The sequence below is a fragment of the Vipera berus genome (assembly GCF_964194415.1).
Source record: "Vipera berus genome assembly, chromosome: 3".
Lineage (NCBI taxonomy): Eukaryota > Metazoa > Chordata > Lepidosauria > Squamata > Viperidae > Vipera > Vipera berus.
Window position 1 is genome coordinate 129,215,556 of NC_138204.1, and position 121,896 is coordinate 129,337,451.

General features: G+C 40.3%; 3 protein-coding genes across 7 annotated transcripts in view; 2 read left to right on the plus strand and 1 right to left on the minus strand.

Annotated features, from left to right (window-relative positions):
• The window catches only part of LOC308666683 (carboxymethylenebutenolidase homolog), a gene marked incomplete at its 3' end in the record, with an annotated part of 14,392 nt that extends 11,385 nt beyond the window's left edge, over positions 1-3,007 (minus strand). Inside the window, exons 1-2 of the mRNA XM_081325577.1 lie at positions 2,752-3,007; positions 267-374 (exon numbers count right to left, since the gene is read on the minus strand). Coding sequence (XP_081181703.1) covers positions 267-374; positions 2,752-2,966 — 323 coding nt within the window. The 5' untranslated portion in view covers positions 2,967-3,007. The remainder of the gene's footprint in view (positions 1-266; positions 375-2,751) is intronic.
• Positions 3,008-36,362: 33,355 nt separating this feature from the next.
• MARCHF6 (membrane associated ring-CH-type finger 6) lies at positions 36,363-110,362 on the plus strand. Of its 3 annotated transcripts, none has more exons than XM_081325923.1 (27): positions 36,363-36,667; positions 49,090-49,186; positions 59,063-59,136; positions 64,758-64,901; positions 65,972-66,044; positions 67,932-68,100; positions 72,687-72,879; positions 74,692-74,753; positions 75,749-75,781; positions 76,666-76,717; positions 77,525-77,583; positions 78,490-78,561; positions 78,895-78,963; positions 79,098-79,172; positions 80,049-80,183; positions 81,793-81,912; positions 82,842-82,942; positions 85,250-85,387; positions 95,513-95,714; positions 97,266-97,335; positions 99,185-99,366; positions 100,248-100,316; positions 100,808-100,942; positions 101,892-101,981; positions 104,960-105,092; positions 107,681-107,816; positions 108,231-110,362. In XM_081325923.1, exons 1-27 carry the CDS (start codon positions 36,649-36,651, stop codon positions 108,319-108,321), a joined length of 2,793 nt encoding a protein of 930 aa, XP_081182049.1. In that variant the 5' UTR covers positions 36,363-36,648; the 3' UTR covers positions 108,322-110,362. The 3 variants fall into 3 exon arrangements, with proteins under 3 accessions (XP_081182049.1, XP_081182048.1, XP_081182050.1); XM_081325922.1 differs by having other exon boundaries at positions 36,365-36,667; positions 78,490-78,570; XM_081325924.1 differs by lacking the exon at positions 100,248-100,316 and having other exon boundaries at positions 36,368-36,667; positions 78,490-78,570.
• Positions 110,363-110,490: 128 nt separating this feature from the next.
• On the plus strand, positions 110,491-121,327 carry ROPN1L (rhophilin associated tail protein 1 like). Of its 3 annotated transcripts, none has more exons than XM_081325925.1 (6): positions 110,491-110,755; positions 115,646-115,805; positions 116,326-116,449; positions 116,870-117,031; positions 119,512-119,687; positions 120,994-121,327. In XM_081325925.1, exons 2-6 carry the CDS (start codon positions 115,675-115,677, stop codon positions 121,052-121,054), a joined length of 654 nt encoding a protein of 217 aa, XP_081182051.1. In that variant the 5' UTR covers positions 110,491-110,755; positions 115,646-115,674; the 3' UTR covers positions 121,055-121,327. The 3 variants fall into 3 exon arrangements, with proteins under 3 accessions (XP_081182051.1, XP_081182053.1, XP_081182052.1); XM_081325927.1 differs by lacking the exon at positions 110,491-110,755 and adding an exon at positions 112,140-112,420 and having other exon boundaries at positions 115,648-115,805; XM_081325926.1 differs by lacking the exon at positions 110,491-110,755 and adding an exon at positions 114,408-114,432 and having other exon boundaries at positions 115,648-115,805.
• Positions 121,328-121,896: the final 569 nt, after the last annotated feature.

Sequence of the window (121,896 nt, forward strand, 5' to 3'; positions counted from 1 at the left end):
GTATGTACGTATGCTTTGCTGAATCCAATGTAAATGACAAAAATAAATAAATCCTAAAGCTGCAAAACATTGATCCTTCTTTCACTTGTTGTGAAGCTAATGCATATATTTTCTTAAAGGGTATCAAGGCTGCAATCTTCTCTCCCCTGCTCTATGCTTGCCTTTCCATTACAAATATTTTTCTGGCTTTGCTTAATTAACATGTTTTCCTAATCAGACACATACTGTATCAGTTGCATTTACTTTTAAATAAATACTAATCTTACTTGTCCACTTTCGTGGGATCTCGATCCTTCAACCAGTCTCCAAAATTCTGCCAATGATCATTAGGTGTCCAAGGTACCTTTCCCAGAAAAAAATCTGGGCAGATGGTTCTGTAGAATATTGCATTAATAAGTTATTTGAAGGTTTCTGTGACAGTTGAATTACCAAGCTATCTCTTTATTTTTCCTTTTTTTATTTTTCTACAATACTCTAAGTTATCTAAAACATTAAGAGTGTTATTCATGTCCAATCAACACTATACAAATATCATTGCATTAAAACAATATGTATGGTATTTACAACAACATAGAAACAACACACACACACAAACATGTACAAAACACGCTAGGTCTTAAGAAAGGAACAAGCATGAAGAAGATTAGGTAGATATTTATTAAATTTGTATACTCCTGACTCTCAGAAACTCTATAAATTGTTAAAAAAATGTAAAAACAAAATATTAAATTTAACCACTAAAAATGAAGTTAAATAATACATTTCTAATTTTTAACATATCCAGCAATTTTCTTACTTAGAAGGAATTTCCACTAAATGCAATTAATCTAATGCTTAGATCAGCATTTCTTAAACCTTTTTCTCTCAGGAACCTTTCCCACTTTCAAAAACTACAGAGGACCCCCAAAAGAGATTTTGTTTGCATGGGTTATATTGTATTAAAAATTAAAATGAACATATTCACAACCATTACCACTTCTCATGATTGTTTGATGGGATTTTAATATTGTATTCATTTTAATATTGTATTCTTTTCAAAGGAAGGCTGCCAAATAATTTTGCTTTTGTGAACCCATGAAAGGGTCTTGGGGGACATCCAGAGTCTACACTTTAAAAAAAACTGGTTTATGTAATCTCTTTATGATTGCAGCTTTAGTGGATATATTAATAATAACATGCATTAAGCCTTTGCATTATATTTGGACATAAAAGAGGTCTATTTCCTGGCAAGCAGCACCATCTGGCTGGGAGATTTTGTTAAACTTCTTGGTCCCATCTATGCAGGTGCAATATATAGGCATGATTCTGCCAACATTAATTTTATTTTAGTGGGGGAGCTGTAAATATAATAAACATTTTGTTGGAAAAGGAAGCTGAATGGTTTTTAAAACAATTATTTGGGGTTGTTCTTAGAGCTCTGGTACACAGTTTGGCCTCTTGAGAATGGGAATGAGAGGATGACAACAGCCTTGGTTTGGGGTGACAGCTATGAGGAGTCTACACACATGGATCCAGGATGGCTCCTGGTTTCAGAGGAGTTCTGGACAATGTCTCAGTGTAATAGACTACCACAATAAGAAAATTGTGTGAATGCCCCAAACAGAGATAAGAGTTTCCTTGAAGGATTGCCTCATGGCAATAATGCTGGCAATATGTAGCTATTGTTCCACCCTTACTGCATCTGCAAAATACTAAGCTGTGTCTATTTTTAGAATATCCCCATCAATTGTGGGGAAGGAGAGTCCTAGGGAACACTTACAGGTCTGCTGCGTGGACTGCGTGGGCTGTTCTAGACATCTTTTATATACTGTAAGTCCTTTGGATTTTCTCAGAGATGGAATCTGGTTGTATTGGTTCTATGGAGTTACCCAAGGAATTATCTGGGGAAGAGTTTGTACCTGTTGACTCTGATGAAGTGAGCAGACTCCTTGGAACCGTGAGTTTGGCCATTTGTGTTTTAGATCCATATCTCTCCTAATTGATTAAAGTCTTTTAGGAGATGAACTGTCATTAGATTCATGCAGAGATGAATATTTCTTTGCAAGAGGGATAGGTTTGCCTGCCTTGAAAGAACCAGATCTCTTCCCCTCCTGAAGAAGCCAGAACTCTAGATGGTATGGTGCCAGACTATCTGCAGAACTGCTTGTCTTCAGTCTTCTCTGTCCATCCACCAAGGCTAGCAAGGAAAATACACCCTGGGCCCCTTCCCTTAAACACTATTATCTTGTTGGATCCAGGACTCATGCCTTCTCTGTGGCAGTGCCTGCCTTACAGAACAACTGATAGCCTCAACTCTATTTGCCTTTCCTTGTGCAATAAAGAGCTGGCCGTTAAACATGCTCTGCTGGCTGAGGTCATTTTACTGTCAGTTGAAATTGCTATTTACGACATGCCACCCTGAGACATTGCTGTAAGACTGCATAGTTTAAATAAATGATTACATGTAGGCTTAAAAAAAAATTAAAAAAAAATTGCTACATTCCTGCAGGGCAGTGTTGATTACATAAGCTAAATAAGAATACACATATCTCTATTTTCTATCATGCAATTTATTCATACTTTTCAATTAGGTCTACTATATCTGAGCTGAAAAATATGACTGACACTAGGCAAAACAAGTGCCTGTGTCCCTTTCCTGCAGTCTAAAGGCTGGTCAGACTGTTGCAGCACAGTTATGGTAGTCCTCACCATTTATCGCCACCCTCACTATACATTTTTTACATTCTTGGAATAATAGGAACCCATGCTTACGTGTATCCATTGGAAGCAATTATATCAGCAACATATCTAGTGTCTGGGAATTGCCACCCAAATATGTCATGAACCAAAATCACAGCTTTGTTTGTATCAGAAGCAGGTTGACAAACATATGCTTTGATGTTCTGAATTTGCACTTCCTGTCCACGCCCTTTATAATTCTTTCTTCTTCCGATGTCATATTGGAAAGGCAACTCTCCACTGGTCATTTAAAAAAGCTGAAAGAGAAATGCAATAATTAGTCTTAATCCCCACAAAAGCCATAACAACACCAAAGATGGGAACAGAAAGAAAAAAATAAAATGAAGCCTCACTGACACTTATGTGACTTTTCAGATTTTGTCTTTTTAAAGGAAGGGAACAACTTCTCTCACCAGGAGTAGGAATCAGCTACTCCCAAAAGTCAGTGAAAACCCTACAGGATGTTGCGTCTGACAACTCTACTTATAAGGAGAAGAGTTGGAATCAGCAAAAAAAAAAGTTAATTAAAATGTAAGTAAAGCAAAAAAGATAAATCAGCTGAAAAATGAGAGCTGGTCCACAGAACTGCTGAGAGTCAGAGATGGCTAAATGAATAGCATCAACATTATCCCCTCCTGCAATTAAGAAAAGAAGCCAATGCAACATGAAAGGATAATTTCCTAGCCACGGCCTTGTATCCAACTCTGTTTCCATTACATTATTAAAAATGGGATTTTTCCACTTCCTTATTGCTAAACGTAGCCCAAGTTTGATGGGTAAGGCTTTCATATTTCGTTTCAAGCTTTGCTATTAATTAAAAAATAAGAGCCAGAAATTTTGGATGAAATTTTCTTCTGCATAAAGATTCTGTGCAGAGATCTTTTGTTCTAAATGACACTGAGAATCTTCCTTTCTTGACTGTTCTATCTAGTTGTATTCAGATTATGATTGATTCCTGATAATCAATGGCAAAAAATATTTATTTTAAAAAGAATTGATAGTGGCATTGGTTGAACTCATTTTCACAATGTAAAGCATTATAGAAACAGTTCAACATGTTTTCTAGACATAAATCTATGCCCTGTATACCAACACAACACAAACCCTCTATTGGAGCATCTTAAAAGTTCAGAAAAGTTTTTCTTTGTTTCCTAAAAGCTTACCGTACTTGTATTTTTTATGTTCCATAATGCTGCTCAGCAAGACTATTTAAAAGAAGAAGGCTCAAAATAGAAAAAAGGATGTTCAAAGTACGAAGTTTGAAAATAAAAATCCTTGGAACACTAATACATTCTGTGACCAAAACAGATGCTAAGCTATACAGAAAAACTGTTAATTTTGATCCAATAATAAAATCGAATTTTGAAAAAAAAATCCTGTGGAAATGGGGTAGCTAAGAGCTTTTAAATATATGTTGGTGGTACTTCAGATTAAGAGGATAAGCAATTGTGGCGATAGTCATAATAATTATCACTGAAAAATCTATTCAGCCTCAAAGAAGATGCCAAATAATCTTCCAGGCAAGTTATAATTAATCTTCAGCATGTCAATAGGTCCCCTCTGTTAGCATTTCTGTGTGAATAGCCAGAGGGAAGGGTGTATCAAAGCATCATCATTCAGAAAACACCTGAGACTGGAAGATGAACATGTTCTTCAAATCCAATGCATTACTTGTCCTCTGATGCATAAAAGATTATTCAACTGGCTCCAGAAACAAGCCTAATTAAAGAGAGATTATTGAAAGACATGCACGTAACCCACCTAAAATTATATTGCAGAAAACATACCGGTAGTTTGAAAAGAGTACAAACTGCTAATACAAAGATGGAGTGATGCTGAAGACAAATTACTGGAGGCACAACTTTGTTTAATGTTTGTGTAAATATTAACTAATTACACATACTTCTGCAATGAAGCCTTTCAATTTCATATTTATTGTAAACTGCTTCCCATAGTTTAAACAAATAATTATTTTAAATTAGTAAAAGAAAGGGCAGAACTTGATTGAATAAATCACATAGATGAGCTATTGAGTTCTTATCCAGCCTCTGTTGACTTTAATGTACTTTCATGTCAACTGCATATTCTTGTACCTCTACCTGCCTGATGGTGAGAAATTCTTACTTCTCAAAATTGCTTTCAGAAAATATTTACTCAGCAGGCACACTACTAAAGAAATGGATATCCAAATGTTTGTAAAAGCATAACAAATTTAAGTTCTTTTCTGACACTCTGAGAAAAAGCTATTCAGTTAAATGAATCATTTTGTAAAAAAATCTTATTAAAATAAGCTGTGGCCTCCGTGCCAACTAGCATACTCAGCCACTCAATCCACATCCCCATTAGTGTTATAATGGTTCACTGTCATGGTAGGTGATTATGGGGAGGCTGACAAAAGAAGGGAAAGGAGACTGGACATAAAAAAATCAAAGAATCACAAGACCAGATGCGAATCCCTTAGCAGCTTATGTCATAAACTTAACCCAGATATCAAGAAACTTAGGAGGAAACATTTCAGTTTATTTGGGGACCCTGTCTTAATGGACTCACTGCAAATGAGAATAGGATGGAAGATTTCTTTTACAATTTCCAGGACTAATGTCAAAATAGGCAAGATAAAAATAATAATAATCAAGAGCTACATAGGTTTCAGTAAGGTGCCAATAATGCCAGTCTGTGGTAGATAAATTTTTTTGGAGTATTCTAGCATATTCAGATCAGCACATCCTGGAGAAGAATGGACTTATTCTGGTGACACACCACTCAATTTTGCAATTGTCTACTTAAAACTAATTAGCTCAAAACACCCTTAATGGAAATGGCAAGCTCTTACCTTCTCAGAGTAAAATTATTAAGGCAGCCATGCACGATTTCCTCTTCTAGCATTTATTCATTCTTAGTTTATATTCTGTCCAATTTGTTTTTTCTAGATTGCAATAGGTGCCTAGTAATGTATTTATTCCTAGCAAAGTAAGGAGAGCAATTTATGCCCTCCTATTTAGCCCAAGGATTTACTTACTAATTATTCATTTCCACTTTAAATTTGCCCAATATGTAGGTAGAAGCATATTTTCTTCCTGCTTCTCCATCAAACCATCCATCCTTACTATTCTGTACAGGTCCTGTTAGTGGTATTAAAGTCAGCAACGCTTATTATTCCCTTCTATGTTTCATTAGTACAAAGCAGGAATGGTGAGTTTCTGTTGTAGCTGTTGCTATTATTTTACTGTTGCTTCTTTTTTATTATAAATCCTTGTTTATTTATTTAGAACATTTATGGGAATGTTTACTCTTATGTATTGGGCTTTTGGTACTTCACCATGTGTGTTGCTGGAGAGTTAATGGCTCTCCAGCAACCCAGACAGGATGTCTCCGTTCCTGCAATTGGCCAACCTTGGGTGGCAAGCATGGGTTCAATCTGATTGGTTGCTACCAGAGGGTTTGGCTATATATTGTGGCAAGGTGCACCCCAGGTCCCCAGTACAGTTCCAGCTTAATAAAAGAATGAGTTTCTCTGTACTCAGCTGTGTGTCTTCATTCCTGCTCATCAGAGCCCACGACATAATATTTACATTGTTGTTGGTATTGCTATATTCCTGGCAAAAAGCATTAATTTGCAAGCGATGATTGAAAGGGATTACACAGGTTTAATTTAAACCAGTGCAGATAATTTATCCAGGAAAAAAGATGAGTGACAAGTTGGGATTGCCACATTCAGGCCTCAAGTCCTTCTACAAGCTTACTTGATCTCACATGTAATCTTGGGTTCATAAGAATTGGGTAGATCCAAACAAATGAACTAATGATTCCATCCATATTCTGTTACCAATGACAGATATTTTTTCTCCAATCCCATTATTTTCCAAAAAAATGAAGTTTGGCAGATATATACAAATCAGCTCTTTCCCAAATAACAGACTTGGGTGCTGGTGACCAGGACAAAATGTTGAAAAGAGGACTTTTGCCTTTTAGGACCATACACAGGGAAAGCTTTTCCCTATTATATTCTTAGGAATGTAATCTGATTTTTTTGACACATACCCCGCAATGGACTTAAAGAACTTTTCCCTATCTTATGTTTTATTTTTGCAATGCAAATCTGGACCTGACTCCTTAGAGCTAAGTTTCATTGATTCATTAGGATCTGTTCCTAAATTATAGTACATCTTCAAGCTGTTGAAATATCACTTGTGAATGTTCTTTCCCTAGATTAAACATATATGTCTTCCTTAACTTTTTAAGTTTTAACATTATTTTTATGCATTGATTTTTTTTATTATGACACATAAAGCTAATACTTTGAGACATTGGCTGAGCAGTGCTAATGATTTTTTTTAATCCTGGCACCATTCTAAAGGTTTTATCACTTGCTTTTCCAGAATTCTGAAGTAACAGTATTCTTCTACCTAGCCAGTTATTTTTGTTCATAAATGTTTGACCTTATAGGCATTCATTATTCATAGATCTGATAATGAGGCTATTTATGAGTTTTTCCATATGTCCCTGTCCCTGAGTCAACATAACTGTGTGCTGGCATAAATTGTGCTGTCCCCGTTGCCAATCTCTCTTCTCTTTAATAAGACCAGCAGATAGTATTGTCAGTACTGATATAACGTGGCCCAAATTAAGGAAAGGAATGGATGGACTTCCCTGCCTTTGTTTTCCCGTATATTAAGCATTACTTAAAGGTAAAGGTTCCCCCGCACATGCGTGCTAGTCATTTCCGACTTTAGGGGCTGGTGCTCATCTCCGTTTCAAAGCCGAAGAGCCAGCGCTTGTCCGAGGATGTCTCCGTGGTCATGTGGCCGGCATGACTAGATGCCAAAGGCGCACAGAATGCTGTTACCTTCCCACTGTAGTGGTCCCTATTTTTCTACTTGCATTTTTACGTGCTTTCGAACTGCTAGGTTGGCAGAAGCTGGGACGAGTAACAGGCGCTCACTCTGTTATGCGGCACTTGGGATTTGACCCGCCAAACTGCCAACCATCTGGTCGACAAGCTCAGTGTCCTAACCCACTGAGCCACCACATCCCTTTTTTTAAGCATTAATTATTGGTAGGTAAAATAATTCTGATCACTCTTTAGTATGTAGTGGGGTAAGGTTGCATGACTCTGTGTTCTGGGAAAAGCACATGGATTGCACTGTTAGTAAACTGAGAAGTTATAGGCACTAAGGGAAGGCAGAGGGGAAAGCTACAGGAAGCTCTCCATGTGCTCCTGCTTGGTCCATCTCCTCCTCTACTCTTTTTTTTTAAAAAAAAATATGTTTTATTGATTTTTAACATAATCGCCTTAATATTTGGTAAACAGCATGATGTCTGGGTTAGTATTTAGAAAACAATCAAAAACAATTAATTTCTATAATTCTATAGTCCATATAATGGCTTTGCTTGATTTTCTCTTCTTCCAATAATATTCTCTTTTGCCAACCTTAAATTAATACAGTTCTTATTATTTGAATAAATGACAATTAAATATAAACATTTTTCTCATGTTTCTGCAAATAGTAACCACATCAATATAAAGCTTCTTTTCTATTTGATCATCTTGATTGTCTTGTCATAGATCCTGTTTACGGAATTCTTATTTAAACTTCTTTTCCCCACAATATTCAAAGAATTCTTACTGGTTAAGATTTTCTTGAAATTTGTTACACTTAAGTATTTAAATCTTTTTTCTCCTACAATCCATCCCAACACTTTTACATTTCTCATATCTTAAAAAAGGGGGGGGCAGAGAAAACTTTTCTTTTATATAAACCATCCCAACATTTTTATGTTTCTCATGTCAAAAGATAAAACACAAAAGAAAAAAGAAAGAAAAAAATACTATGTTACTTGAGGGGTTCATCCCTCTTAAACTAATCATTTATATCCAAAATTTTCTATTTTTTTAACCATATTCAAATAGATGTTTAATTTTTAAATATTCCCTCTGCTAAATCCCATCATCTAATTTCTTAATTCTCACTTCAGACCTTTTTTTTTGCCAAACATCTCTCCTGATCAATATGCTTCTCTGAATCAAAGAATCTTTCTATAATCTTAAAAATGTTGTTGCAGGTACAAAAGGCAAAATACGTAAGGTGTTTTTATAGGAAGGTTTCAACCTTTCATATTCATTGAGAATCTTTTCCTTCCTTCCTTCCTTCCTTCCTTCCTTCCTTCCTTCCTTCCTTCCTTCCTTCCTTTCTTTCTTCCTTCCTTCCTTCCTTTATCATTTTTTTTTGTCTCTCCTCGTAGTTCTCCTGGCAGAATCCATTTTGTCAAAACTTTTTTCTTGTCCTCAAACTTATTTTGTAATATTAGGTTTCCTTTTCCATGTCCAGTATTTCCTGTAAGTTTTTTTTCCATCTGGGTTAAATCATACTTTCTTCTATTGTTAAGTTTCATCTTGAAACCTCTCTCCTCTGTCTCATATTCAGTTGTCTGTTTTTTCTGTTCACTTTCTGTTTTCATTTTCTGAGAATTTTTGTGTTGTAAAGTTAAATTGGAGATGAGTTCATCTTATTTTTAATTTCCTCATGGTTTGAGATCATTGTTGTTTGGATTAGTTGAAACATAGCATAGATCTCCTTCTGGAAAGTATTTGTTTTTTCCTGGCATATTCTTTCTGCAGATCTCTGGTTTTCAATGATGGTTAAAAATCAGGATTTTCCTTTCTCTGCAGACAGATTTAGAGTCACAGTTGAGTTGGTATTTGTAACCCAGAAAGGTCAATCCTTTTTCTTTTTGAGTTTATAATTCTCACTTTGTAGATAGCCCAAAATGTTTTCTTTCTTTTTTGTCACAGCTGTTCTCTGTTATTAAGACATTGAAGGTCATCAAAAACAAGTCATATTTTCCTGGGCTTTGCCAGTCCCTGTAATAAAGCAACTGCTGCTGTATATTTTCATCCATCACTAGATGTCAGCACCAATCAGTAATAGACAATTGTTTATTTCTATTTTCATGATTTAAAAGGAAAATCTTAACAGATTCCACCGATTTCAAACATCCAAATTAAGTCTTATATTAATTTCATTTCAGTATATTTTTGTTCCCCGTGAAAAGTTTAATTTGCCACTTCCATCTGTTGGAGAGTGGGGCAGAGATCCCCCCCCCCTTCTCGCTTTTGGAGGCTTTTTGCTTCTTGGAGTTTTTCTTTCTTTTTTTCCAGGAAATCAATTTTCAAGTAGAAGAGAGAATATCACTGTTCTTACCCAGTTCTAAACACGTTGTTTACAGTCAGCTTAAAATAGTGCTTTTGGGCTTTGGCTGCTTGTAGCTTGGGCTAGAGTCTGAAGTTAAGCTAGCCTTTCTCCTGCTGGTTTCTGGAGGGCTTTTCCCAAACTGATCGGATCAACCGCCATCTCTCTGCAATTGGCAGGACTTCCTTCTTTCTTTGTTGCCTTTACAGGGCAACTTCAGGCCCATTTAGGGTCCCCTTGATATATACTAAAACCCCCGGAGCCTCCAAACATCCGAAGGAAGGCCCGACCCGGCAGCCGTTGACAGTTGACAGCTGTCAAAAGGCTGCTGGAAGAAACGACGCAGGCGCACAGGCCCGCCGGCAGCCATTAAAGTTGACAGCTGTCAAAAGGACTACCAATGACCAACACGCATGCGCCAGATTTGACAGCCGCCGGAGCTGTCAGCACGGCAGTCCCCGATCAGGTCCTCCAGCTGAGCCCACCGCTCAGCTGAGGGGAATTCCCTAGCAGCTGCCGGGCTGTCAGACGGCCGCACGTTGATTGGTTGCCGCCCTAGCGGCGGGAAAAACACTGGTTGTTGATTGGTTATAACGTTTAACAGTTTTCCTATAAAAGCCGGGTTTGTGTTGACAGTCAGCTGCCCGGAGCTGAACCAAATAAACTTGTGAACCTTGCCTACGGTCTCCCTCTCGTCTTTCGCGAAGACAATTCACCTGGCGACGAGGGTGGGATCCCGGTACTACAGAGCTGCCTACTGAGCTAAGTCACAACGCGAAGGAGTTCCGATCCCTCTCGCTGATAAGTCACTGCTGAAGTCGCTTTTGAGGGCCAAGGAACCCTTCTGCAGCTTGAACAGTACTGTGGACCCAGACCATGGCAAACTTAGGTCACATCAGAGAGTTCAACGTCCGACATCCCGAGGGATGGGAGTCGCACTGGGGGCAAGTTGAGGGCTACCTCGTCATCAATAAGATAACGGAGGACCGCCACAAAGCTGCAGCCCTTCTGTGCCTCAGTGGGCCCGCTGTCTACGACATCGCTGTAGGGCTCTGCAGCCCGGACCCCGTCGCTACCATTCCATACGCTGAGCTGACCGACCGCCTCAGCAAGCACTTTATGCCCCGACGGTCCGAGCTGTATTGGCGCCTCCACTTCGCTCGCCGCCGCCAGCAACCGGGCGAAGCATCCACAGCTTTCATCGCGGGGGTACGTCACGCCGCCCGCAGATGCCAATTCCCCGACCTGGAAGACCGTATCAGAGACCAGGTTATCGCCGGTCTCTCTAACGAACGGCTCCAGCGGAAATTGGTAGCCAAGCCCACGATGGACCTCGCTGAACTCACATTAGAAATCATGGCCTACGAAGACAGCCACCGCGAGGGCTCCCCAGTGTTCAGAGGCAGCCCCACCGGGTCAGTCCACCACGCCTGGGAGCCGGACAGTGAGCACCCAGAGGCCAGCACCGGCATCGACGACATCATGTCTCGTTTCAACAAAATGAGCGCCGACCATGGAAGAACCCGTAGGCCATCCAAACCAGCCGGTCCAGGCCAAAGACCCATCTCCACCGGGCCCAAACCAAAATGTGCCAGCTGCGGCGGAGCTCACGCCAGAGCCACTTGCCGTTTTAGAAATGCAAAATGTCACGGATGCGGGAAGACCGGGCACATTCGCTCCGCGTGCCGCAGCCAGAACCAGGAAACCTTCCACGAGCTTGAGGAAATTCCGGCAGGTAGGACTAAAATCCCCCTCCCTGCCAAGGAAACCTCCCAGCCCTCAGTGTTATCCATCCTCGCCAAACAAAAAATTTCGACCATCCACCATTTACAACCCAAAATCAAAATCTGGGTTAAGATCCAAGGGGTGCCCTGCGAGATGGAGGTCGACTCCGGGTCCTCCGTCTCGATAATGTCCTGGGACACTCTCAAAAAAATCGGCTCTAAAAGCAGACACCGTATTTCCCTTCAGCCCTCCAAAATACTACTCGCAGATTTCCAGGGGGCCGCTATTCAATTAAAGGGACAGGCACAACTGAGAGTGGAATTCAAAAGATTCCTAGGACACTTGACAGTCCAGATCACAGAGGCACCCAGAACCAGCCTCATCGGTTTAAACTGGTTCGAGGCCCTGGGCATCCGCCTGGAGGGCACCAACCGCATACAATCTCAAACTCTGGAAAATGTTTGCCAAGCGTTCGCAGATGTCTTCGACGGGACACTTGGCAAATATACTGGCCCCCCCATCGACCTCAAACTTAAACCAGAGGTGGGTCCCATCCGCATTAAGGCAAGAAGAGTCCCCTTCGCACTAAAACAAAAAATCGAGGCCGAATTAGATCGTTTAGTCGCCCTTGGGGTCCTAGAACCAACAGATGGGGGAACCTGGGAAACACCCATTGTGACACCAGTCAAGCCAAATGGGGACGTGAGAATATGCGCAGATTATAAAGCGACCCTGAACCGCGCATTAAATCCCCATGCATACCCAGTCCCCGCAGTTAGGGACGTGCTGTCAGAGATAGGTTCTGGCTCAATATTCGCCAAACTCGACCTGGCGCATGCGTTCCTTCAGCTACCTGTCACCCAAGAAACAGCCGAGGCCCAAACCATTGTCACACACCGCGGCGCCTTTAAGGTAAACCGCCTACAATTTGGAATCTCAGTGGCTCCTGGTATCTTCCAGGAAGTCATGGAGAAAACTCTAAAGGGAATCCCAGGGGTCTGCCCCTATTTCGATGACGTGCTCATCGCAGGGGAATCCGAAAACAACTTGGCAGCCAGGCTGCAAGAGGTACTATCCAGATTTCGAAAAGCAGGTTTAAAACTCAAATGGGAAAAATGTTCTATAGGCGTCCCATCCGCAGACTTTTTAGGCTACAAAATTGACTCGCAAGGAATCCACCCCACCAACTCTAAAATCCTTGCTATCAAAGCCGCCCCAACACCTAAAAATAAAACAGAGCTCCAGGCATTCCTTGGGCTTTTGAATTTTTATCACGCCTTCCTACCTAGGAAGGCAACCATCGCAGAGCCACTCCACAGGCTACTCGATAAAGGGGCAGCCTGGCAGTGGACGGCAGCCCATGACAACAGTTTCAAATCACTTAAACAAATGCTGTCCAGCAACGCCACCATTTCCCACTACAAAGAAGACAAACCTCTCTGCATAGCCTGCGACGCATCCCCATATGGGATCGGAGCAGTTTTGAGCCACTTAGACAGTGACGGCACTCAGGCCCCGGTGGCCTATTATTCTAGGACCCTTTCCAAAACGGAAAGGAATTACGCCCAGATTGATAAGGAAGCTCTGGCAATATTGGCAGGAATAAAAAAATTTCACAACTACCTTTATGGCCGCCCCTTCGTGATCTACACAGACCACAAGCCCCTGTTAGGATTGTTCACCTGGGACCGCCAAACCCCCCAAATTTTGTCTCCCAGGATGCTGCGCTGGACAACGTTCCTCGCAGCATATTCCTATCAGCTAATATACAAACCGGCCTCAGCAGGCCTCAGCAGGCTACCCCTACCCCACGTAGGCAGGCCTCAGCAGGCTACCCCTACCCCACGTAGAACCAGACCCAGCCCCAGCTGGCAACATCTTGGCCATCCAGGAGCTCCTGGAATGCCCACTGACAGCGAACGACATCGCTGCCGCAACATCCCAGGACAAAACGCTTAGCAGGGTTTTAGCGTGGGTACACACAGGTTGGCAATCCTCCTGCCCAGGCACAGAATTCCAGCCATACTTCTCCAGACAAAATGAACTAACCTCACACCTAGGATGCATACTCTGGGGGTGTAGGGTAATCGTACCACCCAAGCACAGACCCAAGGTCCTGCACACATTGCACGAAGGGCACCCTGGCATCGTAAAAACTAAAGCCTTGGCCCGCAGTTACGTATGGTGGCCAGGCATCGACCAAGACATAGAGAAACACATTGCTGGCTGCTACTTGTGCCAGCAGTCCCGACCTCTCCAACCCAGGGCCCCAATCCACAAATGGGAACTCACAAAAAACCCCTGGTCCCGCATCCACATTGATTTCGCCAGACCTTTCCAAGGGCAGGTTTTCCTTATAGTCGTGGACAGTTATTCCAAGTGGCTGGAGGTTCTCCCGGTTCACAGCACAACAACCACCGCAACCGTTCAAGCCCTCAGGGGAATCTTCGCAACACACGGTCTCCCTGACGTTATAATATCAGACAATGGCCCTCAATTTACTTCTCATGACTTTCAGATCTTCACGAGGAGCAATTGTATTAGGCACTCGACGTCGGCTCCCTTCCACCCATCGTCCAACGGCCTTGCGGAGGTTATGGTAAGGGCCACCAAAGACGCCCTCAAAAGAATCATCACGGGGAACTGGCACCGTCGCCTGGCACAATTCCTCTTGGCCCACCACGCTACGCCCTGCCCCTCCACCGGAAAAAGCCCTGCCGAACTTCGTTGGGGCCGCCGCCTGGTGACCAGATTAGACAGGCTCCATCCAGACAGACCAGCAGCCGAATTAGCCTCCAACGTCCACCCAAAAACATTCTCCCTGGGACAAAATGTCTGGGCCAGGGACTACGGGGAAAGGGACAAATGGGTCCAGGGAGTAATCCTGGATCAAACAGGACCCTTATCCTATACAGTGGACACTGGGGTGGGACTAGTTCAGTGCAGACACGCAGACCAGCTCCGACCCAGGTCACCACCCAACACCCCCCAGCAACTGACCCCCGAGGAGACCACGCCATTCAGCAACATCACGCCCAGCGAACCGTCACCCCCCCAGGACTTACAAACTCCAACCGACATCCCCCTGGAACCTACTCTGCCGGCGACACAACCAGAAGAAGACGGTCCCTGCCTCCGCCGCTCCAGCAGAATCAGAAGACCTCCCGCCTACCTCGCGGACTTTGAGTGGACCGGAAACACGCCGATGGACAAACACCCCGTTAATAATGTTTGTTTAAAAAGTTCAACTGTTGTTATAAATAAAATCCCCATTTCAGGGGGGGGGGGGAAGAGGTGATATATACTAAAACCCCCGGAGCCTCCAAACATCCGAAGGAAGGCCCGACCCAGCAGCCGTTGACAGTTGACAGCTGTCAAAAGGCTGCCAGAAGAAACGACGCAGGCGCACAGGCCCGCCGGCAGCCATTAAAGTTGACAGCTGTCAAAAGGACTACCGATGACCAACACGCATGTGCCAGATTTGACAGCCGCCGGAGCTGTCAGCACGGCAGTCCCCGATCAGGTCCTCCAGCTGAGCCCACCGCTCAGCTGAGGGGAATTCCCTAGCAGCCGCCGGGCTGTCAGACGGCCGCACGTTGATTGGTTGCCGCCCTAGCGGCGGGAAAAACACTGGTTGTTGATTGGTTATAATGTTTAACAGTTTTCCTATAAAAGCCGGGTTTGTGTTGACAGTCAGCTGCCCGGAGCTGAACCAAATAAACTTGTGAACCTTGCCTACGGTCTCCCTCTCGTCTTTCGTGAAGACAATTCACCCCTAGCAGGCAGAAATCAGCCATAGGGTGCAGAGCCCTGTGATCCCTCAGCTGCTGAGCTACTGCGCAAAACCAGAAGCCCATTCTCCTCCTCTACTCTTATGACTTGTCATCCAGACTGTCTAGTGCTCTTCTGAAAAAGCATTAGATCCATGTTTAACAATAACTGTCAGACCAAAGGTGAAGACGGGGAAGGGCAAGTGAAAAGGCATTTCTAAGGGTGAGCAAGCTCCATCTTCAGTTACTACTATAAACAAATATCAGAGCAAGCAGTGATCATCGGACCCAGTTTTCATAATTACCGTAGTTTCCGGCGTATAAGACTACTTTTTAACCCATGAAAATCTTCTCAAAAGTCAGGGGTCGTCTTATACGCCGGGTGCTGAAAATTTAGGGACAGGGCTGGCTGGAAAACCTGGAGCGGATCTCCCATTTAGTCTGCGCAGGGAAAGCGGGACCAATTGGAGAAGAAGCTGCAGTCTTTGATTTTTTACAGGCTGGGGTCTGGGCGTCTTTTCTTCTAAAGTTGAAGAGCAGCTGTAGTATATCCCAACTTGAAAGGCAGGTGGGGAAGGCAGCAGCCAGAGCACTGGCTTAGCTCTAAGGACACATTTGACTCAGGAACTGGGCGGGCTGGCTGGAAAACCTGGAGCGGATCTCCCATTTGGTCTTTATTTTTTTTAAAATCCCATTTATATCCTGCCCTTCTCCTAAGACTCAGGGTGGCTTACAAATTAAAGCACAAATCAATGTGCTTAGCAATAGACTTCATTCTGTGTATATGCCTGTTTATTAGGGCTTTCACCCCCCCCCCCAAGCAGCATTATTACAAAGTCAGCTTATTGCCCCCAACAATCTGGGTCCTCATTTTACCTACCTTGGAAGGATGGAAAGCTGAGTCAACCTTGAGCCTGGTGGGATGCGAACCTGCACTAATTGCAGGCAGCTTGTGTTACTTAAGGCTCTGCGCAGGGAAAGCTTTAGAGTGAATTAGGAAAAGTGAAAAAGTGAATTAGGAAAATAGGGAATGGTTGCTGGAATCAGGGGCTGCCACAAAGAAGAGGGAGTCAAGCTATTCTCCAAAGCACCTGAAAGCAGGACAAGAAGTAATGGATGGAAACTAATCAAGGAGAGAAGCAACCTAGAACTAAGGAGAAACTTCCTGACAGTTAGAACAATTAACCAGTGGAACAACCTGCCTCCAGAAGTGGTGAATGCTCCAACACTGGAAGTTTTTAAGAAGAGACTGGACAGCCATTTGTCTGAAATGGTATAGGGTTTCCTGCCTTAGCAGGGGGTTGGACTAGATGACCTCCAAGGTCCCCTCCAACTACTTCTTCTTCTTCTTCTTCTTCTTCTTCTTCTTCTTCTTCTTCTTCTTCTTCTTCTTCTTATTATTATTATTATTATTATTATTATTATTATTATTATTATTATTATTATTATTATTATTATTATTATAGTTTAATCCACTTGCACTGTTTTGTTTACATGTTTGATGACAAACAGCCTTATGTTTATAAGTGACAGTTTTCCTACTAAGCACCTGCATGTCATAAGCATTTGAATTAAAATTACCATATTAAAATCAAATCTGATGTTTTTTAATTTTTATTTGGTGTGCGTTGGAAGAGGGGTAGTCTTATACGGTGAGTATAGCCCAAACCCTATAATTTAACAGGAAATGTAGGGGGTCGTCTTATACGCCCAGTCGTCTTATACGCCGGAAAATACGGTAACAGAAGCTAGAAGTAGCTAGAGGACAGCTATAAAGAACATGCAGTTCTGATTGGTCCATATGTAATAACAAAAGTATCACCGTGACACCCAGGACTGCCAAAGCAGAAATGGAGTAGGCAAAATAGTATTGCCATCTCTCCAAGAGTCATGTAACTGTGGTGTGCACAAGTAGCGTGGGAAGTGCAGTATCATCATACTGACTATACAGGTTTTGACCAATCAAAGCATAGCTGTAGCTCTTAAGAGTCTTTAAAGAGTGACATGACACTCCTTTTTAGCAGAAGCAATAGGAAACCGGTAATCTAACCGACGATGAGATAACAGAAATAGCATTACACAATTGGCAAAAACTTGCTCTTTTTTCTGTTTTAAATCAAACCTCTATGCAACACAGGACTAGAATATTAGGGTGTTGTTGGTTTTTTGCAATACAAATGCTCTTTGAAAAGAGAGCTAAACACACATAAGACATGGCAAACACAATGTCTGGCACCAGTAAAGTATTATGTCAAAATATATAGGACTGTAGAAGCCAGTATCCAGTGTCCTCCACAATTTAAGTAAAATGTCTATGGGAAGCAGTGAATGGAAGGGGAGACTGTGCACAAAGTAACCTAAAATTGTCTATTGGACAATCTCCTGAATTCATTAGTTTTCCTAACTGCACTGTATGGCTTCTTGCTAAACTTCTTGCTAAACATTACTGTCTATTTTATTCACTAATTCATGGTGGTTTAGTCAATGAATTTTGCCCTTGGTGTTGATCCTTATGCTTCTATTTATGCACCATTTAGCAGTTCTATAATGTTTCATTAAACCACAATTTCTTTTTATATCCAAATCAGACAATTTTGCAATAACCTATTTCTAAACACAGGCATGAAATTTGGCACCACAAATTCTAGCTGCATGTCTCAGTTAATAGGGAGAGAATAATTTACAGCATCCCAGTAAAGCTATAATGAGAAATTATGATTCAACAAATCATAGAAGTATTACATTATAGACTGGGGAAAAACCCATTACATTTACACATTATTATTTTTCTAAAAATTGGTTTATTTAATAAGCCACAATCAACTAAGTTCACACAACATTCTAAGTTAAAATCAACTAATACTATGATGCTTTTATGTGAGTGTGAACCCAATTGCAGAATGGAGGAATAACAAAATAGAAAATGTGCAGAGCCCAATTCTCAGTGCTGCTTTAATGAACTTTAATGAACTGTGAGTAATGTTAGATTAATTCCTCTCTTTTAGCTACTTACATCAAATATGTTCTTATACACATAAAACTGGGATGGGAATAATACCCTTCACATCATAGAGAAAGTAGAAGATAAAAAGATACAAATAATAGCAATAGAATAGTCTTTGCAATCAATCAGATCATGACATTCAGAGCAATCAGATTTCCCATGCTCAAATATATCAAACTGCAATTGCTTTTCCACCCCCAAATATTTCACGTCACAATTGCTGTTATGTACTATTTTAAGCATCTGAGCATTTCTTTTGATATTTGCAGTTGTTTTTTTTATTCCAACAAATATGCTCTGGCTGAAAAAGGAGAAAGCCCAGATAGTAGACTAATGTATGTATATCCTCTAAGAACAGGACACTGCAATTACAATAGTTAAAACTTCATTAGCATATTAAAAACTGGATTTTTTAGTGCTCTATGAGCTTGGTTGTTTGCTTGCAGATGTTACCAACCAGGTAACATTATCATTGCTAGTGAGTGCAGTTTCATCTGGGAAACTGTGAACATCCTAGACCAAGCTAAATCCAAAAGATGGTAGGAAATCCCCAGAAGCTTGGCATTCAGACAAATCACTCATCAATGGACACATAGAGATAAATCATATTTACATATTATTCAAAAGAGAGAATTAAAAAAAAACCCTAAGAAGACCAAACACATCTTCTCCAGCAACCAACACCCAGATACGCAGGGATTAACCAGAGACAATAAAAAAAATACTCTAATCAGGAAATTACCAAGGAGAAAAACCACACCTCCACCAACACTGGCAAAGTTTGGTATAAAAACAGGGACCAAATCCCACATTCACTAGAAACAGTGGTGGGATTCAAATATGTGAACAACCAGTTCTCTGTGTGGATGCCATTTCTGGAAGTCCATTCTGGGCCTGGGCAACAAAAAAATTAGCTATCGGTTCTGCCGAAGTGGTGCAAACTGGCTGAATCCCACCACTGAGTAGAACCGATGATGTTACCTAGTCAAGTAATGAAATGTCTGCAAGCAAACAAGCATGTACAGAGAGTGCCGAGGATTAAGCTTCTATTAGATATTAAAAAACAGTCTGCACATTAAGCAAGCCATTGCTGCATTACCAATTTTAATAATGCTTCTCTTTTTGCTTGTGAAATAAATGGATTTACTACCAGGCCAACTATGAATTAAGATCAGCCACGAGAAGAAATGTTTTTAAAAATGTTCTCCAGTCATTTTTTTCCTACTTCAGGAAAAGGTGAGCAGGTGTTTTTATCCCACCTGTACATACCTGAGTTGGGAAGCTTGTAATGGGAAACCAGGACAAACTCCTTTTGAAAGAGCCTAGGTGTTTGTGTCCTCCGCTGAAGGGAAAAATAGCAACTGCAGCTTGCTGTCTGGGTATCTGTTTACCAGCTACACCACTCTGTTTCAGATGTGCTAAGGGATATGTAGATGTGGGAAGAAGGAGGCTCCTTGAGAATTAAATGTTTGATTAAAGAAACAGGAAAGAAGCCGAGGCATGATTCATAGAGGCAAGCTTCTCTTCTTTCTCAAGGGTTACTTTTGATGGGGAGGGATAACGTTGAGAGCAGAAGTTACCAAGAGGAAGACTCCAATAACTTTCTTTCCTTCCCTCTTTCCTGTTCAGCATCTGTGTGAACAGAGAAGAGAATCCTGTGAATTGATCTGTTTCTATCCTTCTTTGCTGACCTATAGTAATTGGGCAAAAGCACAGAGTGTGGAACTCTGGGTCAATTCAGACCTGAGCTCTGTTGAAGAAACACACCATCCTTTGCCCTTCAATTTAGTCTACTGAATATTGGACAATGGGAATTGTTATGTACTGGGCTTGTGGTGATATACCACGTGCGTTGCTGGAGCAGCTAACGGCTCTCCAGCAACCCAGACTAGCTGTCTCCTGTCCTGCAATTGGCTAGCCCCAGGCGGCAAGAGTGGGTTCAAACCTATTGGCTGCCGCCTAGGGGCTAGACTATATATTGTGGCTGATTGCAGCCCAAGTTCCAGTACAGTTCTAGCAAGAATAAAGTATGAGTTATCCTGTACTCGGCCTCGTGTCATCATTCCTGCACCCAAGAGCCCACTACTTAACAGGAATACTGATAACTTTTGGTGCCCCATGTATTGGTTGGGTTCACATAACTAGCCAATGTAGTCTGCTTAATTTAGGCTTAGAATGTTGTGCAAGCTCCACCATGAGGGTTTATGTCTCACTATGACTGAGCATGTTGCAAAAAGTGTTTTTCTCCAGGACCACCACAGTTGTGCTCAATAAATCATGATTAAACAAACTGAAATTAACAACTCGTGCAGATATAGTTTAACAACGATGGCAGTCCTTGGAAGCTCAATATTGCCAATCAGCTTTCAATTTTGTCAGTCTCTCAACCAGCCTTATAACTTAACTGCTTGACACTGGAAGTCAGGACCAGTCTGTTTTTCCATAATTCTGGATATCCCCCCAAGAAATGAGAAAGGAAAATTGAGGAAAAAAGTCTACCGTGAAAGATCAGGGTAGGTTAGCATAAAATCAATGATCAGCTTTTATTCAATTAAATGGACAATTTAGCAAATCATGTTTATATTGTTTCAAGGGAATATTTCAAGATGTTGAAGAGATTGGAATTAGAGTTGCTTTTTGTCTTAAACATTATAATTAACAAATTATTCATGTGATGTGTGTGTGTGTGTGTGTGTGTGTGTGTGTGTGTGTGTACTTTAAATAATCCATTTATATGCCTCATTCCATTTTTATGATGTGGGACATCCCATTGAGGCATCATTCAGTGTGTCCTCCTCATCAGCCACTTTATAAATTAGAAAGAGAAACGTACTAAAGGAATTTGGCAAGCAACTGAACTGCTCTTGCCTCAGTTCTACAAAGAGATGGTTCAAGTTAAAGAAGTGATCTTCTAGTCACTGTAGGTCCAATTACAAGAGTCAAGTGCACAATCAACCACTCTTCTATTGTGTTACAAAACTAAGCAGGTGAATTAATTTATTTTACTAATGTTAGAGTCTCTTAGGGCTCCAGGACACATATGCTCTCAGGAGAGCTCTTTATCTCTCCAGCAGATTCTGGGAGAGTAGATTCTTAAGCCCTGGGTTGCTATGAGATTACTTGCTGTATGGACCCCACTCTAGGGTTGTCCAGTTGAGTAAGCTCCATCCTTTAACTGAAATAGGCATAGGCAGATCTCAGATTTGGAAACAAACTTCAGGCCGGCATATGACTCATTAGTGAAGGAAATCCTAGCCTTCTTGGATTGAAGAAATGCCTGTATAACATGTTCTTGCAATTATCATTTCAGGAATGTGTAGGAATGTTTGTCTCTTGTGCCCAAGGTGCTTCCAGGTGAGAAACGATCACTGTAGTTTATTATTTGTGTTTTTATCAACATATGATATAAATGGAAGTTAGTCTAAATTTAATTTAGCTAGTACAGACCCATCAAAGAAAACTCTACATTTCTCTCCAAGTGAATTTTAAAATATAGTATGCTAGACATTCATACATCATTTTTCTAAGGTACCAACTATACTATCAATAGACTCTATGTACACTGTGGATGAGTATTAATAAATTCATAAGATCAGACTCTCCAGATTTTTTGCCATCCATTGATAAACATGATCAAATTCACATGCATTCATATCTATTTTCCATGTTTTTTTGTCATAGAACGCACCGGAACAGCATTCCGTCACCTTTTTTCAATGGATTTTCCAAGTTTTAAAAGTAACTTTTGAAAATTTGATGTTTGGTCCACGTGAACATGAATCGCCCTGTCGAGCGAAGCAGGTCGGCAGCAAAATCATTAAAACGGTGCATGTGGGCTGCTTGTGTGTCAAGTCTGAGGCATGCATACTTCATCTGCGCTGGTTGTGATGGCACTGCTCAGCTTGTGGGTGCTTACTGAGGGTGGTGACCGTTATGTTTCGTTACACACAACTGATAAACAAAATGTGAGTTCTGGCACCTTTTTTCTTACAAAAAAAGCACTACATGTAACAATTGTAAAAATCAGCAACTGCTAATCTGTTCTGTAAAATTTCATCATAACACATTTATGAAATTTTTCTCTCTCTTTTAAGACAGAAATGTATGTCTTAAGGAACAACCTTGTAATCAACATTTAGAACCTCAGACCTCAACCACCAATTAATTTAGTAGAAGCCAGGTCTTCAGGTAGATGGAGGTTAGGAATAATTGCAGGATATTCTAAAGCCTTGTTTGAAGAATGGAAATTCTGGATGATTTTGGCATGACGATAGTAAACACATAGTGTAGCAATCTGTTGGGTGATTTAAATCCCTAGGACCTTTATATTCATCTCCAAGGATATAACTTAGTTTGAAGAATTTGATCCAAAACAACAAAAGAATACAGAGAATGATGTAAAGCAAATGTGTTAAGCAAAAATGTATATGTAGAACTGTATTTTATTGTAGTGCTAATCTGACTGAATTTGATGCCTTCGTAACTCTAAAAAGTTATGTAAGGTCCCAGTCCCTTACTTAAACTTGAGATATCATATCTATCTAATCAGATAACCCAAGCAGAGACTTCTTGATCAAGCAGCACTTTATTTGATCAAATTGAGCAGCTGGGTGGCAAACAATCTGGAACGCTGGCAGAGTTACATCCAGAAGTGCCACACCTTAGAAAGTTAGTAGCATTGCTTTATAAACTTTGTTAGCCAATGAAAATTGGACAACAGAGCCATTATATCATAAGAAAGACATCAATCATTTCTGTACACTCCCTTATTCCCTTCTTCAGTATAACCCATCCATGTACAGTACATGATTCTCATGCTTGCATGAGATTTCCCTGGTGCAAAAGCCAATTACAAAAAGCAAGAAAGCAACAGTTAGACTAAACAATTTCCATTTTACCAGAATCTTTCAATTATACAGTATAGTTATATATGTTGACAGTAATAAGAATCCTATATGCACAAATGGAAGAATGGATGGTAAAGGTGATGAAATTAGTGGAGATAAAATTGATTGTTTTAAATAACTTCTGGACTTGCAGACTTCCGGTTTTGTGTGGTAGTGATTGGTCGTGGGTTTACGGATTCTCTGCACCCCGGCAGCTAATGTCACCCTGCGACTTACACCTAAATGGGTGTAAGTCGCCCCGGAGAGGCGACAAAGAAAGAAGGGTGTTCCAGCGATTCTGGAATGGCAGTGGCCATTCTGTTCGACTTGGGGAAAGCCTTCTAACCCGACAGAAGAAAAGCTGGCTGTATTACATCGACCAGCACAAGCTACTAGCAACTGAAGTCCAAAAGCACTAACCAGCACAACTGTGAACAGCATGCTCGAAACTGGGTGAGGAATTCAATCTTCTCTTTTTTATTTTACATTTAATTTTCTGGCAAAGATCCCCAAGAAGCAAAATACCTCCAAAAGGGGAGGAGGGGATTTCCACTCCACCCTTATACTAACAGAAGCGGCAAGTTAATCTTTTTATGGAGGATCAAAATATATGGAAGTGAAATAAATATAAAACCTGAAACTTAAAACTTAAATCTGGATAAATCTAAAATTGTTTGAATGGTTAAGACTCTCATTCTAAAAATAATTATTCTTTTTGGAAATTGAAAAACAAATAGTTGCTGACACCTAGTGGCAGATGAAGAATATGACAGCTATGACTTTAATATAAGTCGACAAAATCTGGGAAAAGCTACCGTATTTTCCGGTGTATAAGACGACTTTTTAACCCATGAAAATCTTCTCAAAAGTCAGGGGTCGTCTTATACGCCGGGTGCTAAAACTTTAGGGACAGGGCTGGCTGGAAAACCTGGAGCGGATCTCCCATTTAGTTTGCGCAGGGAAAGCAGGACCAATTGGAGAAGAAGCTGCAGTCTGTGATTTTTTACAGGCTGGAGTCTGGGCGTCTTTCCTTCTAAAGTTGAAGAGCAGCTGTAGTCTATCCCAACTTGAAAGGCAGGTGGGGAATGCCACAGCCAGAGCAGCTGCTTAGCTCTAAGGACACATTTGACTCAGGAACTGGGCGGGCTGGCTGGAAAACCTGGAGCAGATCTCCCATTTGGTCTTTTTTTTTAATCCCATTTATATCCCGCCCTTCTCTGAAGACTCAGGGCGGCTTACAATTTAAAGCACAAACCAATGTGCTTAGCAATAGCTTTCATTCTATGTATATGCCTGCTTATTAGGGCTTTCACCCCCCTCCCCACAAGCAGCATTATTACAAAGTCAGCTTATTGCTGCCAACAATCTGGGTCCTCATTTTACCTACCTCGGAAGGATGGAAGGCTGAGTCAACCTTGAGTCTGGTGGGATGTGAACCTGCACTAATTGCAGGCAGCTGGTCTTACTTAAGGCTCTGCGCAGGGAAAGCTTTAGAGTGAATTAGGAAAAGTGAAAAAGTGAATTAGGAAAATAGGGAACGGTTGCTGGAATTGGGTATGTGTAGTTTAACGAAGAGAAGGGTGAGGGGTGACATGATAGCAGTGATCCAATATCTCAGGGGCTGCCACAAAGCAGAGGGAGCCAAGCTATTCTCCAAAGCACCTGAAAGCAGGACAAGAAGCAATGGATGGAAACTAGTCAAGGAGAGAACCAACCTAGAACTAAGGAGAAACTTCCTGACAGTTAGAACAATTAACCAGTGGAACAACCTGCCTCCAGAAAATAGATGATGGGACTTAACCAGAGAGAATACTTTAAAAAGAAATATTTGTTTGAATATGGTTAAGGAAATAGAAACAATGAATTCCCTAAATATAATATAGTATGCTTTTTTCCCTTTTTTGTTCTCTTTCTTGATATGAGTAATATAAAAAAGTTGAAATGACTTAGATAAAGGAAACGTTTTAGATATTTAAATGTGATTGAATTTAAGAAAATTATAATGGATAAAAATGTTTTGAATAAGAGCTAAAGGACTAAATGACTAGATGTATTAAATGGAATGTTTAAAGATTAAACATATTTTTAATTATGGTTAAAAAGAATAAGAAATGTAGGAAATAAATACATATTAGCTTAGGAGTGATATATACTTTAAGTAGTATGTTATTTTTTATGTTTCTTTACTCTTGCTTTTCTTTCCTTTTTTCTACTGTTTTATCTATTCCTTAAGAAATGTCAAAGTGTGAGATGGTTCATATGGAAAAATAGAAATTCTTAAATGTAATTAATTTTTGAGAAAATCTTAACCAGTAAGAATATCTAGAATTTGGTGGGAGAAGCAAATTAAAGTAAGGATTGTAACAGGATCTAAGATAAGGCAACCAGAATGATTGGATAGAAAAGAAATATTATATTGATGTGATTATTATTTTTAGGACTATTGGGAAAAATAATGTATATATATTTAATTGTTATCTATCAAAACAATAAGAATTGTATTAACTCAATGTTTGCAAAAGAGGATATTTTGGGAAAAGAGGAAATCAACTAAAACTATTATGTGGATTATGGATTATAGAATTCAATTGTTAGTGATTGTTTTACAAATGTAACCCAGACAACACACTGTTCACCAATTATTAAGTGATTTATGTTTTTAAAAAACCAATAAAATATTTTACAATAATAGTAACTTCTGGATTTTTTGTTCAATATTGAAAAAATGCAACTCTAATTATTATAATAAAATAGTTATTATAGATATGGCTTGAAATATTCTGAAATGTAGAGCAGAAGTTTGAGGTTGTAATTCTTTTTGTATTTTACTGCACTGAAAAATGTTGGAAGTCACTTTTTTTAACTTTCTTTGCAGTCCTCTCTTTCTTTGTCTTAGTTCTCTAACTTGTGTTTCTTTTTGTATTTTTATCTTATAATGAAACTTAATAAAATCTATAAAAAAGGTTAGATTGTATAGGATCTGCTGGAAATGTTTGCTTTAGGAAGTTGAGCTCTTTGTATACAATTTTAAAAAATAGTATGTAGCCCGATAATTCATTGATGATTTTGTGTGCTAAATATTTAAGAAACCTAGTCAAAATTTAATTTTAAAATGGATTATTGTTAGTTTCAAACTGAATATCAGAAAAATAAATGAATTCACAGATAACTACAGACTTAGTTCAGTCAGAATTGATTCTGAAGACAAATGCAACTGGGAAATACCTAAAAATCCTATATAGCCAGCAAATTGAGACCTTCCCCAGGTATGCTATTATACACACAGTCTTAATAATTGATAAAAAAATGCAGAATAGTGGAAAAATGTTTATGAAATTTGTTGTGTAGCCATTTCTTTGCAGGCAATAAGCGAGATGGAAGGTTGCAAACAGGAACATTGCTTTATTGAGGCAAACAGTAACAGAACTGAAACAGAGGCTGCTGCGCAGCTACTTAGGTGGCAGCCAATAGGTTTAAAGGAACCCATTCCCGCCCAAAATTATCCAATGATCTTCTTGGAGACAACAAGTCTGGCTTAGTCAGTGACTGTTACGCAGACACACCATTAAGCAACCTTAAGCAGCATTCAAACAGTTCAAGTAAAAATCCCAATACATTACAAAATTGTTAGCAAAACAATTCAGTTTTATTTTAATAGCAAGAGAGTTGGGACAAGGTTTTATACTATGAAGTTAATCTGATTTTACCAGTTAATGAGACTTACATGATTTACAAGCCTCAGGTGATAATTTAGTGATTGAAACAATTCATATACAGCACGGCGCTTTAAATAAAAATTCTGCAAATGCAATTATTGAATGTATGCAATGAATACATAGAAATGTTACAACATATCGGTAAAGCAATCATTTTTTTCATCTCTCTCACTTTTATCTACAGTATATTTAACATGTAATAGTCACTAGATGGCAGTTGTGAGTTCTACTATAGTACTTATCAGTACTACTTTGGCAAGAGTGCTCACTACAAATCAAAAGCAGAAACCCCAGATCTAGAGGCTAGACACTCACAATAGCACAGTCTGCTGGACAGACAAGAGAAAACACATGAAATTGACATTCCTTTTGTCATCTAACAGAGAAGCTCCATTCACCAGACTGTCCCTCTGTTAAAGGGGGGGGAAGGCCGTTTTAAAACCTGGAACAGAACTCAAACAAAATTCTGAACCCAGACTGAAAAAAGTACCAAATAAATATTCTTCCAAGCCTTTGAATAAATTTGCTTCTGATTAAAATTACCTAAAAGAAAAAAAGCAGTGGATCTGCAATGTATTGGGCTTTGTCTTGCTAAAGAATATCACGTGGGGTTAATTGCTGGAAGGTTGCTCAAGCAGGGAAGCTGGCTAATGGCTCCCAGCTCCTCAGACAACCCATTTCCAGTGCGCCATTGGCTGCCTGTAGGGCGGCAATAGGTTGTTTTAAACCTATTGGCCACCACCTAGAAGCCAGGGTATAAATTACTGCACTCACAGCCCTGTTTCTGCAACCCAATAAACAATGATCTTAGCTGAACTCACTCACCTCGTCTCGTCAATCAAGCAATGAACCCAGTATCTAACAGATCTTTTCCTGAAGCGGTGGAAAAGCAGTTCGGAAAAAGAAAGTGGATCTTTGCTTGAAGAGGATTCTATTTCTGTACAAACAGGTTAATATTTATAATCATGAAATTTACATTATTACTTTTTTATTCTTGCATGATATTAAGACCTTCTCAATAGGGGTGTGATGACTCATCAGTTAAAAATGCTGCGCTTGTCAACTGGAAAGGAGGAAGTCCGGGCTCAAGACCTGAGATGAGCTCCTGTTACTTTACACAGCTCCAGTATGCAAATGGAAGTAGATAAATAGATATCACTTTGGTGGGAAGCTGACAGCGTTCCGTGAGCCTTGCCGTATAGTCATGCCGGCCACATGACCTTGGAATTGTCTTCACACAATGCTGGCTCCCTTAGCTAAGAAACAGAGATGAATTAACCCCCCCCCCCATAGAGTCAGACATGACTGGACAAGGGAAACCTTTATCTTTACCTTTAAATCCTTTTCCTTTCTTACTCACTCATTCTCCAAGCTAGAAAAAAAAATGGCTTTTATATCAGGTGCAAGAAAACAGATTTTCCTTAAAAATTCCTTGTGATATAATTGTGCTCTGTAATATATTGTAATTTGAAATTTCTCCAGTATTTATTCTGAAGTTCTTAGAAAGGGCCATGCTACCTCCTTCTGCTTAGAGCATTGTATTTTTTGCGTGTACGTGATTTTCTTATAGGATGCCGTCCTGTGTTTTGAACAGGTCTATGTTTTAAACTTGAGTGAATGTTGGATTTTTATTATTTAACATGAAAAGAGATATTTTTAAAAATAACATTTTCCCTTCTTTTCAAATTAAAGCTAGATTTTGCTTATGTCTTGTGAGATTGTTCTGTTTCCCAAGAGGACGGTAAAGGCTGAATCCTAGAGCCATTATGCTAATATATGGTGGAGGAGATACGGTTTCAATATAAAAGTCTGTTATACATTTTAGTATTATCATAGAAAAGGCTATGTATTATCATTGTGATAATGGTTATCCTACATAGCCAACATGGCCAGAGTGGCATGATTGGAAGCAATTCACTAGAAGAGCTACTGATGTCATTGTTTATCCAGGCGAGCCCTATGAGAAGTGCTGGATTTAGTCACAGAGGTTAGCCAGTATGTGCTGGCATTGTGTTACACACAGGATGCAAAATTTGCTAAATAAAAACAACAACAGAGAAGGCTAGTAGATTTAAAAAATCTAAGCAACAATTGTTATGTTCTTATCTATATTCTCTTCCTGGGATTTATATTTAGATTTGACAATGCTTCAAGTCAGACATTTGCCTTTTGCTTATGTAAAATTCTCAGACCTATATTCACTATTTGGTACTGATATATAAATTATTATATGCAATTTTACAGCACTAAAGCTAAAAGTGTTAATATCTTGTAAGTCTGTTTTAATTTCAGTGAATCAAAGGATAAGAAGTTTTGTGTAATGTAATTCTCAACTTGTATTAATAGTAATCAAATGTCTATATTGTTACATTTCTTTTGAGGAAAAGGAGCATTTTGAAACTCTGAAAAATTGATATAGTCAACTGTTACAATTTTTTTTATAAATATTTTATTAATTTTCTAATTTTACAATCACAAGTACTTAATAAACAAAGTGTTGTCCTGGGTCCATTAGTAATTCAGTGGTACATATTAACTTCTTCAATTTAGGCCCAATGTTACACCATCCAATGCTTCCTCTCTTCTTCTAGTAGTACACATTTTCCCACATTAGGTAAATACAATTCTTATTGTTGTTAATAAACATAAAATAGAATATCAACATCTTTGTTGCATTTTCCTAACAATATCAATAATGTCAATTTAAAATATCTTTTCTAACCAAAATATATCTTAATTGCATTTGCAGTTAATATCCATTTGTTCAATTAATATCCTGTTTTTCCTGCTTTTTTAAAAAAAAATAATTTCCCATTAGTGTTCAAAATGTATCTATTGCTTATATTTTCTCATAATAAGTTATATTTGGGTAACCAAAAGCTTCCCTTATTCAAACCCTCTTAGCATTTTCATATTTCCCTTCTCATACCAAAATATAATATTCTAGTTATAAATCCTATCTTTCTAGTTATAATAATACTTTTATTTCTAACAATTATCTATTCTCAGCCATGTTCAAACATCTGATTAATAGTATAATATCCCATCTAATGGATCAAAACCTCTATTTTCTTCAGTCTTACTCTAGTTTTCTTCCTTTGCCAACTAACTTTCCAAGTCAGTGCATTTGAATCATCAAGTAATTCTTCCTCTATTTTTGTGTATATTGTTTGGAATAAGAAAGACAATTTGATTAAAGTATTTTTGGAAGGACGCTCAGCCCATTAATATTCATTAAACAGCCTCCCTCCTTCTCCAATTTCCCACAATTCTCCTACAGCTCTATCTTCCATTCAATCAGCTCTTCTTTCTTATCCTCAGGTGTGTTCTGAGATCTTGACAGGTGAGATATCTTTTCCATTTCCGATATTATCGCTACATCTAATTCTTCATTTGTCTGAGTCTGTTAGTTCCTTTCTTTAGGTCCTCCATCTTTGGATCTGCTTCCTCTGATTTTCCTTCTATTTTCTGGATTGCTACTTCCTTCTTTGTAGTCATTTTCTGAGTTTGTTTTAGATTAAAGAATTGTTCTTTTATCTCCTTTGTGTGATTTTTAGTCTCATCATGAGCTAAGGCAATTGTTTCTTGTATTTTTAATTCCATTTATATCCCGCCCTTCTCCGAAGAATCAGGGCGGCTTACAAGCTTAGCAGTAGCCTTCATTCTATGTATATGCCTGCTTATTAGGGCTTTCACACACACCCCAAGCGACATTATTACAAAGTCAGCTTAATTGCCCCCAACAATCTGGGTCCTCATTTTACCTACCTCGGAAGGATGGAAGGCTGAGTCAGCCTTGAGCCTGGTGGGATGCGAACCTGCACTAATTGCAGGCAGCTGGTGTTACTTAAGGAGGCATTAGCCCACTGCTCCACCAAGGCAGAAAGAAAGAATTTCTTTCTGAAATTTATCAACATTTTTTTGTTGGTATGTCAAGCTGGGGACTTTGGGGACAGATGTTAGGGATGGTTTTTTACCATTTGAAGCTAAGTATGGAACATCCATTTTGTTTTTGTATGTAGTCTTTATAGTCCAATGTATCTAGGGATTTAAAAAGTTTCAGTCAATTGTCATTTTTAATTTAATTTAATTAATTTAATTTATTAATATTTGTATACCGCCCTTCTCCCGAAGGACTCAGGGCGGTGTACAGGGCAAGAATAAAACACAAAGCTACAAAAATTAAAAAGTAATTAAATACATGCCCAACAATAAATACATTAATAAAACCCCAATAAAGTGATAGTAAAAACCCCACCAATCCCCCCTCAGGCCAGGCCGGCTTGTTCGAACAGGTATGTTTTCAGATCGCGGCGAAAGGAGCGAAGATCGGGCGCCATCCGGAGCTCAACCGGTAACTGGTTCCATAGCTCCGGGGCGCCCACAGAGAAAGACCTCCCCCTGGGGGCCACCAATCTACATTCTCTGACCGGTGGCACCCTGAGGAGGCCCTCTCTGTGGGAACGCACAGGGCGGAGGGAAGTTGACGCCGGCATTTAAACTCCTAATTATCCAGCCGGCCTATCAGTCCATCCTTAAGTCTCCCCTCAGCAAATATAAGTAAAGTTTGAATTTTTCAAATTTTTCTGTCCAATGAAAAACACATTCTTTCTGTCCAGAGAGAGAACAGCAATTAAAAATTGTTCATCAATCAAAGATGATAGTCCAAAGTATTCCATCATCTCAATCAATAATGCATGTTTCTTCTATAGCAGACATGTCAAACACAAGGCCCGGGGGGCGGATGTGGCCCGCGAAGTGGTTTCATGCGGCCCGCGAAGCCATCCTGGAAACTGAGGGAACGGCCCCCACTGCCTTGGCCCTGGCCCAAAGGCCCTCCTTCTGCCAGAGACCTTCAGATCTGTCCCACTCCTGCCCAGGCCCCCATAAGCACCCTTGATGCGAACGATGTAGAGCTGGCCACGCCCACCCAGTAGGTCATACACACTCTAGCCACACCCACCCAGTAGGCCACGCCCACCCAGGCCATACCCACCCGGCCCCCTGAGGGCAACCGCAATGATGATGCGGCCCTCAATGAAATTGAGTTTGACACCCCTGTTCTATAGGGAAATAGCTCCATGACACAGCTCTAAAAGTCAGTTAGTATTTATATTCATAGTCCAGGCAGGCCAGTTTCAAAATAGTTTATTGTCTCTGCCACACAGATAAGCAGCCCAAGAAGTGTTTTTTTTTTCTTTTCCCACTGCAGTCTTCAAAAGTGAAAGTTTCTGAAAACAACAAGTCTTATCTGAGTCTGAGCTTCCAGGCAAGTTTCCTTTAGGCATAATAAATTGTAGTGCTGTAGTTCACCACTAGATGTCATTGATGCTGTCTCCAGCTTTTTACATCCAAACTTATATTACAAGCTTTTTAAATCTTTTTTTTTTTAAAAAAATCTCAAAAACACTTTTAGTCCCAAATTTCAAAGTTATATATGTGTATTGCTTCCAAATTAATCTTGTAATTTTCTCTCTTTTCCCCCAAGCAATTAATTTGCCCTTTTCTTTTCCTGAGGGAATGGGGGAGGATTCTTTGCTTTGGGCAGTTTTTTTCCCAAGGAAAAAATCTTAAAGTCATAAAGAGAGGCTAGAGTCTCACCTAGTTCCATCCATGTAGCTCAAAAGTTGCTGGTTAATGCTTATTTTCTTCGGTTGTCAGCAGCTTCTGACTGGCCATACAAATGTAGCCAGTCTTTCCCCTGCCAGTTTGGAGGGCTGCCGCCCTCCTGCGATCAACAAGGGTCCCCTCCTCCGTTGTTTCTTCGGGGTGACTTTCGACCCTTTTTAGGATCCCCAGCGGCCCCGTCTTCCTGTGCCTGTTACGCCCCGATGCCAAACCGCAACTGTTAAAATTTTAATTACAGGGTCAGAATAATTAATTTTCCTTCAAGTCAATGTAGTAATGAAGTCTGGAAGCTAAGGAAAAGGAAAATAGAAAAGGATTGTGAGGTGAAGAAAAGATTTAAGCATCTTATTCTACTGTGCTAGAAAGAGTTAAAAGTCAATGCTTTTCTCTCTTTTCCCTCTTTTATCCTACATGTTTTGTCTTCCATTTCTTCTCCCCTACTTTCCCACCATTTTAATTTTTCTTTGTATTTTATATTTTGATAAACTAATAAAAAATCAGAACCAGAAAAAAAAGAAAAGATTTGAGGACCATGGATTAAAAAGCAAAAAGGAATAACTGATTGGCAAGTTTAGATATTTCGATTTTGCCAAGTGTAGCTAATACCATCATTACAATATAATAATTTGGCAAGCCTAATAGGATTAAGAGGCCTTGGTGAAAGATACCCCAAATGTAATATGTTTATTTGAATTAGGTATGCTGTCTTGCCCCAAACTAAACACATCAAGAATCATACATCAAGAACAAGATAAACATATGGTAGTCCACAAAATATTTTTAAAAATCACACATAAAGCAAAAAAATCAAATAATCATAGCTAAAACGTAGTTCATAATTATAAATATGAAAGGATAGTGAATTCTAGTAGTCTAGCTTTCTGAAACATGTAGGAAGATGTTTCAGATCATTTAAAGATGTAATTGGCAAATCTGCCTTTCCAAAGTTTAATATTTTACAAGGTTGAAATATTTGTACACTGTATGCAAACACTGTAAGGGTTCTTTACTGGGTCTTTTAAATTTATTTATTGTATTTCTACAAAAAATTATTTTGATGAAAAAAAGCAAAGAAATCAATAATGAAATTTTGCATCTTCCACTTGTCCAATTCCTTTGTGTGATATTACAATATGTGTATACCCAGTGTGACATGCTCACTACATTACTGCATATAAATGTCTTCCCTCTGCAAATCTGCAAATCGTTAAAACCAAATGCACAGTGTACGGAAAAATAATAACAGTTCAATAAGGTTGTGGACAACAATATTTTGCCTTCCTGATATAAAAGATAAAGGTTTCCCCTGTCCAGTCATGTCTGACTCGGGGTGTGTGTGTTCATCTTCATTTCTTAGCCAAAGGAGCCAGCATTGTACAAAAGACATTTCCATGGTTGTAATGTATTGGGCTTTGTTTTACTGAGTGTACCACGTGGGTTTGAATGCTGGAAGGTTACCTAATCAGGGAGCTGGCTAACGGCTCCCAGCTCCTCAGACAACCCATCTCCAGCGGCGCCATTGGCTACCTCTAGTGTGGCAATAGGTTGCTTTAAACCTATTGGCCGCCACCTAGAGGCCAGGGTATAAATAGCTGCATTTGCAGCTCTGTTCCCCAGTTCGGTTCCTGCAAGCAAATAAAGAATGTTCCTGACTGAACTCACTCATCTCATCTCTTCTGTCAATCAATGAACCCAGTACACAACAGTGGTCATGTGGCCAACATGACTATATGCCAAGGAGCATGAAATGCTGTTACCTTTCCACCAAATGCTGTTACCTATTTATTTACTTGCATTTGCATGCTTTCTAGGTGGGCAGGACTCTGGCAAGTAACAGGAGCTCACTCTGGGTCTCAAACCCAGACTGTCAGCTTTCCAGCTGACAAGCTCACTGTCTTTAACTGCTGAGCTTGTCGATCAGAAGATCGGCAATTTGGCGGGTCAAATCCCGAGTGCCGCGTAGCAGAGTGAGCGCCTGTTACTTGTCCCAGCTTCTGCCAATCTAGCAGTTCGAAAGCACGTAAAAATGCAAGTAGAAAAATAGGGACCACTACGGTGGGAAGGTAACAGCGTTCTGTGTGACTTTGGCATCTAGTCATGCCGGCCACATGACCACGGAGACGTCCTCGGACAAACGCTGGCTCTTCGGCTTTGAAACGGACTAGCACGCATGTGCTAGTCGTTGGAAACGACTAGCACGCATGTGTGGGGGAACCTTTACCTTTTTACCTATAGTGCTAATCTCACAAAATTTGGATTCTGAATTGGAAGAAAAGCAGGAGACATGACTACCTCTCTTCTGAGTATAATAAAATGCTCTACATATTAAAGGTCCATGAAAATTTTGAATGAGAGTTATTGTACAGGACTGCTATGTCGGCAATTCCTGTCAAAATAATATTCTATATGTGTGGCCATTCATTTTTAAGGAATCATTTTGACCACAAATATAAATCATTATATATTGGACATACCAAATATACATAAGAGGTAACAGGCACTTTTAGTAAATACAGCGATAACCGACTTGATCATGCAGAGTGGGAGGAGGGCATCCTTATGAGAAATGCTTTAATTAGACAAATGAACTTTTATAAAATTCTTGTAAGCTCTTAAATGTCAAGCACTCTTCATGAGACAAGATGGGGAAAAGGGAGTGGGATGGAAACAAAGTGGCTGAGTCACGTCTCTATTTAGAGACATTAGAGGGTGTAGTGGAGATCCCCCTGACTTGCAAATTGAGTATATTAGGTAGAGAATAGTGTTTTGCCTGGTGCTGTATAGTTTTTAGAATTTGCCATGCTCCTTAATTTATTTTATGCTTTATCTTTTAAAGATTTTTCCAAGAATGTCTCTGAACTGCAAATAGCTCCAAGAGCTACATTAGACAGTATAAACCACAGGTCTGCAACCTGCGGCTCTGGAGCCACATGCAGCTCTTTCAGCCGTCTCCCGTGGCTCCCAGTCCTCTGCCATGTGCAGTCCAAAAAAAAAAGTGGGACTAAAAATGTTCAACCAATCAATTCAAATATGCAGGGTAGGTGCATATCTCGCCTTGGCTCCACTCATCAGTCAAACCCTGTTCTGCGCATGCGCGCATGTATGCGCATGCGCACACATTTTTTGCGGCTCCCAGTTTTTCCTTTTGTGAGGGAACTGGTTCCGAGTGGCTCTTTCACTGTTTCAGGTTGCTGACCCCTGGTATAAACTATAAATGAAGGGCAGGTTCCATGGTTTGTTTGTATGTTCACTTATCTGAAAAACAAAGATAAGTCAGTATGATAAGTCATGCTAGGAAGGGAAAATCTAGCTGGCTAACAGGTGCCTCCTAACTGTTTAGATCCTCAGTGACAGGCAATTTGTTCAAGTTGCCCCCCAACCTCAGCAGCCAGTTTACAAGAATCCACTCTTTCTTAAAATTGCAAATGTGCACATCCCAAAAAATGTTTGAAGCCTCAGAAGTACTGCTAAATCTCTTTAACATTTTCCTAGGAAAGAAAAACGAGCAAATGAGGAGTTACACCCCCTTTTTATGGAAAATGCAGTTCCTGGATTCCTCCAGTAGGAGTTATAAAAGGTGTCCAAAGTCTGTGGATGTGACTGCGGATGTTGCAGCGTCACGAAAAAAACACTCGTCGCAAGGGGGTTCGTGGACTGCTTTAAATAAGCGCTGCCTGTGCAGGAAAGCGTTAGGACGGCGGATCACCGCGCGCTTGTGTTGCTGATAGGCGTTACCGCCGCATCGTCTTAGGAGGCTCGTCCTCACGCTCTGAATTTTCTCTGTGACGTTTCACAGCGAGGCGATGGCAGTTGAGGTAGCGACGGCTCAAAGCCTCTAGGGGGAGCCCGCGGCAAGGCCGCAAGGGGCCCAGGCTACCGGAGCCAGCTGGGCCTGCTCCGTACCGCTTCTTTCGGCCTCTTCTCTATCGTGCGCTCTCCCGTCTCCAAGCCGTCCCACTTTCGCATCACACCTCACCCGCCTGCGCGACCGGACTGCGTCACCCGGACAAGATGGAGACCGCCGAGGAAGGTAACGTCCTAGAGCCCACTCGCGTTCGCGGGGGTTAAGGCGAGGCCGAGGGCCAGAGCGAGGGTGGGAGAGGCGTCTTGGGCAGCCGGAGAAAGGTATTCGTCTTCCGGGATCATATTTGTTCTCTTTTCAACCCCCCCGCCCCTCCGTGCCTGGCCGTCCCCTTCTACCACGGCCTATTGAGGCGCCTACAGATGTGAGTTTGGTCTGCACTGTGTATTGGGTACAGGAGAGTTTGGAGTGTGAAGTTGGCATATATATATATATATATATATATATATATATATATATATATATATATATATACATACATACATACATACATACATTTATATATATACATACATACATACATACATTTATATATATACATACATACATTTATATATATACATACATACATACATACATTTATATATATACATACATACATACTTATATATACATACATATATACACACACACACACAGACACACACACATATATATATATATATATATATATATATATACACATATATACACACAGAGACATATATATATATATATATATATATATATATATATATATATATATATATATATATATATATCCTTGACAAATACGTAACATATATGTATGTATGTATGTATGTATGTATGTATGTATGTATTGAGGCATGTGGCAATTGCCGAGACGGTTCAGCAAAGGTGGGGGCGTTTGTTTACGGTACGGATTCCTAAAGGGAGTCCTGGGTTCAGAATGGGAAGGAAGTTACCTTGTTTGAAACTGGCACATCTGGAGGTGCGTTGATCTGTGTCGGCTTATTTGGAGTTGTGGGCTGGATTGGGGATTTTCGAATTTAACACGATGCAGGTGTTTTGGTGTGTTTTGGGGAAGTGTGCCTAAGGGGTTACACCGAACTTGGCATTGAGGAAAAAAAAAAGAGATGACTTAGCCAGCTGTACCCGTTTTTCCCCCACGTGTCCCTTATGTAATTATTTGGAAAGATAGCCTGCAGTTAAAAGCAGCTACAGTTGAAAGAGTTTGTAGGGTGGGTTTCCATTTCTTACTATTTTCTGCTGAAAGGGGGAAATGTAATGGTGTTTTTTTTTAAAAAAAGCAACACAAACCCCTTCATGTTTAAAGAATGAGGTGTTGTGTGCATATTGGGTCATGAGCTTACATCAGAAATCTTGCACTCGGAAAAATCTTTGAGAAATCACACAGATACTAAAATCTGGAAGTAACAGACTGAAGTGAAGCTGCTTTGGGTTCCCTGGCAGAAGAGCAAACAAGGTGTTTATTAATATTAATTTTATAACACAGTGTACAACTTGCTTTACACTGCTTTTAGTTATTCTACATTAAACTTTCTTAGTTTGAATTAGTTGAATTAAAACTAGTAAATGATACTGACATTCAAGAACATCTACAAAATGTTATTGAGGTTGATCGAAGGCATATTAATTTCCCTTTTTTGGCTGAAAAGTGTCCCTACACTGATTTGCAGAGAGAACCAACTAAATCTACAAAAAAGTGAAAAAAATGTTTTTAATAACATAATTGAGAATGCTTTTGGCCCTGGAGCTGAATTTAAGTCCAGAAGCAGGAATTCTCTGTTTAGTACATAGTCTGTAGCTCCCTCCACTAAATAGGGGCAGTGGCAGCTAGAAGAATCAGGCTATAAACTGAAGGGTCAATTATTTTATTAGGTCAAAGTTACACTGTTCTTTACTGATTTTCAGAGTGAGCTACAAATCCAATATTAGGTACATTATATTTTTATGATTTACAGGTTGAGGGAAAAGATAGATGTTTGAATTCTATAACTATTATAATTTACTTGATTTCATCTTTGGAAATTAGAGACCAGAATTTGAAAGCAAAGTACTACACATCCACCTTGAAGAAATGCTGGGGAATAATGGATACAGCTAGTAAGAAGTGTCTTCATAGCCTAGCCATCTTGGTATGGAAAATATATTTTCTTTCTTTCGTTTGTTTTGTCTGTTTACTTCTGAAATACATCCAGTTTTTAAAAAACCCCTTAAAATACAACTTTTTTTATCAAACTGTTACTGAATGATCTGTACCAACATAATTAGAAGAAGAATTATCTGGATATTTTATTTATTTATTTATTTATTCAATTTATATGCTGCCCATCTTGCTATCAGGCGACGTATTTCATATGGATGTATTTCAGAAGTAAACAGATAAAACAAATGAAAGAAACAAAAACAAAATAGCATCATGTGAGTTATCAGCAGATTTTAAAATAGATTTGGGATATGTACTAGCTAAAGAATTATCCTCTTAAAGATTAAATGATACAGAGTCAGACTGAAGCTGTTGTTACAAAACAATTAAACTTGGATTCTAAAGAGTACTTAGGAACCTGCAAAATATTTAAATATTCTGAACTTTCCCAGGTGGAGAAAATTGTTTTTCAGGCTAGGCACAACTTGCTTCCCAATACATGTTTGTAAAACCTCATTAGTTGGACACCTTCCTATAGGGAGGAGCTACTGAACTGTACATTCTACAGGATTATTTGTAATAGCTTACCCTTGCTGTGTCAATACCCTGGAAGAACAGGTAATTTTTATGATTTTCCTCTCAGATATGAAATTACCACATATATGGTACCTAAATTTTGTGTTGCTGCAATGAAAATGAGGCAGAATGTGCTGCAAGTCTGAATGTTTTTTTTTCTTTTTACTTATCTTTTTTACATAATTTGTTGATTCTAGCTTAATACAGATATTATCTTGTAATTCTAAAGGGTGTTTGAATGTTTGGACATTAGAGAATATTAAATCATTAGCAAAGAACACTTTTCTCATGTTCCTGGAAACTTCAAGCTACATTCTTTATGTCCAACCAAGACTTGATTTGGATCACAATTTATTGCTCCGTTAAAAAATCCTTATTATATTTCATCTACTATTTAATCTCCAAAATATCCCTATAGATATTTGCAGTGTAAGTGACTTCTGAAAAAAATACACCTTAGCTTCTAGACATTATTTTAAACAAATATACTCAAGTGTAAAAAGCCTTCTAATGTTATATTTCTTTTTTTGGCAAGTATTATGAGATAATATTAGAACATCCTGAAGGTACAAATTTACTAAATTCCCTACATATTCAAGTACGATGGTCTGCTTTAGACAATTAGTTTATTCAATTTGAAACACACTTGTGTATCTACAGTGAGGGGAAAAATTATTTGATCCCCTGCTGATTTTGTACGTTTGCCCACTGACAAAGAAATGATCATATAATTGTAATGGTAGCTTTATTTTAACAGAATAACAACAACAAAAATCCAGAAGAACGCATTTCAAAAAAGTTATAAATTGACTTGCATTTTAATGAGTGAAATAAGTAATTGATCCCCTATCAATCAGCAAGATTTCTGGCTCCCATGTGTATTTTATACAGGTAACAAGCTGAGATTAGAAGCACTCTCTTAAAAGGAGTGCTCCTAATTTCAGCTTGTTACCTGTATAAAAGACACCTGTCCACAATCAGATTCCAAACTCTCCATCATGGCCAAGACCAAAGAGCTGTCCCAGGATGTCAGGGACAAGATTATAGACCTACACAACTCTGGAATGGGTTACAATACTATCTACAAACAGCTTGGTGAAAAGGTGACAACAGTCAACTGTCAGTCTCCCTCCCTTTGGGGCTTCATGCAAGATCTCATCTCGTGGAGTTTCAATGATCATGAGAAGAGCGAGGAATCAACCCAGAACTACACGGGAGGATCTTGTCAATGATCTCAAGGCAACTGGGACCATAGTCACCAAGAAAACACTTGGTAACATACTATGCTGTGAAGGACTGAAATCCTGCAGCGCCTGCAAGGCCCCCCTACTCAAGAAAGCACATGTACAGGCCCATCTGAAGTTTGCCAATGAACATCTAAATGATTCAGAGGAGTACTGGGGAAAAGTGTGGTCAGATGAGACCAAAATTGAGCTCTTTGGCATCAACTCGCCGTGTTTGGAGGAGGAGGAATGGTGCATATGACCCCAAGAACACCATTCCCACCATCAGACATGGAGATGGAAACATGCTTTGGAGGTGTTTTTCTGCTAAGGGGACAGGACAACTTCACATCAAAGGAACGATGGACCTGGCCGTGTATCGTCAAATCTTGGGTGAGAGCCTCCTTCCTTCGGCCAGGGCATTGAAAATAGGTCGTGGATGGGTATTCCAGCATGGCAATGACCCAAAACACACGGCCAAGGCACCAAACGAGTGGCTCAAGAAGAAGCACATTAAGGTCCTGGAGTAGCCTAGCCAGTCTCCAGAACTTAATCCCATAGAAAATCTGTGAAGGGAGCTTAAGGTTCGAGCTGCCAAACATCAGCCTGGAAACCTTAATGACTTGGAGAGGATCTTCAAAGAGGAGTGGGACAAAATCCCTCCTGAGATATGTATAAACCTGGTGGCCAACTACCAGAAACGTCTACCTCGGTAATTGCCAACAAGGGTTTTGCCACCAAGTACTAAGTCATGTTTACTTATTTCACTCATTAAAATGCAAAACAATTTATAACTTTTTTGAAATGCATTTTTCTGGATTTTTTTTCCTTGTTGTTCTGTCTCACTATTAAAATAAAGTTACCATTAAAATTATAGACTGATCATTTCTTTGTCAGTGGGCAAACGTATAAAATCAGCAGGGGATCAAATAATTTTCCCCCTCACTGTACATGCTCTTTTCTCCTGCCACACACTTACTCAACTTTATATAAGAAGTCTTATTTTGGGAAAACTGTATTTAAGCCTATCCTACAAAATAGGATCATTAAAACAAAAGTTATTTTATTCTTAATATTGCTGTCACTTTCAATATATTCTTTGGGAACTTGCTCATCCTAGTGCAGAGGTCCCCAATCTTTTGGGCACCAGGGACCAGTTCCGTGAAAAGAGGTTTTTCCACAGACCGGGAGGGTGTGTGGTTTTGTTTGTGGCCTGTATCTTGCGGATGGGGCTTTGCATGTTTGTGTGGCCCGGTTGCTGGCATGTTGTGGACTGATACTGGTCCACGGACCGGGGGTTGGGGACCCCTGTCCTAGTGGAAGTTTTACTTATATAGGAAGGAAGAAGGGAAAATACACTTATTTTAATACACATAGGGTTTTTTATTACCTATTTAGCCTGAAAATTGCAAATCCTAGAAGCAATACCACTGGATTGTTCCAAAATGTGATATGACGATATTGCTGTCCAAGGGTATTTACTTTCTTTTACTGCTGTTTTAGGTCATTAGAACAGTGCTTTTCAACCTTTTCACAGTTTGTACCACTTTTAAGATATGAATATTCAAGTACACCAGTACATAGCAAGGTGTCAAAAACGTGATGACCTCACTGCTTGTCTCAAAGAAGCCTCTCCTTTTCTCTTCTTTTGAAGTGGAATTCATGGTATTTAGGTTATTTAATGGATACAGCTAGTCCTTGAATTAGGACCACAATTGAGCCCGACATTTCTCTTGCTAAGTGAAACACTTGTTAAGTGAGTTTTGCCCCCATTTTATGACGTTTCTTGCCACAATTGTTAAGTGAATCACTGCAGTTGTTAAGTTAGTAACCTAGTTGTTAAGTCAATCTGGCTTCCCTATTGACTTTGCTTGCCAGAAGATTGCAAAGGGTGATCACATGACCCCAGGACACTGCAACTGTCATAAACATGAGTCAGTTGCCATGACCATGGTGATGTTACAACAATCCTAAGTGTGAAAAATGGTCATAAGTCGTTTTTTTCAGTGCCCTCATAACTTGGAATGGTCACTAGATGAAATATTGTAAGTCGAGGACTACCTGTACAATTTGAAATGCTGTTTTTAACTAAAATTCTAAATGCTTGGAACAAGCATTTGTGACAGGGAACCATTGGTAAGCTCACCTTGTCACCACTTGCCTTTGCATTACAGTAAGCATGATGGGTCCTTTGCTGGATATAATCCCATCGTTAGAAATTAGGTGGGTGCTTAGAAATAGGCTCTTCATTTTTAGCACCTTTCATGATTCTGGAGTAGCTACCACATGGCTGTTCATCTAGTTTCCAGTTGATTGGTTATTGCTAACACATTTCTATTTGCTTCATTATTTGATATTTTTTGAAAAAAATATTTGAATAATCCTTCCTATATTGTTTTGCCATTTTAATGCTTTAATTAGACCCTGGCTATGCTTAAAAAGTAGGACAAAAATTAAGAGGTAAATGGTATGTTAAATATTTATCTCGTGTTTAACTGTTAACTTTAAAAAATGGCAAGCTGTAACATTAAAGACATTCCATCAAAATGATTCAGCCGCTGTGCACTTTTTTACTATCATTCTGTAAAACGAAATCAATTTTACTCAGATATAATTCCTGGTTCTTTTTAAGAAACATAAACTATAACGCTGTTTAACACAAACCAACAGATAGTTGGGAATCTGCTATCTGAAAATTTTGGTAGCATGATTCTGTTCTGAAAGTTAAGAGATGTTTGTCTCTAATAATGATGTTCATTTACAGAATTATACACACATTTTCTAAAATAAAAGTAATGTTTATGATATCTAGCTTGACTATTGGGCAGTCAAATTTTCAATATGTTTTCTTTATAAAATGATCTCCTTTCTAATATATAGGTGTATATTTACTTAACAGTGAGGTCTTCTTTATTCAGTGAGTCTTCTTTCTAAAACTAGAGAGAGAGCGCTATCCTAAATAAATTATTTGTATATTTAGCAATAACTATTGTTTAAGAAGTCCCCCACCCTACATACAGTGTGTGTGTGTGTGTATACACACACACACACACACACACACACACACACACACAGAGTTCACAAATTTCATAGCCCTTTGCACTGTTGAGTTTTGGCATCTTGCCATCAGCTCTACTGGAGAGCAAGTTTCAGAAAATTCCTTATGCAGAAAGGACCTGCCCTTACCAGTCTGGGAATATTGGCTCACTGGCCTCTGTATTACTTTCATGCAGTGGTTCTTAAACTGTGTGCAGTTACCCCAAGTGGGTAATTTGAGCACATCTGGGATAATGAAGCAGTTTTAATTGTTGGTTTGTGAGTTGAGGATTCAATTTGGGATTCCTGCTGCCAAGATACATGTGTAAAACAACAATCTGCATTTGTTTTTGTTTTTGTGGGGGTAATGACATTTGAGATTGGGAAAAGGTGCAATTGGTTAAACAGTTTAACAACTAGTACTCTATTAAAATTGTATAGAGATATGCATACACAGCTTACCACTTCTGATTTGGCTATTTTGTGTAGAAGATTTTCTGGCAGATAAAGACACTAAAATAACAAAAGCTGTTGCAAAGTTTGCCTTCGTAGCCTACAGAACCTATACATAAGTAATGGCAAATTAATTTGGAGTGTTTTTATTATTGTTGCTATTCTATTGTGTAGAGCAGGCAGGTCAAACTGCCGGCCCGTGGCCCGGATGCATCATACTGAAACCGCGCCAACCCCATTGCCCACAATGGGGGGAAAGTCACATGACGTTGCGAGTTTGACATGCCTGGTGTAGAGTACTGTATAATGCACTAAAATGGTTACATTGGTTTTACCTTATTTAATTATGTAGTTTAGAGCAGGGTCATCCAAGTGTTTCTAAGCTGGGAACCAGATTGGCACTTGCCTGGGGTGTTAAACCTATAGTACTAGACCAAGTCAAATACTTCATTTCATCTAGACATGTATTAATATTAAGGAATGAATATTTCTACTACCCAGTCATCCATGCCGCAAGACAGTGAAACCACGAAAATCTTAACGTTTTATGAAAAGCAGTGGATTCACCCTCCCACCCTAAAATACACAACCCCAACATACCACTTTGTCCAATTGTATCGTTACCAGGGATCCCAACTTGCAACATAGCCAAAGAACTCATTAAAAAAGTTGGACATCTCATAGAGGGGAGTGAACATTCTATCAGTTCCCTGCTGCCTTGCAGTTGTTGAGTGATCTTGTGGGTTGTTAAGCAGACAATCTCAGGAAAGGAGAGTAGGGTACCTTGGAGTGGGATGACCCTGGGAGGAAGTATGTCTTTGCTCAGGAGCTGAAAATCCTCCCTGCTGATATCCAAACAGGATTTTCAGTCCCTGAGTGGGAGACGTGTGGCCTGCACTGGGACCCCCAAGGCCTTCCCCTCTGGAGGCAACCCATGCTCTTTATTTTATCCTGCTGTCTCTCTCCTCTGGGGCTGTAATTGCTTCATAGTTGAAAATCCTGCTTGGATTTTGGCATGACCCTTTTTCAAGGGTCATCAAGAAAAGCAGGAATTAACAACCTTTGTGGCAGGCTTTTATGGACATGATCTTTTTGGAGATCTAAACTTTCACTTAATCCTAGCAAGTATTTTATTGTTAGTATGGCTGAAAGTGGCAGGAAACCTCTTTATTTTTGAACATTAAATTCTGTATTAACAAGTCAATTGGTCAATTGTAATCTTTACTTCCTTTTAGCTCCTTTTAGTCTCCAACCTTCAAAGTTCTCATCCTATCATGTTTCTCCCCCCCCCCAAATACAAAACACAAGCTATTTTTCCATAGGAAGGAGTCATTCAATTTATTTCAAAATCCCATTTCGAGTCCATCTAGAGTCTAGACCAGGGGTCCCCAACCCCTGGTCCATGGACCAGTACCGGGCTGTAGCATGCCAGCAACCAGTCCACACAAACAAGTGAAGCCCCTTTGCGGGATGCAGGCAGCACAGAAAACCACACAGTCTCCAGTCTGTGGGAAAAACCTTTCTCCATGGAACCGGTCCCTGATGCCCAAAAGGTTGGGGACCTCTGGTTTAGATCAATGCTTCCCAAACCTTTTCCTTCATTACCCAAAACTGCTTCTCATAAAGTCCTTTTTAGTCACTGTAGATAAAACACTGTAACTCAGTTTAAATGTCCCAATTGTGATTGCGTAATGGGTTTTGTTACCCATTACCCAGTGTTACCTACTTTTACACAATTTTGGATAGGTTATTCGGGTTTGGGAAGCATTGAGCTAGGTCGTTAGTCCATATGTAACTTTCCAAAAAACAAAACTCTAATCCCGTTTGCCATTTGGCCCCAGAAATGGCTAAATCCTTAAAGTCACGCTTAACTTTTCTTTCATTGCTGATTGAAGGAAACTCACCCAGTGAATCCTTCAAACATGTCGTTTCAAAGGGTTTTTTTGAAAACTACTATTACTTGAAATGCGGTAAAAATAAGTAATTCCAAAAGTGGTTAAGAAATGAGGCTTAGCCAAGCTTTGTGTCACGTTAGGCTACAGTCAAGTTGTAAGCATAGATGGAATCGCTCGACTCCCACCTGCTTCACTCACCAAGTGGCCACAAAACCTTGATTCTTGTACTAAAAAGGGGCAGCTGTCTGAAGTACACGTGGGGCAACCCACTCTTTCTCCTTGCACTGGAGAGATTTTGCCAGCTGGGATCTTGTCTGGCCACTGACCTTCACCCTTCTGCCATCCTTCTTCCTTCAGGGTTGTCTAGCTTACCACTGTCCTCATCAGAAATCTTGGGAATATTTAAATTATGCACTCCCCCCTTTTTTTGTAGTCTTTTTCCTTTCAGGTTTCAATTAGTGGGTTAGGTGTGTAAATGATTTTCAGATGTTTGCTAAAGTCATATCTCTATAGCCGCAATTTTAACTTTGTAAACATATTTCAGTCTTTCTTGTCATGGAATTAGATTTTTCTTTAATCTTATGATAGAAATAATGCTTTTTTATCTCCTGATTTTGTTTTGTTTTTTCCAAAGTACAGTGAGAAACTTTTGACATCTTGTTGGTTGGGGAATTCACATACATTATAATAATGAATTGCTGGGTGAGAAACATTACTCAGCATATTATAACAACGTTCAGGGTTATAATTTGTAACCACATTTTCTTTTTATATGAAAGCATCTATATACTTGTTTTATAGGTATCTTTCTTGATGGTAAAGAGATTTCTTTGTAATAGCTTAAGATTTGTTTTTAAATAATTAGACTTTTATGCAGAAGTTTGCATTTCAATTATTGCCATTTTGATGGTATTGGTATCATTTGCTGTATCTGAAAATTTGTTATGATACAATGACAAATAGAATACTGTGTAAAACAGACAACAATTTTATTCTAGGAGCAGAATTTTAATTATAAACTTTTAATTATAAACTAATTAAAGTTTTAAATTACTGGGTATCATTTAAATGTTTCTAAAACAAAATTGCAATCTACCTGTAATTGATAAGTAGTTAAGCCCCAAACAGAGCTCTTCTGTAAAAATGAAGCTGGACATTAACATTGGTAAATAACAATAGCAACAATATTATGATTTAAGTCTGCCTTTCTATTCAGAAGTGTTCCAGGTCTATAGTAGCAGTTAAATTAAAATCTGTGAGACATTTAAAATAATCTTGATTAATGTATGATTAACATATGATTATGATAACATTTTAGAATGTTTTAGGAAGCTGTGTTATGATTAAAGCATCTCATTAAATTGCGAGTTTTTCATCTTTTTATGAACAAAGGAAAAAATAGCTTGACCTTGATTTTAGTTGCAGATAGATCATGTATTACAGACATGTCAAACACAAGGCCCGGGGGCCAGATCCGGCCCGCGAAGTGGTTTCATGCGGCCTGCAAAGCCATCCTGGAAACAGTGAGGGAACGGCCCCCACTGCCTTGGCCCTGGCCCAGAGACCCTCCTTCTGCCAGAGACCCTCAGATCTGTCCCACTCCTGCCCAGGCCCCCATAGGCTGTTCTGTACCAGCCTGCTACCGGCCCTGCAGAAAAGGCAGGGACAACCCCTTTTACAAGAAGGCAAGAGGCTGGAACTAAGCCTGCCAAATTTATTAACATAAAAACATAAACAGAGCAAAGAGAGCAAACACGAACCATGAAACAGGAACTATTCAAACGGTTGCCTTCAGCAAACCAGCCCTCCCACGCATTCCCCTTTTATACAGTTCAGGGCGTGGCTTCTCTCTGCCTCCTTCCGAGGTGCCCCATTGCCTTCCTCTGTTTACTCCTGATTGACTGCCTCCTGCGTCGGGAGTCCTTGAACAGGGCCAGCTGTGGGTCATCTTCATCCATGCTGTCAGGCTCACACAGCTGGGTCTGTGTCGTGACCAGGTGGGAGGAGCCTGGCTGAGGGCTCTCATCAGCAAGCTCTCCAACCCCCTCAGCAACCTCTCCAACACCCCCCTCCTCCTCCTCTGAATCATCCAACCCAAATGCTGAACCCACAGGCTGACCCTGAATCACAACACTGGCACTCTTGATGCGAATGATGTAGAGCTGGCCATGCCCACCCAGTAGGCCATATGCACTCTAGCTATGCCCACCCAGTAGGCCACGCCCACCCAGGCCATACCCACCCGGCCCCTTGAGGGCAACCGCAATGCTGATGCGGCCCTCAATGAAATTGAGTTTGACACCCCTGATGTATTGTCTTTTATCATGAAACTTAAGCCTGAGTGAATAATTTACTGGATTTCTGGACATTAGACACCTCTTCACTAGGCATCTGAAGAACCACTGTTTTCTCATCTACAGGATTACCTTTTCAACTATACCCTTTAAATAAAACTTTTCATCAGTTTGGGGGATGTTAAAATAAAAATTAATTTCAAGGATTAATGGTTTATTTTGTTGGACATATATCAACCTCTTCTGATATCCTTTACAATGTTATTAATCTTGCTTGAGATCCTTCATTGATTGCTTAGCAAAGTATTACAAACTTGAATCTTTAAAAAAATGTTTGAAGGGTTTAGGGGCTTTTTTAATGTAAGCTTTTGAAATACTAGACTTTGGTGATTTGTGATGAAGTTAAGGATGGACTGTTCCAGTTTAGTCAGAAATTGCTTATTTTGATTGATTCAAGGTTACGATGGGCACAAAATGTCTGCCCTAAATGTGACTGCAAGTTGGATAGATCAGCTTTATGGCTAATCACATTGTTCCACGGTGTTCCATATCATCACAATTCATGATGTTTTTTGCCGGTTGAATGTTTTGGTTTGATGACGGCATTTGGTTAATGGCCAGTGTTTGCTTAATGACCATCATAAAAAAGACTTGAAAATTCTTTCTGATCATAGGGATACCTCAACTTAACAACTGTAGTAACTGGACTGGATTTCTGGTCCCAATTGCAGTTGTAAGAGGAGAACTACCTATGCTAGTTCTTAAAATGCCAAAATAATACATGATCTTTACATCTGTTTCATTTAACATCTTGTAAATTCTTATGCAGTTTTTATTTTCTGTAATTTCTTAATGTATTCTTTATCACTCTTTATTTCATGTTGTTTATTTTTTCCTTTTCTTTATTTTTGCTTTTAAATATCTTAAAAAAATAAAATGATCTTTACTTTTATTCTGCATAAACTCTCTTTGTTGTCAACAGACATATGTAGAGTATGTCGATCTGAAGGAACTCCTGAAAAGCCTCTTTATCATCCATGTGTATGTACTGGCAGTATTAAATTCATTCATCAAGAATGGTAAGTTTGTTTTTCCTTTGAAATAATATCTACATATGACATTCTACAATTTGTGTACAGAAATAATACAATAAGTTATCTTCAAAATGATGCTTTTATACAGTACTAGATATTAGTACTGAGTGAATGAATGAAATAGCACTAATTCTAACCTGGCTTGTCTTGACCTTCTACAAAGATTTGCTTTCTTAACATCTCTATTATTAATTCATAAATCCTCCAAAGACAGCTGTATAAACTCTGATAATGATCGTGCACTTTATCCAGGAACCTTCAACCTTGCCAAGAACAATAGTTTTTCTAAACTGTCATCGTTGAAATATGTGAATTTCTTCTTGCTGATATTTTTCTTTAGGCGGCTATTAGTCTCAATTTTATCTAGGTCTCATTGATTGGCGTTTCTTGCAGTTGATAGTACTCCATCATGGTAGCCATCTCTGATCCATAATTTGAAAGGGTCTTTCTCTCACTCTGAATATCCAGATTTCACAGCAATACATTCCCACGTGAAAGATCACTGCTTCCACTATTTTGCTCTATTGACAGATCTTGTCTAAGTTTGTCATTGCCTTCCACCCTAGGATTAATCTTCTCTTTACTTCTCCAGCCTACTGTCCATCTTTATCTATTCTTGAACCCAAGAAAACAAATTATGTACCATCTTCACTTCTTCACCTTCAACTGTAAGTTCACTAAGCATGTTGGTTGACATCTTTGTCTTCTTAATATTTAACATTAACTCAGATGTTCACTTTCCATTTTTAATTTTATATTAAGCTTTTCTAAATCATCTTTACTTGCACCTAATAAAATTGTGTTGTTTATGTATCTCAACATATAGTGCTTCAGCCTTCTACCTTGATTCTAGGTGTCATCTCTTAACAATTTGTTTGTTTGCTTTATAAGTTAAACAGAGAAGGGGGCAATATATCTCCTGTCTCTAGCTACTTCTCATTTTCTGAACTACTGTCATTTCAAATTCAGTTCTTACAGTATTTTCTTCCTTATTGTAATGATTCTTCAGATGTTCTATTACTCTAAATATATTCCACATTCTAGCATGAGCTACATATACAAGGCTTTTCTTGTAATCTGTTGCTATATTCATCATTTTATTACCTGTTTAATCTCATATTTAATCTCATGGCTCTCTGCCTTTTTAGAACTTGCCATGCTTCTGTAGAGATATGCATGATTTTATTTTTATTTAGAATTTCTGCATCTAAATCTTGATTGTGCAGGAAATTAGCCCATTGATTCAGTATTTACATTCTCTTGCATTTGCCCTTTTCACCATAGCTAAAAGTTGTAATCTTGATTTAATGGAGCCCCACTTAGTAGACCTTGATGCTGTGGATCAAGTTTCATCTGGATATCATACTAAAATAACAGGTTCATTTATATAAAATATTGGATGAAGCAGTCTAATTTACATTAATTTTACTGTAATGTTATGATATACACATTATCTATAAGTGTTGTAAAATTTAGGCAATTCCATTTCTGTCATTTGCTTAATAACATCATTAGGCAACAATGACATAATTTCACGTGTAATGGAAATTTGGGAGTAATAGACACCCCCAAACTGTCAGTTAAATGAAGTTTAATTGTACATTCTTTTCTAATCTCAAGACTACACACACTCCATGCTTCCTTTCATAGAATCTTTAGCATTTTCATTATCTCTACAGTTTCAAAAGAGTGTTATATTTACACCTGGTTTTTTTTGTTTAGCAGCTAGTGGATAATGCCTCATTTTCTTCTAGAGTTGCTTATTTAATATCTTCTCTCCCTGAAAGTGCTTTCATCATTCTTCAATATGATTTGTAAAGATTTTTCAGTTTAGTCTGTAAAATTTCCTTTCTCTCCTTTGCCTTTGTGTACTCTCTTCCAATAATTATTTTGGATTATTCTTATTTTGACTATAAATTTCCCTATGATTTCCCTTTTTTTCTTGTCATTTTCCTCTATTTGTTGATGTTTTAGATTGAAATAGCTTTCCTTCGACTTTCTTGGTTGATGTTGAAAATCTACATTCAATGCATCCTTTCTGCTTTCCAAGCTTACATTGGAACTCACTTGGATCTTTTCCCTTTGTTATAATTTTTTCATACTTTCTGTTTTTTCCATTAGTCCTCAGGTTCTCTTTTACATAGTTAAGTGTACAAAATCTGTTCTTAATCTGATTTATATTTTTACTATATATTCTTCAGATCAAATCTTGCTGGTTCACTTTAATTTCCTATGTCAAACCTACAGGACTGGCCCCACAATTTATATTATTTTTTACAATCTACCTCTGGATGCTGGATGTAGTTCTCCATCTTCTGTTTCCTTATTAGGCAGTTTATTTGATTCTAGTATTATTTCTCTGGAAAGTTGTGGACTCGGAGTAGATGTTGATATTAAGAAATATTTTTTTCAAAAAATTCTTTCTTTTCCATTATTGAATCTGCCTAATGAAAAGCTTCCAGTTATTCTAGGACCTTCCATTTCCCCAGCATTTCTAGTCACCAGTTATGATTGGAAATAACTAATCATACATCCTTTTGGTGTTGTCTTTAGCACCTCTTCCAGCATGCCATAGAATTCTTCACTGTCTTTCACTCTTGTATCTATACTGTAATATGCTACATTGTATAAGTGACATATACTTGTTAAACATTTATGTTCACTGGATATCCACCAATTTTGCTAGAAATAATCCTGGCATTTAGTGGGTTATAAAATTAATTTAGCAATGTCCTTTATGAATATGTAAGGTCATTCCTTTGTATGGTTTCATGTTTTGAATACTTTCCAAGTTGATTTTGGAGTTCCTTCTTTCAGATGAATTGATGAATTTCTTACCTGCAAAGTCTTCCTTCATTTCCACTGTGGCTAAAAAGCTCTTTTTGATGTTCCTAGCAGGGTTAACTTTCTCAGGAGTTTTTGTTCCTATTATTTCAAAGTCGGGGTTCACTAAAGCTTCCTCCTAGAAACTAAAGAAAAATATATTATTGAAGAGCTAAATATTTTTTTTCACATGTGAAAATGCTCAATTATGAAAACATATTCTGGATATGAGATCAGAATTCAAACTGCTTATACAATTTAAATCCTCGTATTGAAATTATGCAAGAATTCTGTAAATGTCCTTTGGAGTATCTATTAATAATTAATGGGCATTTTACATTTTATAATAAAAGTTTTCCTTATTTGCATCTTTTTACATTCTCTTTTCTCGTTTTGTTACATTTGCCATGAGTTACCGTATATACTTGAGTATAAGCCGAATTTTTCAGCCCACTTTTTGGGCTGAAAAATTCCACTTCGGCTTATACTCCAGTCAACAAAAAAAAACTTACCGAGGACTTGTGCGCGGCCGAGGCTTTGGTGCTTCCGGGATCGCCCGCACCTCTCCCAAGCCACCGCCGTCCGAGACCTGCCGAAGTTTGGGGAGGTTTGGGGAGGTGCGCGCGCACCTCCCCAAACTCCGCGCCTTGCCTGCCTGCTTCTTTCCGCAGCGGAAAGAAGCAGGCAGGCAGGGCGCGGAGGAACGGAGACTTGCCGACGTTTGGGGAGGTTTGGGCGCCTCCCCAAACCTCGGCAGGTCTCCGTTCCTCCGCGCAGACCTGCCGACGTTTGGGGAGGTTTGGGCGCCTCCCCAAACCTCCCCAAACCTCGGCAGGTCTCCGTTCCTCCTGCCGACCTTTGGGGAGGTTTGGGCGCCTCCCCAAACCTCCCCAAACCTCGGCAGGTCTCCGTTCCTCCTGCCGACCTTTGGGGAGGTTTGGGCGCCTCCCCAAACCTCGGCAGGTCTCCGTTCCTCCTGCCGACCTTTGGGGAGGTTTGGGCGCCTCCCCAAACCTCGGCAGGTCTCCGTTCCTCCTGCCGACCTTTGGGGAGGTTTGGGCGCCTCCCCAAACCTCGGCAGGTCTCCGTTCCTCCTGCCGACCTTTGGGGAGGTTTGGGCGCCTCCCCAAACCTCCCCAAACCTCGGCAGGTCTCCGTTCCTCCTGCCGACCTTTGGGGAGGTTTGGGCGCCTCCCCAAACCTCGGCAGGTCTCCGTTCCTCCGCGCAGACCTGCCGACCTTTGGGGAGGTTTGGGCGCCTCCCCAAACGTCCCCAAACCTCGGCAGGTCTCCGTTCCTGTTTGGGGAGGTTTGGGCGCCTCCCCAAACCTCCCCAAACCTCGGCAGGTCTCCGTTCCTCCGCGCAGACCTGCCGACGTTTGGGGAGGTTTGGGCGCCTCCCCAAACCTCCCCAAACCTCGGCAGGTCTCCGTTCCTGTTTGGGGAGGTTTGGGCGCCTCCCCAAACCTCCCCAAACCTCGGCAGGTCTCCGTTCCTCTGCGCAGACCTGCCGACCTTTGGGGAGGTTTGGGCGCCTCCCCAAACGTCCCCAAACCTCGGCAGGTCTCCGTTCCTGTTTGGGGAGGTTTGGGCGCCTCCCCAAACCTCCCCAAACCTCGGCAGGTCTCCGTTCCTCCGCGCAGACCTGCCGACCTTTGGGGAGGTTTGGGCGCCTCCCCAAACCTCCCCAAACCTCGGCAGGTCTCCGTTCCTGTTTGGGGAGGTTTGGGCGCCTCCCCAAACCTCCCCAAACCTCGGCAGGTCTCCGTTCCTCCGCGCAGACCTGCCGACCTTTGGGGAGGTTTGGGCGCCTCCCCAAACCTCGGCAGGTCTCCGTTCCTGTTTGGGGAGGTTTGGGCGCCTCCCCAAACCTCGGCAGGTCTCCGTTCCTCCGCGCAGACCTGCCGACCTTTGGGGAGGTTTGGGCGCCTCCCCAAACCTCCCCAAACCTCGGCAGGTCTCCGTTCCTCCTGCCGACCTTTGGGGAGGTTTGGGCGCCTCCCCAAACCTCCCCAAACCTCGGCAGGTCTCCGTTCCTCCTGCCGACCTTTGGGGAGGTTTGGGCGCCTCCCCAAACCTCGGCAGGTCTCCGTTCCTCCTGCCGACCTTTGGGGAGGTTTGGGCGCCTCCCCAAACCTCGGCAGGTCTCCGTTCCTCCTGCCGACCTTTGGGGAGGTTTGGGCGCCTCCCCAAACCTCGGCAGGTCTCCGTTCCTCCTGCCGACCTTTGGGGAGGTTTGGGCGCCTCCCCAAACGTCCCCAAACCTCGGCAGGTCTCCGTTCCTGTTTGGGGAGGTTTGGGCGCCTCCCCAAACCTCCCCAAACCTCGGCAGGTCTCCGTTCCTCCGCGCAGACCTGCCGACGTTTGGGGAGGTTTGGGCGCCTCCCCAAACCTCCCCAAACCTCGGCAGGTCTCCGTTCCTGTTTGGGGAGGTTTGGGCGCCTCCCCAAACCTCCCCAAACCTCGGCAGGTCTCCGTTCCTCCGCGCAGACCTGCCGACCTTTGGGGAGGTTTGGGCGCCTCCCCAAACGTCCCCAAACCTCGGCAGGTCTCCGTTCCTGTTTGGGGAGGTTTGGGCGCCTCCCCAAACCTCCCCAAACCTCGGCAGGTCTCCGTTCCTCCGCGCAGACCTGCCGACCTTTGGGGAGGTTTGGGCGCCTCCCCAAACGTCCCCAAACCTCGGCAGGTCTCCGTTCCTGTTTGGGGAGGTTTGGGCGCCTCCCCAAACCTCCCCAAACCTCGGCAGGTCTCCGTTCCTCCGCGCAGACCTGCCGACCTTTGGGGAGGTTTGGGCGCCTCCCCAAACGTCCCCAAACCTCGGCAGGTCTCCGTTCCTGTTTGGGGAGGTTTGGGCGCCTCCCCAAACCTCCCCAAACCTCGGCAGGTCTCCGTTCCTCCGCGCAGACCTGCCGACCTTTGGGGAGGTTTGGGCGCCTCCCCAAACCTCCCCAAACCTCGGCAGGTCTCCGTTCCTGTTTGGGGAGGTTTGGGCGCCTCCCCAAACCTCCCCAAACCTCGGCAGGTCTCCGTTCCTCCGCGCAGACCTGCCGACCTTTGGGGAGGTTTGGGCGCCTCCCCAAACCTCGGCAGGTCTCCGTTCCTGTTTGGGGAGGTTTGGGCGCCTCCCCAAACCTCGGCAGGTCTCCGTTCCTCCGCGCAGACCTGCCGACCTTTGGGGAGGTTTGGGCGCCTCCCCAAACCTCCCCAAACCTCGGCAGGTCTCCGTTCCTCCTGCCGACCTTTGGGGAGGTTTGGGCGCCTCCCCAAACCTCCCCAAACCTCGGCAGGTCTCCGTTCCTCCTGCCGACCTTTGGGGAGGTTTGGGCGCCTCCCCAAACCTCGGCAGGTCTCCGTTCCTCCTGCCGACCTTTGGGGAGGTTTGGGCGCCTCCCCAAACCTCGGCAGGTCTCCGTTCCTCCTGCCGACCTTTGGGGAGGTTTGGGCGCCTCCCCAAACCTCGGCAGGTCTCCGTTCCTCCTGCCGACCTTTGGGGAGGTTTGGGCGCCTCCCCAAACGTCCCCAAACCTCGGCAGGTCTCCGTTCCTGTTTGGGGAGGTTTGGGCGCCTCCCCAAACCTCCCCAAACCTCGGCAGGTCTCCGTTCCTCCGCGCAGACCTGCCGACGTTTGGGGAGGTTTGGGCGCCTCCCCAAACCTCCCCAAACCTCGGCAGGTCTCCGTTCCTGTTTGGGGAGGTTTGGGCGCCTCCCCAAACCTCCCCAAACCTCGGCAGGTCTCCGTTCCTCCGCGCAGACCTGCCGACCTTTGGGGAGGTTTGGGCGCCTCCCCAAACGTCCCCAAACCTCGGCAGGTCTCCGTTCCTGTTTGGGGAGGTTTGGGCGCCTCCCCCCAAACCTCGGCAGGTCTCCGTTCCTCCGCGCAGACCTGCCGACCTTTGGGGAGGTTTGGGCGCCTCCCCAAACGTCCCCAAACCTCGGCAGGTCTCCGTTCCTGTTTGGGGAGGTTTGGGCGCCTCCCCAAACCTCCCCAAACCTCGGCAGGTCTCCGTTCCTCCGCGCAGACCTGCCGACCTTTGGGGAGGTTTGGGCGCCTCCCCAAACGTCCCCAAACCTCGGCAGGTCTCCGTTCCTGTTTGGGGAGGTTTGGGCGCCTCCCCAAACCTCCCCAGGTCTCCGTTCCTCCGCGCAGACCTGCCGACGTTTGGGGAGGTTTGGGCGCCTCCCCAAACCTCCCCAAACCTCGGCAGGTCTCCGTTCCTCCGCGCAGACCTGCCGACGTTTGGGGAGGTTTGGGCGCCTCCCCAAACCTCCCCAAACCTCGGCAGGTCTCCGTTCCTGTTTGGGGAGGTTTGGGCGCCTCCCCAAACCTCCCCAAACCTCGGCAGGTCTCCGTTCCTCCGCGCAGACCTGCCGACCTTTGGGGAGGTTTGGGCGCCTCCCCAAACCTCCCCAAACCTCGGCAGGTCTCCGTTCTTCCTGCCGACCTTTGGGGAGGTTTGGGCGCCTCCCCAAACCTCCCCAAACGTCGGCAGGTCTGCGCGGAGGAACGGAGACCTGCCGAGGTTTGGGGAGGTTTGGGGAGGCGCCCAAACCTCCCCAAACAGGAACGGAGACCTGCCGAGGTTTGGGGAGGTTTGGGGAGGCGCCCAAACCTCCCCAAAGGTCGGCAGGTCTGCGCGGAGGAACGGAGACCTGCCGAGGTTTGGGGAGGCGCCCAAACCTCCCCAAAGGTCGGCAGGAAGAACGGAGACCTGCCGAGGTTTGGGGAGGTTTGGGGAGGCGCCCAAACCTCCCCAAAGGTCGGCAGGTCTGCGCGGAGGAACGGAGACCTGCCGAGGTTTGGGGAGGCGCCCAAACCTCCCCAAAGGTCGGCAGGAGGAACGGAGACCTGCCGAGGTTTGGGGAGGTTTGGGGAGGCGCCCAAACCTCCCCAAAGGTCGGCAGGAGGAACGGAGACCTGCCGAGGTTTGGGGAGGCGCCCAAACCTCCCCAAAGGTCGGCAGGAGGAACGGAGACCTGCCGAGGTTTGGGGAGGTTTGGGGAGGCGCCCAAACCTCCCCAAAGGTCGGCAGGAGGAACGGAGACCTGCCGAGGTTTGGGGAGGTTTGGGGAGGCGCCCAAACCTCCCCAAAGGTCGGCAGGAGGAACGGAGACCTGCCGAGGTTTGGGGAGGTTTGGGGAGGCGCCCAAACCTCCCCAAAGGTCGGCAGGTCTGCGCAGAGGAACGGAGACCTGCCGAGGTTTGGGGAGGTTTGGGGAGGCGCCCAAACCTCCCCAAACAGGAACGGAGACCTGCCGAGGTTTGGGGATGTTTGGGGAGGCGCCCAAACCTCCCCAAAGGTCGGCAGGAGGAACGGAGACCTGCCGAGGTTTGGGGAGGCGCCCAAACCTCCCCAAAGGTCGGCAGGAGGAACGGAGACCTGCCGAGGTTTGGGGAGGCGCCCAAACCTCCCCAAAGGTCGGCAGGAGGAACGGAGACCTGCCGAGGTTTGGGGAGGCGCCCAAACCTCCCCAAAGGTCGGCAGGAGGAACGGAGACCTGCCGAGGTTTGGGGAGGCGCCCAAACCTCCCCAAAGGTCGGCAGGAGGAACGGAGACCTGCCGAGGTTTGGGGAGGCGCCCAAACCTCCCCAAAGGTCGGCAGGTCTGCGCGGAGGAACGGAGACCTGCAGAGGTTTGGGGAGGCGCCCAAACCTCCCCAAAGGTCGGCAGGAGGAACGGAGACCTGCCGAGGTTTGGGGAGGCGCCCAAACCTCCCCAAAGGTCGGCAGGAGGAACGGAGACCTGCCGAGGTTTGGGGAGGTTTGGGGAGGCGCCCAAACCTCCCCAAAGGTCGGCAGGAGGAACGGAGACCTGCCGAGGTTTGGGGAGGTTTGGGGAGGCGCCCAAACCTCCCCAAAGGTCGGCAGGAGGAACGGAGACCTGCCGAGGTTTGGGGAGGTTTGGGGAGGCGCCCAAACCTCCCCAAAGGTCGGCAGGAGGAACGGAGACCTGCCGACGAGCCGCGGCCACACAGGGTATTCCTGTGTATTCAGGCTTGCAAAATGGCGGATCGAGCCTCTGCTGGCGGCAGAGGCTTGCAGAACGGCGGATCGGCTTATACTCGAGTCAATAACTTTTTCCAGTTTTGGGGGGTGAAATTGGGGGTCTCGGCTTATACTCGAGTCGGCTTATACTCAAGTATATACGGTATCTTGGCCAGAATCAAATTGTATGCTTGGTGATTTCTCTGGTGTAGCATTAGCTATAGAAGTAGTTTTTAGTGGGATGTAAAAGCAGTAGCTTGTTACTACAGAGGAATTCATTTTTTAAAAGAAAAATAGTCATAACACTATTCATTTTGATCCTCTATTTTGCTGGTGTATTCGTTTAAATATTTATATTTATGTCATGCCCTGATTTGTTTATTTTATTAATTTAACTTTGCTTAAAAATTTTAAGCCGAAAAAATCTAGTTTGCCTAAATGGTCTTTCTCAAACTGTAGATGAGTAGCAATGTTCTTTTAGGGAAAGTAGTGACTTTCTCCTTGCAACCCTGCCACAAACACCATTGTTGTTTCAATTCATGAACACTGAGGTTTGCCAAGGCAAAAAAAGACCCTTGAATGTTACTTTGGGGTTCTTTGGGATCTCCTGGAGTATTACACACCTTGTTCTTGGGATAATTTTGGTTGGTTGATGGATTGTATCATATGACTAGTTCATATTTATTCAGAAATATTGAAGATTCAAATAGGTTCACAAGCCCATTTTTAAATTCATACTGGTTCACAAACCTTTTTTTTAAGCAGCACAGTATCTCAACCAAAATGTCTCAATCATTTATATTTTAAAAAATATTTAAGACTTTGGTTTAATCAGCACTGCCCAGTGATTTGCTTATGCAGTTCAAGCACTCATTAACAAAAGTATTCGAAGAAAATCAGCATTTATAATTAAATTATAAAAATATAAATTAAATTATTATAATTTACATTTTATTACTATTTTCCTTTTTAAAATTTTTAGATACTTTCTGAATTTTTGAACATTGTTTTTTCTAACACTGTAAATGCATTATTACCATATATTTTAATTGCAGCTTAGTCCAGTGGCTCAAACACAGCAGAAAAGAATACTGTGAACTATGTAAACACAGATTTGCTTTCACACCAAGTAAGTATTTGACATGAATATGTACTATTTTGTACATGAAATATTTATTCTAATATTTATGTTTCTTGTCAGGGATTATTTAATCAGATTGGAAAATTCAAATAATTGCTTCCAAGAAATGAAATTACACAAGTGTTATAATTGGCTTCATTTCAACCAAGTCAGTGCAGTCCTTTGGGATAAATGGTGTTACAGTGGTACCTTGATACTTATCATTAATTGATTCTGGAAGATTCAATGAGTATCAACAATGATGAGTACCAAATTTTTCCTAGAAGGAATAATAGAGTGAGTCACAAGGCAGCTGACACTGACAAGTTCTGACTTGTGCATTGAGTACGAAACAAATGATGAGTACCAGGACAAAAGTTTCACATAAAAATGCATTGAGTACCAAATTAGATGAGTTTCAAAGCAGTTGGGTACCAAGGTACGACTGTACTGCCTTGGCTTAGCTCAGGGAGACAGCACATACATGCCAAATAATTCTCTTTTCAAACAATCTTTCTGCTACGAAATCTAGTTTTCTAACATGTAGTATGTGATATGTCACAAAGATAAAATTTGCTGAACACTATGGTACTTACATAAAGAAGTCATACTGGCTTTAACCAGTTTATAGATTAGAGTAATAATTCAGCCATTAGATATGGTGAAAATAAATTAAGTTGTAATTACTTCATTTGCAAACTTCAAGTTCATTATGATGGGAAATCTTGAAGAAATACTACCATATTTCTCCAGGGGAAAAATGCTGCAAGGGAAAGAAAGTAAAAGCAAGAGGAAGGGCAAGAGGAAAACAGAAGTTCCTTTTTCTTTATTTCATTCACAATATATTTGATTCAAGAACATTTGAACAGACCAGAAACAAAGTAATCATGATTTCTTTAGTCAATTCGTGATATATTTGCTTCTAGTTTTATCAGTCTTCAGATGATATTCTAAGCATCTAAGCAGTTTAAAACACTAATTTCTTTGCAGAAAAGTCTCTTCTTTTGATATGTACTTTGTATTTATTTTTTCTTCTGAGTTTCTATAGGTCTTTTTCTATAGGTTTCTATATATTTTGCTTTCTTTAGTGGTGTATATGTGTTGTCTATTTCACGGGCATTTTGTGAAGATACATATGTAGGTTTGGAGGGGTTTTTATGGTGTATATGTGTTTTCTATAAAGATCTGAGAGGCTGTTTATGTTCTTTAAAAATAAAGATAGATTTTTTAATGTAGATTCTTATGTTTAGCATTTATGTAGTTTTCAGAGAATTACTACAGGTAGTCCTCAACCTACGACCACAAGTGAGCCCAACATTTCTCTTGTTAAATGAGACATTTATTAAGTAAATTTTGCCCCATTTTATGACCTTTCTTCCACTGTTATTAAATGACTCGCTGCAGTTGATCAATTAGTAGCCCAGTTGTTAAGTGAATCTGGCTTCCCCATTGACTTTGTTGCTCAGAAGGTTGCAAAAGGTGATCTCAGGACCTTGGCACACAGCAACAGTCATAAATATGAACCAGTTGGCAAGCATCTGAATTTTGACCACATGATCACGGGGTTGTCGCAAAGGTCGTAACCGTTGAAAAGTCACATTTTTCAGTGCTGTTGTAAATGTGAACGGTGACTAAGGGAACTGTTGTAACCTGTACTGTTAGGTGCCTCTGTGGAAGATGGTCCAAAAGTTAACACAACCCCAAGTTAAAGTTTAGGGTAATCTGTAGACTAATCACCAAGGCCATTTGCCTTTTTACTGCAGGGTTTATTTCAATGATTTGGACTTTTCTTTTAGCCATTCTTTTGTGTTCTTAGCAGTGAATCCTAGATAGTTGTGTAGAAAAATAGTCTGCCTGTTAGGTAAGTGTGATAATTACTCTTGGGAAATGGTTATTCTGTTTTGCTCTGTTGTGGCAACTATATGTTTTGGTGTGGTTTGATGCTACATTTAGGTGCTTAAACAAGTCACAGTTAAACAAAACAAGTACTATCTGGTTTACATGCAATTAGGCCATAGGCTTTTCTTTCTTGATTCTTGAGCGTGACTGGCCCAAAGTAACCCAGCTGGTTTTTTATGGCTAAGATGAGACTAGAACTCACAGTCTCCGGTTTCTAGTCTGATGCATTAACCACTAGACCAAATACCCAGATTTATTAGTTTTGTAGTAGAGAAGTAATTTTGGCTTCTTTGTGAAGCTACTAAAAAACCAGAATTCTACAAAAATAGGAATTTGAAACTAGCACATTTTTGAAAATGAAATATTTAACTTTGGTATTACTATAACTCAAGTTCTTGCTTCCTTTGAAAGAATAGATAATCTGTTAACAGGAGTGCACGATAGCTCAGTGGTTAAAGATGATAAGTGGGATTGAGACCTGAGCATTGCACGACAAAGTGAGCTCCCATTACATGCCCAACTCCTGCCAACATAATACTTTGAAAGCATGCAAATGCAAGTAGATAATAGATACCACTTCTGTGGGAAGGTGACAGCGTTCCACGTGGCTTGGCATACAGTCATGTTGGACACATGACCACCAAAAGATCTTTGGACAACGCTGGCTTCCTCCACTAAGAAACAGAGATGAGCACCACCCCCTAGAGTCGGACACAAGTGAACAGGGGAAATCTATACCTTGTAACAGTCATATAGATTGACAAGCAATGAAAGGAAGCACAGATAATAAAAGAGTAAAAGAATTGGAAATGTTTATCAACCCTAAATACAAATTGCACTTTCTGTAACATCCTGCTATATATCCTGCTGTCTGTGACATTTCCCTCTTGGCAGCGGGCAAGTTTGTTGCAGCATGAGAAAACCGAAGAGACCTACAGAATCAGAACATTTGTGGTATTCATAGAGATCTTCTTTTCCCTCACAGTTTATTATTCTAAGCTATAAATTGGTTAAAACTTACAAGACTGATTTCTTTGGTCAGAAACCCATCCCCCCCTATTTTGAGTCAGTGAAAGGACCATATTCTGTGAGGACGTGTTTATTTAGTGCTGTAGGTCCATGTTTAATCCTACATCTCCGTATAGGGCTATGAAAGATTTCTGTTTGAAACTTTGGAGAACTGTTGTCGCTCATTATTAACAATGCTGAATTCTGTGTACTATCAAAGTATAGGTAGCCCTCAACAACAGTTCATTTAGTGAACAGGTTGCAACAGCACTGAAAAAAGGGACTTATGACGATTTTTTCACCCTTACGATCATTGCAGCATCCCCATGGTCACACGATCAAAATTCAGACGCTTGGTGGCAGCAATGTCCAAGGGTTGGGTGAGATCACCTTTGGCAAGCTTCTGACAAGCAAAGTCCATGGGGAATTCAGATTCCCTTCACAACCGTGTTGCTAACTTAACAACTGCAGTGATTCACTTAACAACTGTGACAAGCAAGGTTTTGACAGGCAAAACTCACTTTAACAAATGTCTCACTTAGCAACAGAAATTTTGGACTCAATTGTGGTCTTAGTCGAGGACTATAGCTGATGAACTTTGCTTATATTACCCCATAACTGGATGACCTGCACTGAGGGAGCAAGTCTCCCAGATCGACTATATAAATATTTTTGGATTCTAAATGGATACAGTCAGAAATGAACTGTTTATAAAATACAATGCAATACTTCTCAGAGTATTACCACTTTGGAATAAATACAGGAAAAGAATCAGTCCAGACATATTTCTTCCTTCATTATGAATATTTATTTTCATGAAGAGGAAAGCATAAAGAGGTTCACTCAATAGAAGGGCCCTGGCAGCCTCTAGATCTCTGGGATCATTTTATTGATGCTGAATTTGCAACAAGTAGAACTCAGAATTTCTGAGTAGAAGCAATCCACCAGCCTCAGCTTTCAGAGTAGCTGGATTAATCATAGAGCAGTGCTTCTTAAACTGCTTGACTACTATTTTTTAAACTGAAAACCACTATTATACAGAATGCAAGAGCTGCCTATTAATAAGACAAAAATAAAATGTTTTGAGACTTTCTCCTTGCAATGGTCAAAATCATCTGACCTGTATTCAGTATCTTCAAATAAACACTCCAATTTTTTTTTAAAAAAAAACTACCTGCAAAGGGACTTAATGAATTTGAAAACTTATGACACAAAATTCAGAGCATTTGCTGGGCCTTATTTATAAATTCTTGGTGAAACATGACTCAAATTGAACTAAGTAAAAATTGAAATAGGTGAAGAATTTAGGTAAAAAAATGATATATAACAAAAGAATTTCAGTGGAGAAAAAGAATTAAATTCATACTGGATGTTGTGCTTGGGGAAAACTAGTGTAGGTTGTTTTATCATTGGTATATTATTCCATTGTTGCTAAAATAGTTCATTCTCTGCATATTGTTGGAAGTGTAATGAGCAGGTTGGATCATTTCCATATTTTGTCGCAATGTTGTAAACAATTTTGAAAATACTTTATATTAGAATGTTATAAAACATTTTTCAATTTTAAAAGCTGAATTTCCCTTCCAACTTACTGTTATTTTATTTAATATTAGTAAACTATTTAATATTAAAAGGTAAAGGTTCCCTGCACATGCGTGCTAGTCGTTTCCAACTCTAGGGGGCGGTGCTCATCTCCGTTTCAAAGCCGAAGAGCCAACGCTTGTCTGAGGACGTCTCTGTGGTCATGTGGCCGGCATGACTAGACACCAAAGGCGCACGGAACGCTGTTACCTTCCCACCGTAGTGGTCCCTATTTTTCTACTTGCATTTTTACGTGCTTTCGAACTGCTAGGTTGGCAGAAGCTGGGATGAGTAACAGGCGCTCACTCTGTTACGCGGCACTCGGGATTCAACCTGCGAAACTGCCAACCTTGTGATTGACAAGCTCAGCATCCTAACCCACTGAGCCACCACGTCCCTACATTTAATATTAGTGAACTGCAAAAATATACTGGCTTTGCACATGGGAAGTGCTACAGGGATATTCTGTGGTTTCTATTGGAAAATAGGCAGTTTCTTCTGTTGAGGAATGGCTAATTAACCTCCAGTAGTGCTGTTCCATGTCCAAAATAACGTATTTCAAAAGTAAACCTGACACAGAACTTAAATTACGTTGGAGACTGATTTTGGATTATAAATCTCTATATACAAAGTTACATCCAAAGTGTGGATTTCTCTTAACATAAATTCTTTGAATCGAAGCTACTGTTAATCTTACCTGTTTTAAACTGTGCTAACTCTTGCTTTTGATATTCATGTATTACTTGGCTTTTAACAATGATTTATAATTTTTAAACTGATGCAGTATATTATCTTACTGAAAACTAATAAAATATTGGAAATGTTAATCTAATGCTGATAAATTCCATTTAGCCAGTTGATGCTTTAATTTTCTTTCTTTTTGTCCCCCTGCCCTCTTTCTCCAGTTCCTTGTGTGCAATTTTTTCTTTTTCTTTTCCTATGTAAAAATATAGTAATAAAAAAACTTAACTCTGTAATTCACTTAATGGTCCAACTTAGTATAAAGAACTTTCTGATGTGATTTTCTCCCCATTAATTTTAGCCATTCTTTATTTTGTCATGTACATTATTAAGAGCCGTTCTGTTATGTGTTGGTTCTATTAAAACCATATAAGTTACATGGTTTTCTCCTTTTTTTAAAGTTTATTCTCCAGATATGCCTTCTCGGCTGCCAATCCAAGACATATTTGCAGGGTTGGTTACAAGTATTGGCACAGCAATACGATACTGGTTTCACTATACTCTTGTGGCCTTTGCATGGTTAGGAGTTGTACCTCTTACAGCATGTAAGTATGTAATGCAATGAACAAACATAGGCAGTACAAGGCAGTAGGAAAAGCATATTTTCAGTTGGCTCTCGGGAAGTGAATTCATCAGCAAAATCAGACCATACATTGCAGAAAAGGCAATTGCTAGGGTTGCGTGCACAATTCTTCAAAGATTAATTGATGCACCCTTAAGCGTTACTAGTGCTTGCACAAAGAACAGGGCCACACTTAAATGTGTTAAGCTGCCTTCTAAAGCATTCCAGAATATTAGGTTTACTCTGGGGTTGTTGGGTTTTTTTGGTAGCTTTCCTACCATAAATAATGGTAGTGAAGACTATTTTTTATTTTAGGTTTTTTGTCCTGTCTTAATTTTTAAAAATAACTCAAGGTGGTGGTTATTCCTAATACTGCTTCCTCCTCCTATTTTCCCCACAACAACTGGGTAAGATGAGATGGGCTGAAAGAGAATGTCTGTCGCAAAGTGACCCATCTGGCTTTCTTTCCTAAGACGCGATTAGAACTCAGGGTTTCTGGTTTCTAACCACTGGACCTGGTATCTTAACCACTGGACCAAATTGAGAAAGCAGCACCTTGTCATGGGCTGTTGTTCCATTCAAACCACTATCAATTTTAGTTTTTGTTTTGATTTATCTATATAGAGCAGCTTAAGCTCCTGTAAACTAGTTATATACATGTTTAATTTTCGTATACTATGTATGGTCCCAGAAACTTCAAGGGCAATTTTCTGTTGTTCATTGAGTAATAATAAATAAACCTAAAGGGAATAAGTTGCCAGGTGGATAGTCTGACATGATTCATATTTCCTTAAGTATCTTAAGTGTTCAATTTTGGAACATGGCATAAATACAACTCAATCCAAATTTAAAGGGTGAAGATTACTGTGTGGGAAAGCATATGTCTTGCTCTTTTTAGCTTGAATTGGTTCATTTCCTCAGATATGCTGTGAGATTTGCCATTGTTAGTATTGGTTAAGATAACCCTGAAGAGGCTGCCAAATATACTCTGATCAGTTATATTTTGATAACATTTACTAATCAGGAATTTTATTTACTTTCTCTGCTCTTTAGGCCGTATCTACAAGTGCTTGTTTACTGGCTCTGTGAGCTCACTACTGACGCTGCCGTTAGATATGTTATCAACGTAAGTATTAACAAAAAAGTGTGGTTTTTTCCCTTATCTCTGCTTCTAAATTGCAGGCCACTCTTCTCTTTTATGGACTGTTATGTCATTTGTATACGCAACAAATGGGTGGTGAGGTGTTACCCCCCGTTGATAGGGCTCGCAACTTGGGCATCCTCTTGGATTCGCGACTCAATTTTGAAGACCATATAGGAGCCGTGACCAGGGGGGCTTTTGCCCAGGTTCGCCTGATGCGCCAGTTGCGACCCTATCTGGAACGAGATGCCCTACGCACAGTCACTCATGCGCTCGTAACCTCCCGTTTAGACTACTGCAACGCTCTCTACATGGGGCTGCCCTTGAGGACCACTCGGAGGCTTCAGCTGGTGCAGAATGCGGCCACGCGAGTTGTGATGGGGGTCTCCCGATACTCCCATGTAACACCTCTACTCCGCGAGCTGCATTGGCTCCCGGTTGCCCTCCAAGTGAGATTCAAGGTGCTGGTGATGACCTATAAAGCCCTAAATGGCTTGGGTCCGGGATATCTGGGGGAACACCTGCTGCTGGCATCAAGCTCCCTTCGTCCAGTGCGCTCTCATAGGGAGGGTCTTCTCAGGGTGCCACCGGTAAGAGATTGCCGGCGGACGACACCCAGGGATAGGGCCTTCTCAGTGGGTGCGCCTGCCCTTTGGAACCAGCTGCCAGTGGAGCTTAGGACTGCCCCCGACCTCCGTTCATTCCGCCGGGACCTGAAGACCTGGCTCTTCGAGCTCTCTGGCCCAGGCTGAGAATTTTAATTTTAATTTTAACTGGGGTTTTACTTATTCAGGGACGAATATAATTTTTTTAAATTTGTTTTTAACTTTTGTATTTTTGCTTTTAATCACCCTGTAAACCGCCCTGAGTCCTTCGGGAAAGGGCGGTATATAAATGTAATAAAATAAAATAAAATAAAATAAAGTATCCTCCTTGTGTAATTCAGTATAACATTGTTGCTACACATTCATTAAATGCAACTTACACTATGAAATTTCACTATTAGCTTTGTATTATTAGTAGAAAAGTATATGAACATAATATTTCTTTGGTTTGAGAAAAGCATATTAGGCTTCTTTGCCTGCAAATGCAGCAGAATTCTTCAGTTCTCTCATTATATAGCCCCCCCCAACATAAAACCCAGTAAATTAATGCTGAATATCAATCTTAATTTTAATCACACTTTAAAATATTTTTACTATTAATAAGCCACATTAATAGGTTGTGGCAGAATATCAGACCATTATTTTAAATTATAAATAAAGTAAAAGTCAGACTTTAAGCATTAAACTGGATGTTAAAAATCACTTTAGTTTAATCTGAAAATGTTTTTAAAAGGAAATTTTATTTAATAATGCTGGAGTCCAATAATATGGGAAAAATACCTGCAATGATTTGCGGTCTTAATACCCACTGGGAAATATCAATATGAATTATGTTACTTTAATATTCATTTTATAATATAATATTTTATAATTTTGTGTTCTACTGTTGTAAGTTGTCCAGAGTAGTTCCACAGTAAGATGGACGGCAAATAAGTTTAATAATGAATAAATACATTTTAATTATTTTAGAAAATTAATGGCTAAGCAGTTCTTTTAATTGGTATGATAGAACCTTAATTACCATGATTATTAATATTAAATATAATGAGATTCTGGAGGGAAACTTGCTAATAATGACTTTTATGCAATGGCAGACCAATTTGTAAGGAAACAGATAGAATAGATTGAAGCTGAAATAGTTACAAGCTACCAAAGTATGTTTTTTTTTTGCCTTATGTGTGGCTGATAGTAGAAGCAATCAACAGCAGTGATTTCCACTAATAGTTATGTCAACTATTGTATAATGTGTTGGATATCTCTTCAACAGGGAGAATTTATTGGCAGACTGTTTGCAAGGTTGTTTTGTTGTGACATGCACACTCTGTGCGTTTATCAGCCTTGTATGGTTACGTGAACAAATTGTCCATGGAGGTGCACCACAGTGGCTAGAACAGAATCAGCAGCAAGCCATTAATGGTGTTGGGCAACAGAATGAGGTAATATGCAGTAACTTACAGATTGAATTTTTTTCTGATACATGTAAGACTTTTCTCTCTCTTTCCTATCTTTAAACACCTAAAAGTGTTTGTGAAGCATGTTGAATCCATTCATATAATCTATTGTCTAAAGCATTTCTTTTCCTGGGACAAGCTTTATGACTTGAGCTTAATCCAAAGAGTGGTATGTTTATAATGACATTGAACACTGATGCTTTATTCCTTACTTTTATCATATGTCACAGAATGGCTATGTTTAGCCATACTACTAAATCATGGTTTAGCATTATAAGAATGAGCTTCAGTAAGCACCTTTATGAACTACCTACTTCCGCTGTTGGGAAAACAACTTCAGCTTGCAAACTGGAGCAAGCTTGTAGCTAGGTGGCATTCTATCTATAGCTTTCACAATGATTTACAGAGTGCATTATGATATCAAGTGTTGAGGTTTCCAATTCATGCCTGAAGTGATCAACCATCTTTCTTCAGCTAACAATACTTCTTCAGTCTTGTTAGACGCTTAAAATTACTTGTCATGATCCAGACACTGAATTAAATCTTCATAGCCCTTTTTGATTTTGGTATAACAGATGAACAGCTGGTGTCTTCAACAATGTAATGAACTCTTGTTCTAGCCTGTTGATGACTCTTCTTACTGACTTCATATGGTTTTTGAATACCATTTATTGTAGACTGGACTTGCCATCTGGGCCATTCCACCAGCAGTTAAAACACCTATGGTGAACAGATTGAGAGCTAAATAATCAGTCACAAAGTTTCAAGCATCTTGTCCACATACTTAACCTACAATTCCTGATCCCTCGGAATTGAATGTCCCACTTGAATTGGTTTCATTCATGAAACTATCATAGCAGGCTCAGGCATTTTCTGAATGATGTTATCAGTCTCAGTCATACAAAATAGTTTTACTGTATGGGCATTTAAAGATGCAACAGAAGAAGCAAAAATATTATCCTTTATTGAGAAGCAAAATATGCTGCTGTGCTGTTCACATACGTAATCAGATGCTCTCATACACATTCATTTTTCTTAATGGTGGCTTCTCAACCATATATTTTCCAGCCATTGTTCAGCATGTTTTATCGCCTGCTGTTTTGCTGCATATTACAATGCCTTAGGGTCTGTATTACATTGGAAAAGACACTTGGAAGAAAATGTGTCAACAGCTTGTGTTGTTACTTTGGCAGCATGACTAAGGCCTCAACAGGATCACCTATGATAGTTACGGAAAATCTCCAGTCCATCTCAGAAATTTATTGGTTTCCATAAATCTTTCCATAAATAATGGGTAACTATTTCAAGTGGTCCCTTACCTTTGCAGGAGGAGAACAGTTACTGTAAATTTCTCCCCTGGCATAGAATTTATAAAATCCATCATTGTCATGGCACTTTCCCTTTCCCATCCCTCCAAATTCTGTTGATACTAAGTAGAGCACCAGGGTGGGAAGAACTAGGTAAGATTATTCCCTTTCAGTTCCCCAAACTAGGTCTCAGTAAACCCAAGTTGCCAGAGTAGATTGGAGGACTGAAAAACAGATCCTGCAATTATCTTTCTCAAGTGACCCATTCTCCCATGAAAGTCATACCTCTTTTAGCCTACCATTTCCTCTGCAGAATCTTTCTTACTTCTCTGCTCTTCTAAGACATTTGATGATGCCCAAGAATAATGCTGTGCCTGCTACAGGGAGTCCGCCACTTCTGAATGAAATTGAACCTGGAAATACGTTTATATATCATTGCAGTCATAAGTCAAGGTGTCTCATGACCAGACTTGATTTTTTTTTGACATTTTTTGCAGCAGTCATTAAGTGAATGCTGCAATTGTTAAGTGAATGCTGTAATCGTTCAAGGAATCCATTTCCCCCAATGGGTATTTTTTGCCAGAAACTGGAAGAAAATGTTAGAAATCGGCAAAAACTATAGCAAATCTCAGTCAAATGATCTTGGTACACTGCAAACGGGTGTAAAGGTGAGCCAGTTGGAAGTGCCCAAAATCACTTGACCGCAAGGGGAAGTGTGGCTGTCATAAATTCAAAAGCAGGTTGAACGTAGCTCTGAGGAGGTCCATTATCATTTCAAATGGTTGATAAGCAACCAGTTGTAAGTTGAAGACTATCTGTATAACAAAACTTCATTAAAATTATAACTGAGAATTCACATTAAACTAATAAATGAAGTTAGAAATGATACAATTTATTTTAAAAAATTCAGTTCACCTTATGGGTGGGATGTGTCTTTCCTCTGTCTACCAGTAGCCTGGCGGTTTCTATGCAGGAAAAATCTTATTATACAATGTATCATTGCCAATATCAGGGCTAAGCCCTTATCCAATCAAACTAGCATTCATATAGCACACTCATATTTCTAAAGAGTAAAATTTTGCAACTAACTAACTTTAGAGCTTCTAGCTGTTAAAAAGATACGTAACTTTAATCTCTCTGGCCAGGCATTTAAAAAAAAAAGTAAAGTTGCCAGAATGTAAATTTAAATAAAATTCACATCATAAGAAGACATGGTCTGAGGACTCAGTTTCTCTTGATGCCTGTAGATAATTGAACATATTTCTAGAACTGCTAAGAGGAAAGCTTTGAAATAGGCTCTAGAGAAACCCCACCATAATTTAAAATAAGGGAGAGAATATAAATATATTTTTGGAAAGAATTCTGAACCCTAGCTGTTACAAGTTATACACTACTAGGCCAAAAATACCGGATTAATTTTTTCTTCATTTACAGTTGTTTATTAGTCAGCGATAGACAAAGCCTAGTTGTATCTGTATGTTACCTTAGTTGTATCTGTCATTTCATTCTCTCTTCTTATTTAGAGAACAATGTACATATCTGTTCCATTTGCATAAGAGTTCCAGCAGAGTCAGATTATGAAGTTGGTTTGTTTCAGTTATCATAGATTACAGAGGGCTTGTTTCAATTATCAGATTGAAACCTTAACAACCTTAACAACTTGCAACAATATGGACTTCAACTCCCAGAATTCCTTATGCAGCCTGACCATTGTTGAAAATTATACAAATGGAAGTTGCCAAGACTGGTTTTCCATCTATTAAAAATATTGTGCTTATGAAATTAAGACTTCCCTCCCAATGTATTTTAATGTCATATAACAATGATGTGGAATCTAGGAAGAGGCTTTCAGTCTTATAAAACTTTTAAGATTTCAAACAGTTGGATTGGTGATATACGAAAATGCATCTACTATATAATCCAGAATTTCTACATTTGAGGCTTGGTTAACTCAGCCTTTATCAGATTATGGTTATTTCCTCCTTCGGGTCTCAGTTTAGCATATTGTTTTCTAAGAAAGGAGGGACGCGGTGGCTCAGTAGGTTAGGACGCTGAGCTTGTCGATCACAAGGTTGGCAGTTTCGCGGGTCGAATCCCGAGTGCTGTGTAACAGAGTGAGCGCCTGTTACTTGTCCCAGCTTCTGCCAACCTAGCAGTTCGAAAGCACATAAAAATGCAAGTAGAAAAATAGGGACCACTATGGTGGGAAGGTAACAGCGTTCCGTGCGCCTTTGGCGTCTAGTCATGCCGGCCACATGACCACGGAGACGTCCTCGGACAAGTGCTGGCTCTTCGGCTTTGAAACGGAGATGAGCACTGGCCCCTAGAGTTGGAAACAACTAGCATCCATGTGCGGGGGAACCTTTACCTTTTACCTTTCTAAGAAAACCACCTACTTAAAAGTTGTCAGGAACCTTTTGATATACTGTATATTCATATACATTCTTACTCATATTGTAGAAGGGAGTTTTGGAGTTACATCATCTTCCTAGTACAATTAGTGGGCTATAGGGTTCTCTTTCCTGCAGCCTATACTCAGCTGATTGGTTAGGTTGCATGGAACATGACACCAATGTATGTAAAATAAAGAAAGTGGGGACATCTGAGGCCACATACAGTCTAGATCTAGGAACTACTATTCATGCTATAGATCAGAGCTGTCAAACTGCTGGCCCATGGGCCGGATGCGTCACGAGGAAGCTGCGCCTACCCCAGCTTCCGGCAAGGGGAAGAAAGTCACAATACATTGCGACATGTCATGTGACGTGGCGAGTTTGATACCCCTGCTATAGATGGAGCTTTAGAATAGCTCTGTGCTGAAGTTTTAAGAATTTCCCTATAGCAACATTTGTTTTTCACCTTAATGTTCTCTCGGAAGTACAGGATTTCCTTTTTTTTTTCTCCAGTTCAATTAAGTGTTGATCCATTGGTTGCAGCAGGAATTAACCAATTGGTTTGTTACCTGAGCCTGACATTTTGGGCTGAGAGAGAGTGACTAGTTCAAAGTCACCCAGCTGGTTTTTAAACTTAAGGCAGGACTAGAATTCATGGTCTTCTGGTTTCTAGCCTGGTGCCTTAACCACTAGACCAAATCAGCTCCCACTTGGGTCTGAAGTATTAAGACTATTTCTATAGCAGCAAGACTTTGGTAAAAAGAAGTTTGCTTCTACATTTGCTCTTCAAAATATTTGAACAATTTTCATAGACAAAGTACAGCACAACATCTTAGTCCAACTGAAATTTTGTTGATTTTTCTGCATTCAGGCTCAGGGTGTAGGAAATGCTGGCGCTGAAAATGCTGTACTTGTTCAGCCTGTGGACCAGCCTGCTGAGAATGTAGTTGTAGGTGAAAATCCAGAAATTCTAGAAGAACAGGCAGATGATGAAGAAGAAGACAATGAAGATGAAGAAGATGTTGTAGTTGAAGATGCAGCAGATGGAAACAATGGAGGACAAGGTGTGCTGATTGCTTTTTAACAACTATATATTTTGGCCCATTTATTTCAAAGGTTACTTTCTAGGGGGGAAAAAATTCTAAGATTACTAAACTATGTTTTTTCTTCAGATCATGTAATATTAGTAAACAAAACAATTAAAATTGCATCATTTTGTGCAATTTTGTGCAGTGTATAACAGTAATAGCTATACAGCAAGTACAATGAAGTTTCAGACTTCCCTGAATTGAGTAAATATAATAATTATTCTATTGGATTCTGGTAAACAGCTGACCATATCTGCCTAAACATTGAAAACATCGCCTTTCCAGTTACCAAAATATTTGTATGTCTTTACATGTTATTATAACATGACTATCTAATTGTACAGTTTGTTAACCTACATTTATTTGGTATTTTTTTTTGCCAATGTCAGAACTGTGTGCTGACAGTTTACGGTTGAATTTATATAGGGACAGGGCCCTAATCACACACTATCTGCATGCAGGCATGGACCAGGCAGATTATATCTGGACATAATAGCCTCTTAGATTAGCTGGAGTCAAATTATATAAGACTGGCTACATCAAAAATAGCATTTTTAAATTGGACTTGGAAGCTGTTGATAACCAGCAATTGAAGAATTGGTATAACATTTATAGAGCACCCGTCACTTACTGGTAATAGTAGCTTTTCAGTCTTATGTTCCAACTGTAGCTTATGAATTTATATTCCTTTATAGACCATAATGCAGTACAAGTGATGATGATATGAATCGCTATAGACTGAGCATCCTGGTCAAAGCTTCCAATCCGAGTTTCTATCTCGTTTAGTGGAAGTGAGGATCATTTTCTTTATTGGTAAAGCAACTCTGTCCAGAACTAATGCTGGAATATTCACGGATCAGGATGTTTTTTGGATAAACAGTAACTTTTGTCTTTCTGAGGTTAAATTTTAAGTTTGTTTCTATCCATGTGGACCCTCACATCTTCCAGACACCAAATTCTGCCCCAGGCAGGGATAGACTCCATCTGCTCAATTGCTCCCCATCTATAAGCACTGAGTGGAACCACCAGTACACTGACCTCATGGTGATACTAAAGGATGTGAAGTAGTCTTAATAGAAACAAGAGGGGGAAGCTCCCATCCTCTAGGTCCCACTGTGGGTCACAAGAGTACTGCTTCTGCTCTGTACTTGGGCTTGAATCCAGTCTGAAAAGTCTCCAGATAATCCATGTCATCAATAATTCTCTGCAGCTGAAACAGGACATTTTCAACAGCTTTCTCCCCGAAAGGATAGTTGGAAATAGGATGATAATTCTTCAATAGGGCTGGAAAGAGGGATCCCTTCTTCAAGAGAGAGACTGTTCTTCCAAGGCAGCTGGCACATCAATAAAGGAGAATATTTGTAGCTCAGGGTTGAAATGAGGGGATCCTTGCTCCTCTCTGAGCTTGGTTGTTTTCTTGCAGATGTTTCATTAATCCAAACCGGGTATGGGTAACATCGTTAGTGCTAGTGGCATATCCTCTGTCCAAGATGAGAAAGTCCAGCTTCTTGGATCTAATCATCCGCATACCCCTTTCCTGCCTAGATGAGCAAGAAGTAAGGGCCCAGATCACATATACAGTAGCAGTGTTTATAGAACAGACAATCCTTTCCAATTCCTTTGTTTCCAGGAGCTCAAACATATCCTAGATAACATCACAATATGTTACTCAATCACCACACCAGTACTGTCCAAGCCTGGGGCAAATACAAATAGTGTTCTCGTTGAAGAATATAGCATATTATATATATATTTTTTCCTTTAACAATATTTGGATACTCTGTGCAGATGACATGAATTGGAACGCATTGGAATGGGATCGAGCAGCAGAAGAACTTACGTGGGAGAGAGTGAGTATGGCCTATAAGTTTGGAAATAGTTTTTTTCCTTGTAGCATATTACAATTGATACAAAATAACATTTAATAGAAATAAACCGCAATTTGGGGGAGAGAATATTTTTTGGTAACAAAGGCATATTGAAAAGAGAAAATATACTTTGTAAAAATTCCTGAAACAATTTAGAGTATGAAAATTGCAAAATATAACTTTATAAAGTATCCTTTTTCCTTTTACTATTTCTCTAATTCTAGTTCCTTTTTGAAGCTGCTTTTCCAGTTGAATATGGCAATAAAAGATACACATTTCTGTGATACTTTGTAAAAATATTATTAATCAAAACAAATATTTATTATGGTCAGAGACCAGCATATATTGGCTACTCATATTGTACTAATTCACAGTGTTTGATCCACTAGTATAATGTGTGAACTCAGCCATTTTGATTTATAAATTATAATTAATGGTTGGGTATAGTGTATCAAAGGGACGTGGTGGTTCAGTGGGTTAGGATGCTGAGCTTGTCGATCAGGTCGGCAGTTTGGCGGGTCAAATCCCAAGTGCTGCGTAACAGAGTGAGCGCCTGTTACTCGTCCCAGCTTCTGCCAATCTAGCAGTTCGAAAGCACGTAAAAATACAAGTAGAAAAATAGGGACCACTACGGTGGGAAGGTAACAGCGTTCCGTGTGCCTTTGGCGTGTAGTCATGCCAGCCACATGACCACGGAGATGTCCTCGGACAAGCGCTGGCTCTTCGGCTTTGAAGCGGAGATGAGCACCGGCCCCTAGAGTTGGAAACGACTAGCACACATGTGCGGGGGAACCTTTACCTTTACCTTTTATAGTGTATCAACCCACCTGGTATGTCACTTTTAATCCACTTGTAACTTTTGCACCTTTCCAACAAGTTGAGAACAGGTTGGGAAATAGCAGTTCTTTAAAACTTAGCAGCCTCTTGAATGCTATAGTCTATGTTAGCTAATGTTCAAAATTATCTCTTGTTCATAGATGCTTGGACTGGATGGTTCCCTAGTTTTTTTGGTAAGTGAATTGTAATGGTGTTTGTTATTATTGAATCCAAATATGTTAAATGTTTGAATACAGTGTCAAGTAAATATACCATCTACTTTTTAGAAATGCCAAGTTTTTTTAAAAGAAAAGTTTAATAGTTTGTGTGACATTTACTGCACGGGTAATGTGTTGATTACACAGCATATTTAATACCTACTACTTCATGAACAGCATTGGTTTCTAGTGTGTTTCTGGGTGCACTTCACCTTTAAAGCCCTTCATGGTTTGGGACTAAGTTACCTGAGGGCCCATCTTCTCCCAGTTGTTTCTACCTGTCCATTCTGGTCCAGCAGGACAGGCATACTCTGGGTCATGTCAGCCAAGGAATGTTGGCTGGTGAGGACCAGGAGGTATGTCTTTTTCTGCCTATTGCCTGCCCTCTGGAACATTCTCCCTCCAGTGATTAAGAGGGCCCTGCCTCTGTCAGCCTTTCAGAAGGCCTTGAAGACCACCTTATATGCCCAGGCTTGTGTGAAAGGGTCCATTTCCTAGCTATGCTAACATATATGGATTATAATAATCCTCAATTGTTGTATGTATTTACTTTTTCTTTTGGTATGGTGATTGTAACTGCTTTTAATTAATTTTATGATTGTTTGCCACTCAAGAGTCACTTGTTTGAAATGGGCAGCCATACAAATTGAACAAATAAATACAGTACATTACACCTTTCTCTTGATGACGTGAATGTGCACCTTTCTCTTGATAATGTGAATATTGCAGAAAATCCTACATTGCATTGTACAAAAATTAGAAAAAGAATTAGTGGCAGAATGACAAGAACACAATGTAATATAATATTGCTTATCAGTAAGTTTTGTATGGTTACTTTTCATTTTTCCCCACTTCTTCAGGAACATGTGTTTTGGGTGGTATCATTAAACACACTTTTCATACTTGTCTTTGGTAAGTTACTGCATTTTCAGTTATTTCAGAATAATTTTTCATATGGTACAAACTAGGATAGAGCTGCATGAATTTTAACTACTAATTATGTGATTTTGTTAGGAAAAGAAATAGCTTTTTTCATGATCCTTAAAGAAGATTGACTCCATAGTGGCCCTGCATGCAATTTAGTGACGGCATAATTGTAATTTTACATATGGCCTCAAATGTTTTTTTTAACCCAGGAGTGTGCTCATACCATTACTTGTTGCATCTGATTTTCATTCTAATACATTATAATCCATACAAACTGAAACTGCAGAAAAATAGTTTTGCTGTGAAAACTAATCATTTTGAAGCTACTTTTTACAAAAATCTATAAAATCCAGACAGTATCCATCAAACTTTGCTTTATTGAATATTTTCACCCAAATATAATTGGTCCATACAGAGACTTGGGCTCATGGCTTTTGTTGTCTAGAAGGGGCTGATAGCTTTCATTTCTGCTTTTAATTCATCATGTTTCTGAATGAAGAACTGTGGTTAATTGTAATTATGGTCAACTGAATTCTGAAATTGACTTGTTTTAAACCAATTACAGCTAATCATGACCAGAATTGTTCAATCCAATAACAAAACAAGACATAGGCTGAAAAGGTTTTTGAGCTTTTCATTTGCATTAAATTGTTATTTAGCATAACTTGGGCCATGCTTATATAGCACATTCTATAAACCCAATTATTTGCATCCATTTATTATCAAATGGTTAGTTTTAAGATGTATATTCATCAGAAAGAGTCATCTGACACCAATTTCTTTCTCTCCTAGCATTTTGCCCCTATCACATCGGTCACTTCTCTATAGTTGGACTTGGCTTTGAAGAATATGTAAGTGATTCTGTTAATCCCATAGGAGTTTTACTTGTGAACTGAATCGTCCTGGTTTTTGATATTTCCTGTTGAATAAAGGAAGGTTGATTTTTATCCGGTGTGTTGGATTTTTATATAAAAAAAACCCAAGCACAACTTCCACCAAGAACATAGGGAAGGAATGTATCTGTGATTTCTTTAGTTTTCCTTTCTGCAAAAACTGTGATATAGGTGAGAGAGCACCCAGTTTTTCTCATAATAGATATTTTTCAGACAGCATTTTCTGTCCCTCTCATTCAGCAGAAGCACACAAGATAAGAAAGCAATGATTCCTTTTTGAACAGCCAATAATTCTCTTCAACCCACAGTACCTGCACATGCCAGGAAATTTGGGAAAGGGTAGCGACAAACTACGGTATGGCCAGTGGAAGGACATTTCTACCTGATCAGAATCTCTTTCACTGAGCTACTAGTATGAGTATGATTATTGGTGGTGAATCAAGTGAATATTGATTGGGATTTTCAATCCAGTTTGCCCTCTGCCGTAGGTGTTCAGTGAATGATTTGAGGACACTCGCTCTCTTTCAGCCCAACCCACCTCACAGGTTTCTTGTGGGGTGGGAAATAGGAAGGGAGCACTGTGTGTGCCTACTTGAGTTTCTCTACAGAAAGGGCAGGATATAAATCTAGTCTCTATTTATAACTGTTTGATTAGTCTGTCATAGTTAAGTAGTTATGTAATGTTCAGTCAGCTAAAATAATAATAAATATCAGCATCATTAGTGTTAAAATTTAATTAGGAATGAAATGCACATGTAACAGAAAATCTGATGGTTGATTTATATTGTACCACAAAATGTTTTATAGACTTCTTACAAAAGTGGTTTACTTGATGTGTACATGCTGTGTGTTTTTGGTTTTTAGGTTCAAGCTTCTCACTTTGAAGGCCTAATCACAACCATCGTTGGCTATGTGCTGCTGGCGGTCTCGTTAATTGTCAGTCATGTATCCTTTTAAATATTTGCATAAATCTTAACATTTAAACATTGGTTGATCTCTCTACTATATTCCCAAGATGTAGCAGATTTTGCTTTATCTCTTTTGAGGTAAATCTCCTTGAGATAGAAAAGATCAATTAATTGTATTCCATTCTTAGATTATTAGCATCAGGCTCCCTCTGTAGTAGAGTGTTTGAACCACAGCCTACTCTGTTTATGTGGGGTTTAGAATGTCCTGTTGACTGTAATGATTTCCTGTGAATTAACAGCTTCAACCATAAAGTAATATTAAACTATGAAATATACCTATTTCTTTGACCATATTATATAGGGTGTAGCTGCGCTTGTAAAATTTCAGAGATCACGTCGCTTGCTTGGTGTGTGCTACATCGTTGTCAAGGTAAGACAGTCTTAAAAATCAGGTATTTATTAAAAATGAATCTGTAGGCAGAAAGTTATGAAAACAAATACAAATTAAGTCAATATTCAGTACTTGTGAATATGCAAACAACTATCTGACTTTTTATTTTGCAGGTGTCCTTATTAGTGGTGGTAGAAATAGGTGTTTTTCCTCTTATCTGTGGCTGGTGGCTGGACATTTGTTCGCTGGTAAGATTAGTATTTTGGGGGAAACCATTGCTGTACTTTGTTTTGCAGGGACAATTTTGCCTGAGAGAAGTTATACAGGTAATCCTTGACTTACAACAGTTCATTTAGTGACCATTCAAAGTTACAACAGCACTGGAAAAAGTTACTCATGACTATTTTGCACTTATAACTGTTGCAGCATTCCCATAGTGTCATGTGATCAAAATTCAGATGCTTGGCAACTGGTTCGTATTTATGACGGTTGCCGTGTCCCAGGGTCATGTTATCATCTTTTGTGACCTTCTGACAAGCAACTTCAGTGAGGAAACCAGTTTCACTTAATAATCTTGTTACTAACTTAACAACTGCAGTGATTCACTTAACAACTGGCAAGAAAAGTCGTAAAATGGGGCAAAACTCATTTAACAAATGTCTCACTTAACAATATAAATTTTTGGGCTCAGCTGCGGTTATAAGTTGAGGACTACCTGTATTTGTAAATTGGAATTTAATTTTTAGATTTTGTTTATTGCTAGATATTGAAAATTATTTATTACTATAGTTATATAAAAACATTTATTTTTCACATACAATGAAGTGCTGAAATGTTCTATGAAAAATAATTGATAGGCCATCCAGTATCATAAAGGAAATTCTACAGGTGTTTTCTTATGAAAACATGTAAAGCAGGGTGTCAAACTTGCAACGTCACGTGATGTGTTGCAACTTTTTCCCCATCGCTAGAGCTGGGGTGGGCGCTGTTTTGGCATGACGCATCCAGCCCATGGGCCGGCTGTTTGACACCCCTGATATAAAAGGTTTCATGTTTTTGTCATTTAAAGCTTAGTTACTCCCAGATTGAAAGGCAGAAAAAAATCATTGATATCTTTTACATAGGAAATGTTTGATGCTACTTTGAAGGATAGAGAATTGAGCTTTCAGTCTGCTCCTGGCACTACAATGTTCCTACACTGGCTAGTTGGAATGGTATATGTCTTCTATTTTGCATCCTTCATCCTCCTCCTGAGAGAAGTAAGTATTGAAAATATATTGAAAACCTAGATGTTAAATGGTAATAGTTTTCCACATTGCAAAAATTTATTGGATGTTCAAATTAATTTAATTCAAAAATTGAATTTTCTTTATAGAGGACAACTATTATTTCAGCAACAAACAATCTGAGTAAGCCTTTCATGACAGAATATATTGGGTTCAGGAATAATCAGGCTAAATACTATGCAGATTTAATTATGTAAACCAGTAATATCACATTCAGTTGAACATTTTCCCAAGTCAGCTTATGTAAGATGAATAAAGCAAGAAAATCCTAGCCTGCAATTTTACACTTTGAAAAGAAAGGGCATAGTAGAAAAGGGGAGGAGAATGGGGGGGGGGGACCAAGCTCATAGACAAATTTTTAAATTGCCAGATGGAATGGAAGCAGTTTATAGAGCTCTAAACTAAGTAGGATTAGTGGTTCAAGTAGAGCTAGCAGATTATATACATGTACTGGATTTGTATTTATTTAAATTTCAACTCTATATTTCTTTAAATATGTAAGTCACGGGCCTTTATACAAAACTTCAGAGCGAGACTCACTAATAGTATTATTTCATATGCACATACGGTACATTTTCATGGGCTACATTAGACATTAAAATATCATAACACAGTATAAAATACCCATAACACCTGCATAAATAAAATTTTACAAATGTCTTTTAATTTAGGAACTATCTTAATTTCAACTGGAATTGGGTACTGCAGCTGAAAAGAATGGATTTTTCCAACATCATATTACCCTAAAAAAAAGAATAATTTTAAGGTCCTTTTTAAATATCGGAAGATCAAACTCTGAATGTTGGTCAAGTTTGGGAGATAGTCAAATTCCCTTCATAATCAATCGCCCATACTTTTAAAGCTGCCATGTGGAAAAACAAACCCCACATGTTGAAAAATCTAGATGATATGAGAGAAAAAGTACCACTTTGTTATCAGTGGTTCTTTCCCCACCCAATTAAATATAAATGACAGTGAAGCAAATAACCAGATAGATATTTAGGCACACTTCTAGAAAACTATGGAAATGTAAGAGTTTCATTGTGAAGAAGTCCAAACTTTAGCGTTCCTGGGAAGGTTATCGGTTGGTCCAAGATCAGAGAAACTACAAGACATGAATACACAGAATCTAAGTTGGATAGATTGATCTCATTGAAGAGCTGCCAGCTAGTGGTTATCTTCTTCTTGCCTTGATTTGAAGAAATACATCAAGTCAGTCTGTTCAGCTTTCTGAAGTTTGTGACTCATTCCGAGACTATGTCTGCTCAGGATTGGGATATACAACATCTGACACAACTGCTCCAGATGTTTCCTAGTGGAGTCAGCCTCAGCTGTTTGAATGCTTCCCAGCTACTGAAGATGACATTCAACCAGCAGGCTTTTCACATCAGAATCATCTGACACCCTTTCGTAAAACATTCTATCTTTGCTTAGCAGCAAAACTGGCTCACTTGTTTTCAACAGATTGAGGGGGTTGGTATAAATTACATTGAAAATTTATATGGAACATTACAGGTTTCTAAAATATTAAATTATTAGAAAAATAATTTCAAAACATTGAAGTGTTAATTTTCCTTTTCAGGTACTGAGACCTGGTGTCCTCTGGTTTCTGAGGAATTTAAATGATCCAGACTTTAATCCAGTTCAAGAAATGATTCACTTACCCATTTATAGACATCTCAGGAGGTTTATTTTGTCAGTGGTAAAGTTACATTTCCAGTTTCTTTGTATTGTTGTTATTCTTATTGCAACAAATAATTGTGCATTCAGATTTTTTTTATAATTAAATGTTTTCCCCCTACACTCAAGATGTCAACTCACAAACTATAATTACTCTCAGGTTTTAATAGACATTTATGATACCTTTAACTTTTGTCATATTGAATCTATAAGAAATTTAAACCATAAATAATGGTTTTTAAATATGTGTTTATTACCATCTTTTTGTAATATTCTAAGGCAAAGTGTTCTAAATCACCAGCAATCTGGTTCATTTTCGTCTCTTACATAAATAAAAGCTGTCATAGATAATTTCAGTTTTTTCTATATAATCCACATCTGTAGGTTATGTAACTATGTATACACTACATTGACTTCTTATTTTTTGTGTTCTTTAATGAGTAGTCTCGCATTAAGAGTAACTTTTTTAATTAAGGGAACCTGAGTGTGTTTTCAAGGTCAAAATAGTTATAGTTGAACTCTCTTGCTAGTTCATAAATATGGCTATGTGTGAGCAAACTACTTATAAATAATCAAATTAATAGCAGGATTTTGATAATACTTGAAATTCTTAGAGAAAACTCGCTATGCATTGCCATTTTTTTCTCTCTTAATTGGTTTGTTTCCATTGCAAAAAACTCTTTGCAAAGGATAATATGGCTAATTCTTGTTTTTCTAAAAAGAATAAATTACAATTTAGCATTGGATTTTTATTCTCTCGAAATCTATCAACCATTTTTAAAATTTTGAAGTTAGAGCAAACTATGGCAGTGAAAGAATGGACTAAGAAAGGGGAAAAGTTTGCTATCTTCAAAAATGTAGTATGAATTAAGCTCATTTTGAATTTGCTTTAAATTGAAGCTAAATATGGAAAAGTTACTTCAGAATTTTTTTTTATTTTTGTTGTTTCAGATTGTCTTTGGTTCAATTGTTTTGCTCATGCTTTGGCTTCCTATACGAATTATTAAATATCTGCTGCCTCACTTTCTACCATATAATGTAATGCTCTACAGGTAAGATAAACTACTTCATTTCATAGCTGGTAGCTCTGTGTGTATTTATTTGAGTGAACTGCTAGTTACATAATTGTGAATTGATAACAGTACTAAATAATATTTACCTAGTTTGAATGGATCTTAAAACGTGGATTTAATAATATGTGAATGGATGTCAGAGTCATGTTTCCCCTTTCACCATCTTTCCCACAACAAAATTTAGTTGTAGGAAACTCTTCAAATCATGTTTTCTGATCTTGACTTTCACAATAGAATAGAATTGAATTGAATTCTTTATTGGCCAAGGAATTTGTTTCTGGTGCATAAACTCTCAGGGTACATACAAGTAATAGTGATAATCATGATCATATACAACATGAAAATACATTACTCATAAATCGTGAAATACAACCATCATAAATCATAAGATGCAGCACTTAGTGATAGTCATAGAGTACTAGCTAAGCAAACAACAAAAATCATACTAGGGTACAAAAAAACCCAATATAAATTGAAAGATACAAGCAGCAAAGTTATATTCATAAGATATGGATAGGTAATAGGAAAAGGTGAGGAGTATCATAGTAATACAGCTTTACTAAGTATTTTGACTGTTGTAGGAATTAGTTGTTAAGCAGAGTAACAGCATGGGGAAAAAACTGTCCTTATGTCTAGTTCTGGTATGCAATGCCCTATAGCATCGTCTTGAGGGAAGAAGCTGAAACAGTTTATGTCCAGGTTGTGAGGGGTTTGTAGATATTTTCACAGCTCTCTTTCTTGCTTGTGCTGTATACAGGTCCTCAATGGAAGGCAGGCTGGTAGCATTTTTTTTTCAGTTCTAACTATTCGTTGAAGTCTGTGTCTGTCTTGTTTGGTTGCTGTTCTAAAGCAGACAGTTGTAGAGGTGCAAATGACAGACTCAGTCATTCCTTTGTAGAACTGTAGAACTTGGGCAGTCTGAGTTTTCTGAGTTGGCGCAGGAAGAACATTATTTGTTGTGCTTTTTTGATTACATTTTTGATATTAGGTGTCCATTTTAAATCTTGAGATATTGTAGAACCCAGAAACTTGAAAGCCTCTACTGTTGATACTGTGTTGTCTAGTATTGTAAGAGGTTGTAGAATAATACGGTTTCTCCTAAAGTCTACTGTCATTTCTATAGTTTTGAGTGGGTTCTGTTCAAGATTGTTCTGGCCACACCATAAGGCTAGTTGTTCAACCTCCCATCTGTATGCCGATTCGTTGTCTCGAATGAGGCTAATCACTGTTGTATCATCTGCAAACTTCAGTACTTTCTAACAGAGGGATCTTTTGAAATGCAGTCATTGATATAGAGAGAGAAGAGAAGTGGAGAGAGCACACAGCTCTTGGGGGGGGCGCTGTGCTAATTGTACAGGTATCTGATGTGATTTTACCTAGCTTCACTTGCTGCTTCCTGTCTGTTAGAAAGCTTACGATCGGTCAGGCACGGCTAGCTTATTTAGTGAGAAGAATATCTGGAATGATGGTATTGAATGCTGAATTGAAATCTACAAAAAGGACCCTTGCATAGGTCTTTGGAGATTCAAGATGTTGTAGAATGTAGGGCAGAGCCATATTAACAGCATCATCTGCTGATCTATTTGCCCGGTAGGCAAATTGCAAGGGGTCTAACAGCGGATTGTGATGGTTTTCAGTTGGGCTAGCACTAACCTTTCAAAGTTTTTCATAACAACAGATGTCAGAGCAACCGGTCTATAGTCATTCAGTTCTTTGATGGAGGGTTTCTTTGGCGCTGGGATAGTAGAGCATTTGAAGCAAGAAGGAACATAGTACATCTCTAGTGATTTATTAAAGATTCGGGTGAAGATGGGTGCCAATTGATCAGCACAAGCTTTCAAGCAAGAAGGAGTTATCTTGTCTGGGCCTGGTATTTTTCTAGGCTAAAGCATATATATAAGCTTAAATGTGGTTAATTGAAACCAAAATGAAAACAAGGAGAACAAGAAAATCCAAGTTTTCCACTGAACAATACCTTTATATTTGAACAAAACAGTTATTTATGAAATATAATTTTTTCTTCCTTTGTCTTATACGGTATATGAGCTGACTTGTATCATTTGGAGGATATTTTTAGACTTTATGATCTGTATCATAATTTGGATCATGCTAGTCATGGGGAAGACATGCAACACTTAACTTAATTTTGCCTCAGAAGGAATGCCCACAATTAACAAAGTTTAAGAAAAAATGCAACCAATGATATAGTTGCATCAGTACAATTAGACTTGCATCAGTAAGACAGTGAGTTTGTTTAAAATATGTCAGCTTCTTTTATTCCCACAGTGATGCTCCTGTAAGTGAACTTTCCTTAGAATTACTTTTGCTTCAAGTGGTTCTACCAGCTTTGCTTGAACAAGGGCACACAAGGCAGTGGCTGAAGGGACTTGTACGAGGATGGACTGTTACTGCTGGCTTCTTATTGTAAGTATGAAGAGTTTGGTCCGTTCAAATGATTGAATTACCGTATATACTTGAATATAAGCCGACTCGAATATAAGCCGAGACCCCTAATTTTACCCCCCAAAAATGGAAAAAGTTGGTGACTCGAGTATAAGCCGAGGCTGGGAAATGCAGCAGCTCACCTTATGCTCCTCTCCAGAGATCTTCCCTCAGCAGCGGCCGGCAAAGTAGCTCGCACGCGAAACAAGCCCGGCAGAGGAGCCGGAGCGGCGAGCAGAGGCGCCCGGCCCAGATCCTGCAAGGCCCGGCCGAGACGCGCCCCCAGCAGCGGAGCTGCTCCGGCTCCTCTGCCGGGCTTGTTTTGCATGTGAGCTACTTTGCCTGATGCTGAGAAGACCCGCTTGGGCACTCGGGTTGGTGTCAGTCTCCGCAGGCCCTTCTCGTTTCCAGGAACGTCAAGCGCGCTTGGCTCTCCACCCCCACGGCAGGGCAGGGCAGGGCAGGGCAGAGACTTGCTCGCCCTTCTGACGGCCCTGAAGAGAAACGAAGGGCTTGCAAACTCCCCGCGAGAAGCTGGGCGAAGCGCGCGGCTGGGCGAGTGTGTGCCTGCGCGCGTATTTACGAAAGAAACGCTCCGAGAGTTCTTCTTTCTCCGCCCCCTTGGGGGGAACTCTAGCGACTGCTGTAGCCGCGCTTCTCTTCTCGGCTCCGAAAATAGGGATTTCTACTCTCTCTCTCTCTCTCCCCTCCCCACCCCGCATTCTCCTGCCTCTTCGATTGCGACAATAAAAGGGCGAAGGGTGCGCTGGTTTCTTCCTCCTTCCTCCCCCCCTCCCCTCCCCTCCCCGATTGTCAGGTGAGGCAGCTGGAGGTCTGGCCGGGAGATGGTAGCCGTTTTGAAACGCCGCGTCTTGAAACGCCCGATCAGCTGATTTTCGGGTGGAAGAGCCGCGGCTTGAATCTGTTTGCATCTGCCTGAATTAGACCGAAACGGCCTGAATTTGACCAGAGTTGCTTTGTAATGGCTGGAGGAACTGCAGAGGAGGTCTTGCCGGGAGATTGTGGCCGTTTTGAAACGCCGCGGCTTGAAACGCCCGATCAGCTGATTTTCGGGGCGGAAAGAGCCACGGCTTGAATCTGCTTGTATTTGTTTGAACTTAACCAGAAACGGCTCGTAATGGCTGGAGGAACTGCGGAGGGAGTGAATGCTCCAGCCTGGAATATTTGGAAAGGCTGGGGGAACCGGATGAACTGCAGCTTAAGCGACTGTTGCCGGAGGAGCCATGGCTTGAAACGCCCCAGTTTTGGGGCAGCGTTTGCTTGTTCCCTCCCTCCCTCCCTCCCTCCCTCCCCTTTCCCTCCTCTCTAAATCCTTCCTTCCTTCCTTCCTTCCTTCCTTCCTTCCTTCCTTCCTTCCTCCCTCCCTCCCTCCCTCCCTCCCCTTTCCCTCCTCTCTAAATCCTTCCTTCCTTCCTTCCTTCCTTCCTTCCTTCCTTCCTTCCTTCCTTCCTTCCTTCCTTCCTTCCTTCCTTCCTTCCTTCCTTCCTTCCCCAGCCCTAATCCGGAAAGTGGAAGGAAAGAAGAGTAAAGGCTGGGCGGAGGAGGAGGGGAAGTTTAAAAAGGGGGCGGTGTTCCCTTTAAAAAGCCGCCCGCCACGCCGCGCTCCCTCGCAGCACTCGCGGCGGCTGGCTTCTTGGCTCCCGGTCTCCCCCAGGCTTCCCGGCTGTGATTGGCGAGCGAGCCTCCCGAGCTCCGGCGGCCGTGACATCAGCAGAAGCGGAGCAAGCAAAAGCGAAGCAACGTTTCTTCGCCGCTGCCATCCCCGAGAAGGCGAAGGGCTCCTATTTACAGCCACCCATCCGAGAGAAAAGCGGCTGTCGGTGCTTCGTCGGCCTTGATCCGGGACGCAGCCTGACCTCCCCTCGTCCCGGGAGACTCTCGCTTCCCCCCACCCCCCACCCTCCCTACATCCCGAGCCTTCCAGATCTTCGCCTGCCTACTCGCGAGCAGGCATGTTTTCCAGCCAATCCGGGCCTGGGAGCAGGGCGCCGGCGGCACGTCCACTTTCCCCGCACTCTCCGTTCAGACGGCGCCCTTTGAGCCTGGAGTGATGCGGACGTCGGAAAAGGGCGCCGGGTGAAAGCAGTGAAGCGGGATCGCCGCGTGCCCCCCACTCCTCCTCCTCCTCCTCCTCTTCTTCTTCTTCCTCCTCCTGGTCGGCTTGACACCCCCATTTCGGCTGCTTCGCAAACTGCTTCCTCCACCCCACCCCACCCCACCTCACCCCTCCCCGCAAAAGATGCCGGGGTCGACAGCGTTTTTTCTACCCGGAACAAGCAAACACGCAGGCAACCCTGCACTATTCAGCTCAGTGAAGTCACGCTTGGTTAAAAAACAGATTTAATAATAATAATAAGAAGAAGAAGAAGTTGGGCTGATCAAATGTTTCAATAATGACTGAAGGAGGGCTGCTTGTACCTTGGTCTTTGTGCTGGTGTCTTGACATGCCAATACACTAGTACGGAAAGCTGCCGTTCACTTTCGGGGGGAGGAAAAAAAAACACAACAACACCGCACGCTTTCCGCCCCGAAAATCAGCTGATCGGGCGTTTCAAGCCGTTTCAAGCGTGACTTCACTGAGCTGAATAGTGCAGGGTTGCCTGCGTGTTTGCTTGTTCCGGGTAGAAAAAACGCTGTCGACCCCGGCATCTTTTGCGGGGAGGGGTGAGGTGGGGTGGGGTGGAGGAAGCAGTTTGCGAAGCAGCCGAAATGGGGGTGTCAAGCCGACCAGGAGGAGGAAGAAGAAGAAGAGGAGGAGGAGGAGGAGGAGTGGGGGGCACGCGGCGATCCCGCTTCGCTGCTTTCGCCCGGCGCCCTTTTCCGACGTCCGCATCACTCCAGGCTCAAAGGGCGCCGTCTGAACGGAGAGTGCGGGGAAAGTGGACGTGCCGCCGGCGCCCTGCTCCCAGGCCCGGATTGGCTGGAAAACATGCCTGCTCGCGAGTAGGCAGGCGAAGATCTGGAAGGCTCGGGATGTAGGGAGGGTGGGGGGTGGGGGGTGGGGGGAAGCGAGAGTCTCCCGGGACGAGGGGAGGTCAGGCTGCGTCCCGGATCAAGGCCGACGAAGCACCGACAGCCGCTTTTCTCTCGGATGGGTGGCTGTAAATAGGAGCCCTTCGCCTTCTCGGGGATGGCAGCGGCGAAGAAACGTTGCTTCGCTTTTGCTTGCTCCGCTTCTGCTGATGTCATGGCCGCCGGAGCTCGGGAGGCTCGCTCGCCAATCACAGCCGGGAAGCCTGGGGGAGACCGGGAGCCAAGAAGCCAGCCGCCGCGAGTGCTGCGAGGGAGCGCGGCGTGGCGGGCGGCTTTTTAAAGGGAACGCCGCCCCCTTTTTAAACTTCCCCTCCTCCTCCGCCCAGCCTTTACTCTTCTTTCCTTCCACTTTCCGGATTAGGGCTGGGGAAGGAAGGAAGGAAGGAAGGAAGGAAGGAAGGAAGGAAGGAAGGAAGGAAGGAAGGAAGGAAGGAAGGAAGGAAGGAAGGAAGGAAGAAAGGAAGGAAGGAAGGATTTAGAGAGGAGGGAAAGGGGAGGGAGGGAGGGAGGAAGGAAGGAAGGAAGGAAGGAAGGAAGGATTTAGAGAGGAGGGAAAGGGGAGGGAGGGAGGGAGGGAGGGAGGGAGGGAGGGAACAAGCAAACGCTGCCCCAAAACTGGGGCGTTTCAAGCCATGGCTCCTCAGGCAACAGTCGCTTAAGCTGCAGTTCATCCGGTTCCCCCAGCCTTTCCAAATATTCCAGGCTGGAGCATTCACTCCCTCCGCAGTTCCTCCAGCCATTACGAGCCGTTTCTGGTTAAGTTCAAACAAATACAAGCAGATTCAAGCCGTGGCTCTTTCCGCCCCAAAAATCAGCTGATCGGGCGTTTCAAGCCGCGGCGTTTCAAAACGGCCACAATCTCCCGGCAAGACCTCCTCTGCAGTTCCTCCAGCCATTACAAAGCAACTCTGGTCAAATTCAGGCCGTTTCGGTCTAATTCAGGCAGATGCAAACAGATTCAAGCCGCGGCTCTTCCACCCGAAAATCAGCTGATCGGGCGTTTCAAGACGCGGCGTTTCAAAACGGCTACAATATCCCGGCCAGACCTCCAGCTGCCTCACCTGACAATCGGGGAGGGGAGGGGAGGGGGGGAGGAAGGAGGAAGAAACCAGCGCACCCTTCGCCCTTTTATTGTCGCAATCGAAGAGGCAGGAGAATGCGGGGTGGGGAGGGGAGAGAGAGAGAGAGAGAGAGTAGAAATCCCTATTTTCGGAGCCGAGAAGAGAAGCGCGGCTACAGCAGTCGCTAGAGTTCCCCCCAAGGGGGCGGAGAAAGAAGAACTCTCGGAGCGTTTCTTTCGTAAATACGCGCGCAGGCACACACTCGCCCAGCCGCGCGCTTCGCCCAGCTTCTCGCGGGGAGTTTGCAAGCCCTTCGTTTCTCTTCAGGGCCGTCAGAAGGGCGAGCAAGTCTCTGCCCTGCCCTGCCCTGCCCTGCCGTGGGGGTGGAGAGCCAAGCGCGCTTGACGTTCCTGGAAACGAGAAGGGCCTGCGGAGACTGACACCAACCCGAGTGCCCAAGCGGGTCTTCTCAGCATCAGGCAAAGTAGCTCACATGCAAAACAAGCCCGGCAGAGGAGCCGGAGCAGCTCCGCTGCTGGGGGCGCGTCTCGGCCGGGCCTTGCAGGATCTGGGCCGGGCGCCTCTGCTCGCCGCTCCGGCTCCTCTGCCGGGCTTGTTTCGCATGTGATTCCGGCCCAGGTGCTGCTGAGGGCGAGCAGAGGCGCCCGGGCGACCCCAGCAGCGTCAGGCAAAGTAGCTCGGCCGCGCGCAAGTCCTCGGTAAGTTCTTTTTTTTTGTTGACTGGAGTATAAGCCGAAGTGGATTTTTTCAGCCCAAAAAGTGGGCTGAAAAATTCGGCTTATACTCAAGTATATACGGTAAACTTTCTGGGACTTAAATAATTGAAGCTGAGTGTCCAATGTTTACCTACTTTATAGTCCAACTTAAAAGAATATACATATTATGGCTTAGCATTTGTTGAAAATGAAGCAGTATAAATTGCTATGCAGCATTTTATATTTATTTGAAGTTTATGCAAGAGAGAAATTGTTTTACTCCTTTAAAATATACATTCTTTATGTGTATGAAGCTATGATTTATCTATTTGAATATATTTTAATTGCTCCCTGTTTTCCCAACTTTTGATATTTTTGAGGCTTTCTTCCCATTTTCTTTCTTATGTGATATGTTATGCAGGTAGTCCTCAACTTAGGACTACAATTGAGCCCCAAATTTATGTTGCTAAGTGAGAAATTTATTAAATGAGTTTTGCCCATTTTACAACTTTTCTCACCACATTTGTTAAGTGAATCACTGAAGTTCTTAAATTAGTAACATGGTTGTTAAATGAATCTGACTTTCCCATTGACTCTGTTTCTTAGAAGGTCACAAAAGGGGATCACATGACCCCAGGACTTTGCAACTGTCATAAATGTGAGTCAGTTATCAAGCATCCAAATATAAATCATATGACCATGGGGGTGCTGCAACGGTTATGTGTGTGAAAATGGTCATAAGTCACTTTCTTCAGTGCCGCTGTAACTTTGGTCACTAAATGAACTGTTGTAAGTCAAGGACTACCTGTATTTTGAGGTAGTTCGGGGGGAGGGGAATAGTACAGATAGTCCTCAACTTATCACTGTTCATTTAACAATTGTTCAGAGTTACAGAAACCTTTAAAAAATGTATTTATTTATTTATTTAATAATATTTATATACCGCCCTTCTCCCGAAGGACTCAGGGCGGTGAACAGGGCAAGAATAAAAATACAGAATTACAAAAATTAAAAAAAGGATTAAATATATGCCCACTAAAAACAATCAATACAATATTAAGACCCCAATAAAACAACAATAAAAAACCCCATCAATCCCCCATCAGGCCAGGCCGGCTTGTTCGAATAAAAATGTTTTTAGATCGCGGCGAAAGGAGCGAAGATCGGGCGCCATCCGGAGCTCAACCGGTAACTGATTCCATAGCTCTGGGGCGCCCACAGAAAAGGATCTCCCCCTGGGGGCCACCAATCGACATTCTCTGATCGGTGGCACCCTGAGGAGGCCCTCTCTGTGGGAGCGCACAGGGCGAAGGGAGGTTGATGCCGGCAGCAGGTGTTCCCTAAGGTACTCCGGACCCCTGCCATGTAGGGCTTTAAACACCATTACTAGTACCTTGAATCTCACCCAGAAGACAACTGGCAACCAATGCAGCTCACGGAGCAGAGGTGTAACATGGGAGTATCGGGAGACTCCCAACACAACTCTCGCAGCTGCATTCTGTACCAGTTGGAGCCTCCGGGTGGTCCTCAAGGGCAGCCCCATGTAGAGAGCGTTGCAGTAGTCCAGACGAGAGGTCACGAGCGCGTGAGTGACCGTGCATAAGTCATCCCAGCCTAGATAGGGCCGCAACTGGCGCAACAGGCGAACCTGGGCGAAAGCCCCCCTAGTCACAGCCACTATATGATCTTCCAGAGTGAGCCGTGAATCTAGGAGGACTCCCAAGTTGCGAGCCTTATCTACGGGGGGTAATAGTTCACCCCCCATAGAGAGAGATGGAATTTCCGAATTGACCCGGGATGAAGGTATGCAAAGCCACTCAGTCTTGTCGGGGTTGAGTTGAAGTCTGTTCCTCCCCATCCAGACCCGAACCGCCTCCAGGCAACGGGACATCACGTTGAGGGCATCACTGGGGTGGTTTGAGGTCGAAAGAAAAAGCTGGGTATCATCAGCGTACTGATGATACCCAACTCCAAAACCACGAATGATCTCACCCAGCGGTTTCATATAGATGTTGAACAGGAGAGGCGAGAGGACCGACCCCTGAGGAACTCCACAAACGAGAGACCTCGAGGTCGACCTCTGCCCTCCTGTCAACACCGACTGCAAACGTCCCAGGAGATAGGAGGAGAACCACTGCAAAACCGTGCCTCCCACTCCCAATCCCCTGAGACGCCGCAGCAAGATACCATGGTCGATGGTATCGAAAGCCGCTGAGAGGTCTAATAGGACTAGAACAGAGGAATATCCCCTGTCCCGAGCCCTCCAGAGATCATTCACCAGCGCGACCAATGCCGTCTCCGTGCTGTACCCGGGCCTGAAACCCGATTGGTACGGGTCTAGATAATCCACTTCATCCAGGACCAGAGGGAGCTGATGCGCCACCACACTCTCAACAACCTTCGCAAGAAAGCGAAGGTTGGAGACCGGACGAAAGTTGTTCAACACAGCTGGGTCCAAGGCAGGCTTCTTGAGGAGAGGCCTCACCACCGCCTCTTTCAAGACAGCGGGGAAGCTGCCCTCACTCAAAGAAGCCGATATAACTGCCTGGAACCAGCTTCGTGTCCTCTCCCGGGCTGCATAAACCAGCCAGGAAGGGCACGGGTCCAATAAACATGTGGTGGAGCTCAGCCTCCCCATAATCCTGTCCACTTCCTCCGGAGTCACAGAATCAAAACTCCTCCCAGGTAATATCGACAAGACCGCCCGTGTCCTGATCGTCAGACTCTGCCCAGTCAGAGTCCAGACCGGTCCAAATCCGAGCGATTTTGTCCGACAGATGTTGGTTAAACTCCTCGGCACGACCCTGCAAGGGTTCCTCCCTCACCTCTTGATTAAGGAGGGAGCGAGTCACCCTAAACAGGGTGGCCGGGCAATTATCTGCGGACGCGATAAGGGTAGCAAAGTGATTAGACCTCACCACCCTTATCGCAGCGAGATAAGACCTAATATAGGCTCTTAGTCACAATCGGTCGGATTCGGATCGGCTGGATCTCCAACCGCTCTCTAGGCCCCTTCTCCGACGCTTCATCTCCCGGAGCTCCGCAGAAAACCATGGAGCTTGACGGGATCTGCACCGGGTCAGGGGCCGCAAGGGTACAACTCAGTCAAGAGCCTCAGTGGCTGCCCTTTCCCAGGCTTCCACTAAGGCATCTGCCGAGCTGTGAGCGAAGGAGGCAGGTGGGGACCCCAGCGCTGCCTGGAACCTCTCGGGATCCATTAAGCGTCTGGGGCGGTACCATCTAATTGGTTCCACACACCCACGGCGGGGAGTGGCAAAACGGAAGACCAGCCGCAGGAGATGATGATCGGTCCATGACAGGGGCATAACAATTGGGGAGCCCCCACCAAGATCATCCAACCATCGTCCAGATAAGAAAATCAGGTCAAGGGTATGGCCTCCCACATGAGTCGGTCCCGAAATTACTTGCGTCAGGTCCATGGCTGTCATGGAAGCCATGAACTCCCGAGCTAAATGACTCATGACCTCTACTTGCACTTTTTGCACTGCCCCCATGGTCATGTGATTGCCATTTGTAATCTTTTTTATCAATTTCTGACGAAATAAATTGAAAAAAGGTCCATTGGGGAAGTTGGATTTGCTTAATGAGCATGTGATTTGCTAAATAACTGGTGATTTGCTTCAACACCACCATAAAAACTGTTGTAAAATTTATGACCACAATGACTTACAACAGAAACTCCCATCCTAACATGGTCATAGGTCCAGGACTACCTGTATTTTGACCCTTTCAGCTAGTCCAAAACTTTGAGGATAAATACAGGTAGTTCTTGATTTACCATAATGGAGCTTGCCCCTTATGGTCACAGGTTTTGACAGTCTTTAAGCAAGATACCCATGTGATTGGCTTGCTTAACGACCCCCATCCCTGCTATTCCTGTTGCAGTCATTGTGCAAATGGGATACCTTCAGTGGAGAGGCCCTAGGAGGCCTAGCACTACAGTACCTCCCCAGCTCACACATGGCCTGGCCCAGCCCTCCCCCAACCATGAGGCACCCTGTGCTCCACTTTTTCCTCTCACTGGGTCCCCACAGGCCTTGGGCCTACTTCCCTTCTGCTGGGTCCCACCACCTGGTCCTCCCCACCCTTTCCATCATGTACCATCATCTTTGCAGAAGATCTTTGGGAAGCAGCTGTGTAACCTTTCTACACAGTGGAGACCACATGATACCATCCCAGAAGTGGGTGCAAGTTCAGAGTGGCCACAATGTGGCTGTTCCCAAAATGGCACCTGCTTCCAGGATTACACCACATGGCTTCCGCTGTGTAGGAAGGATGAGCAATGAACCAGCTGCTTTCTGAAGATCTATTTAGCAGCAGAAATTTTGCACTCATTTGTGGTTGTAAGTTGAGGACTGCCTGTAATGTTTGTGTATTGGACTTCAGGTTGGTCCAGTAAAGGTTAAGCAACTTTCATTTACTTTCACTTAATGAAAGCAATATTTTGTTTAATTTAAATGGAATATAATTGCGCATGTATTGTTCAATTGTTGAAAACTCCCTGAATGCTAATGGCAATAGTCATGTATTATCCTATGTGGTGCTGCAGTTGCAGACTTAGGCATCTTTTGTTATTTTGACCTTAAGGAGTAAATATGAAGTTGCAGCAATCTCATATACTTATCTCTTTGATAATGTTTTTGCTTAGTGTAGTGGTTAAGGCAGGGGTATCAAACTCGCAGTGTCATTGCCGGCAATTGGGTGGGGGCAGTTTTGACATGACGCATCAGGCCCACGGGCCAGCAATTTGACACCCCTGGGTTAAAGCATCAAGGGAGAAACTGGGAGATCATAAGTTCTAGTCCTGCCTTAGGCACAAAGGCAAGTGGATGACTCTGGGCCAGTCACCCTTTCTCAGTCCTAGAAGGCAAGCAGTGGCAAATCACTTCTAAAATCTTGACAAGAAAACTGCAGGGGCTTTTCCACACAATTGCCAGGGGCAAAAAACTGACCTGAAGGCACAGAATAAAGGGGAAGGGACTGCTTTCCTGAAACTACATATGATTTGTTTACTTTTTTTTGTTATAGTTTGTTTTACAATGCTTCTTTTAAACATTCCACTTAATTAAGACGACAGCTTTGGTGTCCAGAATCACTTATTTGAGATGGGTGGTTATAGAAATTGAAAAAATAAATGAATGTAATCATGGTTGAATCTGCCATGAAAATAGATTATTCATATTTTATTGCTTATTGTCATTTTTATTCTTTTCATGTTAATATATTCAATTAAATACTATTAAATCTTGTATTAGGGATCTTCATTCTTACTTACTGGGAGACCAGGAAGAGAATGAAAACAATGCAAACCAGCAGCCTAATAACCAACCAGCTCGCAATAATAATGCCATTCCAGTTGTAGGAGAAGGTCTGCATGCAGCCCACCAAGCCATATTACAACAAGGAGGACCTGTTGGTTTTCAGCCTTATCACCGGCCTTTAAAATTTCCACTCAGGGTAAGATGTTTTAATACCTAGAATAACTAATTTGTGTCTAATTTATTCTGTGTTTCTCCTAGCTGCAGAAACTAATTTTTAGGGTTGTAGTTTTAAGAGGGCATAATACCATCTGTCTCTTTAGCTTATGCTCACTTTGAATCTCATTCTGTTAGGATTGATACAGTATTCTTACTTGGCTGGGCCTTCTTTCTGTGGGATATAATGAAACAATGATAAAGGGAGTATTACTGTGTTAAAGAGTGCAGTGGCTTAGCAATTAAGACACTGGGCTTGTCAGCTGGAAAGTTAACAGCCCAGGTTTGAGACCTGAGCGCCATGCAAAGGAGTGAGCTCCTGTTACTTGCCCCAATTCCTGCCCAGCTAGCAGTTCGAAAGCATACAAATGCGAGTAGATAAACAGAGATCACTTCGGTAGGAAGGAACAGCATTCTGTGCACCTGGGTGTGTATAGTCATGCTGGCCCCATGACCATGGAAGTGTCTTTGGACCACGCTAGCTCCCTTGGCTAAGAAACAGAGATGAGCACCTTCCCCTAGAGCAGACATGTCAAACACAAGGCCCGGGGGCCAGATCCGGCCCGCAAATTGGTTTCATGCAGCCCGCGAAGCCATCCTGGAAACAGTGAGGGAACGGGCCCCGCTGCCTTGGCCCTGGCCCAGAGACCCTCCTTCTGCCAGAGACCCTCAGATCTGTCCCACTCCTGCCCAGGCCCCCATAGGCACCCTTGATGCGAACAATGTAGAGCTGGCCACGCCCACCCAGTAGACCATACGCACTCTAGCCATGCCCACCCAGTAGGCCACACCCACCCAGGCCACACCCACCCGGCCCCCTGAGGGTAACCGCAATGCTGATGCGGCCCTCAATGAAATTGAGTTTGACACCCCTGCCCTAGAGTCAAACACTACTGGATAGGGGAAACCCTTACCTTTACCATTTTACCAGGATTGTAAGGACTTGGGCTGGAAAAATCGAGACAACTTCTTAACAAAATCATAGGCTGAGACAGCCTTTAAGTAGTTCATGTTGGTTTCCCACACAGAAGCAAGCATACAGCATCTTTTAAAGTCTCTTAATCCTCTAGCCATGTGTGAATCAGTACGTGTATATATTTCAGAGAAGGATTGAAATTTGCCATCCATTTTATATGAAAAGCTACTTTGATTCTTTGAATGCTAGGAGAATAGTCTGTAGAAATGGAGTGCTCAAATTGCACTACTAAAGATTAAAAGAAATTTTAAAAATTATGTCCTGTTCAGCTGTTCAGACACGGAAGCTAGAATCATACAACAGACTAAGCATTGTTTGCTTTGTTAGGGCTTATGGAACAAACTCTAATGGTCTGATTCATAAAATCAAACATAATTTTGATCTATAAAATAAGGTATCCTCTCCAGCAATTCAGATTTATTTGAGAGTACATCATGCTAATAGGGCTTATTTGTCAATATAGAACCATGAGATTTGTGAGGTTACTATCAATCTTTCTTTAATCTCATTTTTCATACATATAGATACCTATATTAAATTAATTTTTCTATATTTCAGATATTTTTGCTGATCATTTTCATGTGTATAACACTCCTGATTGCAAGTCTTATCTGCCTTACATTACCAGGTATGCATTTCATAATAACAAGGTATCCATTTTGGTCACTTAATTTTTCATTAATTTTGCATGTTATGCTTTGTAGCTTTCTATAGTAATGAGGCCTCTTCTTAAAATGCTTCCTTTTGATCTCAGAGATGCACAGCTATAGACAGATCTCTAACCTCCAATAGTTGGGAAGAGTGGTGGCTTCTTAATTGAATCAGTCCTGTAGGAAGCAGATTCCGTGATCCATTCATATTTGTTTCATTGAAGGCTACAGCACTAAGTCTATCTTGGTCAGTCTGATAGATTATCTCTGTTTAGAGATGTAATTCTATTAGTGTTGTTTGATTTATTAGCAGTTCTAAGTGCCATTAACCATGGTATACTTCTGGAACCCTTGAGAAATTTGGAAATAGGAGACATGACTTTGTAATAATTCCATTCCTATTTCGGAGCCAGACCTAAGATAATATTGCTCAGAGGCAATTTTTATTTCAAAAGGAAGCTGTTAAATCATGTTTCAATCTTTTGCACTATCTATGTGAAAGTATTGGGAGACATCATCAAGAAATTTGGAGCTGAGTGCTTTCAATATGTGGACTGATACCCATATCTATTTTTTGTGACACTGTCAGAAAATGGTATTTGCAATCAGTAACAAGATAAGAAAGAATATTGAAATGGAATCCAGACAAGATGGAGGTGCTTATTGTGAGGGGCCATAATTCCAGAGAGAGAGTCCATTTGCCTATTTGAATCAGATTATATGCTCCCATGAGAAGCAAATACACTGTTTGAGAATTTTTCTTAAGTTCTGAAATATGTACTTACCTCTATTGAGGCAATGGCTACAAAAGCTTTTTATCAGTTTCAGGTGATTTACCAACTACAACTGTGAGAATCAATTTGATATAGTGGTTAAGGCACCAGACTAGAAAGCAGGAGACCATGAGTTCTAGTCCCACCTAAGCCATGAAAGAGATTTTGAACCACACTGTCAGTCCAGCTCACCTCACAGGGTTGTTGTTTTGGGGAAGGTGTGTTGGATGTTTGCTGCCTTGGGTTTTTTGTAAAAATAATAAGGATAGAAACAAATAAATTTAGTAGTTAGGATGCTAGAACAGAAACTGAATTCTAGTCTTTCTTTAGGCCAGCCCAAGTTGTATTAGATAATGCCCCTTTATGAATCTCAGCATGTATTGGTTTACCCACCGTTGCTTGATTGGTGGCAGGTTGAAATCAAGTTATTCTGTGTTGCCACTCCAAGTCTTGGGATTGCTGCCTAACATTTTTATTGGCTTCTAAAAAGGCCTTCAAAAGATATATATTTTTGTTCAGACTTTCAGCTGTTCATTTTAACTGTTAGTGCTAATTACTTGTTTTACTTTAAATGTTTGGATTTTAAATTTGTTTTTATTGCAAACCACCAAGAGCGTTGTAAATCAGTAATATACAAAATTATATAAGTAATCTGGTACACAGTTCAGGTTCCTAGAAAAATGCTGGATGTGCTTTTGACTTCAGAGGAAACTAACTGTAGTACAAAGAGTGGCAAGTGTTTTTGCAAGCATCCATTGTTTTTTGTGTAATGCAACTATGCAATGCACTTGTAATACATACTGTTTGGATCAATAAAAAGTAATTTTACAATAACTTTCTAGGATTTCGTCAGTCCCTTCCTTTTATTAAACAGTGGACCTCGAGCTATTGAAATTGTCTTCAATTTAATAAAATGTTTGCAGTAGACAACTTACTGGATCAGTCCACTATATTTATGGAATGAGTTTTAAGTTTTTGGATCCATATTATTTTATGATCATAAGATAACACAGACCTTTCTCACTAGGAATAATTAATAATTTTTTGTTTTCAGTGTTTGCTGGCCGCTGGCTGATGTCTTTTTGGACAGGAACTGCTAAAATCCATGAACTATATACCGCTGCTTGTGGACTGTATGTTTGCTGGCTAACAATTAGGGCTGTGACGGTGCTTGTTGCTTGGATGCCACAAGGTCGTCAAGTGATTTTTCAGAAGGTAAAGGAATGGTCCCTCATGGTAAGTTGTTAGAACATTTATTCTTTTTTTAAATTTGGAAAAAGAATTCAATAGATGCAATGAGACCATGTCTCTTGGATCATGCTGTAATTATAACAAATGTTCCTTGGAAACAGGAAAGCCGCAGAAGAAAACTAATATTAATAATTTGAAAAAGCACAGTCTGAATGCAAGTATTCACAACATTGGAATTCTAAGAGTATAATTTTGGAGGTTCTTATAAACTTTCCAGTCAAAAAATAGTGCCGATAAGGATAAAGCATAAATAAATGGTTAATACTTCTGGTCACCAACCTGTCACAACCACCATGGATATTCTCCATTATTTTAGTTTATTAATGTTACCAGTCAGGTAGAATTCCAGTTGAGCATCAGAAAAAATAGTTCTCAATTTTTATTTTCTTATTTATTTTATACATATATAATTAACAAAACAATCTTTAATCTTAAAGAAAAAAAATAAAATATTAAAAATACAAGAATAGAAACTAGAAAATAATTTTATATATTACTTTTAAAAATGCCTGTGGGGCACTTGTGGATGTTTTAGATTGGAACACATTATTTCCCATTTAATCTTTGGGATTAAAATATAGGTAATCCTTGCTTAACAACCACAACTGGAACTCGGTCACTGAGTGACTGGTAGGCTGGTAGAGAAGATTGCAAATGGCGATCACATGACCATAGTCCTCTTGACACCAGTTATAAGTGCGAACAGGTTGCCAAGTATCCAGATTGGGATTATGTAACGAGGGGTTTTTACAATATTTTGTGACAGAAGTGTTTTAAGGCCGTAAAGCACTCTTTCCAAGGCTGTCATAACTTTGAATGGTTATGTCATTAACCAACTGGTCATTAATCTTTTTTAAAAATTCTAGAAACATTGGATGGAACAGACAACAACAAACACAAAAGAGATACTGTTTGACCCTTTGGCATCTCACTGGGTCTGTATTTTTTTCAGTTCTATCTAATTATCCAGGCAAAAATGGGCAGAGCAGCAAGTAAGATCAAGCTTGCCTCGGAATTCTTACTCTCTGAATCATGATCCAAAAGAATAGAGATTTTTTGCTGAATTTCTGAGTGAAATTCAACAGAAAATACTCCACAATTTTGGATTACTGTTAGTGTCGTAAGTCTCCAGTAGGCTTAACACAGAGGAATAAAAGGGAATTTTTTAAAAAAATCATTAACAGAAAATTGTGCCCTCTTTGATGACATGCCATTGCTCTGACCCCAGCTGACATGCTAATTTTATCATACATCTTGTCTAAGTAAAGAATTTGTCTCTTATAATTCTGATTTTATGCATCTGCACAAGTTTATATATGTTTGAGTTCCTCTTGATTTTAATGTTATTTATGTACACACTTGTCTATTTAAAAACAGCACATTATGATATTCTCAATAAATAAAATTCTTTTTTCTTGTTCTTTAGATAATGAAGACATTAATAGTTGCTGCATTGCTGGCTGGTGTAGTCCCACTCTTGCTTGGACTTTTGTTTGAGCTAGTCATTGTTGCTCCCCTAAGAGTTCCCTTGGATCAGACCCCACTATTCTACCCATGGCAGGTCAGTTCTTGCAGCTTCTAAAGTTGCCAATCTTTAATTGAAGGGAGACACACAGAGAGCCGACCTTGTGAAAGCAGTAGCTTACAAAATTAAAATATGATCTAAAAATTAAAACCAGCAAGGAAAACTAATATCAGTTAAAATGTTGAGTTTTAAAAGCAGCAGAATATATCATGCAATTAAGGTTCTAAAAAATTCTGCTTAAAGAAATAGTCTGTGTTATCAAAAATTCTTGCAAGGCTATTTCACATCATAGATGCCAAAGCTCAGAAGACCTCATTCTTTATCCACTTTAATTTATGTGATGGCTAACCCTGAAAGAAAGTTTCAAAGTGCCAAACAACTTGTTTTAGATAATGCTCTTCTTGAGATTCTAAATTTAGGCTTAAATCAGTGCATCTTTCAAAAGATACAGAAATAATAATATTGAAAATGGACTTAGAAAAATGCTTTCAATTCTTTCATAAAGTAGTTTAGCAGTTTTTCACTGTACATGCCTGCTTACATGTTTGTGTTCAGTTCATCCTACCTGTGGAATCCTTAGTGCTCTCTGAGCTTGGTTGTTTACTTGCAGACATTTCATTAACAGACATTTCATTATCTTCAGTGTTAGAATGGATTAGGATTTTTCTCTATTTATATACAGTAGCCGCCTATGTAATTACTTTTAGATATTGTACAAAAATCTATTATAAATAGGACCAGTAACTTCATTAATTAGGACAACTTTAATATCATAGGTGGTAGGAAGGTAGAAAAATCAACTTTCATCAAAAGTTGAACAATCATTTGTATGGGGATTTCTGAATTTACATTCTTATGCTGATGTAGATACAAGATAAATATATTTCACACAAGGTTTGTTTCCCAATTTAACTAAGTCTTAATTAGACTGAGAAGATGCTCTACATTGAAATAATAACTGTAATAATTGCTTTTGTTTAAATAGGACTGGGCCCTTGGTGTTCTGCATGCTAAAATAATTGCTGCCATAACTTTAATGGGGCCACAGTGGTGGCTGAAAACAGTCATTGAACAGGTTAGAAATATTTTATCATGTTTGCTTTAGTGACCAGTATATTGATGGAATATATCGGTGTATAATTAATGGCATTTCTTTTTAGTTGGAATTGGTTTCCTCAGAAAACTGGGGGGGCGCAATCCTTTTCTCTTGTACATCCTTTGCTCCAGAGCGAATTTGGAAGATTATGTAGTATCCTGGGGGGAAAAAAGGAGAAAATACAGGTAGTCCTCAACTTACAACAGTTCATTTAGTGATCAGTTGAAGTTACAATGACACTTGAGAAAGTGACTTGCGGCATTCCCATGGTCACGTGATCAAGACGCTTGGCAACTAACTCATATTTATGATGGTTGCAGAGTCTCAGGGTTACGTGATCACCTTTGGTAACCTTTTGACAAGTAAAGTCAACGGGGAAGCCAAATTCACTTAACAGCCATGTTACTAACTTAACAACTGCAGTGATTCACTTAACAATTGTGGCAAGAAAGGTCGTAAAATGGGGCAAAACTCAACAAATGTCTCTCTTAGCAACAGAAATGTTGGGCTCAATTGTGGTTGTAAGTCAAGCACTACCGGTACAGTTCTATAGATGAAAATCACTCATGTGGCCCATTGCGACAAAGACAATTTTTCTTTTCTTTTTTTCTGTTTATAATTTTGTATTTTCACTTATAATATAAAATACAAAAACACAAAAGCAAATAATAGGGAACAAAGGGAAGGGGAAAAAGAGAAGTGTGGAAAAGGGGGAGGAAGGGGAGGAAAAGGCATTGACCTCCGACTCCCTCTGTTGCATTACAATAGAGTATTAACATTGAACTTCAACTTTTTACATTTCTGTAGTAGTATGAAGTAGCCATTTCTATATCAACAAATCAATCTAATCAGTAAAACCCAAAATCAAAGTATCTTTTTTCCCCACCTCAAGCACAAGGTCCAAAAGCAATTTCCATGTAGAAACAAGAGTACTTATATTCTTTTCTTTTATCAAAATAGTGAATTTAGCCATCTCTGCTAATTCCGTTAAGTTTTGTAGCCATTCGTCCATGGTGGGCATCGAAACATCCTTCCATTTTTGTGTGTAGAGTAGCCTTCTGCCGTCAACATAATTTTTTCCCCAAGTTTTTTTTCCCTTAGACCCAGAAAAAAAGCTTCTGGTTTAATCTTTATATTCACTTTAAGAATTTTCTGCATTAAAATATGAATCCTGCTCCAATATTTCTTATCACATGTCCACCATAAATGATAAAAAGTCCCCTCTTTACATTTATGTTTCCAACATTATTTTGAGATATTTTTATACATTCTAGATAACTTTTCTGGTGTTAAATACCAGTGATACATCATCTTATAAAAGTTTTCTTTTAAGTTATAGTTTAGTGTGAATTTTAAGCCTTTCATCCACATGTTCTCCCATTGTTCAAACCACATTATACCCAAAGTTCTTTGTCCACTGAATCATACAGTGTTTTACATGTTCACTTTCCAAATTCAATTTCAATAACATTTTGCAAACCTTAGCAATAACATGGTCATCACTACCACATAATAAAATTTCCAATTCATTTTTAACAAAGTCAAACCCGTGACTTTTTTTATCTAGTTTAAATCTTTCATTTATAAGTATGTAAACCAATGATAGACATGATCTTCTAATGCTAACTTTTCCTTAGACTTGAGGATAGGGTCACCAAAATTAAAAGATATTATTTTACCATACGTCCACCAGACCAGTTTCACCACCATTTCTTTTCTAAAAAAATGCTTCTTGGGGAAACACCAAAAGAGGCAACTTCGTAAAATAACTTGTTTTATATTTGTTCCAAACTCTTAATATGGCACGTCTCAAAGCCAACAATTTTGAGAAAATACTCTGTTTTATTAAGAGTATTCATGTTTATAAGACAATTAAAATGGTCCATTATGAATGGAGCATTAGTATATCAAGGAACACGGTGGCTCAGTGGGTTAGGACGCTGAGCTTGTCGATCAGGAGGTCGGCAGTTTGGTGGTTCGAATCCCGAGTGCCGCGTAACAGAGTGAGCGCCTGTTACTCGTCCCAGCTTCTGCCAACCTAGCAGTTCGAAAGCACGTAAAAAAATGCAAGTAGAAAAATAGGGACCACTATGGTGGGAAGGTAATAGCGTTCCGTGCGCCTTTGGCGTCTAGTCATGCCGGCCACATGACCACGGAGACGTCCTCGGAGAAGCGCTGGCTCTTCAGCTTTGAAATGGAGATGAGCACCGGACCCTAGAGTTGGAAACAACTAGCACTCATGTGCGGGGGAACCTTTACCTTTACCTTAAACAGAAAATACTTTTTTGTCTATTTATGGAGAGCATTGGGATCTAGCAGAGGTTTCCCATTCTGTAAAGGGGGTCTGAAGAATCCTAACCCTAACAATTACTCCCTCCATCTGGATCAATTTTCACATAGCTCTAATCTCCTAGTTTTGTATGTGCTTTGATGAGAAAGAGTCATATACTTTAGTATTCTATTTGCAAATCAACTAAATGGTAATCATCCATTTTCTTAACTTAGTTCATGATTACTATGGTCTTGTTTAGGTGTCTTTCAGTCAGTAAAATATTGCCCTCGTTCTGGGAAGCTTATCACAGTCAGTCATTATTTCTCAGCCCATTTGACCCATAGGAACCCTAGTAAGAAAAAAATAAGTAAAATTTGTTACCCCCTCAAACCATTTAGTCCCAGATCATGCCACTTAAGTTCACTGGCAAACTAGGTAATTTTAGGTGCATCCTTGAATTTCCTACCACCAATTTGTTTAGTGCCACCCATCTTGAGTTGTCCTGGTGTATCAAACATATTCGCTAAGCCTTGTGGAGGCCAAAATCAATGTAACTAAAAATAAAATGCACCTCTCATCTCTGTGTTTACATTGACAGTCTCTTCCAATTATGAATATAAGCTTTGCGCTAAATATAATCTTCCTGGACAGTCATTATTCATATATCTTTAATCTTATATTTCAGGTTTATGCAAATGGAATTCGAAATATTGACTTATACTATATAATACAAAAACTTGCAGCACCTGTTATTTCAGTTTTACTGCTTTCTCTCTGTGTACCTTATATTGTAGCTTCTGGTATTACACCTTTGTTAGGTAAGTGCAATGGCAATGCAGATTTCATATTTAGACCATACATTCAGATTTACAGTGCAATTATGGTCATCATTATATTATTAAAATATCAAATCTTTATTTGGTGCAGTTTAAATGAATGATATGTCAAGTATATCCATATCCATATCATTCTAACACATTCATCAATAGTTTCAATATATTTATTGTATTTTATGTTTAGCTTAAAAACTCAGTAATATATTTAAGAAATTAGTAAACACAGATGCTGCATCTTGGAGAGTCATCGGTTGAGCCTTAGATGATATTTAAAATTCCAGTTTTTATCCTCAAAGAACATGTCTAAAGATAAGTCTTGAAACCTAATCCAAATATAGTGAGGGGAAAAAATATTTGATCTGCTGATTTTGTACGTTTGCCCACTGACAAAGAAATGATCAGTCCATAATTTTAATGGTAGGTTTATTTTAACAGTGAGAGACAGAATAGCAACAAAAAAATTCAGAAAAACGCATTTCAAAAAAGTTATAAATTGATTTACATTTTAATGAGTGAAATAAGTATTTGAATCCCCTATCAATCAGCAAGATTTCTGGCTCCCAGGTGTCTTTTATACAGGTAACAAGCTGAGATTAGGAGCACTGTCTTAAAGGGAGTGCTCCTAATCTAGGCTTGTTACCTGTATAAAAGACACCTGTCTACAGAAGCAATCAATCAGATTCCAAACTCTCCACCATGGCTAAGACCAAAGAGCTGTCCAAAGATGTCAGGGACAAGATTGTAGACCTACACAAGGCTGGAATGGGCTACAAGACTTATTGCTAAGCAGCTTGGTGAGAAGGTAACAACAGTTGGTGCGACTATTCGCAAATGGAAGAAACACAAAATAACTCAATCGCCCTCGGTCTGGGGGTCCATGCAAGATCTCACCTCGTGGAGTTTCAGTGATCATGAGGATGGTGAGGAATCAGCCCAGAACTACACGGGAGGATCTTGTCAATGATTTCAAGGCAGCTGGGACCATAGTCACCAAGAAAACAATTGATAACACACTATGCCATGAAGGACTGAAATCCTGCATTGCACCAAGGTCCCTCTGTTCAAGAAAGCACATGTACAGGCCCATCTGAAGTTTGCCAGTGAACATCTGAATGATTCATAGGAGAATTGGATGAAAGTATTGTGGTCAGATGAGACCAAAATCAAGCTCTTTGGCATCAGCTCAACACCATGTTTGGAGGAGGAGGAATGCTGCCTATGACCCCAAGAACACCATCCCCACCGTCAAACATGGAGGTGGAAACATTATGCTCGGGGGGGATTTTTCTGCTAAGGGGACAGGACAACTTCACCGCATCAAAGGGACGATGGACAGGACCATGTACCGTCACCTTGAGTGAGAACCTCCTTCCCTCAGTCAGGACATTGAAAATGGGTTATGAATGGATATTTCAGCATGGCAATGATCCAAAAATACACAGCCAAGGCAACAAAGGAGTGGCTCAAGAAGAAGCACACTAAGGTCCTAGAATGGCCTAGCCAGTCTCCAGACCTCAATCCCATAGAAAATCTGTGGAGGGATCTGAAGGTTTGAGCTGCCAAACGCCAGCCTCGAAACCTTAATGGCTTGGAGAAGATCTGGAAAGAGAAGTGGGTCAAAATCCTTCCTGAGATGTGTGCAATCCTGGTGGCCAACTACAAGAAACGTCTGAGCTCTGTGATTATGTGAGAGTTCATGGAACACAGAAAATTACTTTGTGCTCCTGTCATGTTTGGCAGGTGTTCTCAAATCAGGAGCACATTTGGGACGAATGAATATGAAATTCAATATAAAATAGCGTTCAAATATGCCATAGTTTTATTAGTTCTAATTTCTATGAATTTGGCCAGCAGGTGACCAAGAATCTGCTGAATTTCCTTTGGGAAGTTGAAGAGTGGAAGCATAGCTGGCATTAGTGGACAGTACAGCCTGCTTCACTTGTTCACTACTACCAGTCTAGAATGCAGCTGATACACTAGTGTGGAAAGCAGATTGACCTTTGGATCCTATATATATGAGCCCCCTTAAAATTTTCTTTAGGTATATATGCCAGTTTCAATTCCTAATAATCTTATGATACGGTCTGGTTGTTACTCAAGTATCAAAATCAGCATATTAAATAAAAACTTACATATAAAGAAGGCAAATGGTATTGTTTGTCTTTTTGGATCTCAGCAGGCAACTGGGATCTTACACAAAGCTCCTGGTCTTATCGCTATGAATCCATAGAAAGGGAGAAATAGTAGAGTAACAATTTTGAGTGAATAGAAAAAAGACTAGTGGTTGGGTACTTGAGTTTTTCAGTTAACCACAATTTCTTATTTTTGAGAATGCTATTATGTCACAGGTATTTAACAGTTTTTTCAAAAGACGTAAATGGCATTAACAAAGATAAACATACAACCTTTATTTTAAAATGCATTAGTTGAAATTTAATATTTATATAATTGCTTATATTTACAGTTTATTACAAATGAAAAGGTAACTTAACATTAAAATTTCACAATGGTAATAGAAAAGTTTAGAATTCCAATTTTTAGTTTCATTGTTTTTCTATTACTATTTACAGGTGTCACTCCTGAGATGCAAAATTTAGTACAACGACGGATTTATCCTTTTCTACTCATGGTAGTGGTTTTGATGGGCATCTTATCCTTTCAGGTCCGTCAATTCAAGCGCCTTTATGAGCATATTAAAAATGATAAGTAAGTATCCTAGTCAAGATTTATTAATGTCAGAATATAGTGACAATCTCCTAAATGTTTAAAAAGCTGGAATACTTGGGAGCTATGGACAGAATTTTTGACAGTCATAATATCACTCACAGTATCAGCTCTTTCAGAAGCATCTGAAATTTTGGAATGATAGAATTCATGTTTATTATGGTTTGACTAGATTAGAGTAGTAATGCTGCCTTCCTGTATCCCTTGAAAACAGTGGAAGTTCTTTAAAAAAAACTTCAGTGAAATTGTATCTTTTGTGAAGAAATGCTCCTTCAGTTAGTTTTTCATTTCAGAACTAAATTTGAAATGATGATGATGATGATGATGATGATGATGATGATTTTATTATTATTTTATTATTATTATTATTTAAAAAACCCTCTTTTTAAATACTAGATATCTTGTTGGGCAACGACTTGTGAATTATGAACGAAAAACTGGAAAACCAGGGACATCACCGTCACCTCCTCAATCTTCACAAGAATAGAAATGGTCACATGGAATTACTTGATCTTCCCTTGCCTTTGTGTTCTTTGTCATAGACTGGTCATTATTATTTGGGTATTTCCAAACTATTTTCTCAGCTGGGTTTTTATATTTTAATTTTGGTTTCTTTTTTCACAGCATTCAGATAGCAGTTAAGGCTATGTACTGTCTGCAATTTCTGAATTTACCAGTACTGAGATCTGTAAATGTGTAAATAGCAATATCCCAATACCCTACAACCTCGGATTAAAATGAATGTTCATTGTACATCTTTAAAGAATATTAATTTATTAAATCAAGTTGTCACTTTATTTTGGATTGCTTTTTCTGTTGACATACGTGCCACAAAACAATATTGCTGTAGACAAGATATATATTTCAAAAGAATCAGTTCCATTTTTATAGCAATGGCTAGCTTATCAAGGATATGAAAATGAAATAACCATTACAATCAGCAGTGAAATGGCTGTGATAAGAAAACCTGAATTCCATTTGATTTTTTAAAAATATTTCTGTATAACATCAAAGCTGTTGTACATTTTTTATTGCCTGATTTTTTCTCATGTGATTTTATTTGTAATACTGTACAGTAGAATGGATCAGGACAAATTTTCTCCTTCAGACAATTTTAATCGTTTGATTGTGAGGCATTAATTTTTTGGAACTGGAAGACAGAATTTTAATGAAATTTTACGCACTTAAAATTCAATAGAAGAAAGTGGCAGATATATCTAAATTGGCTAATTGAGAGGTTTGTATAAGAATTTATTTCCATTGTGTAAGCCAATATTTCCTTTGTTATGAATTGAAATGTGCAAAGATTTATTTACATTGGAGTATAGGAGAAATGGCTATCTGACTTATTTACCAAATACAGAAAAAGTAAATGATAAAAAAATGCAACAACTTTTTCTGAATTGCTAGAACTTTATTACAACCAAAATTACAAAGCATACCATGGAGCTCATACTCTCTTATATCTGTAATTTTAGAAATGGTCAGCATTTTGCATGGCAATTAATTCTGAAGGATTTATGAATTTGTGTATGTGGGAGGGAACCTAAATACTATAGTATTAACAGCTAGAACAAGAAACTGAAACATTAAAGAATCTCTTGATTTTTACAATAATTGCACCAAACCTATCCCCCAAGTTATTTTTATATGTATAATTCTTTTTTGCAGGTAATAATAATATATTTTAATGTCATTACTTCTGAAACACAAGGTGAAATATGAAATGTTTTAATTTCTTTATGTGTTTGAAAATGCAATTTCCTATTCAAAAATGGCGAGAAGTTTGTTTTTTAGATTTATTGTATTCATAAAATGCTATGCAGCTGTGTTACCACTCAGGACTGCATCCTGAATATAATGTAGTTAAATTATGTGATCAAATAGCTTGCTGTCTTCAGCATGTTTTTGTACTGGAAGAAAAGAGTTATTTGGGTTCTATGATTTTAGGATGGGGGTGAAGATTTGGAGTCTAGATTTCCAATAATTTATACTCATGCACAATGCTAAAGTACAGTAGAAATGAGGTTGTGCTCTTTCTCCACTACTGATATTTTGAGCATTACCTCAATTTTGGCATTTTGAGTAATACAAGGATTAATGCATTTTATTTTAATGGTGTTAGATTTTTTTGACATTGCTCTCATTAAAAAGCATAGTAATGAGAAGGTAGCCAAAATCCCCCACTTGCTTTTAACTGTCTATACTTTAGACAGATCTTACTTATGAGTTTTTGTATCTATTTCTTTTGGAAATGCAAATACTACAATTTCAGTATTTTGTGCAAGAGCATAGTTTGCCCACAATTACAGCATTTTCTAGTGATAAACTTTCAGTTGCACAAAATTAGTTCTTGACATCTTTATTTTTTAAAAAAGACAAAGCAATTGAAACAGTCTTTCCACTAGGATATTGCCAGCAATGCTGTGCTTCCTGTAGCATTTTGCAGAAATGCGGTAACTTGTAATTTGTGTTTTTATCCCAGACAACCTGGTGGTCAATGATTATTAAAATTTGTTAAGAAAAAGTATTGGTCTTGCTTTCTTTTTGCTGCTATTTTAACAGTAATGATAAATATGGTTTCTCTTAGAACCTTTCTTTTATATCTGATCATCTTCAAGTGTATTTGATAACTTAAAATAATGTACAAGAATGTTTTAACATGTCAGTTTGCCCAAAAGATGAATTGCATACTGTATTTTATTTCAGTGATACAAACTGGCATTAGTATGTAACATAGGGAGGCATTTTGTTCCTTCACTTCATTATTATTATTATTATTATTTGTCTATATACTTTTGTGCCTTCCTTTTAGGCCCCAAGATCCAGAAAATTGCTTTTACATACAAATTCTACCACAGTGCCAAATACTGAATTCTGCCTGCTGTGATTAAATTACAAAATATGTTTAAATCTGCCAAAGGAAAGTACACATTACTAGAAAATCTGTATCTGTCCAAAGTTGCTGGAAATTAGCAAATGTGCTTAACACTTTGTTTCATTTGTAATCAATTTAATTTCTGAAAATATGTATTGTTCCAGTAGAATGTTAAGTTTCTGTAGCTACATAATATGTGTAACTATTTGGTTTGACAAATGTGGCACAGCTCCCTTGCAGGTCTGGAAGTGGGTGTTTTAATACAGGCATGTCTCCCTGTCAGGCAGGCTTTGTTAAGAGAGGACATATATAAAGGTGCATCTTTCCCCACATTTTTTTTTTCATTGAAGGGAGGGGAAAAAATCTCGTGTACAATTTACTTCTATGAGCATTTCAGAGAATTAAAGTAAGTGGCGTGTTTCCTAAGTTCCAGTAGAATAATCTTTTTCGAATTGTACTGCATTGTGGTGCTTTATTTAACCAAAGAGAAAATCCAACATCTGGTATCTAAATGGCATGGGTCCGGGTTATTTACGGGAGCACTTCTTGCCGGCGTTAACTTCCCATCGCCCTGTGCGCTCCCACAGAGAGGGCCTCCTCAGGGTGCCGTCGGTCAGGGAATGTCGACTGGCGACTCCCAGGAGGAGAACATTCTCTGTGGGCGCGCCTGCCCTGTGGAATCAGCTTCCAGTTGAGCTCCGGATGGCTCCCGACCTTTGCTCGTTTCGCCGTGACCTGAAGACTTGGTTGTTTGAACAGGCCGGCCTGGACTGAGGGATTGGATTTTAGAGTTTAAATTTTAAAAATTTTAAATTTTAGAATGTATTTATTACTTAGGGCTATTGATTTAATTTTTATACCTTGTGTGGTGTTAGCGTTTTAACTGCCCTGTACACCGCCCCGAGTCCTTGGAGAGGGGCGGTATATAAATCTAATTAAATAAATAAATATGTTGGTGTAAATCTTTGGGCATAAATAATTTAATCTTTTTAAAGAATATTTAAAAGTGTGCTATCGCTCCTTTTTGCAAATTTTACCGTGTATATATTGACTTCTATTTACACTCTCCTTTTTTAAAATTAAAAGATTAAGCAGCATTTAAAACTGGTTTAAAAGTTTTATCCCAGAGCAAATCTTTACCAAGCTCCCCCCCCCGCAAAAAATAATAATGAGAAGTTTCGAATGTGCCACATTAACGGCGCCTGCTCGAGGGCGCGACGTGTTCCAAGATACGCCTGCGTCATCCAGGACCGCGCGGCCTCACGTTACCGAGCGAGGTGTAAAAGTGCGCGGACGCAAGAAACTAAAAGAGTATTAACAGCTGACGTAAATTCCCGCGAGGGAGGCGGGAAAAAGAGAATTTACCACAGAGGTTCGGCGGGATAGGAGGACACTTCAAAGACCTACGGCGGCTCTCAGTTGTCATTCTCGATTCTTTCCGTCGTTGCTTAGGAGACAGGCGCGCGTGCTGCCATGGAAACCTAACTGGCGCTCGGACCTTTCGAGAGCGAGGCCGCCGAGAAACGAAGCCTTGGCGTGGCGGCGGCGGCGGCGGCGCCTCCACCAGCTGCCCTTTCCGTCGCTTCTGGCCGCTGAACAGCAACTTGCCGTTAGAGCAGAAGAGCCGCTTGAGCCTGAGGAAGGGGGACGAGGTTCCCGTTCCAAGCGCGGGGAAGGGTATTAGTTGGGGGCTGCTCCTTTATTTGCGGTATGGTACATTTATGCTCCCCTTTCTACAGAGAGCTTATTTGAACAACAACCCTAAGAGATAGGTTGCAACTAGAGAGAGAAGTTGAATACGTATGGATAACCGACCAAAGAAAATTTTATTTCCTGCCTGAGAGCGTTTTTAAACTCTAGGCTCCCTCACTCCAGTCCAGCCGGAATATTTACTGCTGGTTTCATCACGCCATCAGCTGAAAACACGTTTATTGAATACAAATATGAGAAGTAGAGCTACACTTGCTACCCCCACAATACAATGCATACCACACTTTTTACGCATATTCTATGGCAGGGGTAGGCAACCTCGGCTCTTTTATGACTCATGGACTTCAACTCCCAGAATTCCTGAGCCAGCTTGGCTGGCTCAGGAATTCTGGGAGTTGAAGTCCATGAGTCATAAAAGAGCCGAGGTTGCCTACCCCTGTTCTATGGGTTACAAGGCGGACTGTAAAATAATGTATTTTAAAGGACCTGAGCAGTAATGTGGTCAAGGCCAGGCGTCCTGCTTTAAATCTTATTCAAACAAATAGAAGGGAGTCTTAAGGCTAGTAGTGCTTTGAATAGGTAAGCAGCACCAAAAAGTAGAAGCCTGGTAGCCCTTTATGAATGTAATCTAAAAGTATCTGGATGCGTCAGCATTTAATAAAACTGAATTGCTTAAGGGAGTGGGATTTACAAATGTCTGCCTGTAAATACAGGCCCTTCACAAGAAGGAACCCTATGTATAAGGCCTCTTGTGTTTCTGTAATTGGACCCCAAATCATTTTATCTGGCTACAGTAAGTCTTTCCTCACATACAATATCCCAGAACATACATTTTCTATAAACCAGGTTCTATAAATCATTTTTTCTTTAAACTAGTTGTGTTTGATCAATACTCAAAGTGTGGTTGGGTCCTCAATCATTTTTAAGAATGTAAAGGGGTCCCGAGACCAAAATGTTTTGAGAACCACTCTGTTAGACTACCCATCTCATCCCATGCCCCTTGGAAAAAGTGTATTTCCTAGGGATATTTGTTAGCTGCGAAGTTGTGTCCGACCCATCGCGACCCCATGGACAACGTTGTCCTAGGCATATATTGTAGACCAGGGGTGTCAAACTCAATTTCATTGAGGGCTGCATCAGCATTGCGGTTGCCCTCAAGGGGCCGGGTGGGTATGGCCTGGGTGGGCGTGGCCTACTGGGTGGGCGTGGCTAGAGTGCGTATGGCCTACTGGGTGGACGTGGCCAGCTCTACATCGTTTGCATCAAGGGTGCCTATGGGGGCCCGGGCAGGAGTGGGGCAGATCTGAGGGTCTCTGGCAGAAGGAGGGTCTCTGGGCCAGGGCGAAGACAGTGGGGGCCGTTCCCTCACTGTTTCCAGGATGGCTTCGCGGGGCACATGAAACCACTTTGCGGGCCAGATCCGGCCCCCAGGCCTTGTGTTTGACATGTCTGCTGTAGACCAAAGATGATGTAGAAAGCTGCCATGAACACTAATTATAGTTTTAGTATTTTGTATATTGAAATTCTGCTGAGTGTTATGTTCTGCACTTTTTCATTAAACTAACAGCAATATAACATTGTAAACACTTGGATTGTTTATTAGAAGAGAAAAATCAATAAAAGATTTGTAGCTTAGGGTTGAAATGAGGGGTCCTTTGGTGCTCTCTGAGCACTGTTGTTTTCTTGCAGATGTTTCATTATCCAAACTAAATAACATCAGTGCTAGTGCAACAAACATCTGCAAGAAAACAACAAAGCTCCAAGAGCACCAAGGACCCCTCAGACGAGAAAAATGTGAATTTCTGGGTCTGGATATTATTCCTGGAAAATTGTATTGTTAAGAACAATATATTTCTTGCTAAATGCCCTGAGAATCATTTGATTAACATGCAGAACCTAAATCTATGTTCTTTCTAATATAAGGATTCTGATTTTATGAGATATGGATCTAAAACCTGATTTATCAGACATCATTACAGTCATCATTCCAAGGTTTTACTTATTTTCAGGGTATGTTTTATAGTGGTATGGAAAAACAAATGGGAGAAAATTTGACTCACATGGACCAGAGATAAACATGCAGATTTTTTTGAGTACTGTACACAATACTGTAACTGCTGGTTGCTTCAGAAAAGATATCACAAAAATGACAAGAGAAAAAGACAGTGTAGCTTAGGTGGTGCAGATATTTACTGATGTATGGCAATGCATCTTACTAATGAAATATTTCTGATGAATCCCCATATGGAATTCTGGATTATGTTGCATTTAGGTTTGGTTAATCAGAGGGTTTTAAGATTTAAGCAACTGAGAAGTGAGAGCTTATAGCCCTTAGGAGGAATAAGTTGTTATTAATGAAGTTTGGTGTACAAAACCTTATGCCTTTTAATATAATTTGTTAGTCTGTACAAGTGCCTACCAGAATCCTGATTTTTAATGAGAGTAATCAGTGCTAAGTATAGGAGAATAGACTAAAGGAACTAGAAAACATGCAAAATAATTTGTGGCAGAGCAACAAGTGTATGTGGGAGTCCACTCTCAAATTATGAAGTAATATTCTAATTGACTGAAGCATATATCACCCATTTATAGAGGATTATACTTATTTTTCCCCTCCCGTCCATTAATCTGAAAGTTGGAAAGGCAGCTCTGGAAAATGACTAAAAGAGTGAGGGAGCAATACCTTGATGTGAGCAAATGTCTGTTTTCATAATTTGGATGTAGCTTAATATAGTTAATTTTGTACTAGAAAATGAATTGGCATTGTTTTTGCTATGATTACTTGTTGGCGGCCAAATCTAGTATCAGGACAAAAAGACAGAAAAGTTTTTTGAATTATGTTTGTATGCAAACAATCTTTCAGTTATAAATAGGTGCCACCTATGCTTGTATGTTTTCTAAGTAAGCTGTTATAATATGAATAAATTTCCAGCTTGCTAATGCATAACAAAAGGGGATGTATTCAGTAAATTTTATTAGCTTTATAAACTTATTGGGGCACCTTGGGAAAAATCATTTCTTAGTCTACCCTAAATTACAAGATGTTACTAAGTTCCTGTGAAGATAAAATAGGATAGTCTTATATGTACTTCCTTGAACTCCCAGAGAAAAGTGAGGTGTATGTGATAGAGAACTGATATTAACACATATTATGCCTTTATACATCTCAAGAGTTTATTTTAGAAAACATTAATTAATGAATACTATTCTTTTTAATTTTCATAGGATTCTAGTTTGGGACCTTGAATAACCATGCCTGTTCCAGATGTTATGTTCTGTGCACAACAGATTCATGTTCCACCTGAACTGCCAGATATTATGAAACAATTTACCAAAGCAGCTATTAGGACCCAACCACGTGATGTTCTCCAGTGGTCTTATGGGTAAGTAGAAAACCAAAGTTAGGTATCTTAATTAAGAAACTTCGCACAAGCATTTAGAAGTATATCTGTGCTCAGAGTAATTATTTCAGCGTTCACATATCACCACAGACATCTGATATCATTAGTCTGTTCACAGATAACCATTTAGGTGCCCACCTAGTCTCCTGTGCCACCTGATTTTTAAAATACATTTAGATCTTCAAATTTATTTTTAAGGAGTCTGATATACTGAGGGTTCAAAAATGTCTTTAAGCCCAGAGAGGCCACATAGGTATTCTAGAAATGGTGTTGGCTGCATCATTTTAATTTATTTGGAAATATATCCAGCTATTTGGGAGAGCAGGTTAATCAACCCCTGTCACACTCTAGCTCAAAGTCTAACTAAAGAGAGTAAAAGCAAATATACTTTTCCCCACTTATGGTTTGAGTGTAAGCTGTGGTACTGATTTTGAAAACTCTATAAGCATCATTTGTTTTTAACTTGAACTACCTTTTGGTATTCGGTATGGCACTATTATAGGTACTTCTATGCTTTGTCAAGAGGAGAGCCTCTTCCTGTGAAAGAACGTGTTGAAATGCCAGTTGCCACACAAAAAAATGATACTGGTTTGACCCCTGGCCTCCTTAAAGTTTTGAACAAACAGGTAAAATAATTTTTTAAAAGCTGAATTCTACATTAACACTTGTAGATTTTTAAATGATCTGAACTACCTAAAATGATTTTTTTCTTTGAACTAGCTGTTGTTTATTCCTGCAGAAGCACTTTCAAATTATAGACATATAACATTCCACATTAAGCAAGTAAAATAGATATAAAATAGGTCACAGAAATATAGCACGTTAAAAAGTATGTAAAATAAATAGGTTTAAAACTAAATTACATTCAGCCAGTAACAGGTCACACAATCTATTTGGCAATTTCCATATGGGCCATGGTTGTCCTTGACCAGGTGGCAGTCAGTCAAGTCAGCCTGGTAGTGACTAGTTTTTGAACCAACTAATTTAACAGTTAATTTCCAGTTTTGCTTTCTTATATTTTCTTTACGATGTACATGCTTTTACAGTTGTCAGAAAAGAAGACTGTGGATTTAACGGAGCTCCATAAAAAGTGGAAGAATTTGTGCTTACCAATAGAACAACTGCGTAATCTTCTTCGATTAGACAGCTTTGAAGGTGGAATAGAATGGATGAAATTTTTTGCCCTTTGCTGTAGTGCTCTTGGTGGAGTACGTAAGATATAAAAGTATACAATTGTTGTTCTACTGAAATGAATAATAGAGGTGTTTAAAGATAAAATTTTATTGTAAATTTTGGTTAAATGTATAATGACGAGATAACAATTTTTTTTAAAAAAAGTTTGAGATTCAGAAGATAGGACACACACACACACACACACACACACACAATATTAATAGGATCGAATTAGATTTGTGTGCATCATTTAAAATAGAAAATCATAAGTGCATTATGGGCACGAGTGCATGCAAATATATACACATACGTATATAGATAAGATTTTTAAAAAGTTTTAAGTTTATTTAACCCTTTGTTTTGATAAATCTACTTTTTAAAAACTGGAAAATGCACTCATAGATTCAGAATTATTTCATCATTTAAATTTTCATTCTTCAGAGTGCCAGTTGCATTTAATCACTATTTTTGTCACATTTATATTTATCAAATATAAAATACAAAGGGAAATTTAAAAATAATAGAACACGGGGGGGAGAAGAAAAGAAGAAAATATGGGGTAGAGAGGGGAAAAAGAAAGAAAAAGGCATTCCAACTCTCTTTAGCACAGAAGATAACATTACAACCTCAGCTTTTTATTTTTACAAAATAGTATATACTAGCCATTTCTACAACAACAAACCTACCTAATCAGCAAAAACAAAATCAAAGTTTCAATTTTTTTTCCATTGCAAGCACAAAATCTGGAAGCATATACTATTCCCCACAGCAAGGAAAGCAGATGGTTAAGCTGATTCTTTTATCCAAAGAAGAGAATATATTTAATTTTGTTTCTATTTGGAAATTGCATTTGACAATTGTTTAAAGTTATGATGGACCTACCTACCTTGAGGCTACTTACAACCCGGATTCAAAGTTACCATGGAAGTCCCTCCCAGGTCACAAGGCTGAACTTTGGGAGCTCAATTGCACAGCTTCATTTACACTCTTTGCAGGATCCTGCAGTCATCTAAATCATTGCCCCTTCTAGTTGGTGAAAACCTCCAGGATGGCAACTGCCATGTGGGTCCAAGCAGTGAAAATGAATCACTGCAAGAGTTCCTGGGACCTTTTCAGGAGGCCTTAGTGTAATCCCCTTCTTATTTTTTTTATCTCTAGACCTTATCTGCCTGGACAACTTCTATCCTGACTGCCACCTTCACTTTTTAGAGAAGGTGATGGAAAAGATATTGTTTTTCACCTTTAAAGCTCTTGATGGCATGGGTCCAGGTTATTTTATATATTTTATTAGATTGATATGCCACCCACCCTGTGACTCTGGATGACTTACAAACTATTAAGACTGGTAAAACCATTAAAGCCATTGTTCCAACACCATCAGGTGTTGGAACAAATTCTTCTCTGTTGCACCAAAGATGATCACCCAAGCCCCTCCAGTACCAGGAGGGACCAGATGATCCTGAACAGGGCCACCGGGCAACACTCTGCAGATTCAATAACTGTTTTACTCTGTTATTTATGGTATTGTAAGCAGCCCAGAATCACTTGATAGTGAGATAGGTGGCGGACAAATGTAATAATAATAATAAAAAAGAATAATATAGTGTTGAAACTGAATGATTCCTGTTCACTATACATAGAATGAAGGCTTCTGCTAAGCTTGTAAGCCGCCCTGAGTCTTTGGAGAAGGGCGGGATATAAATGGAAATAAAATAAAATAAAAAATAAAATAAATAATATTTGACAGTATTTTCTATTAAATATTTTATGATTTCCATTTTGACTGGAAATGTGGTATTAAAAATGTTTTGTGTGATCTGTTTGCCATACCAATCATAGAGTTATAGGCACATGATAGCCATTAAAACACAAAGCCATAGAACATATATTTGCAACAAATGGATAAAATTAATAAATGCACCCAGCAATATAATAAAATATAATAGCCAACCCCAAGATCAAAATCCAAAAGTCTGATGGGAGAGAATCATTCTAAATTCCCTCCTAAATGTCAGCATGTTTTCTGTTGGTGAATTATGGAGAACCAACCTCATGCAGAAGTAAGGAAAAATATGTAAATCCCCTATGGAGTGTTATATGTGCCATTTTCTGCTATAACCACAATGAGAAATTGCCAATACTTCTGGTTTCCTCACTAGATGTGTGCAATCATCATGCATTAAAACCTCTGGATGATTTACATATTTTTCACTAAGAACTGCATAATGTTTGAAGTGGTATTTCTGGGTATTTTATATAGTCTTTCCCAATTCATTTTTTTTTATGAATGCACACGGGATGAAATAAACGCAGGTTTCATTTCACACATATTTATAATGAACTGTGCTACCTTTTTGCATTTGCTGCCCTGTGGTGTCTTACTTTTGTTGTACATTTCTGTGGAAAGAGAGACTATTTAAATAAATGTACAGTATTAGAATAACTAAAAGTGAATCTCAGCACCTGCCTTGCATTCTAACATATATTTGTTTGCTTTTGTTTTGGCTTTTCTTAGACCCTGCTCAGTTCAATGAAGCATGCATGTGAAATTCTGACGCATGATCCAGAGGGCGGACCAGCCCGTATTCCATATTCCACTTTTACATTTATCTATTCTTACTTGGCTAGCTTAGACGATGAAATAACAGAGGAAGTATCCGAGTCTTTTCTCAAGTCTCTTAAAGAACAAGTGTAAGTATTAATGGGTGTATTGAAACTTGTGGGGCCTCCCCCAGCAAATTGAACAGTTTTTTTTACCTCATCTTGCCTCACTCCAAAAGCCCAGAACCTTTTGATCATGAGATCTCAAAGTCTGTATCAGTTTGGCAGAGTGCTCCACTAACCCTCCTTTCCTACATCTCTATAATTCTCTGAAGCAGTTTTGAGAAGTGTCATACAGAAAGTAGATTCCAGTACAAGTGCAGTGTTTCCTGCTCTGCAAGCTATATGCAATGTTTAAATATAATTTTCACTTTCACAGCACAAATTAGGATCCATCTATAATATTGTTATCTTTAACCAGGATTTACAAACCAATTTCATACTATAATTTTAATGCTTATATACAGATGTAAAACTTCCATGGTTGAAGCTGGAAAATAAAACTAGGGAGAATAATGTGACAATCAAAAGAAGAGAATTATTAGCTTGATGTAGGTCAGGCCTGCCCAATTTGTTGAGAGGAAAATGTGACATTGATAAGTGAAAAATCCTCATGGGCCACTGCTTCGAGTGCCAGTCAGCTGTTCTGTGGCTACTAAAACTGGAGCCTTGAAAACTGGCAAGAAAGCTTGGATGTTCTGAGCAGCATCTTTTTGAGATGGTGGCAATGGTTGTAAATTTACTTTGTTGGAAAACCTTGGCAGGCTGCATGTTGCGCTGGCCTGTTCGAACTAACAATCAATTTTTATTATGGTCACAGACCAGCATTGCAAATAAAGCATTAAAAATAATAAAAATTAAACCAAAATAACATCACAATTAATGATGGGATTATCAGTGGACAGTTAGTCTGCCTAATTTTGCATACAGTATAACAAAATTTGGCCATGTTCAGAGAAACTACTTCACACTAATCTAATAATGAGTCTTTAGTACAAAAGTAAATTGTTTTATAAGTTCTAATTCTTATATAATATTTGTTCTACATGTATCGATTAGAGGAAGGGCTGGCAAAACCATGCTTTGCATGTACATTTGTAAATGCTGGATGTTGTCAATAGTTTATGTTTATTTAAGTACAGATAGGATCTTACTGCTTGCTCCTCTTTTGTCTCTTGTTTTCCTGCCTCATTCGGGCACTTAGATGTTATAAAATGGAAATCAAGTTAAGCTACACATTGGAGGTCGTCTTGTATGATAGAAATGTTTTTTTTAAGCAGAAATGTAGAATTTTTCCTTCATGTATAAATTGCATGCCTGTGCAGTGAGATGGATTTGATGCATAATACTGGTTCCTTCAATAATACTAATGAAAAATAATTATTTTCTCATTTAGGTCACGTAAAGATTACATGGTTGGCACTGCAGATTTCTCCACTGTAAAATTGATGCCTTAGAACAGGAATATAGCAAAATGTTATGTCAAATATGTAATAAAATTAGAGTTTCATTAATGTAATGTCTACGTGCTTTTCAGTTTGTTGAACTACCAGTAAAATGTGTACCACCTGATTGCCTGAGGTCAGATCATGGTTTTATGAATATTGACTGTTGTTTCAACAAGCAGTATTTAGAGTAGAAAATCTAATTTGAGACTTCTATTTCCAGTGTTTGAGTCAACCTGGCTATGCCATCCATTCAGTGAGAGAGAACATTGTATAAATGACATAGTATCAAGTGTGCAGTTCTCCCAAGGCTCCTTCCAGACTTTGATTTTAACAAGTATCTTCTAGATTTCTCCTGTGCTTGAGATCCTTATACATAATTTCTGGGCAACAATCATATAAATGCAAAATGATGGTCTAAGCTGCCCATTATTTTTATTTCCTAATGTCTGGATATACATACTTTGTCAATTCACTATCTGCAAAATTGTGGTAACAGTGAACATCATAGGTTTATTGGCACTGTCAAAATAATTCAGTTTATTAAAACTTGTAGTTGTGATTAGTAAACTTGCACAAAACTGGAAGGCACTGAAAGCTCCAGAAGAAGAGGTGATCAGGAAAATAATGGAATGTGCAGAAATGAATAGATTAACAATGATAATTAAAGACAGTCAGAGTATTATGAAATTTGGGGAAAATTTTATGAGTGGGTGAAAAAGAGAATATGCTTAAAAGACAGGTAACACTAATTTAGATGGAAGAAAAATGAGGAGATAAGGATATTATCTTACCTAATATAGACATTGAAAATCTAAGGAGAGGAGATGCTCGGACATCACCCCTGAATTGTA

Excerpts from the sequence above, each read along its gene's own strand:
- MARCHF6 (XM_081325922.1), top strand. Across the intron at positions 75,782-76,665 it reads ATGGTTCCCTAGTTTTTTTG|GAACATGTGTTTTGGGTGGT; the intron begins GTAAGTGAATTG and ends CCACTTCTTCAG. Across the intron at positions 105,093-107,680 it reads TGGTATTACACCTTTGTTAG|GTGTCACTCCTGAGATGCAA; the intron begins GTAAGTGCAATG and ends TACTATTTACAG.
- ROPN1L (XM_081325925.1), top strand. The coding sequence starts at position 115,675 with ATGCCTGTTCCAGATGTTATGTTCTGTGCACAACAGATTCATGTTCCA. Across the intron at positions 115,806-116,325 it reads GTTCTCCAGTGGTCTTATGG|GTACTTCTATGCTTTGTCAA; the intron begins GTAAGTAGAAAA and ends GCACTATTATAG. Across the intron at positions 117,032-119,511 it reads GCTGTAGTGCTCTTGGTGGA|ACCCTGCTCAGTTCAATGAA; the intron begins GTACGTAAGATA and ends GGCTTTTCTTAG.